General features: G+C 43.8%; 13 protein-coding genes and 2 long non-coding RNA genes across 28 annotated transcripts; 9 read left to right on the forward strand and 6 right to left on the reverse strand.

Moving 5' to 3' along the window:
- Positions 1-2,991: 2,991 nt before the first annotated feature.
- Positions 2,992-11,164, forward strand: LOC100843375 (CLIP-associated protein). Its single transcript, XM_010237661.3, has 18 exons — positions 2,992-3,378; positions 3,915-4,080; positions 4,457-4,618; positions 4,733-4,830; positions 5,081-5,155; positions 5,244-5,312; positions 5,383-5,468; positions 5,540-5,657; positions 6,164-6,262; positions 6,336-6,651; positions 6,738-8,332; positions 8,484-8,543; positions 8,654-8,758; positions 8,902-8,976; positions 9,060-9,128; positions 9,212-9,280; positions 9,530-9,631; positions 10,330-11,164. Exons 1-18 carry the CDS (start codon positions 3,112-3,114, stop codon positions 10,486-10,488), a joined length of 3,690 nt encoding a protein of 1,229 aa, XP_010235963.2. The 5' UTR covers positions 2,992-3,111; the 3' UTR covers positions 10,489-11,164.
- Positions 11,165-12,187: 1,023 nt separating this feature from the next.
- Positions 12,188-17,437, forward strand: LOC100830114. The gene is made up of 6 exons (XM_003570342.4): positions 12,188-12,666; positions 13,921-14,089; positions 14,234-14,313; positions 14,428-16,179; positions 16,318-16,477; positions 16,562-17,437. Exons 2-6 carry the CDS (start codon positions 13,936-13,938, stop codon positions 17,209-17,211), a joined length of 2,796 nt encoding a protein of 931 aa, XP_003570390.1. The 5' UTR covers positions 12,188-12,666; positions 13,921-13,935; the 3' UTR covers positions 17,212-17,437.
- A 4,218-nt stretch (positions 17,438-21,655) lies between these two features.
- LOC104581251 lies at positions 21,656-26,387 on the reverse strand. Of its 4 annotated transcripts, none has more exons than XR_001406659.2 (5): positions 26,252-26,387; positions 25,179-25,237; positions 22,736-23,684; positions 22,508-22,651; positions 21,656-22,336 (listed from the first exon to the last, which is right to left on the reverse strand). XR_001406659.2 is itself a non-coding variant. In XM_003570348.4 (5 exons), exons 1-5 carry the CDS (start codon positions 26,298-26,300, stop codon positions 22,022-22,024), a joined length of 804 nt encoding a protein of 267 aa, XP_003570396.2. In that variant the 5' UTR covers positions 26,301-26,386; the 3' UTR covers positions 21,656-22,021. The 4 variants fall into 4 exon arrangements, 2 of the variants coding, with proteins under 2 accessions (XP_003570396.2, XP_014755690.1); XR_001406660.2 differs by having other exon boundaries at positions 25,179-25,263; positions 26,252-26,368; XM_003570348.4 differs by having other exon boundaries at positions 22,736-22,972; positions 26,252-26,386.
- Positions 26,388-26,465: 78 nt separating this feature from the next.
- Positions 26,466-28,418, forward strand: LOC100831645 (tubulin-folding cofactor A). The gene is made up of 4 exons (XM_003570347.3): positions 26,466-26,559; positions 26,652-26,874; positions 27,938-28,024; positions 28,100-28,418. Exons 2-4 carry the CDS (start codon positions 26,722-26,724, stop codon positions 28,196-28,198), a joined length of 339 nt encoding a protein of 112 aa, XP_003570395.1. The 5' UTR covers positions 26,466-26,559; positions 26,652-26,721; the 3' UTR covers positions 28,199-28,418.
- LOC100830737 (uncharacterized protein sll0005) lies at positions 28,359-32,837 on the reverse strand. Its single transcript, XM_003570344.4, has 13 exons — positions 32,358-32,837; positions 32,085-32,234; positions 31,774-31,941; positions 31,517-31,660; positions 31,277-31,382; positions 30,994-31,142; positions 30,787-30,912; positions 30,500-30,643; positions 30,251-30,338; positions 29,665-30,038; positions 29,108-29,434; positions 28,752-28,967; positions 28,359-28,659 (listed from the first exon to the last, which is right to left on the reverse strand). Exons 1-13 carry the CDS (start codon positions 32,565-32,567, stop codon positions 28,525-28,527), a joined length of 2,337 nt encoding a protein of 778 aa, XP_003570392.1. The 5' UTR covers positions 32,568-32,837; the 3' UTR covers positions 28,359-28,524.
- Positions 32,838-33,028: 191 nt separating this feature from the next.
- LOC100831041 (NADH dehydrogenase [ubiquinone] 1 alpha subcomplex subunit 9, mitochondrial) lies at positions 33,029-39,522 on the forward strand. Its single transcript, XM_003570345.4, has 14 exons — positions 33,029-33,180; positions 33,281-33,290; positions 35,034-35,253; positions 35,360-35,465; positions 36,635-36,699; positions 36,815-36,900; positions 36,973-37,057; positions 37,130-37,200; positions 37,978-38,109; positions 38,254-38,369; positions 38,507-38,630; positions 38,708-38,776; positions 38,868-38,988; positions 39,077-39,522. Exons 1-14 carry the CDS (start codon positions 33,044-33,046, stop codon positions 39,223-39,225), a joined length of 1,491 nt encoding a protein of 496 aa, XP_003570393.2. The 5' UTR covers positions 33,029-33,043; the 3' UTR covers positions 39,226-39,522.
- Positions 33,110-34,893, reverse strand: LOC100831347. Its single transcript, XM_003570346.3, has 4 exons — positions 34,654-34,893; positions 34,029-34,099; positions 33,761-33,896; positions 33,110-33,352 (listed from the first exon to the last, which is right to left on the reverse strand). The coding sequence occupies exons 1-4, from the start codon at positions 34,817-34,819 to the stop codon at positions 33,261-33,263; spliced, it is 465 nt and encodes a 154-aa protein (XP_003570394.1). The 5' UTR covers positions 34,820-34,893; the 3' UTR covers positions 33,110-33,260.
- A 9,031-nt stretch (positions 39,523-48,553) lies between the features above and the next one.
- Positions 48,554-61,612, forward strand: LOC100843681 (myosin-6). The gene is made up of 38 exons (XM_003572895.3): positions 48,554-48,688; positions 48,856-48,999; positions 49,242-49,387; positions 49,510-49,666; positions 49,761-49,819; positions 49,903-50,062; positions 50,629-50,778; positions 50,880-51,016; positions 51,095-51,241; positions 51,357-51,458; positions 52,139-52,196; positions 52,326-52,427; positions 53,261-53,298; positions 53,404-53,530; positions 53,607-53,777; positions 53,881-54,012; positions 54,081-54,190; positions 54,287-54,347; positions 54,894-55,071; positions 55,172-55,377; positions 55,836-55,955; positions 56,202-56,300; positions 56,713-56,925; positions 57,225-57,364; positions 57,482-57,596; positions 57,700-57,738; positions 57,833-57,916; positions 57,996-58,166; positions 58,971-59,126; positions 59,218-59,403; positions 59,534-59,662; positions 59,738-59,808; positions 59,886-59,985; positions 60,058-60,114; positions 60,417-60,473; positions 60,611-60,691; positions 60,935-61,017; positions 61,126-61,612. Exons 1-38 carry the CDS (start codon positions 48,554-48,556, stop codon positions 61,238-61,240), a joined length of 4,536 nt encoding a protein of 1,511 aa, XP_003572943.1. The 3' UTR covers positions 61,241-61,612.
- A 1,340-nt stretch (positions 61,613-62,952) lies between these two features.
- On the forward strand, positions 62,953-68,374 carry LOC100844290. 2 transcript variants are annotated; one of them, XM_014901543.2, is made up of 7 exons: positions 62,953-63,091; positions 63,749-63,952; positions 64,339-64,896; positions 65,740-65,792; positions 65,892-66,112; positions 66,199-66,422; positions 66,738-68,374. In XM_014901543.2, exons 2-7 carry the CDS (start codon positions 63,779-63,781, stop codon positions 67,950-67,952), a joined length of 2,445 nt encoding a protein of 814 aa, XP_014757029.1. In that variant the 5' UTR covers positions 62,953-63,091; positions 63,749-63,778; the 3' UTR covers positions 67,953-68,374. The 2 variants fall into 2 exon arrangements, with proteins under 2 accessions (XP_014757029.1, XP_024317616.1); XM_024461848.1 differs by lacking the exon at positions 62,953-63,091 and adding an exon at positions 63,160-63,592.
- Positions 68,375-73,849: 5,475 nt separating this feature from the next.
- On the forward strand, positions 73,850-75,308 carry LOC100844591. Of its 3 annotated transcripts, none has more exons than XM_014900662.2 (2): positions 73,850-73,985; positions 74,969-75,308. In XM_014900662.2, exons 1-2 carry the CDS (start codon positions 73,890-73,892, stop codon positions 75,212-75,214), a joined length of 342 nt encoding a protein of 113 aa, XP_014756148.1. In that variant the 5' UTR covers positions 73,850-73,889; the 3' UTR covers positions 75,215-75,308. The 3 variants fall into 3 exon arrangements, 2 of the variants coding, with proteins under 2 accessions (XP_014756148.1, XP_003572945.1); XM_003572897.4 differs by lacking the exon at positions 73,850-73,985 and adding an exon at positions 74,030-74,240; XR_731897.3 differs by lacking the exons at positions 73,850-73,985; positions 74,969-75,308 and adding exons at positions 74,032-74,240; positions 74,375-74,803.
- Positions 75,309-81,062: 5,754 nt separating this feature from the next.
- Positions 81,063-81,757, forward strand: LOC106866580. The gene is made up of 2 exons (XR_001407328.2): positions 81,063-81,283; positions 81,391-81,757. It is a non-coding gene; the product is annotated as an uncharacterized LOC106866580 (long non-coding RNA).
- Positions 81,758-82,206: 449 nt separating this feature from the next.
- Positions 82,207-85,003, reverse strand: LOC100832555 (uncharacterized protein YAE1). Of its 5 annotated transcripts, none has more exons than XM_014901751.2 (6): positions 84,732-85,002; positions 83,791-83,836; positions 83,550-83,666; positions 83,188-83,309; positions 82,963-83,084; positions 82,207-82,870 (listed from the first exon to the last, which is right to left on the reverse strand). In XM_014901751.2, the coding sequence occupies exons 3-6, from the start codon at positions 83,638-83,640 to the stop codon at positions 82,579-82,581; spliced, it is 627 nt and encodes a 208-aa protein (XP_014757237.1). In that variant the 5' UTR covers positions 83,641-83,666; positions 83,791-83,836; positions 84,732-85,002; the 3' UTR covers positions 82,207-82,578. The 5 variants fall into 5 exon arrangements, with proteins under 5 accessions (XP_014757237.1, XP_010235966.1, XP_003570398.1 ...); XM_010237664.3 differs by having other exon boundaries at positions 84,504-85,002; XM_003570350.4 differs by having other exon boundaries at positions 82,207-82,867; positions 84,504-84,998.
- Positions 85,004-86,190: 1,187 nt separating this feature from the next.
- On the reverse strand, positions 86,191-92,058 carry LOC100832866. Of its 3 annotated transcripts, XR_002965514.1 has the most exons (6): positions 89,969-92,058; positions 88,826-89,853; positions 88,644-88,707; positions 88,263-88,352; positions 86,721-86,987; positions 86,191-86,596 (listed from the first exon to the last, which is right to left on the reverse strand). It is a non-coding gene; the product is annotated as an uncharacterized LOC100832866 (long non-coding RNA). The 3 variants fall into 3 exon arrangements; XR_002965512.1 differs by having other exon boundaries at positions 88,826-92,057; XR_002965513.1 differs by lacking the exon at positions 88,644-88,707 and having other exon boundaries at positions 88,826-92,057.
- A 9,064-nt stretch (positions 92,059-101,122) lies between these two features.
- On the forward strand, positions 101,123-102,827 carry LOC112271706. The gene is made up of 2 exons (XM_024461476.1): positions 101,123-101,732; positions 101,995-102,827. Exons 1-2 carry the CDS (start codon positions 101,123-101,125, stop codon positions 102,699-102,701), a joined length of 1,317 nt encoding a protein of 438 aa, XP_024317244.1. The 3' UTR covers positions 102,702-102,827.
- On the reverse strand, positions 102,791-108,619 carry LOC100833080 (actin-related protein 2/3 complex subunit 1B). Of its 2 annotated transcripts, XR_002965515.1 has the most exons (16): positions 108,387-108,619; positions 107,445-107,530; positions 107,233-107,309; positions 107,038-107,132; positions 106,771-106,840; positions 106,523-106,592; positions 106,049-106,122; positions 105,901-105,943; positions 105,334-105,415; positions 105,010-105,098; positions 104,834-104,919; positions 104,440-104,500; positions 103,919-104,025; positions 103,765-103,823; positions 103,542-103,678; positions 102,791-103,220 (listed from the first exon to the last, which is right to left on the reverse strand). XR_002965515.1 is itself a non-coding variant. In XM_003570351.4 (15 exons), the coding sequence occupies exons 1-15, from the start codon at positions 108,454-108,456 to the stop codon at positions 103,620-103,622; spliced, it is 1,128 nt and encodes a 375-aa protein (XP_003570399.1). In that variant the 5' UTR covers positions 108,457-108,618; the 3' UTR covers positions 103,264-103,619. The 2 variants fall into 2 exon arrangements, 1 of the variants encoding a protein (XP_003570399.1); XM_003570351.4 differs by lacking the exon at positions 102,791-103,220 and having other exon boundaries at positions 103,264-103,678; positions 108,387-108,618.
- Positions 108,620-108,909: the final 290 nt, after the last annotated feature.

Here is a 108,909-nt window from a genome sequence, read left to right on the forward strand (position 1 = left end):
AATGTTAATCTGATTTTGACAAGATTATGATGAAAGTATATCAAATTTGAGTTCATACTGAAACTGATCCGGTAGCATGGGTTTGAGGGTGTGTAAAATAAAATCTACAGTTTTCTCAAAGGATTTTTTTTTCCAGACAATCTCAAAGGATAATTTTTTTTTAGAGGATCTCAAAGGATAAATAGGGCATGGTTGGTGCAAACACGAAGCGGGGGTTGTTCGTGCCCAGCCCATACCAGAGTTTAGTGGACTTACTTATGCTATATGGGCCGGCCTTGTGTTCCATTATTTGTGGTGCATTGTCGGGTGTCATTTTACCCAAGCGTGGCCCAACTATTTCGGCCGGTGCTTGCACGTTCTGCGCTTCTGCTGCAGCATTCTTTCATGTTTGTAAGTAGGAAGACGTCACATCAGCGGAGCTGATCGATGTCTTTAGGGGCAACTAACATTAATTCACATGTTGGTGTCATTCAGTCAGCGTCCTTCTAATCGTCGATGCAAATTAACTAGTAACTCAGTCGTTGCATAATCTATATACAATGCATTTCTAAGATAAAATAGAGAGCAGTAGATCGCTAAAAAAAATAGAGAGCAGTAACCCAACACGAGAATAACCTTAGCTGTACTGTAGCATTTTGAGGTGCGGGGATGTTTCCAGAGACTCATTGTAAGGTCTTTTTTTTTTTCAATCCACACTAGATTTATTAGCAAAACACTGTTGAAGAGGTTGTTGATAAGTCATGATCACTACATGAACGATGCATTCATTGATTCTCCAGAGGGGAAAAACTACAGTGCATTTCTAAGATAGTATAATAGAGAACGTACACTAACCCAGCACGAGAATAACCTACTGTAGCATTTTGAGGTGCCGGGAAGTGTCCGGATCAGCTAGACAAATTTTAAGGTCTTAATCATATCCAACGACAGAGTGACAGACGGACAGTCCCCTGCCACTGGCCTCTGGGGCGAATGGGGATAATATATGTCATAATAATTATATATAAGCTGAAAATCCTCACTAGATTTATTAGCAAAACACGGTTGAAGTGGTCGTTGGTAAGCCCTGATCACCGGTTTTACTGTGTTAAGCGGAACAGAGTACACATGCATGACGGCCACCATTCGATACGCATGTCTCAACGGCCACACGTATATATACGTACCGTCGTTATAGTCTCTGTGTCTTGATCTGGGTTTGTTAAGGTGTTAATTCTTGTTATTTTGTTAAGGTTCTGCGCAGTGTCTGTTCGGTCGTCTACGTCCAAGTACGGTACGAGTAGACACCAACCAATACACGGGTCGGAATGCCCCTTATTATTTTTGTCGGAGTCAAAGTCAACTCTCATCTTCGTCTTTCATTTTCTTCGAGTCACATTTTTATTCATAGCAAAGAAGTCTGGCAAGAAGATGAGACAGTCTTGCGACAACAGAAGGCAGAGGGTGTTCAGACTGTTGTGTTACGGAGTACTTAAAACTCTGAGTGACCTGATCGTTCGTTGGCTCTTCCATAACCACTTTATTATAATGAAACAGGGCCAACAGACGAAGAAATATACTCCTGTATAAAAACTAACTCACGAACATCCTCACCAAGGTACCGGCGTCAAAGCCCTAACTAGCAAAGACCTAGAGAAGAGCCAGCATACACATTCTATTCAAGCTTTTCTGCCCAATGATTCACACGCACGTACGATGCAATTTTCTTACACGTAGAAGTCCATTCTGAGCGAGAAGCCCATTTTCAGCTTCTTATCATTCAATTAATATATTTACATCCATTTTGAGCCCTGCCAATATACCACACTGGCTAGCTGCATGCTTGCATATGCACTAGCGACTTGCGCGAGTTGTGACCGGCGAACCAATGCACATAACGTAACGTCGATCGGTACGTGCTCTGAAAGAAACAGTGAAACAACTATACCATACATTCTATAGAACTCGAAAACCAATCAAAGAATATACGAGTAGTTTTTTCTGCATGTATTAAATCAATCACGCATCACACGTTTCCGAGTACGAATGTATACGTGCAACTTCGCACAAGAAGACACACGATGAATCTTCCCTTAAGCACGACAACGTTTGGCGCGTGAGGTACCGGCCGTGTTGTCGTAGCTTGTCAGGAGTTGACGTGCACTGATTCATTATTTGCCCGTCATTACCTACGACTCTCTCCGGAGAGCTAACAATATGTTACTGCTAATCGTAGTTAAGCTATGGCCTGAAAATTGCTGTCATCGACACAACAACGATGCTGCAACAACCAGGGGTTCAACCGATCGATCGATCTGATTTCATATTCACCGGCGTGACGGAATTAACACAGCTACTAGGAGGAGCAATACATAGTAGATTGCTACTCCGTACTAAATTGATCTGTCATAGTTCCCGCTTTTCTTTAGGTTTAGAAGTTGCCAATTGTTTTAGCTACCCGGACTGATTATTCCTGTCATTCAGATGGGCCAAGAATGCGAAAAATGGTGTATGATTGAGCCCACCGAATGAATTTAACGGTCTTGTGTTGTAAAAGCACAGTGAGAAGTCTTTTTAGAGTCTGTAGCGCCGCGGTCGCCAAGTGAATGCTGGTGCAAATGTAGGGGGAGTGAACAGATCTGACAATAAGATGAGAGATCAAGTAAAGCAACTGGCACCATATAGGTTGTTAAAACTCATGTCGAACAAGTAACGAAACACTTTGCTGCTTTGGGCATACGGAGTATTATATTTTCAGTTGTTTCCTCGATCTTTTAGACTCTTGCTGAAGAAAAATACCACGTACCAAAGTGCAGGTCATTTTGTACTACTAAAAGGAGAACGAGAACATAACATGGACAACACGGTTAATCTGGTCGCATCGTATCAGTATAATCAGTCTTCTTCAGTGAACGACAGACCTAGCGGGTTCTATCGCGACACACCCACGACTTGGTCAAAACTCAAAACCTACAAAACTCGCGCGTTTAAAACCACCATCCCGAAAACCCACACTTCGCTTCCATCGTCTCTCCTTCAATCCCTCCTCTCGCCTCGTTTCCCTCCATTTCGAATTTCCGATCACCTCTCACGGTCCCACCAAACCCTCGCCCCACCAGGCGCGCGGACCGGATGGCGTCCTCCGCCGCGGTGGCGCAGCTGCTGCCGCCCGGGCCAGGCGCGGAGAGCGCGGCGGCCGCCGCCCTCGCGAACGTCCTCCGCCCCGGCGGCGGCGACGCCGAGGCCGCGCGCGCGGCGCTCGACGCGCTGTGCGCCGCCGGAGGGGACGCGGTGCGGCGCCACGCGGACGACCTCACGCCGCTGGTCGTCGGCCGGCTCGGGGACGGCGACGCGGCCGTGCGGGAGGCGGCCAGGAGGTTCCTCATGCTGCTCATGGAGGTACTACCGGGGTTTCGATTTAGTTTTTTTTTTTACGGTGATGTTATATATTGGCGTAATTATTGTATTAGGTATTTTGCGTGAGCATCAGTTGGGTTTTGAGCTAGTTATTTGAGATTAGCCCCAGCGTTGATAATGTATAAACGTAATAATTTTCAGCTATACATGCAAATGCCTTAGAGAATATGATGAACACTTGAACAGACAGAACAGTTCACATGGATGTGCCTATTTGATTAGAATACAGACTTAACACTTTCCAGTTAAGGTCTGGATAAAAAACTGCAACACTGGGTTGAATTAGGTATGCAGTTTATTTGACGATTTCAGAAAAAAAATCGAGATAATAATACTTATCCGATGCATCATAATTCTGAAGGAAGCTGGCTGCTGTACTTCCTATATTTATTAACGTGGAGGACAGGAGTTGCATTTTAAGCATCTGGTGAACATCCACCCGAGTGGTAGGATGCTTTCCTGAAACAATCAGTTACTGTGAATTCTAAAACTGGTTAGTTTGCATTGTGATGTTGCAGATGAAGGAGATGAATGCAAGAGTTGAAAATATACAAACTGCTTCTAGCATATCAGATGTCCAGCACAGTAATTGTATGGCTATAGAAGTTGAATCTTCTGATACCACTCAAGTAAGGAGAAGTCCCAAACATAAGATAAGCACAAGAGATATGTCACATCTAGCAGGTATGCTGGACTTTGCTTTGCAGCAAACACTCAGTAAATCAGATCTAGAAGTGCAATGCGTGTATCTAAGATTACTTTGTTTCTATCAAACTTGAAACCTTCCATTAAAAAAATGTCAGTAATGATTAATTATCCGGTAACCAATTTTCATTACTTGGACGGGCACTACAAGTCTACAAGTGTTCAAACACCACTTAATTTAATCCTATTGATGCTAACCGACAAAATTGTCATGGATGTATATTTGCTTCGGAGACTTGTAGATGGTCTTCAATTGTTACCTATTTCTGCTATGCTTTATTTACAGTTTTCTAAAATCTTAAAGTAGCTATTCCTGATTACTGGGTTGCAATCTGTCCATCTCTACTTGGTACAGGAGAAGGAGATATTACAAGAAAATCAGTTGAACCTATAAAGGTATTCTCTGAGAAGGACCTGACAAAGGAAATAGAAAAAATAATGTCTACTTTACAAGCAGATAATGAGTGGTCAATCCGGATAACTGCAATGCAAAGAGTGGAAGGCATAGTTCTTGGAGGTTTTTAACTCCTGCTCATTCTGTTGGCTTTACTATACGAATTATACATTTAACATATCACTTTGGTAAGAAGAAGTATTCTTCTGAGGGCCATTTCTTTTTCCTCAATTACAGGTGCTGCAGACTATTCAGCATTCCCCATGCTTATAAAGCAACTCGTGACCCCTCTTATAACTCAGCTTCTGGATAGGAGATCTAGTGTTGTAAAACAGGTCTGGCTGTCTCCTTCTTCATGTCTGTAGACTGTAGTGATGAGAATTCTTCCATTATTTGGGAGAAGAGAATGTTGCCTTTATGACTGTAATCCAACAAAGTTGCCCCAAAAGTAGCAAAGGAGAGTGGTGTTATCCAAAAACAGATATTGTGTGTGGACATCTATGTACCTATGGAACCTATGTCATATTTATGATTTGTTTGTACATTTATTGAACGATGATTTCTATCTCTTTTGGGTATTTGTAGGCATGCCATTTGCTAATTTTCCTGTCAAAAGAGTTATTACGTGACTTTGAACCATGTGCTGAATTGCTTATTCCGGTATGTTGTTACTTTATTTTTTCTACACATTCTGTATTTGTTGGCTCCAACATTCTGAGTGAACCTTGGTTCTATCTTATATCCGCAGGCCCTTCTTAAGAATGTCGTGATCACTGTTTCTGTAATTGCCGAATCGGCTGATAACTGTATAAAAGAGGTACATACCGAAGTGTTACCTTTAGCCATCTGATTTTCTCTTGTTTGATGCACAGTATCTCTCTGTACAGATGCTCCGGAACTGCAAAGTAGCTCGCATTCTGCCAAGAATTATTGAATTCGCAAAGAATGACAGAAGTGCAATTCTTCGTGTCAGGTATTGAAAAGCACCAAGACGGTGTTAGACATAACCTTGGATGAATTCTTAAAAAGGTGTTCCTGTTGTAGGTGCTGTGAGTATGCAGTATTGATGCTTGAGTACTGGGTTGATACTCCAGAAATGCAGAGATCAGCTAATCTTTATGAAGACCTGATAAAGTGTTGCATATCAGATGCAACTAGTGAGGTATTTACATGTTTCCATTATTTATTATCTCTTTGACTACTATGAAAAACATAAAAAATGTTTCTACAAGATGTATCACATATGTTTAGTAAATACCATGATCATCTGACATGTAATGGCAAGCTCATGCCCTTAGTATCATTATATTTAAGAATCATGCAGCAAGCAAAAAGATGGAAAGAAAAACCTAAACTGTAATGCGTCTTGTTGGCTCGATAAGTTTGGCCACTCTATGAGATAAAATATCTGGCTAAATTTTGCGCTTTAGCCAGTTTATGCATTGCTGGTATGCTGAAGCATGGTTCTGAGGGGTTTTTTAGGAACGGTTCTGAGGTTGTTAATTCAGTTCCTTTTTAACATTTCATCAAGTGGTTCCTATATTTTGCTCGGCTCTTTAATAACCTGACATTGCACTTCAAGCTATGTTCTTGTTGCAGATGTACTTTTTGAAACTATTATGCTTGGCGATTTGGCCATACCTTTTAAACATATTTTTTAATTTGAAGGTTCGATCAGGTGCTAGAGCATGCTACAGGATATTCTCCAGGATTTGGCCTGAACGTTCCCACCAACTGTTCTCATCATTTGAACCATCTAGGCAAAAAGTATATCCTCAAATTCATCTTTGATATTCGGCTATGATCATATTGTTTGACGTTATGTTGTTAAATTTTGTAGATGATAAATGATGATGATGTTGAGGCACATCAAAAGCACCTTTCCCCGGTAGTTAAGCTAAGGCACCCTCAATCTAATCCTTGTATCCCAACTGCAATGGACAAAGTTGTCAAGGTTGATTTGAGGACATCATTTCCTTCTGAAGACCAGCAATCAGCGCTGGTGAAAATATCCCTTCAACTTGATGATATGACCTCCAAAAGTTCAGCTGAAGACATTAAAGATGGGACTTTAGCTACTGGACATCCATTTGAAGAAAGGAGAGAACTAGAAAAAGAAAGAGTTCCAGATGAATACCCTGATAAATGTGATTCAGGTATATGTCATGGAAACATATCGTGTTATTTCTTTTCCATTTCTCGATTGGTAAGTGGGCTCTATTGACCAGCTTGTTTGATTCAGATAATAATGCAGGTATCAGTTCAATATCTTGTGATGTGCCTTCTGCCACTCCATTTGAATCAGCTCCAGAAATTTCATTGTCTGAATCTACAATTGTAACAATTGTTCAAGACAAGGCTGAGTGCAGGCCAAATACTGAGCAGCAGAAAAGTTCCCTTCAAGTTGGATCGAAAGATTCAGAAAAATTGTTAAAGCAAAGCTTTGCTAAAACAAGCTCCGATGGAAGCTCGCGTGTACAACCAGGGACTCAGCAGGTGGAGAAGCACTGTGTTAGCAGTAGCACTCCTCGTAAAGCTGTAGTTCATAAGGAGCCACAGAACAACTACACTCCTAACTTCCGGAGACCTCTCTTGAGTAAGCAGATGACAAATTTGTTTTATGCCAGTACAAGAGGTGATTTAGATAGTAAACAACTCATTTGGGGTGAAATGGTCAACAGCATGGACGTTCCCTCATCTCTCACAGAGGCACTTTCTTTAGGCGTTAACCCAAGGTCAGATTGGATGATGAGGGTATATGCATTCGATTTCTTACGACAGTCTTTGCTAGAGAGGGGACCAAAAGGCATTCAGGAAGTTGCACAGAATTTTGAGAAGGTCATGAGGTTTGTTAGTCGGTACTTGAATGATCCACATCATAAAGTGGCACATGCTGCCCTCTTGTCACTTGCTGAAATCATGCCAGTTTTCAAGAAGCCTTTTGAACATTATCTGGACAAGATGCTGCCCCATATTTTCTCTCGATTAAATGATCCAAAGGAATCAATAAAGCAGAAATGCTTAGCAATTTTGAAACTTGGAGGTGAGATTTTCTCCATTGATTCTCTCTTACCTGCTCTACTTCGTTCACTAGATGAGCAGAAATCTGCCAAGTCAAAACTGGCTGTTCTTGAGTTTGCAAATGCTTCCTTTGTAAAATGCACAGTCAATTCTGACAGCTATTCTAGCAGCAGTTTTCTTAAGCCATGGCTTGGGAAGCTAACTCTTTTGTTTAAGGATAGAAACAACAAGTTAAAAGAGGCTGCAGTGATTGGTTTATCTTCAATCTATTCTCATTATGACCCTGCATCCATGTTGAGCTTTCTAGTTACCTTGTCAATGGAAGAACAAAAGCAACTTAGATGGGCAATGAAGCAGTTAATCCCTATGATTGAGAGTGAGTTGGAAGAGTTCTTGCAGCAAAAGAGACATAAACAAAATGTGCCATCTTTTGATCGCTTTGCTTCTACTGATCAACGTCATGCTAAAAGTTTTGTTGAAAAGCAAAATAAACCCCAGCAGCATGACGCCTGCCAATCTAATTATTATGGAGCTGACGATATATTTAGCTCTGCATTCCAGTATCTCCCAAATATTCCTTTAGAAGTCTATGAGCACCATACTGGGAAGGTTGAATCTGTATCTGGTAATGAATCTTATGGCCAAAAAGCTGAAATAATGGACAAAGGGTCTAGTACTACAAGGCTAAGCAGTGGTTTCCCCGGGAGATCTGATTATAGCGTGCTATCAGAGAACACAGTTGAGAGTCGAAGCAAGGATGTCTGGATAAATGACTTTCAGAGTCACGGTCCAGGCATTTCCCAGACGTATCATCAGGTTTGTAATTATTTACCTCCTTGTTGTATCTTTGACCATTATTTTTGTCATTTTGAGCTTGTTCCAATTTCAGCTAAAGCATACTTGTAGTGCCCTTTGAGGATATCTTTTAGGTAGGGAGCTAGATAACACATAACTTTTTGACAAACAGGACACACCAAGTCAAATGGACAAAGGTCCTGAGACGGGCGGCCATTCGGTGTTGATCAAGGTTTGTTTGATATTCTGTATCACCTTATTTCTCTTATCTTTAAGGGGCATTACATTCCTTTGGTTAGATTTGTTGGTAGTGATGTCACCTTATACTTATTCCTCTTTCAGAATTTACATCAGATGTCCTCTTCCCTTCTTGAGATGCTTGATAATCCAGATGAATCCACCAGAGAGTTTGCACTTTCTTTGTTGGTTGAAATTCTCGAAAAGCAAGTAAGCCTTTTTTCGCCGGAACATATGTATTTCTGAAATTACTTGACAACAAGCACTTATGTGTTGTGTCCTTGATATGCCATTATTTAATGGCACCTTCCACGAAAATGACCTCTGCTACGGCCATCTATTCGCTATTCCAGGGAAAGGCAATGGAGAATTGTATCGAGGCTCTTGTAGCTAAGTTGCTGCATGCAACCAAAGGTGCTGCCTTGAAGGTACTACTACTTTCAGTATGCATTGACTGACGCGCACAACCATTAAGTTGCCCTCTCAAGCCTTTATGTCATTGCTACTGCAGGTTGTAAATCAGGCCCATATCTGTTTGACAACTGTGGTTACTAAATTTGACCCAGTGAGATGCCTCAGGGTAAGATTTTTCATATATATATATTCCATTTTTTCCCCTTTGGGCAGTAGTTGGTACCTTATGTTTTTCATCGAAATAAGCAGGCAATTGCTTCTCAGTTGGTCTGCCATGATGAGAAAATTCTTGTTGTCAGCATTAATAGTTTGAGCAAGGTAATAATCCCTCCAAGTTTAACTGTTGATGTATGCCAAATATTGTGTGGCTTGATCTCACTGTTACAATCAATAGGTTGTACCGTTCTGTTTCATCAGATTATATTGTGAATAAGCTCTTCCCGGGTTCACTAGTTGCATATTTGTGACTCGTTGGTTTTCTTTGTCCATGTTATTGTTAGGTGAGTCACGCAACTAAATTTCCTTTTTCCTTGCTGCTAACATTTTCCCCTTGTTTGGTTTTTGCAGCTCGTGACTCGATTGTCACAGGATGACCTCATGACTCAGTTGTCAACATTTCTTCCCGCGCTCTTGGATGCCTCCGAAAACCATAGTCCATATGTTCGCAAGGTTCATTAATTCCCACTTGCTTCTGTAGGTTGTGCTTACTGTCATATTCCATTTTGATAGTAACAACTCTTAATCCTGGCAGCAAAAGCTCATGCTAGAATTGCAATCAGTCTGAAACTTTTCTGAACCCCTTCAGTTAAAAGGGAAGTTCAACAATGGGGAAATTCCCTCGTTGAACTCACCTTAGTTAAAAACATTGCACAAGTAAACTGAACCTTGAATGTTCAGCCATTGAGCTTTTCCAAGTAGCACAACTCAGCCATTGTTCACGAATCCATTCAATAGCATTTGATCGATACATACCTTGAGTTAATAATCTGGCCATATTCATGAGTACCTTTATTTGGATCCACCGGACATCAAAGCTCTGTCCACCCTTCTCTGCGTCTCACCGGTCTCGAGCCTTGGATGTTTATACCGTACAACACCTTGTCTGTACTGCACTGCACCCCATGTGTCCATCCTGAACCCTGACCCTGACCCTGCTGCATCTTCTTCTCTGCCTGTATACCACTCACTCAGCACACAGATTGATTGGTCAAACTCATGGATTCGTTATTCACCCAGTGGAAAACAAGAACATTCAAAGGCCTTGAAAATCCCTGCGGCAGCACGTTCACAAGTTCCCCATGGATTGATTGATTGATTGATCGATCGATCGATGCTCACCCTAGTGCTGCATTTTCGTTGCATTGCAGGCCGTTTTGCTGTGCCTGGCGGACACGTACCTGAAGCTGGGCCCGGTCTTGCTGCCGCACCTGGACCGGCTGGACGGCGCGCAGCTGCGGCTCGTCGTCACCTCGGCGGCCAGCAGGCTGCCGTCCCGGAGCAAGTTCGTCGCGGCGGTCGACGTTTGATTGGGCAGAAGCAGGTTCTACTTCTAGCAAGCAGAGGTGAGGGGAGAGCACTGGGTCATGAAGGCCCATGGTGCCCTAAATCCACTACCAAAAATCATGAAAAAAAATACTTTTGAACTTATGGTATCAATATTTAGAATTTCAGCTTCAAATACAACCTATGTTGGGAATAACAAAAAGGAGAAGAAAAAATGTTGGCAAAACTGTCGGCCATAATTTTCTCAATTCTTTTGTAATCCTAACATAAGTCTTATTTGGATTTGAAATTTCAGATGTAGATACAGTAAGATCAGAAGTACCGTACTCTCCAAAAGGTGGTTGCACGCCACGGAAGTAGTACTAGATTTGTATCAATATTACGTACGCATCTGGGGTTTGGCCCCCTATTTATGCCCATGTGGGGGCGCCGGGCAAGGGCAAATCCGATCGGAATCGATTTATGAGGAGAGATCTGCTATAGCTGCGGCAGTGATCACCGCCGGGGGGTATCCTGAAATGTGTAGTCAGCACAGGGTACTGGAGCGTACTACGTCTTGTTCGTGCATGCATGGATGCACCCTTGGTTGTTGTTGTTGGTTACATACACATGTGTTGTGATTTAATCAAGGGAAACAATAATGGAGTTCGTATATGTAAGTGTTACTATACGGATAATAAAGCTGTGAAGTTTCTTCCAGCTTGTCCGGTGTCTCCTCCTCTGGGCCGTACCTCTGCAATGCATGTAGCAGCAGCCCCCACAGGCACCTCCCCCATCTCTGCATGTGCCGAATATATATGGATGTTGTTGTTTACGCCTCTCGGATTTTCGTAGGATCTTTAAACAAGCAACAGTGGTGAAAACGTACTCCACTCCGCTTGATAGGTACTACGTGAAAGGGCCTCGAAAACCACTGCTCCTCATTAACGGTGAAAAACCAAGTTGGTACTACTACTACTATAGTAAATTGGCAATTTGGCATTGGCTGGCAGACAGACATTAGCACGAGCTGTGGCGGTAATAATAATCCCCTAGGCCGGCACAAGGAACACAGTAATCCTCGCACGGAGGTGTGCATTTTATTTTCTTTTTTCTTGCTGATCTGTGCATATGTGGTGTTGGATCCTGCCAAAAAGGCTGAAAAGGTAAGGTAAGTAAAAAAGGCAGCGAGGAGGAGGGGGATAGATGAGGCGAAAACTTTTTCAGGGTGATCTTGGCTTGGCGTCCTGTGCCGTGCCAGCAGAAGAGGTCCAGTTGAGCTTGCAAGCACTGTGAGGGCACATGCACCTGCGTACCAGTAATGCCACCGGCCAAGCCAATGATGTTCTCCTGGCAAGTTAAATACAGAAACGGTAAATAAAGCAGAGATGGAGAGGCCTTCAGTTTCATCATGGGTGGCAACAAACAAACCCCAGAGGCCCAGAGGCGCACATGGATGGACACGGCTCACACGCAGAGCGAGAAGACGCAAACATCCGCCCGTGGGTCGGCTCAGCTCCCCAGTTCCCAGTTCCAGCCAGCTCGAGTTAGTAAAATTAATAAAAAAGTGAGGCCAAGGAGACTGACTGATGGCTGCACAGGCACGTGTGAGGCTGACAGAACCCCCTCACTCACTCCACGGGCTGAGCTTCTTGAGCTGAATGATAATGGTAATGGATTAGAGAGAGGGGGGGGTATGGTGGTTAGGCTGGAACGCTGGATGCGGGCGCCGCGGCCCATTAATGAGTCTTCACGTGCTCTGCCACCCCCCATCTAAACTCCGCTCCAGCTCCAGACTCCCTCCTCCTTCGTGTGTCTGCGCCTCTGCGGTCTGCGCCAGCCATTGCGGCCGTTGCGAGGAGAGAGAGCTCGCACACACTGACTGACACGGCACAACTTCTCCTTCTCCTCCTTTCACCCCTGAATCAAATCAAGACGCACTGGCCTGGGTGAGTCGCCTCCCCTCGCCTCGCATCACACTCTCCCCCCCTGGCGCGCCGCTCATCCTGGACGCGCCCGGCGGTGGCAGGCGCACGGATCGGCCCATCTCCGGCGCGCGGCCACGGTGGCGTGATTTGGAGCCCTCGCCCCGCCCCCATTCGTCTCGCCAAGGGAGGAGGCGCGCGCACGCAACCGCGGCGAGATCCGCCCGCTTCTCCGGCCGGCGTCTGACCTGACGGCCGGGTGGTCTCTCTCCGGTCGGCCACCGGCGGCAGCTGCAGGTACGGGCTGCTCATTCCTCCCATCCCATCCGCTTTCTGTCCTCTTCTTCTCCTCCGGCCGGCCGGGGAGAATGGGGTTGCCGTTTTGGTGGTGTGTGTGAGGTGACCGCTCGTTCATACCAGTGCTATCATTAGGTCTCTCCCATTTCGCCTCCGCTTCGCTACTCTCGTCGCATTAATCACCCCCCCCCCCCCCCCCAACAATCCGAAAATACAGTAAAATAAATAAATAAATCCATGTCGCACTTCTGGTTAATCTCGCCGACCGGAGTACGATCGAGCATACTTGCTACCAATTGATGAATGTAGAGTAGCAGTAGTTGCTAGCCATTCCCCAATCCTACCACCACCCGCCCGTTTACCATGGGGACCGTCGTCGCCATTGCCGGCCCGGCGCCGCGTCTTCTTCTTCTTCCTCGCTTTCTCGCCGGTCCGGTTGGCCGCGTCTTCTCGCCGACCAGGTTCCGCCCCAAAATCACGAGATTTCCGCCCGCGCCATTAATCTATGCATCAATTTTCTCTTTTTATTACTCTTATTATATTTTTGTACTGTACTATACTTGCTTTGGTTTCGCTATGCGGTTTGCTTTGGTTGGGGGCACTTTTCCCGTCATCGATCCGGCAGCCATTTGGGAAAGCAAAGCGGAATGGGGGAAATGCGGCCGTTTTAGCTCGCTCGCTTGCTTGCCCTCGTCGCTTTCTTCCCTTCCAGCGCGGATTTGATTTGGTTTGATTTGATTCGATTCGATCGCCTCCCCCTCTCCGGTTCGGGCAAGAAAATCCCCCGCCTTTCGCGGCGTCGTGTCGCACTACCGTGGAGGCTACCCCGAGCTAGTCCCGTCAAGCGCCACTTCCATTTCCATGTGAGAGCTGCTGAGCAGGATGCAGCTGCACATGTATTTACACACATTCGTGTGTACACCGGCCTTTGCCATCTTTTCCGTTCCCATCTTTTTGGCCGCTCCTGTTGCCTTTCGGTGCCGGCGAGTGAGTGAGTGAAACTGTGATGATGAGCTCCACTGGTTGCCCTCTCTCTCTCTCTCTCTCGTCGGGGTTGCCGATGTGATCACTTTGGGATGGAGTTGTTTTTTGTTCTGTTCTTGGGGCGCTTGTCCTGTCCGGTTCAAAAGTTTTCAAATGTTTATTCAAGCTCAAACTGACTCTTTCTTCTGTCCTCAAGTTTCAAACTTTGAAAATCTTTTGCTCGTACTCGCTCTTCTCATTAAAGCCGTGGTGGGTTTACCTTGCGTGCAGGGTGGTGGTCGTGCCATGAAAGGGGCTCAGGATAGTAAACAGAAGAAGAAGCAGGACCTGCAGGTGTTGGCGCCCTTCCCTGGGTGCCTGGGGAGGGTGATCAACATGTTCGACCTTGGCAATGGCGTCGTCGCTACCAAGATGCTCACCGAGAAAGCGCACCGAGACGGTACTGCCCTGTCTTTTGCTCTTCACTTTTGTGCATGTTACGGAAGTGTTCTTCTGCGTCACAGCGTGCGTATTTTCTTCTTCTTATTGTTACACAAAGTATGACGCTCGGCCGGTCTGATGAAATGTGCCATATGCTTTGCAGTTTCTCCGGTTGGTAAGGACCGGAGCGGCACCTTCAAGATGGCAAGCAACCAATTCCCAGCTCAGATAGAAGATAAACAAGTATGCAGACAGTTTATCTTCCATCTGTTCCTGTTACTTTTTCACTAAAAAATTGCACTCATGCTCTGTTAACTGTTACACGATTTGTGATGTCCGTTTTCTTGTTTTCTACAGAGAGACAGCCAGTTAAGAAGGAACTCTCCAACTAAAAGATCAAACTCACCCACCAACAGATTTGGCATGTCACCCGTCAAAATGCTCATGGAGCAGGACATGTGGAAAGAGGGGGCTGTGCCTGATGATGAGCCACTCAATGTTGTTGCAAGATTGATGGGTCTAAATGACGCTCCGGTTCACCAGTCTGATTTCATATCTGGAAGACGACCCAACAAGGAATATCAATCATGTGGTTTCGAAGAGAACAACCGAAATGTCAAGCCAAAGAAGGAAATCAAATGCTTCCAAAACCAAAAGGCAGGAACACGGCATGATCACATATGGGGTGGTTTGAGTGATCAACCTTTGAAAGTCAATAGCAGCAAGAACAATCACCAAGGAAAGGAGTCATCTTGTGAGAAGAGAATGTCCCTTGTCCGTGAAAAGTTTGCTGAAGCAAAACGTCTGGCTACAGACGAGAAGCTTCTTCATTCAAAGGAGTTCCAAGAAGCACTGCAGTTTCTAAGCTCAAATAAAGACATGTTCCTGAAGTTCCTAGATGAGCCAAGTCCGCTGTTATCAAGCAGCAATTATGATTTTCAACCTGTCACGCCACCTTCCGAACTAAAGCAAATAACCATACTGAAGCCAGCAGAATCAATGAAGAGAAAAGTCAACATTCATGCGGGGAGGCAGCTATATTCAGATGCAAATGAAAGTGAAGGCAACAAATGCAGGCACCACCAGAGCTTAAATGCCACCCCAGCAGATTCAACTTTGTCTGAACCAACAAGAATTGTAGTACTAAAGCCAGGACTTGCAAAGTCTCACGAAGCAATGATTCCTGTGTCTCCGTTATCATCATCGGCAGAACCAGATAGTGAAGATGATAGCATGGTGGCAGTTGATGAAATAGTATCCTCAAGAAGACTGGCCAAGGAGATCACTTGGCAGATGAGGATGCGCTTAAAAGAAAGCCAGTATGAGGAAAATTCGGTCTCTTATGAATATCATGATACTTATGTTGAAGATGACTCCTTGAGCAAGTCAGAGGCTGAGAATGCAAAAGAAGTGTCTGGCGAAATAAGTGAGGATCTGGAGTTTGGTACTCCCACTTCTGGTCGTTCCTGGGATTTCCTGAGCAGGAGTGGCAGTCCTTACTCTGCATCATGCTCTAGTCAGGCATCACATCGACGTGAACCATCGGTGGTGAAGGAAGCCAAAAGAAGGATTTTGGAGAGATGGTCAGCGGTATCGTCAACTGTCAGTGGTGAGGAAGACTGGGGAGCACGCAGAAGTACGGGAACACTAGGTGAGATGCTCACTATTCCCGAAGTGAAAAAAGACCATGGAGAGTTTGAGGGAATAACATTGGAAGGCACAACAGTTGAGCTGGATACTGAAGAGCCTTTCTTATGTTTGCCGAGGTCGCGGTCTCTTCCAGTTTCTTTGTCTTATGTAGGCAGTGAGTCAAATAGAGGTGCCATAACTTCCCAGGAAGCTGACAATGAAAAAAGTAAGAAGTCATCATCATTTAGGGAAAGGGTTTCCAGTCTGTTCTCTAAACATAAAAAATCAGCTCGGGAGAAGTTAGATCCATCTGGAATTTCATCTGCTAATGATATGCTCAAGAATGGAAGTGCTGTGACAATTGGTGGTGGTAGTGAAGGCTCTAACCATTTTACACTGGACAATGTTGATGAGAATGCTATGCAAAGACTCGTGGCTAGTTCTTGTCATGCCAATGATGTGGCCAGCATCTCCGCCAAGGTAACTGTACACTTCATGCTGTGAAATTGTAATTATTCTTCTTTGTTATCTTATTACAGTTTTCATTCATACTTTCGTATTTTTACTTCCGTAGCCATCCAATGTACGAATCATGAAAGTCTTGCTCTATTTCGTCAGGATATATCTCCCTTGCCAAGTCTTGGTGCCCTTGGAGTCCTCGGTGAATCTCAAGGACAACCAAGCCCTGTGTCTGTACTGGATTTGGATGGACCATTCCTCTGTGATAATAATAGGAGGCTACTGTACTCATCTGAAAATTTCATCACTTCATCCCCACGTAAGCTGCAAACCCATCTCATCAAACTATGTGCTAAAAGAATTTCATCATATATGTCAACGACATCTGTTCGTGTCTCTGCAGAGGCCTTGTCCAGGTCACCTCTTATCGGATCATTTTCGAGATCCCTGTCATGGGAAGATCCTCCATCGGAAGTCATGTCACCAAATTCTTTGCGACTATCAAGGCTTTTCTCTAAGGCTGATGAAGACCAAGACTCCTTGACATTTATCCAAAAGTTGGTTTCTTTTGCTGGCATGGATAGAGAAGGTTGTATATTATCCAGCCCTCTGGACCCAAAGTTGCTTGACAAGCTATCAGATTACCAAGGAGAGGGAATTAAGCTGAGGGAAAGACGGTCAAAAGAGAGGCTTCTCTTTGATGCTGTCAATGAAGCACTCGCTGAGCTTACTCGGACAACAGAATTGGCTGCTTACCCATGGGGCCGGGCTTGTTGTTCGGCACGTAAAGATTGCGAGGATGATTTCTGTAACTCGGCGGCTGATGAAATTTGGCGAGTCATAAGGAACTGGTCAATACTTGAAAAGTATCCACCTGGCGAAATTATTGAACGAAACCTGCTGGTGGACATGATCCTTAAGAGGGAGGTGGTGGAGACCGCCATTGCTGACACAACGCGGTTGGAGACGTTTGAACTCAACATGATGGTTTGTGAGGTGATTTTGGAGGACCTGCTTGAAGAGGCACTTGTAGATCTGACTAACAACACCTAGTGAGGTATCTCCACCCTAACTATTAATTTTGCCTCTCCCTCCCTAATGTTGCTATTCACGTGATGCTTGCTGCTGTAACACTGCCCTATTTACCATGTTGCCGCAGAAAATGTGGTGCCACCAAGTGTGCCTTTGCCTGATATATCCTCTCTTTTTTCTGACATAGAGGCACTCCTGTAATTAGCTGATTGTTTTCACCAAATAAAGTATGTTACTGTTGAGCTTATCACCTGTTTTTTCTTCATGCAACACTAGACAAATAATTAATCTCGCCCTCGTATAGGAAGCTGTGGGTGTTACTTAAATTAGGAGTGTCTCATCCAAAATGGAGAAAGTAGGCTAGTAGTAGAAAACCGAGGCAGAGAGTTATATTGATTTGTTTTGTGGGGTCCAATAGGATAAATCAGTCCAACACATAATCTGATCCACATGACCTCAAAAGATGCATCTGAACACAACTCACAAGGCAATGTAATCCTGTCAGGATCCATGCCAACCGTGATTTATCTATGTTCACTGCACCATTTGTTTACTTCAAGCATCCATAAAGGCTATACTACCCACTAGAGCAAAACTCTGAAGATCTTAACAGCAAGACAGGTGTTGCTTGGCCATTTGGCATGTCAATAGACAATAGCAAAGATGTAAGCATATCTCGGGGTTCGCGAAAATAGGAATCTCTTGATCTTACGATACTGGAGTATCAAGTTTGCAATGGAGAGTAAGTAACTAATGTTTGATTGAATCTGGAACCACGGCATGAAACATGGATCTCCCTGGTGTGGTGTCTCGTGCAATCCCAGTTTTATAACTGGACCCATATAAATATCCTGCTGCTAGTTTATAAAATATCGTGCTCGTGTTGTTGCTGTGTGATTGGATTAAGGTCTTGCATGTGCCTGGCTGGTCATTGAGATGTGGGGATACTCATACATGCTGCAGCTGCGTGTGTGTGTGTGTGGGGGGGGGGGGGGGGGGGGTCAGGCAGGCAATGGCTGCTGCTGCTCCATGATCCATCTCCCTACATGAGCCTGCAAGGAATCATCATACTCAGAAGAGGGGGAGAGCCAGCATTGCAGGCTACTACTCAGTCATGGGGACCTGGAGGAAAGGCTGGCTCTGTTTGCTTGCCCTGTTCATCTTTTTTCAGGCCAGCATGTGAATCTCCTGGAGCACTTCACCATCCTCCTCCTGCCTGACCAACCTGCTTCTGCAAGTTGGCACTGCTGTGCTGCCCCTCACCCCACCCCACCCTCTACACACAGAACAGTCTCATCCTCATTTCTAGGTCAAGTTGCAGCTGTTGTTGCATTTGTCTGTTCTCTTGTGAAGTAGTAAATGACACAGATCAGTGTAGTAGTAAAAAGAAACAGCTGCATGCATCTTCTGCATCTCATATACAGTAATACAGTCATACTGCATCTTCAGGCTTCTGCAGCTTCCCTTGTTTTTTTGCTTTTAATTCAAATCAAGGAGGAGTTTCGTACGTACAATAGATAGATTTAGATGTTTTGCATGCCTCAGGCTCGAATCAAAAACTGCAAGCCATTATTGCCTGGAAGGCTGGAATTTATTGGTGCTGCAGGACATTGGTGTGTACCAGAGAAAGCGCGGGAGGAGGAGGAAGAAGAAACCGTTGGGGTTGGGTTGGTAGGCGCATTTATTCGGCAGGCACAACAGTTCACTGCAAACAAAGTAGTCCAGCTTTCTTGTATATCATCTGGCAGCAATGCAGGGAACTTACGATAAGTTGGTGTCTACGCTTTACTCCGTGGGCTTGGGAGTACTTCCATTCCATGTGAAAGTTGGTTCATCGGCTGTGGGCCCAAAATGGAAAAATGGCATAAAAATAATCAAAATCAAAATCAAAATATGTTACTCTCTCCTGTCCAAATTACTTAACGCAGCATACGTATGTAGATAAAGCTGTGACAGCTAATTTGAATCGGAGGAAGTGTTACTTTTTCTATGTGCCAGTCAAACCGTTTGTTATTTTGTCGAACGTCAGAAAAAAAACATGTCTGGAAAAATGCTAGGAAAGCCGTGGCGTTTTTTCAAACTTCTCGTGCTCCATATTGTACTGCGCCAAGGTCTTCTTTCGCCATTGTTGTACTACTCCACTGGCAACTTTTTCTTTTGCCTGCGTTGGCAGTTCTTCTTCCGCACGGAGTACTCTGCCTGAAATAATATGCCTCGGAAATCGCCACACATACAACAATTTACGAGACCCCGGCAGCTACACCCATGCACGCATATACTAGCTCTCGAACTCCACACCACGTTATTTACTTACCCTGGACATTTACGCTACGCCGTAGCATATGCATGCACTGCTAGGTTCAGGCCTGAAACATCGTCGTCTGCAGCTGCAACGAACGACGACGACCACGTACGTACGCAAAAGAGAAAAGATCGCCCGGACCAGCAAAATCTTTGGACCAGCACCAGCTAGCTACTGGCATCAGCTACTAATAATACTACTTTCTCCGTTCCACAATACATATTTTATAGATTTTTTTTATTTATTTCACAATATATCTTATTTTTCTCTTGATACCTACTCACATCTATTTATTATTAACTCAATATGAGTGGTCAGTCACTGAAAACGAAATCTGCCTTGACTTCAAGTATACGAGGTGTATTTTGGACAAGAGCGAGTACACCAGGAGGCTTCAATCCGATAAAGAACGTACTACAACAAAATAAACTGGCCGGCCGGGTCAGGTTAACCTACCTACAAGCAGCAAGCCAAGCTGCATGCATATATACATGTACTTACCTACCTACAAGGCTACAAGCTAGCAGTAGCCCAACAAAATCACCATATCGATCTCGTCTCTCTCCTTTATGATCTGCTAGCTCGATCGATCCAGAATTTGAGATCTCTAACAGAAATAAATGGTCCATGCATCCATACAAATGCTCTCGATCCATTGATCGATCTCAAGTCACCACGCCCCACGTACCTATAGCTAGCAATATATATATATATATATATATATATATATATATATATATATATCTATATATATATATATATGTGTGTATATATATATATGTATATATATATATATGTATATATATATATGTATGTATATATATATATATGTATGTATATATATATGTATGTATATATATATATGTATGTATATATATATATATATGTATATATATATATATATGTATATATATATTGTGTATATATATATATGTGTAGGCGAAGTATCCGATGAAAACCACTTTTACAGTGCAAACTGTGAAAACCCTATATATATATATATGTATATGTATATATATGCATGCATGCATGCATTAGCAACGTAGTAATGTTTACGTACGTATACAATTTGCTGTCCTGGTCCTGCATGCAAGTGGCAACCATGCAAACACATGCATGTATAGTGAGAGACAAAGTGTGTTTCCGAGGAGAATTAACCATGCACGCATCCATCTCTCACCAATAATTCAGATTAATATGGCCGCCCGTGTGCGTGCACATGCTTATGTTGTACATGCACATATATATAATCCTAAAAAAGGGCTTTTTAATTTTTTACTTGTGAGTCAAAAACTATACAAGGGGTCGACATGATCCATGCAACAATTTAGCAGCAAATTGGCATGCGGACGATCGATATACTGTTTTGACGACTGTCGTTAAGCCCACAAGCAAACACATCATGTGGATTGTGGACTGGCTGACTAGTGTTCAGTGGTGGCTGACTAGTGTTCAGTGGTACGTACGTAGAGTATCTGTGCGAGTGCGACTGTAGAGCGTGCGTACGTACGTATTCCCTCCCCCCACACACAGCACATGCCTTGCTTGCTATGTACCCTCTCAGTTTCTAAATTCCTAAATACTTGTCGTGCGGAGGGAGTATATGCAGTGCACAGCACAGGTGGACATATAATTAACGAGAGCGACCTCCTGCTGTTTTTATCACTTCTGTTCGTCTGTTTATGCATATGCATGTAGTAGCGTACAAGCTAGCATCCGCGACGACGTAAACGCAACACACGCCAATCCTACATGTGAATTAATTGATCAACTGCTTAATATCCTTGCTTTGCTCGACTTAGGTTGCCAGAAATTAAGACCATATACCCAGCTGCAGCTGCAAACGGTTTCAAGTTGCAAGTGTGTCCAGTAGTGCATTCCCAGTGCATGCAGACACACTTAAATTGGACACACACACAAGAAACAAAGGCACAACTACATCCATGCAGCTAGCTCATCAGGACCACGGCACTGCTGTACCAAACATTAATTCACGAGTACGTCGACTTGCAAAACAATAGACGCTACACAGTACATAAGTTGCATTTGGTATCTATCCACCAATATATAGCAACACCTTTTGTCCCTGCACATATAAATAAGAAGCACAGGAACACACAGTACAATTCAAGGCTAGCTCTTTGGCATGTGCGTGCCAAACCAGAAAAGAAAACGATAAAAGAGAGTTTAATTGTAACCATTTATGGTTCAAAGGTAGTTGCTAGGGAATTCGTCTAGTGTACATCACCCCTGTCTATGGATAATGGGAACTACTTGCACAAATTTACAAAAAACTTTAGCAGTGGTACTTTGGTAGAAAATAAGGACTTCAGCATCCAGACACACACACACACACAAAGGACAAGATGTCTCTGGGCAGCAGAAAAGCAACATTTCAGGACCGATCAGTTCTTCTTTTGAAGCTACCAGGCTAACAGAGTCATATATAGCTCGACCAGATGCGAAAAGCTCAAAACATGTTATTCGGTCACCGAATCTGCAACTGGCGTTTTTCAGCAAGCAGGCAAGTCATGTAACACTGAACTTCACGGTTGGTGGAACTTTAGGACCCAAGTGTGTCAATGCCATCTCTCTTGCATAAGGGCACCTCGTAGCATCTTCCGACTGGTGCCTCAGCAATTTGACGTGCCGTGGTTCCTTCGCACGCGTCTCCATTTGCAGCATCTCCAGAACAGTTGTCCTCCTCAGCAGAAAGTACAGGAGTTCCATCAGCTCTGATTCCCCACTAAACCCTCTGATTATGATTGTGTAGAGCCTTGCAAGCGTAAAATCCTCAGGCCATGTAATGTTCAGCTCAATAGGTTGCTGAAGCTCGCTGCAACCCTGCATGGATAAGCTCGCAAACTTGAGAATGCATGATACTAGAAAGTAGTAATGCCTATAGGATACCCAGAGGCAGGAGAAGCATACCCACAACTGTGTGGCTGTGATGGAAAAGAAAGCAAGTGTAGTGTGGAAGCATGCAGAATTAGAAATAACAAGCGCACGACTTACATGTAGCCCAAAGTATTCAACTAAAGGAGCTGCTTTAAGGAGATAAGCCAGCGAGCAAATGCTCTCTTTCCAGGATTTCAAGAGAGACAGCACAATTGCCGTCAGACCAGCAAACCTTACTGTGTGCTGCAGCGCACGAGATACCTGGATAGAGCCCAGAAAAGGACATGAGTTCAGATGCACAAGACTTTGATGGTAACGAAACAAGGGGCAGAAGTCTTTGCATACCTGTAAACGTTCGGGAAATTGTAAGACCAGCATTTCCAGCTTAGGAAGCTTAGGAAGTGCACTTATGAAGTCTAAAGGGCATTCATTCTTCTTCACAAAATAAACATAGAGTTGGTGAAGAATTGGTGCATATTCATAGCCAATATTTATCTTGTGGCCCTTGTACACGAACCTCAGAAGTTTGTCAGCATGAATACCAACACTAAGTAAGCTATCGCAGAAATCAAACTCCAAGATCTGCAATCGTGCATGAAATTGTTGCGTGAGTCAATTGATCGCAATCTCGTAGAGTCAAACTATGGAGAGCACAGCAGCTGGACATAATATTTAAAACAACTGCATCAGCCATTGACACACGGCTCAGAGAAAGGAAACGAAGACTTGAAAAGCCACTAAGATTTGCAGGCTCTGTTCCTAAACTGCAATTGGACAGCGTCAACTGAATCAAAGAGCAGCCTCTCCCATCAGAAAAAGGCCACAAAAGGAAGTCATATGGCTCCGCGGATGCAGGAAACTCCCAGCTTCTGCTACAAATCACGCAGCTCGCCTTCTAATGCTTGTCATCAAGGTCAAGGCAGAGCCTTTCTGTAGAGGCTGCTCTTGCAAAGCCAATCCAGCGATCCAGCTCAGAAGCATGGGCTGAGGTTAATGGGAATCTGACAGTGAATTCCTTGATTCTATCACCATAATGATTTTGCAAAAGCCCATTTACTTTGTGAACAAACTTTGTAGCTTCAGTATTCCAAAAATGAGGATTTTCATGGTAATCTGAGAGTTGTGGCTCTTGCATCCCGAAATTATGAGTATCAAGGATGAGATGGTCGATGTTTTTCCAGAGGTGTCTCCATCTGGTGGAAAGACAGCCTGTCATTGCAGCCTTGCTTATAGTCATTAGGGAAAGAACTTTGATTAAAATGTCATCAGGCAGTGTACTGATCCAATCACAGTTCTGCAGCATATTGGATATAAAAAGGAAAGCATGTTAGCATCCTGAGTTCTCAACGTCTTACAATTTATTATATAATTAAAATAGAAGGACAAGAAGCTACCACGTTCGTCCACATAGACAAAAATATATGGTCCATTAAAACTAATATTTAACGGTCAAGATCTTAAGATAAACACGGATAAATTAAAGTGGTTTGGTCAACTACACGCATAAGACTAGCGCATGTGCACGATCGGGACGTCCGCACGATCGGCCGTGCATACGCAGGACTCAAAAGAGTTAGGGGGCACTCTACAGACAAGGTGCTAATCATGACATTAATCCCTAATTTTATATATTTTCTAATTTTCCTGTTTATCCGGCCGGACTGGGACTGCAACTGGTGCACCTAGGTGCATGCAGTGAAACCACACCATTCAGAGAGGCATGCAACATTTCAAGTTTGATTAAAAAAGAAAAACGACTAAAGACAACTCTTGGCCAAAGAATTCATAGAGGAAAAATGAAAAGAAAGACTAGCAAATGTTTCATGCTTAAACATGGTGCTAAAAAATGTGAGATACTTCAAAAGAGCATAAAAAATATTCATGGTGTATTTTGGCTACAGAATTATTTATAGTTTTAAACATGTACCTAATGATTAGCTAATATCTCAATGCTAATACAATAAATACTTGACACATATCAACAATATGTAACACATCTATCCGCACAAATGTGCGGGTCACCTTGCTAGTTTATTTTACCATAGAAAACCAGTGATACCATGGGTGGTAGGCCATGATTACACTTTCCGTTGCGCAAAAATAGCCACATACTCCTTGTTTCCTCATGAATCTATAGGTTCTGACTTACAGAAAAGTTTAAACAAGCATCAAAATAACCCATTTACTAGGTAAACCATTTTTCTTTAATTTAAGCAATAAATGATAAATCATAAAGTTTTGGTACTATGTTCTACACCACCGGAAGCTTCGTAATGTTCTACTAATGCAGAACTGACCCACTAGCCTGGCACCTCAAACTTGGGTATGATTTGGAAATTTGGCACTGCTATCGATTGTCATTAACTTTCCCGTTAAAAGGTAACAATATTAGAGATTTTTCTTTTCTTTTTTGCGAGGAAAGAGATTTTTTCTTTTGTAGAAGATAAATATCTACTAAACCAGTCTGCTTGAGCCGAAATAACTCTGGTTTGCTTAAACCCCACTCACATTCTCCCATGATCTAATTCTTCGGAGACGTAAACTTCTAGAACTATTCTGGCATTCAACTTAGAAGCAAACTGCATTGTTAGACTAACGATATAAGGTTAACCATTGTATTCAAGAATCATGATATGCAAAATGGTATATAGAAATAATTTTGAAACAACTATGCATGTCTTGTTACTTTTTTATGTATATACAAAAGTTACTACACTAGGCGAGAAGGAAACTCAACATATAGGAATGCACTTGTTCAATAAATATACAATGTTGAGGAAACACACACCTGGACGGGTTGCTCAGCATCGTGCCTACGCATCCTCTTGTTTGTCGGGAGACAATCATCTAGAGAAAAGGAAAATAATCCTGAGCTACAGATGAAAATAAACTCAATATGTCACAGAACAACTAAATAGAATGGCAATATATCTTAGATTAAATGATGCATTCTTTTTAACTACAGTTATATATATCAAATGCAGGACAATCCCCTTCAAAAAATTTAAATCTCCCCTTCAATCAAATGCAGGACAATTAAGAAATCGAGTAATTAGTTGCCAAAATGTAAGTTTCTGCTTTGTTGCGAACTCCTAAATGTGATCAACTGACCGTTAGAAGATAACCATATCTTGAGAGTTAGGACCACCATAAATGTTTAGTTGGGTCCCTGTATTGTTCCATGCATATATTTTCGAACAACGAAAAAGCTAGAGTGCATCCTTCTGTAAAAATCTGGAATACATTGCAACACTATCGTTTTCTAATTAGGCATTGTCCCGTTTGGCTAACTTTTGGAAGTGTAAATGGAAACCAATCCACCAACAGCTTGTATTCCTGCCTCTAGCAAGCACTAAACTGGTAGGAATGCCAATATAACGTTCCAAAATGAACACGGGAGACAGGAATTTCCACCCATTCGAAGACTACCATGACTAGTAAGCACAATCCGAGGCGCTACCCATTTGCTTGAGAAAGAAAGAAAAATTGAACCCATGTCATCGAAATTACGCTAGAGATTTTAAATGATGTACATGGTAACTCAACTCATCAGGACTCAGGAGCAAGACAAAAGGCATTCCGATGATGCATTTCGATCATCTCTACCCCCTTTAAGAATTGGGGAACAGCCATCCACTATGGGCCGCATATACTAATGATCATGCGCAACATGGTTCGAACCGAATGTGGCTTCGATTTCGCAAAGGGAATCCCACAAGGACAGGACCTCCTCCCCATGATCCCCTCCGTCTCCGACCAAACCCTAAACCTCTCCCTCCCGTTTTGCTGCGGACCAACGGAGAGTAGCGGCAGAGATCGATGCATTACAGCAGATAGAGGGAATAGAGTTGAGAAGTTCACCTTCGGCGGCCGGTGCCGGAGCCCGCGCCGCCGGCGACGTGGAGCCCATGCCCGTCGTAGCAGGCTGTCTCTGGCAGGCACTAGAGTGGCAGCAGTAGAGGACGAGGTTGCTTCTAATGGGCCGGGCCAAGCAGCGTACTTTCTATTCTTCCACTAGACCGGCCCAGTCCTCAGCTTATTGGGCCGGCCCACATCTTCCCCACCTCATCTTTCTTTCAGTCGCCGACCACCGCTCTGAGAAAAAGAAAAAAAACTGTCGCCGACCACAAGCCGCCGCGAGGTCTCGACGGAGAAGAAGTCCTGCTAAGGTAGGTCACCATTTACGGCCTGGCAGTCACCTCCGATCTCACGTAGCCAAGAGCGCAGTCACGATCCGTTCAGTGATTTCGTTTTCTTCTAGGATCTCTCTTCATTCGCCCGCCGCCGCATCCATCTGCGTCAGCATCTGCTGCCGATTCTTGCGTTTCGGGATGGCGACTGTGAGGAGCCTCAAGATCAAGACGTCGACGTGCAGGAGGGTCGTGAAGGAGCTGCGGTCGTACGAGGAGGAGGTGGGGAAGGAGGCGGCCAAGACCGCCGCCATGAAGAACAGAGGCGCCGATCCCTATGACCTCAAGCAGCAGGTGAGAAAATCTTCCACTGGCAAGACCTGTTCTCTTGATGATGCACAGCAAGGTGAAAAATCTCAAGGTGTTTATGTTTTTATTCTGCTAGGATCATGTGTTCTGTGATTATTGTGAGTGTTTGTGAAGTGTATCATTGACTTCTCTTTATAGAATTTGGTTAGTTTTATGGATGCTGTTTTTTTGTTCCGTGGGGGAAATGGACTAACTTAAGCGCCGATCTTTACAGAATTTGGTTCAGTTAGAACAAATTATAATCGATATGGTTGTGGAGTTAAGTATTTAGCCATAGAAGTATCTGACCCCCTGTGAAGATGTGACGATGGAGGATTCATTGCGCGGAGTAACATTTGACAAATGTTTTGTCATTAGTTTTGCAGTGCAGTGGTCAGTGTGTCCTCTATGGTTTCAACCCATTTTATTAATAACTTCAAGCACTGGAGCGTTGCTCTTTGTTTTAGTGGTTAAAAGTTAGCTGTACTTCTAGTCCATCCTAGGTTTTCTGGGAATTAACATGAAGGCGTTGCATCGTAGTTTTCCTCATCATTCATGGCATATGAAATGGTGATGGTTTATTGTAATTCTGTCCGTGGCCAGTCCATGTGATGACTTCATCATCATCTTCATGTAAGGCAGTCGTTTTTTTCCTTAGCAAAGAAAAAGAAAATCTCCCACTGAAAACTAGTTTGCATTTCTCAGGTGCCTGCCATTTATCAGGGTGTAGAATTCTGAATGGACATAGTAATATGCAGAACTGTGAGTTAAATGTCTTTAGAGTAGATATGTTCATTCATTGTCACATTTTCAGAGCTTAACCTATACTCACGTTCTTTAGGAGTAGTTCTTAATTAAGAATATATTACAATTCGTGTATGTTTGAAGAGTTTTAAAATGGGTGTTCTGTAATCGAGATTGCAAAATATTTAGATATGTCCATGTCCAAGATCCTTTATTCCCTTTTTAGATGAGCAAGTACTTATTGTTGGGAGCATTGCAGTTCTTTCAAGTTGTAGCTCGGTATCAGGCCATTTGCACTGCATTTTAATGGCATTCACTTTTTCAGGAGAATGTCTTAGCCGAGTCAAGGATGATGGTCCCAGACTGTCATAAGCGACCCGAAGCTGCTCTGGCAGACCTGAAAGCAACTCTGGTACAGCTCAGAAAATTTCAAGCTAGATTTGAAAATGTTTGTGATCTTGTCTTGACCTGCTTCAAACTGTTGCAGGCTGAATTGAAGGAGTCGGGTGAACAAGGTGCAGAGATAGGAGAGGCCGAGAGCACAATCACAGAAGTCGAAACTGTATTCAAGCCAACTGAAGAATAACTCAAAACCCTTGTTTGGTTTAATGCCCTGTATTGTTCATACATCAGAAACTCATTCCATGAGATGTTTCATGAGCGGATGAGGCCCGGCTTGTAAGATGCTGCCTGAACTGTGTTTGCTATATCTATGTGTTTCTTGCCACGTGCAAGACAACCCAAGAAAGTCAGAATTGCTGGTTAAACATTTGTTAATCTGCATATATATAAGTATAAATTCTATACATCATATTGCTGTACAGCATTCTATCATCGTGCATGTGTGTGTTGTTTGGATAAGAAAAAAAGAGGAGAAATAACTATGTAATTTCCTGTCAAAAAAATACCACTTCACAAAAATGCTTCCCGGATCACCCGCGCAAACACCCGTGATGACAAGCGACTCAAGACATCCGGTAGGATTTTCGACGAGATGCTCGGCAACACAGGTAGAAGTTCTTGTACCAAAGACACAACATTTACGTCCTGTCATCACAAAAGGATGTGTATCTATATCAGTATCATTTCAATTTGTATCTTGCTGGGCAAAAAAAAAACGTTTGAGCGGTTTAGCATACCCCGTTCATTGTTGGATTTGCTGTCCCAGCCGTTAGGAACTTGACGACCTTCTCAACATTGTTCAAGATGACCCTGTCTTCCTCCGTGATTGTAGGAAGCAATGCTCTGGACCTGACAGGAACCATGCCAAAAACTGGGGTGGCATTTCTGAGTCCAAAAGATGCAGCAATTTGTAGTAATTGCTCCCTCGAAACTGCGTCGATGGCCTTGACAATCTACACCGTACAAAACAAGAGGATCAATACACAAGAAATTGAATTTTCTGAAGGTATATTTTGCTGCATTTGGTAAATCACTGCACGAGTACACGGCTACTCCTTAGATCATTGTCAGGTTTTGCGACATGAGAGCTCACCTCATCAAGAATGAACTCCCGGAAGAAGTCACCCCTCTCAGAGAGTAGAAAACCAAGAGCAGCCCGGGCTTTGACTGGGCTCTCAGGTTGAGACATGGCCATCGGAAATGCAGGAACTAAGCTGGTGCTAGGTTGGAATCCTATATCACCCAACTCAGCCATGTTACCCTTCATGTCCTCTCCACCACCACTCTTTGCTGCACTGATGAAATTCTCGAAAGCTTGCATAACATCAATGAACCTTTCTGCGTCGAAGACACCAGTTTTTCCATATATTGTGTAACGTAAAGCACTCCTTAGTCGAGGTGACTCATCCGTCAGTAGCCTCTGTTATAGTCAACGACAGCCATGAATCGATAAATCAGAAACTCAAGTCAAACCTCTAATCACAATAGATGAATGGAAGATATTTCTTTCCATGAAAATCAAAGAAGGAATATTTCAATACCTGCATATCTGAGTCTTTTTCATAGATATATTACTAAAAATAAGGTCCTTCCCAAGCACATAAATTTGTGGGGATGGGATGCAGATGAATCAAAGGTTGAGATGCTGACCTGTGCAATATATGGGTATGCTTCATCGACGATGGCAAATTCAGGGTCTCCCACCAAAGCTATACCTTCTAATACTCCAATAGCTCTAATGATCAAAGCAAAATAAGGAGGTATCCTGAATGGGTAATCAAATGTTATCTGTGCTAGATCTGCTGCCAGCTCTTGAAAGTTAATATTCTTCGCGCCACCTCCTTCAAGTGCTTGATCAAAAACTTTAGCCAGTACAGGCAAGATTGGATCCAAGTTAACTCCCTCAGGGATGAAACCAAGCTTCACAAAGTCCTTCACGATTGCATCATAATCACGATGAATAAGGTGAGCTATTGCTTCAATCATTCCATACTTTTGGTCATCTGTCAACTTTGTTACAAGCCCTGCAAAAAAAAGGCCCAATGTATCATTTCTATGAGTACTTAGTAATGCAGGGTGACAAAAACTGTGTGGGTACAATCCATTGTAGTAAGTCAGATCAGATTCTCAAGTCAATTGCATGACTGTCCCGCAGAATGGATAAATGCATATAACATTTGTTTGCCGCATCATGAGAAACAAAGCAAGATTGTGGAGCTGTGTATTATTGACTTACCAAAATCAAGAATAGCCAGCTTTCCATCTGGTGTTCTAATCATATTTCCAGGATGAGGGTCAGCATGGAAGAATCCAGTGTCAAGCAACTGCAAATGACAATATACATCACATGATCAAATTTTTGTTTGAAAAAATGGCTTCAATGAAGAACATTCCTTCCCATGAGCAAGTGTGTGAGTCCACATGTTTAGTCAGGCAATTTAGAATAATATGAGGAAATGTGCAGCAAACGATAGAAAAAACTAACCTGTTTTAGATAGCATATGACTCCTACATTGACCAATGATCCAACGTCATCCTCAGTACTTTGTGACAGCTTCTCTCCATCTACCCATCCTGTGGTAAGAACTTTCCTAGATGTGTATTTCGGGTACGTCTTTGGTACAACAACCTGAAACATTTGTTGAATAAATTAACAAATGACCAGTTTGACAGTGAAGCTAGCATGTACATACAGTTATCATTCAATAAAACCACATCATTGCAGTGAGTACCTATCTACCAGGGAAATAGATATAGACAACAAAGTGTTACCTGGGGAAGATCTTCTCTCATCATTTCAGCAAAGCGGACACCATTTTCCCCTTCATTTACATAATCAAGTTCTTCAAAAAACCGGGCAGCCCACTCATCTACTAGGCCAACGACGTCAAGGGAAACCTGGCAGTATCCAGCAATTTCAGTGTGAGTTAATGAAGACAGTCTCCCAATTATTCTTACCAAGAAGAGGGAAATATATACCTGTGGAAATCTCTTGAGGACTAACCCCAAATTTCTAATGATAAATAGATCTATGGTGACAGTCTCAAGAACAAATGGTCTCTGCACTTTCACAGCCACCAGATCTCCTGTTTCTTTCAGGCGGCCCTTGTATACCTGTCCCAGAGATGCTGCGGCACTATATGTCAGCGTAGTCTAAGAACAGTGATTATTATTGATGCAATACGATTTTATTTGACAATAGGTCAGCCTGAACTGGTCAGTGCAGCAAGCGAATAATACCAAAGTTATTTGGTATAATTACCTGCAGCGATTGGGGAGGGAGACAATTCTGAGTATATTTCTTGCCATGGCTGACCAAGCTCTTCTTCCAGAAGAGCCATAGCAATATCATCTGGAAACGAAGGAACCTAGACATACCAGTACATAATCCAGTCAGCAAGTAATCTTGAGGTATTCTGGGACTTCTTTCAATTTGTGCATGCTTTGGGTGGTGGCAAGATGGAGAACAAAGTGATGAAACAATACATAGCCCAGTGTTTACCTTGTCACATAGTTTCTGCAACTCAGTCATCGCTGCAGGCGACAGAATATCTGGCCGGATGCTCAGCGCCTGCCCGAGCTTAATGTAAGCAGGGCCCAAAGACGTTACGATCTCCCTCAGCTCAATGGCACGCGCCACTTCGTTCTATAGATCATCGGACCACCCCCAAAATTGAGAAGATCCATGTGGTCAGCAGATGGATTTTTACACGATTCGAAGAAAATAGCAGCATGGCTGTTGCATGTATTGGTCACTACCTCCTTGATTTTGTCACTGATGAGGTCTGATATGATACCGGAGATGAAACCACCAGCCACAGACAAGAGCTGCACTGCTCGTGTGGCGACAGCCCCTGGTCGTTTGCCCCAGTACGCCGATATGATCTCAGGGTTATACACAAGAGGCAGGCCCTCAGTGTTAGTAACCTAAAGAATGACACAAAAAAGAAGCAGCAGAATTCAGATAACAGCCTACTGCAAGCCGTTTCTAGAGCTTGGATCGAGCTACCCCGCGTGCAGCGGGTCAGTGTGGTGTAACTGAATCGAAGTGAAGTGATTGGGGGGGAGACCTCGACGAGGCGCATGGTGACGTCGGCGTCGGCGAACTGGTCGTCGCGGAGGTTCTGTCCGCGGAGGCCGCGCATGAGGGAGGCGAGCTGCTCGTCCTCCTCCATCTGCTTGCGCACCCGCTTGATCTCCTTGGACACATCCCCGAACCTCTGTATTCAATCGTTCGTCCACAGCAGCCATGACCAATAACGGAAAGCAAAACGCAGTGTCAGCGCGCAGATCATTATCGCCGCAGAAGACACAAGGCAGGCAACAGGGTGCCCGAGGCTTACGGTGGATGGTAAGCCATTGGGGCCGTTCCGGGGCTTGGGGCGCGAGGACGAGGAAGGCCTGGGCTCGGTGGCGACGGCGAGGACGCGGCGGAGGCGGCGGTTCCTGCGGCGTGGGAGCGGGGAAGCGAGCCCCGCTACGCGACGGCCGAACCCCCCGCAGTGGAGGAGATGCGGGGCTGCCGACGCCGATGCCGCCGTGGCGGCCTCCATCCAGAAGATCCCACCCACGGTAAGCCGGCGCAGGTGGACTGGAACTGGACGACGGAGACTCCGAGAGAGGAAGGAGTGATACTACTGTAAACTCGAGTGGTGGATGTAAAATTCGCAAGCCTGCCTGCGTGGAGGAAGGGGAGGAAGAGGAAGAAGGGGCGCCAATTTGCTCCTCCTCCGCTCGCTGGCTGGCTCTCTTTGTGCTTTTGCGGGGGAGGGAGGAAGGAGAGGAGTGGGTGGGCGCGCGCGCGTCCACGCGAGCAGGCGGCGCTTGTGGCCTGTGGCCACGGCGAATGCATGGACGGCGCAAAGACAGGACTCGTGGCTCCAGGAACGGCAGTCCACTGTCCACCACCCACTGACCAACCCCACCCGGGTGCAAGGGCGAGGCGACAGTTCAGTTCAGTTCAGTCTGCACTGCATTCCAACATTCAGATACCCAGCCCCAAGCACACAGCAAATGGGCTTTCTTTTCCATGACAGCTATGTCAGACAAGCTGCTAAGGGACCGATTAACCATTAAAAACTCACTTTATAGCATGTTACAGCAACTTTGTTTTGCAGGGCCTGCAACCACCAAACTTCATTTCATCCCCAGACAACAAAGTTGCGGGTGATTTTACAGACAAAGAGAAGAATGCCCCCTCACGTCCCCCCCTCCCTTGTGTTCTGGAACGCTCACTTGATACACTTTCACTGTGTTCTTGCTCCAGGCATTATCCCGTCCTTCTCGATCGCTCGCTGCCTCGCCCGCTCCATCTTCCGCTTACGCCATTCCTCCAGAGCTGGACATAAGAGATCATCAGGTACTACAAGCGAGATGTACACAAGCATTCGGCTGATCTAACAAATCTGGAAAACAGTCTATGGCTTAAGGATGGCACGGCGGCTCAAGAAGAACATACTGCCAATTGATATGCCACAACAAAATATGACTTCCCATAGAGAATGATGTAATTATATTAAAGGCACGCCTAATTTGAATAACTTGTGTGTGTGTTTTTTGTCTGTCTTTGCAGCCATCGGTGGACTTCCAGCTTAAAATCTGCTATGCAACTGGTCTTCTATTCCATGGAGCATAATGCTCTGCTGCATCTAGGTTCATGGAATATAGGTTATAGAGATATTCCTGCCGAATGTACAGCATGCCCCTAAATATGCAGAAGGAAAGAGACTGAGATGGATTGAATAACCTTTCGGGCTGCTGCCATCATTCCCTTGCCGTAAATCTTTCAGCCTTTTTGATAAGTCAACAGCAGCCGTCTGCTTGGCATCTTCTTGTGTCGACATGCCATGCTCGCCATAAGCTTCTTGCTCAATTTCCTTCACCTATGTAACAACCAATGATCATCGTCAATAGAAGATCTTTTTTTGTGCTGGTTTAGGGACACCAATTCATATTATTATTACTTATGTCTTCATATCAGGAGAAATGAAGGAACAATGTGCACATTGACTTACTCTCTTAATCAAATCCACAGGCTCCATGGCACGACGCAACTCTTCAGACTCCCATATATAACGAAGCTGAGCTGCCAAAGTGGAACGGATGGTCTTTCCACTCAATTGAGTTATGCAAAAATAGTGAAGTGCCTTGAAACTATATACCTAATTTCTCCAAAGGAACTCATCATCCATGGTATGAGTCTAGCATTTGCAGTGAAAGATAAATGATACACCAGCTAAGTAAAGTAGCTAAGCCCCATCAAAAAGGACCTTGAGTGTGGTTAAGGTGCTGCCTGTATGATGCCCAAAACATACAAGCTACATTTATACTGTGATGGAGGGGAGAACATGTCCTGCACTTGGAGCAGGGAAATAGAATGGTCGCGTCTTCTCAGTGTTCGGGTTTGCAGCGAACAGACCCACATTTCCTGTTGGGTGGTGTTAATACAATCTTATCGCATTCTGCATTTATTTGGATTAAAGGAGAAGCCTCGCAATCTGGCAAGATTTATTGCCCCTGGTGACCGGTGAATCGTGCTAAATTTGGTACCTAATCGGACAAATTTCTCGACCCTAATGGTCCAACGACACACCAGATCTTCCGGCGATAAAAACCCAGCTGAGGATTACTGATCCGTACCTGAATCGAACCGGTGCCCGCCGGCGAGGCGCGGCCAGGACGAGAAGTGATTGCGGAGGAGGAGGGCTACCGCGAGGACGTTGATGGCGCACACGGCAACGGTGGCGTTCCTGTAAGACAGCCTCGAGACCGCCGCCCCCGTCCTCCAAGTCGTCTGGGCGTCCATGCCGTCCACGGCGACGGCGCAGTGCTCGCCGGAGAAGAAGACACGAGAAAAAGGAGGAAGAAGAGGAGAAAGCGGACGAGAGGCCACCCCACCAACCGGAGCACATTTAGAATGGGACGGCATTTCAAAATGGGCCGCAGCCCAGTAATAAATCTGACTCTGCGGGGCCCAACCGGCCTAGTGGATTGCACCTAACTGGGCCAGCTACACCTAGATTCCATCGCCCCAAGGCCTACAGTCTCTCCCCACAACCGCACCCGCTCGGCCTCCTCTTCTCCTCCTCCGACTCCGACCACCATCACCACCAACGACGGCGACGATGCAGGCGGCGGCGTGGCGGCGCCAGCTTCTCGGCCAGAACCAACTCTCCCCCGCCTCCTCGGCAGCCATCGCCGCCTTCAGATCCGCCTCACAGCCCGCGCTCGCCCCCCAAGGTACGCACGCGCGCACGCTCCCCCAGGGACCTCCCGAAACCACCCGTTAGCCTCGCCGCGCGTGACCTGGCGGGTAGATCTTACCGGTGGCTGGGTTCTGGTGCAGGGTTCGGCGGAGTGGATGGCGCGAGGTACATGTCCGCGAGGACGCCGGCGGTCAAGGGGGCGGGGCATCTCGTCCGCAAGGGCACCGGAGGGAGGTCGTCCGTGAGGTGAACGCTTAATCATTTCATTCTGGATTCTGATTGATAAGACTCGGGTATTTCGGTGTTGCTGGTGGGTGTTTCACGCTGCTGTAGGTTTAGCCTTCCCGGTGATTCCATTTATGTGTGTTAGATTGTGTTGATGCTGTAATCCCGTATTTCGTACTTCCATTGTAGCGAGATGGTGCCGAATGCAGCAGTGCCATGATTGCCCTGGTGCTTAGATCTTCAGATCATGTAGTTCATATATCGCCCCTGCAACGTTTGTGTCAAATTGAGTTATCTGAGTGAGTACAATAGCTACTGGGCATATTGTGCAACTTACATGGGATTGGTAGTGACATCTAAGATATTTTAGCGGCTCATAGATTGCTCATGCGCTGGTTTTAGTATTGACCCCAATTAACTTTAACCTCCAATCTCACTATAAGTCTGTAACTCATGGTGTGATCTGAAAATCTGTGAAGCGTGGTTTTAGCTAAGTTGAGCTGAATTGGTGTTTTGGTAATGGGTGTCTGCTGATCTGTTCCAGCAAGCATAGGCAATTTCACTGGTTTTTATTAATTATTAAGTGTGCCAAATCTTAAAAGTGTTGCTTACGGATCTTTTTTATTTGTTTGGGGATTTGCTGTATGACTTTTCAGTTAATGAAGATTTGTGCTTTACATCGTAGAATGTGTCATCTGGATTGTTCAGGACGGTGGTTATATGTGTTATTTGTTTCAGTCTGTAAGCATAGCTTGGTCATGGAGTCTGGGACAGTCAAGCACTTAAGAACATGTAGATATATTACTGTACACTATTTAATTGGTAAAGTAATTACTATTATGTTTATTTGTATGTATAATGTATTAACATCACAGGGCTTGATGTTGAACAACATATTAACCTTAGCAAATTTGTGATCAAACTATTATTTTTTCTTCTTCCATACTATGGTACTATTCATTTCCTTGTCCTGGTATGTGGTAAACATGTGAAATTAGCAGCCAGAGGTTGTAGTGTGTGGTGTGCGATGAGCTGAGCTGTTGTTTTGTGATCCAGCACAGTCATTGCATCTTTGGATACAATTATCTCTTCAGTCAAACAAAAGTCTTCTACATAATTGTTATAGTTCCCTTATCCTGTCAGCGTTGCTTGGGTTTAACACGAGAAACCGTTTTGGCTTTTCTTGACAGTGGAATCGTAGCTACGGTCTTTGGAGCTACTGGATTTCTTGGACGCTATGTCGTCCAACAACTCGGTGAGATCATAAGACTATTATGCTATGTTGAATGAATTATCACTTAAAGAGCAATTAAGGGGAGAGAGAGAGAGAGAGGAATAGGAGGATTGCTCAATATTTTATTTTTATTCAGCAAAGATGGGATCTCAGGTGCTTGTCCCATTCAGAGGTTGCGAGGATTCTCACCGCCATCTAAAGTTAATGGGTGACTTGGGTCAGGTAAAAGAACTAACGGGTAATGATAGTCATTAACCAATTTCCTCCTCTCATTTATTTTCCATCTTTTGTCAGATTGTTCCAATGAAATACAATCCAAGAGATGTGGATTCGATTAAAACTGCTGTCGCCAAGTCAAATGTAGTCATTAACCTCATAGGTATGTCTTACATGAGTCATGTTACATTCATATTCAAATCTCAGACTAATTATGTACACTCAATTTCAACAGGACGGGAGTATGAAACAAGAAATTATGGGTTTGAAGAAGTAAACCATCACATGGCTGAACAACTTGCAATGGTATCTCTTTTGTGCACACCCATCTTTCTTCGTGCTGCATGTTTCATATCCAACTATGTAGACTATTGCTACAAGGGCCGTTGAGAATCAGGATTCGATGCCACCGAACCATTGGAACCAGTTTGAGTTTCTGTCCTCCATATTCTGACCCACTTATGCTCAACCTGGGACCACATAAGCATCGACAGGAAACAGTTCTGCTGGTTTCGCTGAATATGAGTGCTAAAGCTTGGCAGGATCGATCCTAGCTGTTAATTTACAACCTATACCTGTTAGTGGGCCTTGGCTAGGTCCCATCCAGCATGATCCAGAGCAGAAGATATTTTAGAGCCTGCTCTGGCATGGGTAACTCCGTAACTGGTATGTCTAGGTCTAGCTGTCCTTTTTGTCACTATTACGCCTATCAGTTGTTGCAAACGTTTATAATGTCAAACTTAGAGATCGAGATGTAGAGTCTATTGCTTTACTTCTTGCATAGTGCCCTTTCATTGTAAAGAAATATATATTATCTGTTCCCACCGAGCTCTTATTCTATTAGTTCAGCATCACATTGGCTGCTTTCAATGTGGATCTTACTTCTCTTTGTGCGCAAGAACTATTTCTTGCGAACATACATATTCCATTTGAAGCACACTTACAGTTCATGCTGCATGGAGAACGGAATTCTATTTTCTTTAACATACTGCTTTTTTCTACAACATGCGAGTATAAGTCACAATATTGCTTTTTCCAGTGAGCTGCTGGAACAACTAACAAGATGTTCTGGAATTTTCACAGATATCTAAGGAGCATGGGGGTATCGTAAGGTTTATCCAGGTTTCTTCCCTAGGAGCATCATCCTCTTCACCATCTAGAATGCTTAGGGCAAAGGCTGCTGGAGAGGAATCTGTCTTGAAAGAATTTCCTGAAGTAATTATCTTTTCTCAACTTCAATTGCTACAATTGGCAATGATAAACATTTGTTTCTGTAACACCTACCAAAGTTAGCAGTAAATATTTCTCATCTCTGTAGGCAATGACTGTAACCATGATTTTGTGTTTATTCACTAACAGGCTACTATTATGAGACCTGCAACCTTGATTGGCACAGAAGATAGGATTTTGAACAGATGGGCGATGTATGCCAAAAATTGGGGTTTCCTCCCACTTATGGGTGGTGGATCTACAAAGTAATTTAGTTTGCCTGTTACTTATCTCTTAATGCCTTGACATGAAAAAATTGAGTCTAAAGCATGAAATGATCTGCTCCTTTACATCTTAAATACTTTCACGAGCAGCTGAATTACTTGAATTCAACATTGTGCAGGATTCAACCTGTTTATGTTGTGGATGTTGCTGCTGCTATCGTCAACTCCCTCAAGGATGATGGCACCAGCATGGGAAAAACTTATGAGCTTGGTGGACCAGACATTTACACTGTTCACGACCTGGTAGTTAGCATACACAGCTGCTATGCAACAATATTGAACTTGTATAAGAAAATATGACAATTTTTTTTATGTTACAGGCTGAGTTGATGTTTGAAACAATACGCGAATGGCCAAGATACGTCAATGTTCCTTTTCCTATTGCAAGGGTACGGATATAAATACCAGCATGCTTAGGTTAAAACAACCTGGGATCAATTGGCCTACATATTGACCACTCTTATGCTTGTTATTTTGCAGGCTATTGCTTCTCCAAGGGAAATGCTGCTAAACAAAGTGCCTTTTCCTTTGCCAACACCCTCCATTTTCAATCTTGATCAGATCAATGCACTCTCCGTAGACAACCTAGTATCTGAAAATGGTAAGCATACTACCCAGAAGTAAATACATTGGTCTCATTTTCTTTGCTCGACACATAGGCTCACATTGTTTCCTGAAACTCATTGCAGCTCTCACTTTTGCGGACCTGGAAATCAGGCCTCACAAGTTGAAGGGATACCCGGTGGAGTTCCTTGTCTGTTACCGGAAGGGCGGGCCATCTTTTGGTTCTACCGTCAGCGAGAAGATGGGGAGTTCAGACGTTGCCCCCCGTTTCTGAAGACGCTGTAGAATTAATCATTTAGTTGAAGATAAATTGTTGTGTTTGTTTCCTTGTCATCTGGAGTTGCTGCCAGACGCCTCACCCTGGGCAGGACCAGATGTGATGCAAACATTGGGGCCCTGCTCTTGTTTCAATTGTATCAATAAGAAAAGGCACGGATGTTTTGTGAATTTTTTGAGTTGGAAATGCAATTAAAGCGAATCATTGCAACCGTGGCTGACACAATCACAGAGAATTCAGAGTCTGACTCTTGTTGCTTCTATGCACATTAGAGCTGTTTCAACTTTTGGAAAAGGTTTTGTCTGGTGTTGAATGATTATATAGTACTGCTTGTGTATCGCCTTGAGCTAATAAACGTGCCGGCTTCCCTTTTTATCCACTTCGTGGGTGTGTGACTGATTGGTGGATGTTTTGACTGCAAAGCTGCTCCATCAGGCATCATCAGGTTCACCCAAATCGGTGGCTTATATTGATATGCATCATCACCATGCATGCGAGAGGAAAACCCGGGCTTGGTAGCTCTTCGAAATCCCTTCTTTTTACAGGACATTTGGTCAAGAGCATTTTCTTTGCATCAAAGAAAGAAAGAAAAAAAAAATCTTGCATTGATCATTGCATCGTGCAATCTACTACAGTACTACTCTTAATTTAAATTTCCACACTTTTCCATCCCGTTCTTGTTAAGTGGATAACAGTACTAGTTCAGGCAATCCTACTGTTGTTGCTGTGCCGCTTCGTGTTGGATGGATGGTGGTGCTCTTCCACCCACATGGCCGAAAATCCTCCCAAATAATTGGGCACGGACAGGACAGGACAGCAACACGCACCTGCCTGACTGCATCGAGCTGGACAACAATCTATGGGTGCACGGTCTACGGCAAACACACGGACACGACAAACGGATCGTGGGTTCTGGCCAATAAACCTAGCAAGTAGCAACACCTCTCGTTCGTCCATTCCAAGTTTATAAAACCGGATTCACGGCGACGCTTTTGCAGTATCGCTGGTGCACAATCTGGATCGAGTTATCCGTCTATGCTGGGAGTGGAATGAGAACTCGGATCCCGGGCAAGCAACCGTGGCGCTAGCTGTTGCTGAATCCGATGGCTGATGGCGACGGCTAATTTGCCCTTTTCCGTAGCCGCTGATCACGCCACGGACGTACGATCGAGTGGGACGAGATCCACGCACCGACCGAATTAGCGCTTGGAATTTTCTGCCGATGTTGATGCATCAGCGTACGACGACAAGGACGACGCCAATCAAATCAAATCAATCATGAAGGATAGGTTTCATTTCAGGCTTTTCAGCTAGTAGTAGCATTATTCGTAATCGCTGCTTCTCCCTCTCCTGTTACAGCCCAAGCACTAACCTGCAATATGTTGTTTCGACGAAAGACAGAGGGGTTGATTGATTAGCTGGTGGAATATGTATCAAATTCAAAACTCGGTTGGCAGATTATATAGATGTGCTCGTCCTTCTCCCTGGAAATGCTGAGCACGATCGATCATATCAATCAATCCTGGCTAGAATAGTCAGATTTTATCCGACTATTTTATAATAAGATAACCAGGATGTCATTCTTGATAATTAGCATTTGCAGTTGCAGGGCAACAATCTGCCGTCATCGTCATAATTAAGTGTGTGATCAGTCTGGCTGGTTATATATACCTATCTCGCTTCCTAGCTATTTCATCCATCTCAGTTCGATTTTCAAAGCCAATTAAGCAATTCTCCGTTTAGCAACGACCTTCCAATCCCTAATACAGTACGTACAAAAAGTTCATCAACACGTGCAGCCGCAGCATGACGCCCTAATCTTTTTGGACTGCCGAGCATGCTCGTGTGGCACATACGGAGTAGATTTTATTTTCTTTCGCTCGCGGATCTTGCAGAGAAGAGACAGCACATTGATGGGAGGATTTGACTCTTTTATCTCGCCCCTGCTGCTGGAATCCCAAAGCGTTTACCTGCATCTGATTCTGATGCTCTCTCTTGTAGTACTCCCTGCCGCTTTTTAAAACAAGTGCCTTTTTAGTTTCTAACTTTCTAGTACTACGGCCACTGGTGATAGTACTAGTTCAGCACCTAGCAGTAGAGAAGCTTAATATTATTAATTAGTAATTCTGCATGGGGAGCAACTATACTTAAAGGAGCTTCTTTAGGTGCTAATGCACTGCTTGCTTTTGAGATCACCTTCCAGTTTACTTGCATTTCTGGCTTCCTACCAAACTTCAATTGCAAAAAAGAATAATTAATTAATCTCATTGCCTTCATGGATGGAAAAGTACAAAGCGAATACATTGCTGTTTTAGTCATGGATCTAACTAAGCATTTGGAGCTGTGCCCGTGGTGATCATTGATTAAAAAACTTTTGCCTGTCCACTGATGCATTTCAAACAATGACTCGTTTTTTGTTTGCTTCATGAGAACATTTTGTTTACTTTATCCATTGCAGATCTTTGGAATGAAAGCAATTGATGATGACGTACCCTTTTATGGATCAATGCAAGGGGGCTTAACTAATTAATCACCTAAACTACTAACACATGTAGTACTAGTTCTAATTTTGTGTTTTGTAGTTAATCAATAGTTTGGTCCGTCCTCGATCGATCCATAAAGAGCTATGCCCGTGCGTGCGTACGCCCTGAAGCTAGCTTAATGAGCGGGCATACAGATCGATACTAGCAGTCCAGTTAAGCGTTGTTAGAAGAGTATTCAAGGTTTGTAGAGTATTATCCACTCTGAATTTAGAAACATTAAAAATTACAAGGGATACTTTTAAGATATCCTCACAAAAACATCTTATTTTTTTATCAATTAAATGACATTTCACCGTACTAGTGTTTTGTGATGGAAGGGATTTGAGAGCTTAAGGGTTTTTTTCTTCTCGAGAAAAAAAACATATATCAAACGTACACATCACTACACATGTACACTCACACAAGTGCACGCTTCGTTTTTTATCAGACGATTACAATTGCTATTGATAGAGACCAATATTTAGATGCGAGCTCAGCACTATTCCGTCTGCTCCAAAATATAAAGCATATAATTTTTTGTTCTAATTCAAAATTATTTACATAAAAAATTGATCATAACATCATCTACAATGTCAAATCGAGATCTTTAGTCAAATAACAGAATTTTGACGCTCAGCAATATACGACTTGTTTTTGGAACCAGAGGACATAGTATATCTAAGTTTATTTGGTGAGTGAAACCGTGGTCTAATTCAAAATTATTTACATAAAAAATCATTAACATCATCTACAATGTCAAATCAAGATCTTCATAATACATTTTCTTGCTATAAGTTTCAGTCAAATAATAGAAAATTTGAGGGTCAGCAAAATGTATGACTTGTTTTTTTGGAACCAGAGGATATTGCATCTTTGAGTTTATTTGGTGAGCGAAACCGTGGTTTAATTCTCGCGGTTATTCTCAGTTCAACTGGATCGGATGATTCGTGCCGACCAAATCAACGTGGTAGGCCTGACAGCATTTCTTGGGTAAACAAAAGAGGGTACCCGTGAATGGCGGAGTATCCGAATTAATTGTTAGGCATGAAACCATGATGATCAGAAACCATGCTTGCGAATTGTGAGGTTCAGGCCAAGGGTAGCTAGTGGTTGCATCATGCATGCCACATGCTTTGTCGTTGGTCGTTGCTTTCACTTCACCACCAGTATATTTATTTCCTTTGGTTTTGAAAACGTTGGTCTTCCTTGCAGCGATATATTATTACAGCGTACGGGTTACCATCACAACACTATGCATATCTATGGATCAAGAATTGACCGCCCTATATCTAAACCCGTTGATCTAGTCATATTCATATCTAACACGTGCTCGTATATATGAACACCGCCCTCTTGGCAGCAATTAAGCACACGCAAACAAATTAACTATCGTCAGCACGCGCAATGGTAAAGACTAAAGATAAATATGATGAGGCAATGTGTTAAGTTATTCATTAAGGCAGGTACCTGCGGATAATTCGCTTATCGAGCACGTCTCCTGTATGGAGCATATTATTACTCCCTCCATCCCATATTAAGTGACTTTCTATTACATATCCGTATCTGAACGTTTTTTGGTATATATAGATACATCCATATTTGGACAAATTTGAGTCACTTAATATGAGACGAAGGGAGTATTATTTTTGCGAGAATGTATGGAGCATATTACGATTCCATGGGCATGGACATCAATCTTGCTCTACAGATATCCATTGATACCTGCATAATTAATATAAAAATATACACACGTTGTGACACATTTTGGTATAAAGGCTACAGTTTTTATGGATAATTAAACTTTATTTTCTTTCAGGGTTTGTTTGTTGCTGTGTACTGTAAAATAAACAATTGTGTATGAGTTGTTGCGAAAAAAAACATGCTAGCACTTTTTTGATTTGTTTGGTAAAGTTTAATTGAGTTTATAGCAACGATATTTGGAATCCAGCGGATATGGACAACGATAGAAATCAGCCACGTGGATTCTCTAAAACGGGCAATGAGCGGTTTGATGGGTTTAGGCATAGACCCGCCCGTTTGCCATCCCGAGTCATAAATAAATCGTTTTCCATATATATCACCTGGAAACACAATAAATAGTCAGCTAAACCAGCAAAACAGGTAATTATAAAAAATCTCATAGGTTGCAAATATTTTATGAGCAACCATATACAGAATGTATGGCCATAAATTAGTACCAGCAAACAATAAATTACTATACGTACCGTTCATCCATGTATGTAGATGGCCGTTTCGACGTCGGGGTCAGATACGTGCAGGACGTTACACCTCCTTACGTCGTTCTTCCTTGGAAGCATAAACATGCACGCACAAGGAAAAAATAATTAAAAACGGAATTTGGAAGAAAATTATAAAATTGCACTCAAGGGAGTAGGTTTCATGCGAGACAACCGAAGCTCGGTCGATGACACGAGGAGACGTGGGGCCAACAACCTGGAGGAGGCTTTTGATTTATACGCGTATAAACAAGTTTACGTGTTTGGGCAGATCAATGCCGGTGGCAGAATACAAGTATACAGCACACCGCAGCAGAGCACCGACCATTCCGCTAAAATCCCCAGAATGCCCTTGTGTCCAGTCCAGATAATCCAAGCCGTGAAACCGTGTGTACAGTGTGTGCGCCGCGCGTCGCTTGTGCCCGGTCGATCCCAGCACAGCACAGAAAGCATCACGAGGCCACGCTGGAAGCCACCGCTTAAAAAATAAGGACCCAGCTAAGTAGGGGCCCCACGGCCACCGCTCACCAACGTGACGGGCCCACGAGGCGGTGAGATAAGCGGAGCCTAGTCTAGCAACGAGTCGGAACAAGAAACAAACGGCGCCTGTCATTGTCCCAGGGGCCCATGCTTTCTTCTCCCGTTTCCCCTTGACAGTTGACACAGCAACAGCATCCGGGCTGGCCAGTGAGCTTGCGCCACGTCTGCCGTGAAAATAGTCCTGTCCCCTCCCCCGTGCCCATGCAAGGCCATACCATGTCGGATCCGGGCGCCTGCCTGCTTGGCTTTGCGGTTCAGGTCTTGTGGAGCATGGAGGAACCTTTTTACTACAGGGTTGCACTCGCACGACAAGTCAACAGCTACCGCCTACCGACCGACCACGTACGAGCAAGCAAGGCACAGGACTTTGTTGTGTGAATTGAGCAAATAAAATGTACATCACGAATTCTTTGAGTCTAAGGTGCAATTTTGTGTCCTGCTCCTGACTTTCGAGTTGCAAATATTCTGGGTTGCTCGCGAGTATATGTCACCAATCTCATCCGTAGAAAGAAGAAGGAGAAAACGATATACAGTTGTGATTGAATTTTAACTTACAACATGCAAGATGTACGATAAGAGTGAAGCTAAGAAATCTTCTAAGGCCATGTCCAACGGGAGCGCTTGTACTGGACGCTACGATCATAATCACAGGAAATGGGCCAGCATACGTCGCGAGCATCGGGTGCCTTGGTTAAATTTGGTTGTGCCATAGAAGCCCTTAATTAGCGTCTGATATCAGCGCCTAGGGTTAGAACATGAGACGCTTGACAGTTCTTTATTATTTTTGTTGTCTTTATTTTGGTAAGCTAAACATCTAATTTAGTGTCTTTGCGCTGGACATGACCTAAACAAATTGTTAACTTTCAACATAGCAGTGTGACTCGCTTATAAAGAGATTACACTTAGGGTTATGACATTAACCGGTCTTAGATGACCCGCATGTGAGGGAGGATGTGTCTAAACCGATCGACAGTAGTTTACCGGGGTGCCGATTAGGGTTTTGGCTTAGCACCACTGCCAAGATTGAAACTTCGGTCAAAATTAGACCCGAGCTATTCTATTGCCATTCTGTCTGGTAACTATCTTGTATTTGTTGTCTAAAGATACAAAACTCGTTGTAGACCTAAATGTAAAAATATGATGTTAATTTTTTATTTCTCAACATCTACTCCACTGAGCACTACGAAATTGAGTTTGTTTATAGAGTTTTATCACTCTATGCTCATGGCCACATCAGCACAATCTCGGGGTGACACATCCACCTCTACCTCCTCTCGCTAGATTCTCAAACATGACTATGTCTCCCACACAATTTGATTCATCGCATTCCATGCCATTTACTCTTTTGGCATGCATGGTGAAACATAAATCATACTATCGTCATAAATGTCTAGCTATTGTACCAATCTCTCAACTCATATTAAGGCCCAACTGCTAGGCCACGAGTGGCTCAACAAATCAAAGTCAAAAGCTCCCAATAAATGTAAAAAAATAACATCAACTTTAAATTGCAGTTTTTTCACCAGGGATGCAAATTTATAGTTAAGGTAGGCTCTAATAAGTTTCAAGAAGTTAGGTCAAAGTAAATTAAGTCTATCATGTACTATCTAGGTTAGGCAGCAATACTTTTGTAGAACAAACATTTAAGGGATAATGACAACATTCTTTAGTTACTACTAAAGGTATTTGCGGCATGAGGGACATAAAGACTTGTTAGCGGCATGGTCGAAATGGGGCAAAAAGGGAAACCCAAAAGATCTGAAAAAGAAAATGTTGTGACTCGCTTCTCGAAAATAAATGAAGAATTAGAGACAAAGAAATCAAAAGGAGAAGACACGAAAAAGTGTTTCATCCCCCCCCCCTCTCTCTCTCTCTCTCTTCTAGAGAAGCGAAAAGAAAACATCAACACATATATTATGCTCAGGGCTATGGCATTGACCACCAATGAACATCAACGGTCCTAAACCCTGATAGGAGGGGAAACTAAACTCAAGCTCTATGAGGTTGATGCCATGGGGCAAGCCTATAATGTTATGTAATACTTTGGTTTGAATAGACCGCACATCTATTGGTTGTTTCTAACAAAACAATCACGTGGCGCTATACAAGGTTCGTATATGTATGTGATTTGATGTAGCCACTGATCGAGCTCGTGCTCACTTGGTATTTGACTTGGTACCTTGGTAAGGGATCAAACTTCTCGCCTCTAGGTCCGAGATATTCTAGCATCAATAGGTTCAAAAACTATCTTATATTTAAGTACTAAAGAAACTTGCTAGAGAAGATGCAGAAAAATGCAAAAGGAATATGTTATTTATATATTTGTGAGCATATACATGCACATACCATTGCAAAACTAAATCTAAGTATTTTAATTATATTTCTATTACTATAATTTATGTCGGTGAAAATGTTAGGGCAAGCATGCAATGGCCACATCCACCACTTTTCTCCGGTCAATAGTTTCTCAACCATGGCATCTAATCTCGCTCATGATGTTGATTTTGTGTCCCATCCCCCGTCACTTACTCTTTTGTCGATTTGCATCATGAAACATAAATTACATTTCTCATCACCAACATCTTCTTGTTATCACATCCTCTCGGCACTGTTAAATCAGAAGTGACTTAAAATTAATCGTTACAGGATCCCCAAAACCCTAAAAGACTACCATCGCAAAATCATAGGTTTTTCTGAGGGATGTGGTGTTATAGTTATGGTAGACTCTAATTAGCATATCAAAAAGTTAGGTCCAAGAAAAGCATGTCATGTGTACACTAGCTAGGTCATTTTTATTTATAGTCAAGCATTTTAGGGAGAACCGGAGAATTGTTTGGTTCGCATAATAAAAAGGTTTATCAGCAGCATGAGAGACATCCAAAACCCGTTACTCGCATGACCCGAACGGGGCAAAAGGGAAACCCAAGAGACCCGGAAGAAAATGCTGCAGTCAGACCCCCCTCCTCCGGAAGTAAACGAAAAACTCAAGACGAAGAAATCAAAAGACACGGAAAAAAAAAACAGCGTCTCCTCTCATACGCATCGCAGCTCTCTCTCTCTCTCCTTCATTCTCTTCCTCCGTGCAAGCGAAAACAAAACAGCAACGCAGAGAGAGATTGGGAGGGGACAGCACGAGCGGAAGCAAAGGAAGCACCGCCCTCGCCGCAACACGCGCCGCACGCCAGGCGGGACGACACCAGAGCGGAGATAAAGCTGCTGCTGCTGCGGCGGCGGTGGCGGCGGCGTGTGGGGGGTGGACTTGACGCGCCGCATTTCGTCGGGGTCTAGAACAGATTCGGAGGCAGAGGGTTGTGGCGATTCCAGCGTGCGGGGGCAGCGGGTAGCTGTCGTCGCTTCTCCTTCGTGGCGTGGGGAGTTCTCGGTGACCCCTCCGATCTCGCGGTTCCATTGGCGTTTCGAGGCGAGCGTCCCTGTGGGTGATTGGATCTCGGCGGCTCGGGGCGCCGCGCCGGCCTAGGATCCCGCCGGCCGACGGGTCGCCGCGCTGTACTCACGTCTCCCTCCCCCGTTTCGTCCCAGACTCAACGTCCGCTGTCGTCCTCCCCCGCTTTGCTGGGTTGAACTGCCGTGGACTGGAGATCCATTGTTGTGATTGATGGTAAGGAAGCCCTAGCTCAGTTCTGTTGCTGTTCTAAGACTGTTTTTGTTACTGTCAGTAGCAGTTATTTTCCTGAAATTATTTCGGGTATTCACAGTTGTACTGAATCCCTGTGCACCCGCATAGTCTGCCCATTGGAGATTTAGGCCATGGATGAGAAATGAGGAGTTTCTGACAGATTCTGATGTTGTAGGCGTTGACCTAGTTGTTGCTACCCTGCTGATTGTTAGGTCTAGCATACCGCTCTTGTTCGCGCCAGAAAATGGTTGAGCTCTCAAGTCAGTGTCCGTTGTTTGTTTCGATAACGTACCGCTGTGATTATTGCGGAACACAAGAGGGTCAACATTTTAGGAAATACGCGTTTTTCAGATCAAGTTACTATGTTTAATGCCAGGCTGTATGTATTCATGCAGGCGACCCAAGCTTCCATTGCGGTGGGATCCCAGGTTTGGGTTGAGGATCCCGATGTGGCCTGGATTGATGGGGAGGTCATAAAAGTTCATGGAGACACGGTCATGATCAAGTGTTCCAATGAAAAGACGGTAAGTTGTTCGTATGATGCTAGGAGTTGGCTAGCTGGCAAGTTTGTTAGTGTGTACTTGTAGTAATTAAAGTGCTTAGAAATACCGTGTGAAGTCTACCTTCCACAAAAGCCAAAACACTTAAAAAGGGCGTTTACACCCTGTTCAAATTTGGCCCCCTTTTCCAGGTTACAGCAAAAGCATCTGATGTCCACGCTAAGGATCCCGAGGAATCACCATGTGGTGTTGATGACATGACGAAACTTGCCTATCTTCATGAACCTGGGGTTCTTCAAAACTTGAAATCTAGATATGACATGAACGAAATTTATGTAAGTTAGCATCTCTTTATATAATACTCCCTCCGTCCCATATTAAGTGTCTCAAATTTGTCCAAATGTGAATGCATCTATGCCTAGAAAGCGTCTAGATACATGTAATATTTCGACACTTAATATGGGACGGAGGGAGTATTACTTTATTTTTATGCATACACTTTGCACTAACACCAATTCAAAGTAATTTCATTCATTCTCCTCTTATATGCCTTCTTTATTTCTTTGTTTTGAAACAGACGTATACTGGGAGTATTTTGATTGCTGTAAATCCTTTCCGAAGACTGCCTCATTTGTACGATATTCAGATGATGGAACAATATAAAGGGGCAGATTTTGGTGAATTAAGTCCCCATCCTTTTGCTGTTGCAGATGTTGCATATAGGTAGGTTCATGTTGGGATCACTAGGTGGTTATATTTAAATAGATACTTACCAAAAAAAGAAGTTATTGTTTTTTCTCTTTCCATTTTGACTAAGGAAAAATCTTGATACTTTACTGTTGTAGATTGATGCTAAATGAAGGAATAAGTCAGTCCATCCTTGTTAGTGGAGAAAGTGGTGCTGGTAAAACTGAAAGTACTAAAATGATCATGCGTTATCTTGCATACATGGGTGGGAAGGCTGCCTCAGAAGGGCGAACTGTGGAGAAGCAAGTTCTTCAGGTAGTAATTTTTTTGACTCACCTAGTTCCAAGCAACTAATTCTGTGACCTATTGGTGTATTTTCTTAACTGATTAACTCATATCCCTGTTGCAGTCTAATCCTGTTCTTGAAGCATTTGGAAATGCAAAGACTGTCCGAAATAATAATTCAAGGTAAGAATATTCTTTATGTGTTGCAATATTGTGGGTAACCTTCTCCCACTCAACCATTTCTCTTCTGGGCGTTATCACTGCAGTCGCTTTGGTAAATTTGTTGAGATCCAGTTTGATCAGAAAGGAAGAATATCAGGAGCTGCCGTCAGAACTTACCTTCTCGAGAGATCACGTGTCTGTCAAATATCTGATTCAGAGAGAAATTACCATTGTTTCTACATGATCTGTGCTGCCCCACCTGAGGTACTTCTCCATACCTGTCTGTTCATGTCTTTTTTCTATCAGACATATTTATATAACTCTACAACCTGTAATTGTTTGTTGCTTCCATTACACGGGTTATATAGTCCAATCTTCATCTTGACATGACATATACCATCCTAAATGTTTCTAGAATATCCTATCCAGTGTCCGATTTGTATTTATTTGGCACAGTTAGATAGAATTCATGAGGCTCTCTAGATTGACTGGTCTCTTTCTCTCTCTCTCTCTCTCTCTCTCTCTCCCCCCCCCCCCCCCCTCCCTCGTTGCTATTTCTTTCCCAACTGCGCCGCCACTTCTATATCGATCAGCGCCAAGTGGTACCAATTCAGATGGCATGCGTACTATAGCATTCATATTTACCATTCCTTGTGGCATGCACTATGATGTAACACTTAAAGAATTCTAGTCTCCCTCCTGTGACATTTTTTCCGCTGCTAATTATTTGTTACTCTCACTATACCAGGACACTAAACATCTTGCGCTTCTGCTCTTTAAAATACTGTGTTTCAAGCAGGATATGATTAATGTATGCTTTTTCATATCAGGAACTCGAGCGATACAAACTAGGAGATGCCAGTACATTTCACTATCTTAATCAGTCCAAATGCTATAAGATTGAAGGCCTAGATGAATCGAAGGAGTATCTTGAAACTAGAAAGGCCATGGATATTATTGGAATCAGTTCTCAAGAGCAGGTACATATTTGGTTCGGCAATGATTTCCTGCTACTATTTTTGATCACTTGAAGTTTATCCACCCTTATTGAGCTTTGCTTTGTGCTTGTATGCTGCTTTAGGAAGCAATTTTCCGAGTTGTTGCTGCCATTCTCCACTTGGGAAATGTTGAGTTTGCAGAAGGGGATGATGTAGATTCGTCGAAACCTAAAAATGAAAAATCAATGTTTCATTTAAGGACAGCGGCTGAGCTCTTCATGTATGTGCTCTTTGGCTTATTTTTAGAAACTCTTGAATGATTATACATCTGACAAAATCTCAAACTATGGTCTTGTAGGTGTGATGAGAAAGCATTAGAGGATTCACTGTGTAAACGTGTCATTGTGACTCGTGACGAGAACATAGTAAAAACTTTGGATCCTGAGGCTGCCAAGGGTAGTAGAGATGCACTTGCTAAGACTGTGTACTCACGGTTGTTTGATTGGTGAGTTCAATATGAAGTTTACACTTGGTTGCTGTTCCAATTCAGAAACAACTGCACGGCTATTTCACGAATGTCTCCTCTTGATGGTTATCTGACAAATGACCTTTGATCCTAGGCTTGTGAATAAGATAAACAACTCTATTGGCCAAGATCCAAATTCAAAATGCTTAATTGGAGTGCTTGATATCTACGGGTTTGAGAGCTTCAAGATAAACAGGTGCTTAATCGGTACACTTTGGTAGATTTATTTCATGGTGGATGTGTTTTTGCCAATTTGATTGACCAGCTAGAGGAACTGTTGGTTTGGGCTCACATTAGTTTTAGGTAGAGAGTGGTTATTTCATTGCATACCTTGTAGTGAGATCATGGTATAATTTAGCTACTTATCCATGTTGAAGTTCTTGTCCACAGTTGAGGTCAATTTATCTCATGTTCTGAGAACTGAGGTCTATCCACCAGTGAGGTGTGCCACTGTGCCAGGTCTTCTCTTGTACATTTGATTAACATGCTAAAGATTCAGCATGGCTAGGTTTTCTGTAAGATCATAGATATTGTATATTGTACAAGGTAGAAATATGTAAAACTTGGTACTAAGGCTTAGGTATTGGTTTTGCATTTTTTTATGTGAACTTACTTTTTTTTTGTTCCAAAGATCATGATCACACCATCAGTCGAGCGATGCTAGTTGAACAGTTGGTGTTTAAGGTCGTATATGTATATCTATTACTCATAGGACTTTCACCATGGTGTTTAAGGTTTATTTCCCTAAGTTCCTTTCTGATCATCCACTTAATTAAGACTAATACATTTTTATCTTTTTTTGCATAATGTCTTTCCATTTGTTGCCCTTTGATGATTTTTGTTTCTTCACTGATTCACTTTTTTGGGTCTTGATAGCTTTGAGCAGTTCTGTATCAACCTGACAAATGAAAAACTGCAGCAGCACTTCAATCAGGCAAGTTTTGTAGCTTTTTTAGTCAGATCCAGAAGCAGCAGCTTCACTGTTACATAGCTCTTTTGTTCGTAGAGGATATTTTAACATATTCTAAAAAAAAATTAACTGCAAAGTTGTACTTTCCTGCAGCATGTATTTAAGATGGAGCAGGAAGAGTACACCAAAGAAGAAATTGACTGGAGTTATATTGAGTTCGTTGACAACCAGGATATTCTTGATCTCATAGATAAGGTTATTTTCTTCATACTCGTTCCCTCTTCTTTCTTTATTACCTTGCAGTTAGGTTGTAGCATCTTGTTGTTTACCTGTCTGAAATAAATAAGCTCTTCCAAATGAGGGTTTATTCGTATTGGAATACTCCTAGATACTGAATGCTGACATATTGTACGCCATGTTTGCATGTGTTCATATTCATGAGGGCTCATTTAACATTTAGTGGTGGTTAACAACCACCAGCACTAGTTACTAATGATGAATGGTGGTTATATGTTGGTTAATAACAACGACCGCTGATTATTGGGTAGTCTATTATGTTCAAAATTGTTATTTGCCATTTATATGAAAGTTTGAGGTTTCCATGCAACTGTAGGACCCAACATTCTGATTTCCCATCCTATATCACCTACTAGTACCGAAACATAATCCTCTACTATCGCAGACAGGTACCCAGCATTCCAGCAACCATATAGGACCAAACATTATGATTGCCCATATCACCTACAAGTAACGAAACGTAATTCTGTGCCATCTTGAACATCCAACCAAACAACTCTCTTCAACATGCCATGTGGTTTGGGCTCATCCAACATTCCAACTGTACCATATGTTGGACAATGTAATAAATGAAACCAAATACATCCTGTCAATGCAAAAAAAATCCCTGGCAAACAAATATAGCAGCTTCTGCCACTTTGATACCTGGCTCCAATTCTTAGATAGCCATTTTGTTAATTTATTTAAGTTTTGACATAGACAAAATACGTTGGTACATCATGTTGACTTCATTGTCTTGCTATGTTCCATAATCCATACTTCCATCTAAACATTTAAATTTTCCATTTCAGAAACCTGGTGGAATTATTGCCCTTCTGGATGAAGCTTGGTATGGTTCAATGATGATTTAATTTTGTTCACCTGTTCGTTTTCTAGTATAGGAAAAAAACCAGTCTTACAAATTGCTAATCTATCCGCATGTGATTTTTTACAGTATGTTGCCAAGATCAACGCACGAGACATTCGCCCAGAAGTTATACCAGACTTTCAAAAATCACAAGCGCTTTACAAAGCCGAAGTTATCTCGGTCAGACTTTACAATATGTCATTATGCCGGAGATGTAAGTACAAATTGCCTTGTTTCTGTTAGTTAGAGTTGTCTTTATAACAAGTCTAACATGAAGAGTTGATGTGCAGGTGACCTATCAAACAGAGCTATTTTTGGAGAAGAATAAGGATTATGTAGTTGCTGAGCATCAAGCTCTCTTGGGCGCTTCAGGATGTTCATTTGTTTCAAGCCTTTTCCCTCTTCTCTCTGAGGACTCCTCAAAATCGTCGAAGTTTTCTTCGATTGGTTCCAGATTCAAGGTGCATAATCACTTACTTTTAGTTCATTTAATACTTCCACTATATCCCAGTCACTTCCAATTCTTCATGCTTCTAATAATTTATAATTTTATAAAAAATGCAGCAACAATTGCAATCTCTCTTGGAAACATTGAGTGCAACTGAGCCCCACTACATCCGTTGTGTAAAGCCTAATAGTTTATTGAAGCCAGCAATTTTTGAGAACCAGAATGTTCTTCAGCAGCTGAGATGCGGAGTAAGATTTGTTGTCATTAGCTTTTCTTTTGCTTTGGACTTCCTAGGACTTAAAGTTGGCTTCCTCAGGGAGTTATGGAAGCAATTAGGATAAGCTGTGCTGGTTATCCAACTAGAAGAACATTCTACGAGTTCATTGATCGTTTTGGTCTTCTTGCACCTGGTGTTTTGAGTGGAAGGTATTATTATATTGTTAGTTGTCAAAAACTGTTCTTGCTTCTTGGTTTTGTTGGTTAAGCCTTTTACATATCCTGACATGTGTTCATTTTTACAAGTTCTGATGAGATTATTGCTGTAAGAAGGCTGTTAGAGAAGGTAGATCTGCAAGGTTATCAGGTAATGGATGCTGTGGAGAAGTGTACATTTTCTAACACTGTTGATCTGTGGTATTTGACACCTTAACGTGTAACAATGAACACATTAGTGTAACATTGAACACATTAATGTGTTTTTGTTTAGGAACACCATTGCTATTTTTTCTAATGTGGCGATGCTATAGCCTTTTCATACGTAACCTTGTATGGTCAATACATTGTTCAAGATCCAGCAAATGTTGAGACATGGGTTAAGTACAATATATGCACTTCACGTTAAAACATCACCTTTCTTTCTTCATAATTAATAATTCTATGTTTAGAGATGCAAGAAAGATGCGTTCTCTCCTGTATAGAATTTTATCTTGTCTATGCTACAGAGTCAAGATGTTTGAAACAGTGTTAAATTTATGCCCTGCAAGTTCGTCTTGTAGTTGATTATGTGAATCACATAAATAGGCATTTCCCTCCTGAATTGAACTCCTTTTTTTTAAATCTAGTATATGCTATCGATTGCATCCTTGATGAGTTGACTAAACTGTAGTGTTTTGCAATTGGGATTATCTAGATTGGCAAGACAAAAGTTTTTCTCCGTGCTGGTCAAATGGCTGAACTTGATGCTCGTAGAAATGAAGTGTTAGGACGTTCAGCTAGCCTGATTCAGAGGAAAATCCGCTCGTTTTTGGCCAAAAAGAGTTTCATTGCACTACGAAGATCAGCTGTACAAATTCAGGCGGTTTGTCGCGGTGAGAATTTTCCTTCCAAATCATACTCGGTTTGGCCCTCTACCTAATTTAAGTTTATTCATGTGACTGTTTTCTGAGATGGTTGGTTTAATATTTGAAGGAGAGATTGCAAGAGGAGTTTATCAGAGTCTCCGCAGAGAAGCTGCTTCTCTCAAGATCCAGACTAGTTACCGCATGCATCATGCAAGAAAGGCATACACTGAACTTTATGTTTCAGCGGTTACAATTCAATCATGTTTACGTGGGTTGGCTGCACGTAAAGAGATCCACTTCAGACGACAAACAAGAGCTGCTATCATTATCCAGGTAACATTTGTTTTAAGAAACTAGTTTTGTCTGCATGTGTGAATACAAGCAAATGGTAATCAACCGTTAGTTCCTTAGTTAGTTGTAGCTCTGAAACTGCAGAGATCATGTTATGTGCGTATCTCTGATCAGCAGTTCTAACATGGTAATTGGTTCGATGATTCTGAGGTAGGAAACAGTAATAAGCCAATACGGTTCCTGAACTGAAAGCTATTTTTATTTATGGTTTTCTACTTTTGGTTCAAAATTATAGAGGGGATTCTAGTTTAGTAGTGAAGACTACGGATTGGCTCACTTATCTCCTGTCACCCTAGTTTAGTGTCATGAAACCCTATAACTTCATTGCTACTACTACTAATGCTGATATAAGTTAATATGTCGTTAGTTCCAGTTTAGCAGATCAGTTTAAAATGTTCTTTGAAATTCATAATTTATATATGTTCATATTTTTGTTTCAGAGTCGATGCCGTCAATTCATGGCGAGGTTGGATTATTCAAGAACAAAGAAAGCTGCTCTTACTACACAGTGCATCTGGAGAGGGAAAGTTGCTAGAAAGGAGCTTCGTAAACTCAAAATGGTATGTTCGTGCATACCAGGCACTTTTATGTTCCATCTACAGTATTGTTTTCCACTCCTGGAACCACTGGTAGTTCCGTTGGTCTTAGTTACAGGATATTGTACAAAACTGCATTTCCTAGTTTCTGATATACCTCATGGTGCATATGGCAATTAGTGTAAAAACCCTTGGCAATTAATAGTGAAAATATACTATCATATCAAGCTTCAGCATTTCTAATCTTTTTCCTTGCTTATCTCTTACCAGGCTGCACGGGAAACTGGTGCTTTGCAAGCTGCCAAAAATAAACTGGAAAAGCAAGTTGAAGAGCTTACGTGGCGGCTACAGTTGGAGAAGCGCATGCGAGTGAGTGTTTTTTGTTTTTGTTTTTTTCTCCTTATCATTGTAACTTCAAGAATACTGCATGTCACTGATATAGTGTCTTCTGGGTGTATGGACACCAATTTATATTCTTTATGTGCAACATACACAAATACGTCATCAATGGTTCAACTCACCATTTTAATTACATTATTTTTGAAAATTGATCTGAGTGCACGTATATTTGATCTTGATTTGTTTATACATGAATAAACTCACCATCGCTTCCTAAACCATTGCCATATGAAACATCATAAACATTTGGGAATTTGGACGGGAGATCTTGATTTGTTTATGCAAGCGTTGTTTTTTCTTCAGTAAAATGTGCAATGTGGATATTTGATTAGCTAACCTGAGGATATATTGTTATTGCTTAATGCGTGGTTGTTCATTGTAGGCTGATCTTGAGGAAGCTAAATCACAAGAGAATGCAAAGTTGCAAGCCACCTTGCAAGAGGTGCAACAACAGTACAAAGAAACAAAAGACACACTAGTAAAGGAGAGGGAGGCGGCAAAAAAGGTTGCAGACATAGCTCCAGTTATTAAAGAGGTTCCTGTTGTAGACACAGAGCTGATGAACAAGCTTAGAGATGAAAATGATAAACTTAAGGTGAGACCTGAACATAATTGGGATCTTTCTCCAATTTCTTCACTATCACCAATGACTTGCACTCTTAGTACTGCTACTATAACTTAAAGCACTGTTGTTGTTTGCTTTACCCATTTTTTTGTGAGATTCCTTCTCTTCTATTCAGCCCATTTGATATTCTTGTAATTACTTATTACGTTTATAACACTTTTCATTTCATGACTACAGACTCTGGTCAGTTCTCTTGAAAAGAAGATTGATGACACTGAGAAGAAATATTACTTATTACGTTTATAACACTTTTCATTTCATGACTACAGACTCTGGTCAGTTCTCTTGAAAAGAAGATTGATGACACTGAGAAGAAATATGACGAAACTAACAAACTCAGCGAGGAAAGACTAAAAAAGGCAATGGATGCTGAGTCAAAAATTGATGATTTGAACATGGCAATGCTAAGGTTCTTGTAATTCCTAACCCAACTTAATAATATGAGTACCTCTGCATAGATGTTGATTGGTGAAAAATATATAGTTATTATATTGATCAACATATATATTTTGGTATTCTGCTTCAGGCTTCAAGAGAAAATATCCAACATGGAATGTGATGAGAAAGTGCAAAGGCAAGCATTGTTGACCACACCAGTAAGGAGCATGTCTGAACATTTGTCAATTCCAATTGCTCCAAAGGTAGAAATAGAGTGGCCTGCAAAACGGTGTCTCTTCTTCCTTCTGCTGTTGAAATGCTTATGTTCCTTCACTCATCTCTTCTGCTTTCTTCTCTATTATTCAGAACCTGGAGAACGGCTATCATGAGGTTGAAGAACCGAAGGTTTGTAGTTTATGCTTAATATTTATATTTAGTGCAGTCTCTTCACGTTCCGCTTGTGCCCATAATATCACGACAATTCGCTCTCCTGTTTCAGGAACCCCAAAGTGCACCCCCTGCTATTAAGGATTATGGCAATGGAGATCCTAAGTTGAGAAAATCTTCTGTTGAGAAGCAACTGGTAAGTCAACACATTGTACTGTTTAAAGTTTAAACTTCTTCTGTAAACATGGTTATTTAACACTTTTATCTTTTTGTAGGAAAATGTTGATGCACTTATTGACTGTGTAGCCAAAAACCTTGGCTATTGTGAGGGGAAGCCAGTTGCTGCTTTTACCATATATAAATGTCTCCTTCACTGGAAATCTTTTGAAGCGGAGAAGACCAGTGTTTTTGATCGTCTTATTCAGCTAATAGGATCTGCAATAGAGGTAATCTGGAACCTGAACTTTGGTCTTAATATTCAAGCCATAAATGGAATTAGTAGAAATGAGGGACCATTGGTTGAATTTTTAATTTGGGAACTTACCACTGTCCACCTCACGCCCAGCTGTATGTTAGCAAAAGTAGAGGTCCCCTTTTATTTTACTCCCTCCGACCCATATTACTTGTCTCAAATTTGCCAAATTTGCCCAAATATGAATGTATCTATGTTTAAAAAGCGTCTAGATACATGTAATATTTCAACAAGTAATATGGATCAGAGGGACTAGTAAGCTTCCTATTTTAGCCATCCTTTGTGCATTACATTTTCCACCAGAGTTGTCCTCTTTTGTGCTCTGCAAGCTCATTTTTTTGGTATTACCATTACTTTGTTTTGGGTAAGTTTTGAACTTTTGACGCTTATGTTTGAGAGGTATTTCTTCATTATGATATTTAAACATCAGTACACTCAGCCATCTTCTCTAAGAAAGTAAATAAAATTAGCTTTCATTGTAAAACAGTGTTGAAGTGAGAAAATTAGGCTAAGCGTAAGACTGTAATATGGAAATCTAAATCACTTATAATTTTTCTGATCTAGTATGAGCAGAATTCTGTTTGTCAAAAGTTCGTTACTGGGGGAAACAAGAACACCATCATCATTTCACTTCACTGTTTTTCAGACTCTCCTTTAGACCAATGCATTATAATTGCCCTTTTAGCCTGATTGTTTTTACTTTTTAATTAGCTTATAAATTCACTAAACGTGTTTTCCCCCTCCCCTAGTCAGCTTACATTGTGAAGTCCTTGTGCAGAATGAGGAGGATAATGACAACCTTGCTTACTGGCTCTCAAATACGTCTAGCTTGCTTTTCCTTCTACAAAGAAGTCTCAAAGCTGCCGGTGCACCTGGGAGTGTTTCACGAAAAAAACCTCCTCAGCCGACATCACTGTTTGGTAGAATGGCTCAAGTATGTTATTGTTCTTTTCATGCTCATGATTGATGGGGGGGCATTGGAGAATTTGATATTGGATTCTGATGTTGTTAATTCATTTGAATAGGGCCTGCGCTCTGCATCTTTTGCCAACATGCATGTTGAGGCTACTGATGTCGTCCGCCAAGTTGAGGCCAAGTATCCTGCCTTACTTTTCAAGCAGCAGTTAACTGCTTATGTGGAGAAGATATATGGAATCATCCGAGACAATATTAAAAAGGAATTGTCATCTTTGATTTCTCTATGCATACAGGTAACATACCCCCCTTTTGTGTTTTTGCTGCTTATTTCTAACTGGCATTAGGTCATATAAGCTGCCAGTTGGTACTTAAGTATAGACATATTCTTGGTTTCTTATTAACCATACTCTTGATAATCACAAGGCTCCAAGAACAATGAAAGCTAGCATGCTGCGAATGTCTGGAAGGTCATCTGGTCAACCTCAGAGTAACCATTGGCAGAAAATTATCGAGAACCTGGATGTCCTTCTAAGGATTCTACAAGATAACCATGTATGTGTAATCTCTTTTTATATGCGATTCACTTCAGCTGGATGTATGTTGAGCTGTCGTTTTGTTTGTCCTCAGGTACCTCCAGTTTTGGCTCAGAAAATTTTTACCCAGATATTCTCATACATTAATGTACAGCTATTCAATAGGTGAGTTTATCTTCTGGAGTTTTGATTTCTAGATGTGTGGAAGCTTGTGTTTTACATGATTGTTGTCCGTTCTGTAGTCTACTCCTTCGGCGTGAGTGTTGCTCCTTCAGCAATGGAGAGTATGTCAAAGCTGGTCTAGCTGAGTTGGAATTGTGGTGTGCAAAGGCAACTGCTGAGGTAATCTGCCTGCTGTATGATTCCCTAGAGTCTTCCTATATGATTCAATTTGCTGAAGTTTCTTGGTTACAGTATGCAGCATCGTCATGGGATGAAATCAGGCATATCAGACAGGCTGTGGGCTTTTTGGTACGTTGTCCTGTTCTACTAATTTTTGGAATTTTATATATTCACATTAAGATTTGTGCATCAGTTACATGTATAGAATATTGGCATGCACTGAGTGTGGTATCTGTCTTACAATCACCCAGATTTTTTTTTCTGTATTTATCTTGGATTCAATAAGGTTCATTTTTTTTGCGTGGAAACCTCGCAATTCATAACTTTTGGTGCATAAAGCAGATGTCAGTTTCAGTTTAAATTTGAACTGATTTTGCCCTGTGCTGGACTGTAACTTTCAAGTACTGATAACATTTTAATACTTTGTTCAGGTTATATTCCAAAAGTTCAGAATATCTTATGATGAGATAGTCCATGACCTATGTCCGGTAAAATATCAGAACTTTTAATCCCGTTTCTGATTTTTGTTGAAATCTCTCTTGCTTCTCTGGTTCATGTTTTCTTACTTTTGCAAAGTATGAAAGCGTCCTTGTTCTGATAAATGTTCAATTGTTTACATCTGTAGATCTTGAGCGTCCAACAGCTATACAGAATTTGTACACAATACTGGGATGACAAGTACAACACGCAAAGTGTATCATCAGATGTAAGCCCCATTTATTTTTGAACTTTGCTGTTTTATCTGCAAACATATATTCTTGTCGACAAGATATTTACATTTCGTAGCTGCAAAATGTACACAAAGTTCCACGTTTTTCTACTCAAGATAATGTGTTGCAGACACTTTGTGCTCAGTAAATGTGAATTCCTGATTAATGTTGTAGCTATATAATGCATATACTACTCCCCGTATGAGATCCAAAAGTAACTCGACCCCCTAAAATTTCAGGTTCTTAGTAACATGCGGGTCCTAATGACAGAGGACTCCAACAATGCAGAAAGTAGTTCATTTCTGTTGGACGATAATTCGAGGTAAGATAAGTACCATTTCATTTAATGTCGATGATATTGTACTGCTTAGGTAAGTCTGGAGTTGGGACAATACAGCATTCCCAATCTATTCTCTTTGTTTCAATGCAGCATTCCATTCTCAGTTGAGGATATCACCAACACAATACTGGAGAAGGACTTCTCAGATGTCAAACCAGCTGAGGAGCTACTCGAGAATCCCGCCTTCCAGTTTTTACAGGATTAGGGCTGTGAAATCTCGAGCTTTATACTGCTAGATACCTCACTAGATTATTTCTTGATTTGTTGTACATTTTTTTGCATACCCTTCGTTCCATGCATGCCTTGTTTGGGTTTTCATTCTCTTTTTCACCAGCTATATAGGTAGTCATTAGGGTTGGGATGGGATTCCTCCCTTATTACTAGAAAAAGCCACACCTTTTAAAGCAAGGCAGATCATTCTTTGTAGGGTATATTTCAAATCAGTCTTTTACCTAGGGGTCGTAGGGAGAGGCAATGTCTTAGTAGCCTTACCCCCCAGTTATAGATTGTACAAATTTACAGTGTAAATCAACAGTGCAAGAAGAAAGAAATCTATATACCAAATGTTCGTGACATATTTTGGTGGTTGTCTTGTCTACTAAATGCTTTGTTCGAGGCTTCCTGAACACGGTTAGAATATGTTTTTCTTTTGTAATTCCTTGTGTTTGTGGCGATGCTGGCCATGATCGACCGAGTGCCTGGTAAGCGTTATCCGTTTGAAGGTGTTGGTACACCTGGAATGTTTTGGATAGCTGTTGCGTCCTACATTAAGTTGGGTCCGTGTGAATGTGTCCTACACTTCTTCTTTTTTTTTTTTTGCGAAAAGGTGACCGATCTATTAATAATCATCAACATCAGTTAAAAATAATAAAATTACAAACAAGTTCTTAGATCACTCGGTGGTGGCAGCAACAAAGCACTGGAGTATTTCCATTACATGTTTATATATAGCCTCTTTGAAATCTCACGAAATGCCATTTATCTTTAAATCATAGAAACAAATAGCGCGCTATTTGGCCACAATAGCGGCGCTACAGCGGTAAGGAAGTCTCGGCGCGATGCTATGGCAGTTGCCGGGAAATCTACGCTAACCTCTAATTTTGCATTAATTTCTTCATTATATAATGGATAAGTTTAGATCTGGCGCTAATTTTTTGTACGTGACGGTGCGATAGCGGGCGCTATTGCGGCTAGAGGATGCCGCCGCGAAATGATTTAGCGCGCGATTTAAAACCTTGCTTTAAATGCATTGTACGTTCGTAAAAAAAAAATCGTTGACTTCTTGTGCCATTCTCCTTGTTCCGTCTTCCTACCAGAACTATATTCAAATGACCCACCCCTTTCACAATTTGATATAGAGATTCTCTGCGACTCTGCCTGTATCCACACGTTGCAGAACTATCGCACGATTCATTTGACTGCCGCGTGAACCCCACCGGTCTTTAGCGGATGTTGAAAGTTCGCACATACCGATAGGATCGGTTTTTGTGTAGTTTCCACACTTTTGTGTCCTTTTGACACTTATCATGTACAAGTGTATTTTCCACTTTTTTTCTAAAAAAAATATATTTTCCACTTGACAACTCCCAAAGTCTGTCTCGGAGGTTTGTTTCAGTAAAGCGTGCTGCTGCCACGACGCGTTTGGACCACGCGAATGTTGAAATCACACTGGTACTAGTAGTAGAATCGAAACACCGGTCGCGCCAACTATTATGCTCGGCGCCGAAACGAAACATTCCCCGGAAAGCGAAAACAAAGACTCCTGCGCCGCTCCTCACGTTTCCGAAGCTGCCCCTGACCTTCTTGTAGCCCCACCTGGGCATCCTGTCCACGCACACGCGCATCTCCTCGAGGGCATTTCCGTCAAACCGTACCAGCTAATGGGGGCAAACGCAGAGAGGAGAAAACAAATTAAATAAGGAGCAGCTCGCTCCAACCTCCTCTCGAATTCTCGAAATAAACCGAAGAAAAAGGAGAACGCAAGCACTTTCCTGTCCCTATCCGTCCCCGCGCTCCGTCCGAATTGCTCCCACAAATTCCGCGGCGCCGGATCGAGGTAATGTTTCCTCGCACTCGCAATTCATTCGTTCTCCCACTCTCTGTGCGATGCTGCGAGTGGCGGTTGGTGATTTCGGTTTGTTGGAGCGACGAGGAGGAGTGGGGAAAAAGTAAGGGGAGGAGGAGGAGCCGTGCTGCGGAAAGGCGCCGGTTCGTGTGGGCTAGTGGTAATCATTCGGTTCGGTTTGCGTAGCATAGAATTCGACGAGCGGGCTGCTGATCTGGAGTTCGGAGTTGGTGTGCAGATTATGGTTCGGGCAAATTTGCAGGTGTTCAAGTTTGTGTAGCTGCTGGTAGTAGGATTGGATACACTCATACTAGTGCTGCCCGCTGTGTCCATTTTAGCTCAAAAGTGTGCAGCATATCCCCGCAAAAGAAAAATGTATGTAGCATATGGCAGTTATTCATTTAGGTGGGGAATTGATTCTATTGCTTGATGGATGGGGCGAGTGCTGAGTTACGTACCAAAGACAGCTGGGGACAGGTTGAGATGGAATTGGTTAGCATCTTCTTCTTCGAAAATGTGTTGTCCTGTATTAATTATTGAAGGGAATGATTGAGGCTCTTATCCTTGTGATGGAGATAGAATTACTCCTTTATATTTCCAGGAAATCGAGTGGGATATTTATGGTCATCGTTTTATTCTGTTATGTAGGCTCATTCGAGTAGTTTCAAATTCTTCAAGATGAGCACCAAGATCACCATAACCTACAAGAGGAAGCATGGTCTGTCGCACGCCCTGACAGTTGATAGTGTGATTCCTGATCCTCCTCCTGCTTCTAGCAGTGTGGTTACCAGCAGTGAAGCCCCAAAGCACAGGGCGGATGCCGATGACAGCATGTTAAATGAAGATGATTCCGTGAGGAACCTTGCCTTGCCCTTTTTCTTATCCATGTACAGTTATTGATTTTTGATGTTATTTCCATTGCATGTGGTTTTCCACATCCGTTCTGCCGCGACTAGTTTCCCCGCCTTTCTGAGATGGCAATAGAACCACTACTAATTTTCTCGCCTTTTCTAAGTTGGCAATAGAACCACTACTGATTTTCGTGAGGGCATACAAGTTGCTGCATCCAACAGTGCATTTGAGCTACATGTTTTCAGAATTCCATTTATGTGTAGGACATTGTACAGTGCCAATATGATGTAAACATTTGTGCCTTATAGTCTCAATTCCATATGATACTTTTTCAGTATATGTGTAAGTTGATCTTCTACCTTCTTTTGCATCTGGAAAATTGGCAGGCTACATCAATCAAGAACCAGGATGCCTGCAAGTCAGTGCAACAAAGTGTCAAAGAAAATACACCCAAGGCATTTGTGCATGGATCAGAGAAAGAACAAGCTAGATTTCTGTTATCTGAATCATTGCCATGGATTCAGCAACCTGAGATTAGTTGTGCCACCAGCCTCCAAATAAGAGAGGCATGTCAGAATAAATTACAGTGCACCAATGATGCAGATGATCCAATTCTTGCTTCCAGTTCTTTGTGTGATCTCAGACAAGACGGCGGCACATCTAGTCAAGCAGAAGATTCTACCAATCCTGCTGGAGTAAATTTTCATCAAGGGCTGAAAGATACTGCAAGACCTAGTCAATGTAAGAGCAGATTTAGTCCTCTGCTCACCTTCCATAGGCGTGTTAAAAGGAAAATTAATTTGGACGAACCAGCAGAGGAAATTTATTCAAAAGATATTGGCAAACAGTGCTTAACACTGACATGCAGCCCAGCAAGTTCGTCCTTTAATGCTGCGGCCTTGCACAAAGAAACTTGTGGCAACTCTTTGGATACTGGAGAGACGGTATGCTTTCTCACTCATCTCACTTGTACTCTGCTGCAACAATGATAAAGTTCCGTTAAACTCTTTACTCCTATTCGTGGTTCTATATGTTCTTGACATTGTTATTTGATTGGGTACGAGGGTTGGGATACAGTAACAAGGTGGACATTTGAAGTTCAAATTGAATGGAAGTTAACTCCCTTGCCGTTGTGTGAAATAGCCAGACCGCGACTCTGTCCATACTTGTTGCTGTTTTTATTTATTTCAGAATCTGATACTCTGGTATTATGCCATCATGGTAATTTGAAAACATATGTTCGTATACTCTCATTTATATACAAATTTATATTTTTCTGTTTCAAAAAGGCTTCCTACAATTTTGGCTAGCTGACAAACAAGAATATTATAGCTATTAGTTTCTTATTATAGATACTCCCTCCGTCCCAAGTTAATTAGAGACGGAGGGAGTATGATTTTTCACATATGTACAATAACTGAATTTGCAGGCTAGAAAAACTGATATGTAGCCATGACATAGATGACCAGATGCTTAAGTACTGAAATTTTTCATGCTCCAAACCAGCTGCTCACAGTCATTAGTAACTTTTATTATTAGAAGCACATGTCACATGTATCAGTGGGACTAGATGGTCTACAGCATGATGCCTAAAGGCTTCCAAACTCCACATATAGCATTAACTCTATCACACATTTTGTGTGCATATTTATTTCCCATGGCTACTTTCCTAGTAAACTTAACTAGCCAAGGCTTTATTTTTTTAATCCATTATAGACATTTTGATTGAACGAAGCAAGAATAATTGTAGCTTGCATTTAAACTGAGAAAAATGTATTTGTTGATAGGTAACTGCAGCAGAAACTAGTACTGGACTAACTGTTCCAGCTGAACAAAAAAGGTAAGGAACTTGTGTTTCTGAGCACTGTGATCTGACTTTGGAGTGATATTATTGGTAAATTCACATGTGCAAAGAATTAATTCAATGCTCCTTTTGTAGTTCGCATGTATTAAAGTCTACGCTACAGCATACGGTTCTCCCACAGTGTGCTGAAAATGTAAACCAATGCTTAATTCCAGAACGTGATGGTACACAAGTGTCTGAGTTCACTAGTGTACGAGATATCAGTGAGACAGATGTGAGAATGGAGGACTCAAGCAAAATCCCATCACATGTTATTAAAGCACCCGAAGTTGTCGAAGTGAAGGAGAACAGACATGGTAACAGACAAACTAGTCCTATCCAGTCACCAAGGCAAAACAATAAATTTAAATAGGTTGAAACTAACCAATGTATCTGCTTACAGATGATCCATTGGAATCTGAGGACTCGACAAAACATATTCCAATAATTCTTTTGGATGGTGATACTGATGAGAGGGGTAAAGAGCAGGAAAATCCAGAGGTTCTTGATCAAATGGTCAACAAAAGCAGATTTACTTTAGGGAAGATCAACCTGAATTGTGCTGAATTACCTCAAGAAAGGCTTCTTAATTTGGATGACTTGTCAGTGCAAAGGCTCCCAGATCAGGTGAGGTCAAATAGTCATAAAACTGGCCCATCTTGTACGAAGTATTTTCTTAGCAGTTTGCCATGCGCTGGGAATCTCCATGTCTCTCACGTACTGCATAGATTAATAAGCCTATCTTTTTTCCCTCCTCAATCATAAAAAGTGGTACCTTTCATTTCAAATGAGGTTGCTTTTCTTGTTCTTGACATTTTGTCTGCGGGTGGTTTACAGACTGTATTTTGTTTTATATTAGTTGCAGTCAGTCTTGTTTACTGTTCATAAGCTTGATACATGTATCATATATATACTTATGTGTCACATTTTTCTACTTTTCAGGATCATTTTGGTACTGAACGAAAACAAGTCTCTCTACCAATTGAAAGGTTGTTTTTTACAAAGGAGAAAGATAGCATCCATGGTAAACAACAACATCAAGAAGGAACCTCAACCATGCCTACTCTCTACTCAAATTTCTTTGATCCTACTCCGTCATTGAATGTTGGGAGTTTGAAGGAACCAAGCAGCATGCCTTCAGAACTTAAATTCAGAATAATGGATAAGGTTCCTGAGTTCAGTTTAGACCTTAGTTTGGATAGTTTTGGGGACAGTAATGTGTCTGCCCTGAGGCACGATAAGTTGTTTCGTGGAGGCAACTCCAGTGGATCTGATTTACTGACAGAAAGACTCGGTACATACTCCTACAAAAGGCGCCCAGCTCCCTGGTCAGAAGAAGAATTAGATTTTCTATGGATTGGAGTTAGGAGGTATGGAATCAATAACTGGAAAGCAATGCTGAGGGATACACGGCTGCGGTTCTCAAACTCAAGAATAGCAGAGGATCTTGCTAAGCAATGGGATAAGGAGCAAAAGAAGCTTCTGGGTGTAGATATCTTTCAATCAGTTAGAGCATCTGCTCTAGGTCCTGCACCATCTCCACATATATCTGACGATTATGTCGGAAGCAGTTCATGCTCTGGATGTTCAAAGTCTCCATTTCTTGCAGCCCAAACTAAGCTTTCCTTGAGTGATTTGTACCTTCGGAATTCTCATGCTTCGGAAAGAGGCCATCATCACTTATCAAGCCTGGGCAGATTAAACCTTCATGGAGTTGACAAGGGGCCGAGAAATTTGTCTCTGGGAGGCTTCCCTACGGCTTCTTCCTCATATGGAAGAAGTAGCAGCAGGCGCAGAAAGTCGTCCAAATTTCACAAGTCATACTATGACAGCAGAACACATCGGTGCCAAGAAGCACCGGAAAGGGTGTCTCGGCTCTTTCCAATGAACCAACAACTAATCAACGGCCTTCCACAGTGGCTTACGAAGGATGTCGAGACCGGTACAAGCCGGCTTAACCCAGGGATGTGGCCAAGCATGCCGGCGCCAGGTCATTCCGCAGCAGATCCACATAATGATAGTCTGAGAGCTGCTTGCATGTTCCCTGATGACACGAAACCATATTTTAAAAGTTGGGCTGCTGCTATTGCAGGGCCGAATAGCATCACCGCGAGCGACAATGGTGCGTCTTCTGAAGAAACCGTATCAGACAGCTGAGTCCCAGTGTCTACAGCAAGCAGAGCTGAAGCTGCAGACGAACGACACCCAACCCCAGGATTTCACGGTGCCGAAAACCATGCTCTTGCCTGCCACAAGGATTAGCACTCAATTGATCTGTAATAGTGCTAGTTCGTTTAGTTACTCTGAACTTACAAGCTAGCTGAGACAGTGTATGGTTCTGCTGATGTACTTGTGCTAATGAGTGATCCTTCTGATTTGGAGAATTTGGCAGCTCCGCAATGATGTACTCTCTCCGTTCAACAAAAGATGTCTCAAGTTTGTTAAAATTTAGATGCATTTAGACATGACATAGTGTATAGATGCATTCAAATTTAGTCAAAATTGAGACATCGTTTGTTGGACGTAGGAAGTAACACATTTTGTTTTGATAAGAAACAAGGATGTAGCACTTCTATTGACGCGAAGGTACTTATGCAGCTATGCTGATACTTTATTTGCAATTGCTCACAAGGATGGCAGAATCCAACAGTTGAGGATTGGGTCCAGCCTGCGGGTCGCATAGGATTTTTTTTGCGAAGCGGAAGCAGCAAGGCTAGATCAAATTAAAAAAAAAACAGGGAGAGAGAAGGTGAGACGAGGCGACGAGGATGACGTGCGGGGCCGAGCAGGCGCGGGGACCAGGAGGCAGCGAGTGAAAGGGCGCAGCACGTGGTGCGGGCGAGCGCGGGGCGCCCGCGCGCGTGGGCGGGAGGAGCAGCGCAAGGCAGGGCCCGTAGGGGTGCGTGGCGGTTGGCGAGAGGAGAATCCGGAGACGAGGGAAGGAGATCGACGCGCGTGCCGCTAGGTCAACTAAAGCGTGGGGCCAGCATGGTGCGGGCCCATGCGGCCAGCGAGACGGGCAGCATTGCGCGCGGGAGAAAAGAGCAGAAAGGGCTCGAGGCAGAATCGATCAGGGGAGATGGGATCCGAAGCAGGATTGATCAGGGGCAAACGTCGGGCGCTAGTGTTTTTTTTTTTTTTTTTTTTAAGAACCCCTGCTGTTCATTAAAAACAAGTAGGCACAGAAGACCTACAGTTTACAACCCGATAAAACAGACAGACACAAAGAAGTTGGAAAATTACAACCATGTCCAAGAACACGTGTCCGGCTTCCAAGCAAAGAGGAGCCACGTGTCCAGAGAAGCACATCGGGTTGACACGTGCTCCAACTTCTCCCTCGCCACCGACTGAGTCGCACGCCACCAGCGACGAGCGAGCTGCCAGCCGCCACCGGCCAACGAGGTGCCCACCGGAACAGAAGGCCTCCGCGAACACTGGAGGCAAATGATGTTGACGATGCCATATATCTTGACTAATCCACTGCATTGACAACCACAGCATCAAAGCCCCTGAAATGGGCAAGAACCACCATACAGAGATCAAAGTAAAGCCTCCATCTCCGATCCGTTGATGTCCCAGTCCAAGACCGCCTGGCAGGCCTCCGGTCTGGAGGTTGAGAGGAACAAAGAACATCAAACGAACAGATCCGACAAAGGCCAGCCCTGCTCTAGTGCAAGAGATTGAAAATAGAAACTTCACTGGAGTAGAGAGGAGGGGAGACCAAGAGATGCAAAAGATAAATTTGCCTTCCCTCCCAGCCAGCCCGCATGATCTCCTAGGAGGAGAGATCTGCACTAACACAAGGGGATCTCCAGAGAGAATAACTTCATTGAAACCACTCCGGAAGTTCAAAGAACGGCAAGCAGCAAGGGTCTTGGGGAAGAAAAGAACGAACACACAGCACTAGATCCGGCTAACAATAGAACCAAGAAATCACTGAAATCCAGGACTGGATGGAGGCGGTTATTTAGGAGGGGATCAAGGGAAGAAATGGAACCAGAGCTATCATTGCCGGAGAACTCGGCGTTGACAGCAGCTGCGAAAAAATCTCTTCGAGAGGACCATCGGAGCCTCAAATCCGGTGATGCAGATCCGCAGGAACAAGCCCCTAAGGCAACTAACTTAATATACATAGTAAGGAGAAGACCAAGCCGAGCCTCCTCCCCCCGTCCTCTTCGAGCGGCGAGGCCGCCGGAGAGGAAGGGAAGAGGAGACGGCGGCGGAGGAGGGGCTCGGAGCTGTAGCAAGGCTGGGATGAGAGGAATAGAAGAAGGGGGGAAATGAGCCCTTCCCACGTCGCGGCGCTAGTTGGTTGGAGTAAAGAGCTGACAGTGCCCTTCCTCCCGAGGTTTGTTGGCAGGGAATTTTCCTCCGATATAATGGGACCGACGTATCCAGAATTTGTTGAAATTAATTAGAAAAATACATTTCAAGATGACCGGCCTGAAAACCCTTAGTGCTTGTTCGTTTTACTTGTAATTCCTTGGATTGAGAGGGATTAAAGGGAACTGAACTAAAATAACTCTTAATCCCTGTGGATCCCTTGGTTTTGTGGGTTTTGGGTGGAAACAAACGGGACCTTAGGGTTTTGCTACTCCAATCTGCTGGCGCCGGCCAGACCGCCGCGGTCGGTTATGTGGCCGACAGGACCTGTCGACCGTTGCTCTGGTGCACCTTGGGGTCGACCTCGCTGAAGGCAGGTGGATCGCGGCCGCCGGCGTGCAGGACCTCATTGCCGCCGATCGCCTCCCCAACACTCTCGATTTCTCGCTTGCCTACGTCACAGTGGATGGCTCTAGCCGCTCATCTCTCGACGGCTCTCGGGATGGCGTCATCGGTTACCTCGCTGACGCCGATTCCCTCAGTTCCTGCCGCGCGTCTTCTTCTGCCGGTCCCTGCCGCGCGTCCTTGTTCGTCAGTTCCCTCGGTGCCCTTTGGTGGTATTAGTGTTTGAGTTTAAATGCGTTCATAGTATATATTAAATCCATTTTTCTAACATAACTGATATAGTTGATTTACCTCAGTACAATGCTCATCAAACATTAAATTCTATCAGTGCAGTTTTATGTTAACTAACTTTGTTAACATTTCGCAAAAAAAATCCATATTATAAAACATAGAAATTATTCCAAATAAACGATTTAAGTTTGAATTTTAGTAAACATTTAAATATATTTCTAAGTTATAATAATTTATAATAATTGTGATGTGACTTTTTCTCATTTGTATTTATTGCTAATACTGAAATACTGCGTTATCTGTTCTACTCTTATGGAGCACCTTGTCCTCAACTTATGCAAACCACGGTATAAAAGCTTTAAGAAAAGTAAAATATAATTATATTCACCAATAGATCATTACTGCTACTTATATGTGTATATATATAGTGTGTATTTGCAAACGTTTGTGTCGATCCTTCTAGTATATATAAATATCTCGCTGGAGGGATCCATTACAAATCTAGTACTCCCTCCGTCCGGAAATAAGTAACGTGGTACAAATCCACGTCACTTGTTTCGAGCGGAGGATTACTTTTTTATACAAGTACGCGAGGTATATTGGGCCTACCACCATGGCCTTTTCTTCTCTCATGGAACCGATAAAGCCTCTCGATCACCTCATGGTTTCGTTGTCCCACGCTCTTCCTCCATGCATTCGAGAATATACTGGATTTTCCTTTTTTTAACTATGTTTTATTACCTTTCACCAAACTAATTCTTCTCCTTTCCATATTATAAGAGAGAGAACTTTCATTTATGTTTGCAGTCATGGAGAAGAGAGACAAGTTTGATTGTCCTATATATTTTACATCATCTGTAACTTTGTTGATGCTCTATTTTATATCATCTAATACAGTTGCCCTAATTTTACTTTGTGCCCTAAAATCCAAAAACTGGCCAAATGCTTTTGTGAAGCCTCGAGCATTTCTACCGTGCTTCAAAGTACCGGTACCTCTTAAGAGCATCTCTAGCGGATACCGAACTGGCCCGATCCGAACTAGGTATTCGGCTTTGGGCCACAAAAACGGCCCGATCAGCTACCGAAAACCAGCCCGGCCCAACAAAAGAAATTCGGGGACCCGAAACGGCCCGCAACGAGCTCGTATATCTACGGCTCGGAGGGGCTGTTTCGGTACCAAATCCAAAACGCTCCGCCGCCCACCGCAACCGCAATGAGCCCCCCCCCCCTCGTCCACCAACCATCGCGGCGGCCGAACAGCTGCCCCGCGCGGTCGGGGAAACCCTAGGACCCCACCGTGGTGGGGAAACGGCGCCGCCGTCGCCAACGACGCCCTTAGCCGCGATGAGCTCCGCCGCCTAGGTGCACGCCGTCGGGGCTTGCTGAGGTATTACCATAGCTACCACCTCAACGAGGAAGCCCGCATCCGCTGGGATGCATTCCTTGAGGAGGAAGACGAGAGGGTGGCGGCGCTCGCGCCTTCCGCGCCGCAGGAGGAGGCCGAGTCCTCTCGCTCGCCCTAACACCCTCACCCCTGACGGCGACGATGACGAGATCGACTGGGATAGCCTCGTCGAGGACTCCGACGGCTCCGACGACTCCACCACGCGCTTAGTTAAGCAGCAGTCGAGGGTAAAGCCTCAACGACGACGAAGCGCACCGGATTGCGAAGGCGAGCAGGCTGACATCCAATTGGCCATCGAGCTCTCGAAGATTCCGATGGTCAACGTCTCCGACGACGACGATTAGGCGGAGGTAGATTCCGGCGCGACACGAATGTGTAGGTCTTTTGTGTAGGATTTTGACTGGAAAACATTGTCATGTGAAAATCGTATGCAATATGATGTGTTCGTCTAGAATGTGTTGTTTAAACGTGTTTTGTTGTTTGCTCTAATTCGCGCCATGTTTGAATTCGAGTTCGGTTTGCATTTTCGGTATCTGATATGCGCTGACCTGAGCGAAACTGAATTTTCATGATTCGGTAAACTAAATCACGGAAGTTCAAATTGCGCTAGATCGGTATCTGCTAGAGATGCTCCAAGGATCCACCGTTGCAGGGGTTGGATAGGTATTTACTCCCTCCTTTTCACAAAGAATGTCGCCCACGTTTTACGAGGTCGAATTTCGACCAACGATTAGACCAATGGAATGTAGGTTATATGTTACAAATTTTACATCGTTGGAAACATTTTTGAAATACAAATCCAATGATGTAACTGTTGTAGCACATAACCCTCAAATCATTAGTCTACTTGTTGGTCAAAGTAAATCCTTAAAATGCGTGTGCAGTTTCTTTTGAAACGGAGGGGGTACAAACTAATAAACCTGCGTCCGATGCCCCACCCCACGTCTGGCTTCTTTGCTCGACGGTTCGCATGCAAGAGGCAGTTAATGCAAGGCTGAATTGAACTGGAACGGGACGGAATTAGCACCGAGCAAGTCCTTACCTCCAAAATATATGGACTTGCGTCAGTTAATTGCTGCCTCCTTCCTCGATCTACTGTGCACACCAGCAGGTCATCGGGCAGGTGATGACACGGGCGCTGCTCAAGCAGATCCGCGGGGGTAAGGCATTGGCGGTGCTACCTCCTCCCCGCCGGCCGGCCTTTACCGGCGGCACGACCTTCCCCCAGGCTTCTCAGGTTGCGAGGAAGGCTTTGGGCATCATATAAACGTGATTGTGATTCGACCATTCAATTGTGAAGTTGGAACTTTGAAATATCTCAGTTTGGTATTACTGAAATGTGGTGCGCTGAACTTATTTTAATTATAATCTGTTTTAGTCGGATAAAACAGAATTATGAGAATCCACCGCAACGATAAATGCAGCCTTAATATGAACAAAGAAAAGGCGGAAAGAATGTCCGAACACTCGTGCCAGGCTACCGCAACCATCCACACCGAGTATTCACCGCGCCCAGCACGCACGCATGTAGCTTAGTCTGTTTGTACTTTGAGCACCTATATGTGCATTTGTACGTACGGGAGGAACAGGGTGTGCATATAAACACACCCATCTGAGGAATACAATCGTCACGATTCCCACTTGTCTTGTGAGAATGCTCACGACGACAAGACAAGACGGGGAGCTTTCTGCATCGGCCTTGGGGGCATGGAGGACGGCTGTGAAGTTGGATGGGATGGGGCATCCAGGCGCACATGGCGGCAAACATGTGGTGCATGACGGGGTGCCCCTGCGGGGTTGGAGTTGGAGTCGGAGTCGGGCGCGAGGTAGGGAACACAATTTTTGGCATATATATTTCTCACCTGGCCGCAAGCAACCCCTAGAGGCCTACATACGGATATATATATAGGCAATATAATAAGGAAGAAGTAACGATCCGGCCAGCAACTAGGGTTCGCGCGTGTTCAATCCCCACGATCGGCATGGCGGCGGCGTTGCGGCAGACGATGACGCGGGCCCTGCTCCGCCATCCTCCTCCTCCCCGCCCGTCGCGCTTCAGTACCAGCAGCGGCACGAGCCAGGTTCGCGATTCGATTCTCCGCGGTTGGAATTCTTCTTCTTCACAACAACACAACCTAGCTCTCACGCAAATCCCGGATAGAAAACTCGATTGAATCACGCATGGATCTGGTTATCGATGGATATCGATCTGCAGGGTCATCGTCATCGGCCGCGTAGTGATCAGTATGATGATCGGCAGCGTCATCACGACCAACTGAGGGCCCAGGCGAGAGGGATTTGGGAGGAGGAGCGGAAAAGGGCTGCCATTAGGTTTGGTTACCTGCAATCGATACTTGCCCTGGCAATCCTCTCAGGCTCCGGTTATGGGATCTACTACGGAGTCCTCTGAGGCGACGGTCGTCATAGGATCTACCACGGCGCCTTATAGTTCCTCCTATGTCTTTTCTTAGTATGTTTTTTAGGCTTTTAGCTACCGCGTTGCGTCATGTTGAATAAAGCCGAATACTTGTGCTGTCGTCCTTCTCTTTTCAGTTCACCGCACCCAGTAGCGATTTGTAATATTGATATAACTGAGTAATTTGGGAGAATCTAATTCATATGCCGGCCAGCTGCCTTTATCCTCGTTGTCTTCTTCAGAGTTGAGCTGCTCCTTAATTTGGTTGATGGCTTCAGATTTCCAGCCTTTGCAAGTTGCCACTGACACTAGCGGCGCCACTGGCGCACAAACCACGTTAATTAACCCCCTTTATATGCAACAATCATGTTTGAATTATGCATGGATCTGCAGGGTTATGGGACGCGTGCTGGTTTCCACTCGGCCCAGATGGCTGCAGAGCGTCGCCAAGCGGAACTGGTCGAGGCCACGGATGAGGTCATGAGGAATTTGCAAAAGGAACGGGCAAAGACTGACAAAATAATGTTGGGTTTACTGAGCTTGCCTTTCGTTGCAACTGCTGGTTATGAGGTCATGAGGAATTTGGAAAAGGAACGGGCAAAGACTAACAAGGATGAGGTCATGAATAATTCTGTTTAATTTGGGATCGAACCAGGATGTATATCTGTTGAATTCAGTGTTACGGTCCGCACTATAGTAGCAATTTGTGGTTGATTTAACCCTGTTTTGTGCTGCTCTGCCTCTTTTGATGTGGCTTGAGAAATATTTGATGTGTGTTAACCGGAGGTTATATCCTTTGCCGTTTGGAGGCCAAGAGCATGGGATCAAATTCTTGAGGGATACAAGAAAATCTGGAGTCCAAGGAAAGGACGAGGCCTCGACCAATCTACCAGATGGGAGCCTGAACCAAGAGTACAAACGAGCTCATCAAGAGTCCAACTGATAGCCAGCAAATAAATTAATCTTCAGCTGTGTATTAATCTTAAGCTGTTTAAATGGCTACAAGTATATTTTGCAATGGCCGTACCTGCACGACTGCACCGCCCCCCTCCCTTCAATACAAACACTGACAACACTCTTCTGTAGCGCTGCCTGGTAAAACATTTGGCAGCTTTGCCTTCGGTGGTCTGATAGCAACCTTACTTGATACAAGCACTGACAACGGTAAGGCTATGTTTGGTAACAAGGTATTTAAAAAACTAAAGTATTGACAAACTACAGTATATTTTATTCTACATACAAAATACTGGCAAACTTGATTATTTTGGAGTATGGAAATACTTTCAAGCTGTTTGGTAACAAAGTATTAAACTACATTATTCTTATTATCCCAGCTTCTCCTATTCTTCTTCTTCTTCTTCCAATCTTCCTCCGCCGTGCGCTTGAGTAACAGCAGGGGATGGGCATCTTGGGCACATGGAAAAGAAGGCCGTCCACTCTCTGTTCGGATCAGGATGCCATCGGCTCCACGAGCACGAAGGGGAGGAGCAGACGGAAGAACGAGGCCTTCGGATCCACCACGAGCATGATGCGCTAATTAACTTGCTCATGGTTGCCATCGGCACAAACTAGGGATGTGCTCGCCGCGGAGTAGCCCCTCGCCATGGCTCCGCGTTCGCCGCCTCCAATCAGCCCCGCATCGCGCGCCGCTCGCGTCCGCCGCCTCCCGCCCGCCCTGCCCCGCGTCACGCCGGCCGCCTCCAACCCGCCCCACCAGCGTTGCGCCCGTCCCTCGGCGCGGCTCACTGTCCGACGTCTCCAACTTGGCCAGCCACGGAAAGCAATCGCCAATTCCTCCGACCATGCATCCTGGCCCCGCCGCCCCCCTGCTCATAGATCGCCGGGATGGAGACGATAGGCGGCGGCGGCTCGAGAACAGCAGCGATGTTCGCTGCTAGCTAGGCGGAGACGTTTTTCTTGCGTGCTCGGTAAAAAATAAAGAGGTCTGGGGTTCTTTATTTTATACAAAGAAAATACTACAGTTTTGCAGATATTATGGTATTAATACTGCAGTTTTTAGGAGTAACCAAACAGTTCACAGTAATTAAAACTCTGGTAATTATAAAAACCATAGTATCGCTAAAATACAGAGAAAATACAGTGCTACCAAACACAGCCTAAGTCTCTAACCAATAAAGTAACCCGACGCCCATCTCCACGAAGTGCGGGCTTCATAGCCTCCTTCACCGGCCGGACACCGGCTATAGTTTCTTGGCCATGCACCGGCATATCTATACCAACTAGCAAAAGATCCGTGCGTTGCTACGGAACAACGGAAAATTGTATCAAAACGCCAAATTAAATGTTGATGTGTTTCATGAGCACATATGTATATAACGATTATGATAAGTTTATTTTCGTATGCTATACTCTGCTCTCGTTCTCTTTTGCACATGTCTTATTTCTATATCTGTGTAAACAAAAAGTGACACATGCTCAAGTCTTTTGCTCTCTATCTTCAGGTTATCATTGTTCTCACATACACCACACTTGAAAAGTCATGTGTGAGTGTTTTCAACTTTTTTGCTGAATTCATGAAGTGATTCTTAATATAATCATGAATAATGAAGAACATGTAGCAATGATAACATTTTATCACTTCCATCCGTCCAAGCCACTCGACCTCCCGTGAAGTGATGATTTAAACAGCAAGTATCTGTATATCGATCAAGACAGCAAGCAGCGACAGCCATCACATAAAGCAAGCGGCAGTATCAAATTTTGCTTAATGGATCCTTGCTCTGCTCTCCTATTACTCCTACTCCGTACTTTATTTCTCAAACCCTTTTTCCCAATTTCTTTCGCTCTCCCTCTGACTATCCCTCTGACTATCCTCTCCATCCACACTGCGTGCAAACTCCTCCTCTTCCCGTCCCGATTCATCCCGCCACCGAACATCGCGCCTCCGTGCGCGGCCGCCCGCTTGTGCGCACCGCCTCCGCCCGTAGATTTCCGCCACCTGTCCGCTCCCGCGTGCCGCCTGCTCCCACTTGCTGTCCTGTACGCCGTGCGCCGCCCGCCTGCACCCTCTCCTAGCCTTGTTCGCCCGTTTGCCACGCCCGCGTGCCGCCCACACATCGCGCCCCGCCACTGGTTGCCGCGCGCCACTGCCTGTCGGGAGGGCCACCGATGGCTCGCGCCGATGCGGTCCATGCTGCCTTGCGCGAGGCCACCACCATCCCGGCCTCAGGCTCATCCCATCGCCGTCCAAGTCCCACGGGGAGCCACCGGCGCGCACGAGCCGGTGGAGGCGGTGGTCAGGGCGCGCGACGGAGACGCGGGTCCGCAGCCGCCTTCCGCACACGGATGTCGCCGACGCGCACGAGTTGGTGGAGGCGACCAAGAGCGGCGGCGGGCGCTGGCGAGATCTGGATCGGGCAAGGGGTGGGGGTGAGATTCAAAGGAGATATATTAAATTGGAGTTGGTGGTGATGGTACGGTCGCGGCGGTACGTCACTTCACCAAAATTACGAATCTGCCACCGATGTCTCCACGTGTCTTTTAATCCCGGCTCCTGCAGTCCTCAAGCGCAGAAAAAAGACGTACCGAAAGAAAAACAGAGCCCTCCTCGCTCCTCCTCCTCTCCTAAGAATCTCACCCCACCCCCTGCCCGATCCGAATCTCGCCCACGCCCGCCGCCGCTCTTGTCGCCTCCACCAGCTCGTGCGCGTCGGCGGCGTCCGTGTGCGGAAGGCGGCTGCGGACCCGCGGCTCCGTCGCGCGCTCCGACCGCCGCCTCGCCAGTGGCTCCCCGCGGGACTTGGACGGCGATGGATGAGCCTGAGGCCGGGATGGCGGTGGCCTCGCGCAAGGCAGCAGGGACCGCGTCGGCGCGAGCCATCGGTGGCCCTCCTGACGGGTAGTGGCGTGCGGCGATCAGTGGCCGGACGCGATGTGTGGGCGGCTCACAGGCGTACCTGGTGGCAAGTGAGAGTAGACGGCGCGCGAGAGTGGACGGGCGGCGGGAATCTACAAGCGAGCGGCCGCGCATGGCGGCGTGATGTTTGGTGACAGGATGAATAGGGACAGGGAGAGGAGGAGTTTGCACTCAGTGTGGACGGAGAGGATAGTCAGAGGGAGAGCGAGAAATTGGGAGAAGAGATTTGAGAAATAATGTACGGAGTAAGGGTAATAAGAGAACAGGGTAAGGAGAAATATATAAATAAAACATCTGAAAAAAGAAAGAGACTAGAGTATAGCCCATGAAAATAAACATATCAACATTTAATTTGATTTTTGGAAACAATTTTCCGTTGTTCCGTAGCAACACACGGGTTCTTTTGCTAGCAAGCATATACTAGCAGAGTGTTCGTGCATTGCTACGGAATAATTTTTCTCGTGCGAGAGATCCCTTTCGTGTGGGGACTGAGGAGAACAGGAGCTTGCACTCGTGTCGTGCGGGAGATCGAGAGGAGGGGGCTTGCGCTAGGATGTACGAAGACGGACAGCTTCAGGACCTGGGGTATTAGGTGGCATATTGGACGTAATTCGGTGACGTAACGTACCGCGACGCCCGTACCATCACCACCAACTCCAATTTAATATAGAGTAAAATACACCATTAGTCCATGAACTCGGCAAAAATGAACACTTTAGTCCACGAACTCGGAAAACACACACTTAAACCCCTAATCTGGGACTAATGTGTCACTTTAGTCCAAAAACGGTTCGGCGATGCTTAAACACGCCATGTGGCCGCCACGTCGGCTTCGGCCAGGACCGCGGGCTGTTATTCGATTTTTCTTAGGATTCTTTTTTTAAAATCACCATGCCCGAGCCGCTCGCGAGGGGCAAGGCGGCCGCACCCAGACGGGGATCCTGGGGCCCTAAGAACCACGCCATTGCCGCCGCTGCCTCACCTAAGGTTGCTGTCAAGTCCACAACGCTCAATTTTGACGAGAGTACGCCGGTGAAAAGGTCGCCGAAGCTGACGTGGCGGCCACGTGGCGTGTTTAAGCCTCGCCGAACCGTTTTTGGACTAAAGTGACACAGTAGTCCCAGTTTAGAAGTTTAAGTGTGCGTTTTTTGAGTTAGTGGATTAAAGTCTTCATTTTTGGCGAGTTCATGGACTAGTGGTGTATTTTCTATAACAATATATTAAATTGGAGTTGGTAGTGATGGTACGGTCGCGGTGGTACGTTACTTCACCGAAATTATGCTCCATATACCACCGAAAAAAATCGTAAAAAAACGAAACGTTTTTCCCGGCCGTCCCACGCACCCTAACAAGAAAAAGAAAACAAAACGTCTGCCTTGCGCCGCCGATCGTGCGGTCGTACGTCAACATCGTGTGCGCCCGTCCCGTCCCGATTCTCTTTCCCTCCTCCATGCCAGAGGCCACCGTGCCCTAGCTCGTTTCCCGTGTCAACATCGTGTGCGCCCGTCCCGCCCCGATTCTCTTTCCCTCCTCCACGCCCGAGGCCACCATGCCCTAGCTCGTTTCGCGCACGGCCGCGGAACAGGTCGGGATCCATCCCCGTTGCGACTTGCGAGGGAATCCTCCAGACGGCCATGTCACGATGGCATCTCCAGGCGGCCAGCGGTGAGCATTCCTGATACGATCCATCCATCCTCTCCCTGCTAGAAGTTCCGATCCGTGCCCCCCCCCCCCCCCCCGCGTCCCCCCGTGCGCCGCGTACACGTGCTTCGCCACCAAACGTGTTGTGCCACCACAAGATCATGCAGTGCACCACTACCAGATCAGGGACGAGGGAGGGGCTTCGTCGTCTAGATCGATGGGATTGGGGAATTGGGGAAATCTAGCTCCTGCCTACTCGTGGTCCTGGATGTAGATAGGGAGAAGAGAAGAACATGCACTGGGCCGCCAGATCGGGAGTAGTTGGGGAAGGGGCAGGCCCGCAACGAATGAGGTAAGTGGCAGAGTGGGCCGCCAGATCGAGAATGACATGGGTTGCCTGTGTAACAGATTAAAAGAAGTTAAATGGGCCGTGCCGCACTGGCATGTAGGCTTGAGATCCAAGCTTGTGGGCCAGCACAACGTGTTTCCGTGCTTTTTGGCCCGCGGGCTCACGGGCTTTTTGGCCCGATCAATTGGCCACCTATAGTCATGGGGTAGCGCAACGTCTTCTATTTTTTTATTGATGATCAAGTTTTTGCAAGCACATGTAGTTAAAGTGAAAGAGACATCATGGGCATACTAACAAGATTATCTTGTTTGTGTAGGATATATTCTTCGTCGTGACGCAAATTCTATTGACTTTGAGCATTCATGTCGATTTCTACATAGTTTCGTCATTGTGCATTTGCAGGAGAGAGTGTGATAGTCCGTTGCAAGGCATGGGTATTTTACTGGTACTCTTTAATATACTGGTACAGATGCCTTCGCGTGCGACGGCTGGCTTCAAGCCGAGCGGCGAATCCGCCCCAACTTGGCGGCCGGCGGGATTGGAGTTGGAGTCGGAGTCGAAGTCGGAGTCGGTCAGTAGTCAAACACAGTTTCCAAATTTACTTTAAAAACAAGGTAGGGAACACAGTTTTTTCGCCGATCTATTTCGCAGCCCGCTAGTAGCAACGTAAACACAGAATAGATACTGGGAAGCAACGAAGAACCGGCCAGCAATTACTAGGGTTCGTCGAGTTCGATCCTCTCGATCGGCATGGCGGCAGACGATGGCGCGGGCCCTGCTCCGCCATCCTCCTCCTCCTCCCCGCCCGTCGCGATTCAGTACCAGCAGCGGCACGAGCCAGGTTCGCGGTTGGAATTCTTCTTTACAATGCATACAAATCTCTCACGCGCAAATTCCAGATTAGGAAACTCGTTTTGAAATCAAGCACGCACTTGGGGATTTCTGCAGGGTCATCGGCCGCCTACTGATCATCAGTCTGACCATCTGCAGCGTCATCACGACCAACTGAGGCCCAGGCAAGAGGGATTTTCGAGGAGGAGCAGAAAAGGGCTGCAATTTGGTTTCGTTGCCTGCAATCGATACTTGGCGTGGCAATCTTCTCAGGCTCCGGTTATGGGCTCTACTACGGGATCTAGCTAGTTCCTGTTATTATGTTTTTAGCTACCCCCGCGTCATGTTGCATAATAATAATTCTGGCGTGTGTCTATTATGTCTGGTGCCGAATAATTCTGTTTAATTCGGGATCGAACCAGGATGTATATCTGTTGAATTCAGTGTTATGGTTCGCACTAGTAGCAATTTGTGGTTGATTTAACCGGAGGTTACATCCTTTGCCGCTTGGAGGCCAAGAGCATGGGATCAAGTTCTCGAAGAATACAAGAACATCTGGAGTCAAAAAAAAGGACGCACGAGGCCTCGACCAATCTTCCAGATGGGAGCCTGAACCAAGAGTACAAACGAGCTCATCTCACAGGAGTAGGCCAGCAACTTTCTGGAGTGCACCAGGTCGTTCATTTATGCAAATTGGAGTCATTTGGTGAAGCTAGGCAACTGATGGAAAGGTCAATAACCAGCATTTCTTGCCTACATAAAACATGGGAAGGAAAAAGAAAAAAAAAGTGGGCAAGTTTGCCTGAGAAAATAAAAGAAAGAATACGAGATGTTTAATCATATACTGCTACATTTGCACGATTGCTTCTCAAAGATAACCAGCATTTCTTAACTATAGACTTACCACATTGTCAGCATTAAGAAAGGCAAGAATGTTTCAAGAGGCCATTAATCTAGACTTTTCCCAGAATATTACAATGAATGAAATCAATGAAGACTACCAATACAGTTCATTAGCAAATGCCGAATGTTTGCGTAACTGGATCAACGTTTGGTAAAGCAATAACAGAAAGATGCAGAACTCAAGAAGAAACACAATTATTATTGTCATGCATACTGCGAATTTACAAGAATCTACAGCAAAGAAAATCTTAGTATCACAGGACTTGAACCAGCTCCATCTTGAACAAACTACATACATCATCTTTAGCCTTCCTGGATGTAGTGACCTGAAAATTCAGTGCAAGTAATTCCCCTCGATGATCAGTGGCACTTGCGCTTCCATTCACCCAGCTGTTACATAACTCATGCCATCTCTTCCTGAACTTTAATATTTGGGCACTCATGCAACAACAACAGGAGATCCTTTGGTAAAGTTTCGAGCCTGCTAGAATCTACAGCTTCGACTTCTTCTGATTTTATATGTGGTTCCTCCAATGGATGGTTATTGTCAAGAGTGCTTTTGTGGAACATTTGTAGCGCGTTATCTGATGAAATTTCTTGGATGGAGTTATGCAGATCCTGAAGTCTTCCTCTGCATTGGTCATTGGGCAACAGTTTTTCCTTCGAGTTATCAGGAAGACTAGCTAGTGCACTGCTTTAAGGAATAAAAAGAAAATATTATAAATGTGAATCTTACAAGAGGCAATACGAAAAAACTAGTTTTGAGATAACAGGAAATCATTTTACCTGGTAATCCCGCGAAGAAGACCCCACTTATAGCCAACATGCACGGATTCCCTAAACCCAATATTGAAGCCCTCTTGGGCAGCATCCTTCTGCCCTTCAGTTATGCCATCCCGGTACCCCATCTGAAACAAAACCAAAGCCTTAATCTCAAACATTTGTAATATCAATGTAAACTCATCATTCATGATTAGCCAATAGCCACAATACCAAAAATCATTTGCATACCTTACGGAACTGGTTCTGCCTGTAAGCCCATTCTCTATCTAAGATGGATCCACGACCTGGAGAATCTGGACCAGCATCATCCCAAATATCGTCGTCATCATCAACAATATCAGCACCATTGCCTGAACCAGAATTGGCAACAGAAAATTTGTTGTGAAATGACAATAGAGATAGTAGTCTTCATGCTCTAACAAAACCTAGAATGTTTTGGTAAGAAAAAAATGTATCCAAGTATCAGGACAAGGCAATCACTACTGCTACTACTGACCAAGTGACTATAACAACAGATAGCATAGGTTGCAAATTCTAGTGATATGAAGTGCATCGGAGGAAGGCTAAGGCGCAAGTGCCATGATATACACCATGTGAAGCGACTTCGCTGTCCCTTAACGGCGCGGCCTCCACGCGTAGCTCTCCTAGGGATGCCGCTAAACCCTCCTCGGAGCTGGCCATCACGAGAGCCTTGCCGCTAAACCCTACTGCAATAATGATCACACAAAAAGCCTAATTCAGACAACATTAAAGATCTGAAAGTACCAAGTCATCAGAAAGACAGAAACTTGTTCGGGTTGCGAAAATTGTGGCATCAAAAGGGTGCCTAACCAAGTCTCAAAGCCGTCCAGTCGCTGTGCACCAAGCAGGTGATGATCTAGTACAAGTAAAAGAACTGTCGGTTTCTGATCCAAAATTGAAAATGGGACAAGATTTACACAGAAAGTGACAGAAAATTGAGTGAACATAACTCAATCAGGAAGAGAAATATCTGTAATTTTCCAAAACCATCTGACTGGACAAACAGAAGAAAGTTTACACATAAAGGGGAAAGAGTATTACTCAAAGAGTGAGTGTCTATGTCTCTGCTTCTTACGAAGATTTGGAGAAATACAACAGCAAGCAGATTGCTACTAGAAAATTTTCACCTATTTTGTGTATTTAAACAGCACTTGCGGATATGTGATGGATTTGAATGCATGGGTACATATATAGGTACTTTTTTTCAGGAGGGATATATAGGTGCATTTGAACACAGGGGTCCCATGGTGAACTTCTAGCAAGTTGCATAGAAATAAATTTTTGAGCTGGTTTCCACTTTTCTCTTCTCTTCTGTATAACAGCCAAGTTTTAGCACATGTTTTTATTATTTATCAGCTACATGTTATTTATTTAGAACCCTTTAAAAATGGTGTAAATTAACAAGCAAAGTGGTCAGGATTATTAACATCACAGGCACATCAGTACAATCGCAAGCTTGAGCATGTAAAAAAAAAGAAAAACGCAACTTCGAGTGCCTCAGAAGATGGAACAGACGGAAAGACCTTTTTCCTTGCTGTTACTTTACGGAAGATGGGGGCGTTGGGTCGCTGCTGCTGCTCACGGGCGGAGGACCCGGTAGGGCAAGGTAGGGCGGTCGCCCTACCTTATTTTTGCCTCAGTTACGAATTGGGGGTGATTAAGGAGATGAAACGGGGGGCTAAAGGGCGTAATTCATTCGTGAGGTGATGGGAGGAGAAACGGCCGGGAACGAGAGAATCCGAGAGATCAACCTGGTGGCGGGCGCTTGCGCGAGGAGGAAGACGAGCGACGGAGCTGGGGCGCTCGGCAGTGGGATGGGGAGGGAGGGGTGGCGGCGCTAGCTCGATGAGGGAGACGAGCTACGGGGCTGGGGCGCTCGGCATCGGGACGGAGAGGGAGGGGTGGCGGCGCTCGCTCGAGGAGGAAGACGAGCGACGGAGCGACGGGGTTGGGGCGCTCGGCAGCGAGATGGGCCAGGGCCGAGGGAGGGGAGGTTGCCGAGGTGCGTTTGGTGTCTTGGCAAAATTAGCTGCAGTAGTGTAGCCTCGCTGGCGAGGACACGTGTTCGGTATCGTAAAAAAATCTACCTTCTGAAGCCAGCTTGCTTCGCCGGGTCAGGAAATTCTTGCTCAGCCAGTACAGCCAAATCGGCTCGTGGCAAAACCGATGGCATGAAAAAAAATCCAACTCCTAACTGCCTTCACCTTTCCCGAATCTCGTGGCCAGCGAGCAAAAGGCTAGCAAAGTTGGGCTGAGCTACCTAAACTAGCTCAGCTATGGGCTAGCTGAGCAATACAACCAAACGGACCGTCTCGTGGTGGTAGTTGTCTACAGTTCGCATTCAAACCAGATGCAACTTTTTATTTTTCTGCAAACTAGTATAACTAGTAAGACACCCGTACATTGCTACGGGGAAGAAAAAAAAGCTACATAGATAAATTGATAAGAGTTCTCTATTTCGTGGTATCAATGCAATCCTGACTTCTAACCAAGGCATTGATAGAAATTATTACTGATATTCTACGCTTGTCGTTACAGAACATCAATATACATGTAAGTACTTGATAGACTAAGGAGATTTTCTTTCACCATCACTAAGGTAGAAACACAAGTAAAAAAAAAGTCTGCTCGTTGATAGGCAACAAAGACAATGTTTAACTCTGTGTCTCTTATTTGCCTGCAACTGAATAGTTTAGGTACTAATTACAAAGGATACATGAATAAATACAACACACATACAGTAACGCCCGCAGGTGTATCAATACCATGGCAAAAGTTGATTGAAGTCCCTGAAAATGAAAATCACGAAAAAAAAATAGAAATATGCACCAGCAGATTCGATATCAATTTCTACCAGAAATAAAAATAGGCCATGTTCAAAGCAACTTATTGAAATCTTGTAGCAACAAAGATAAAGTTGTATTAATCAGAGCACTCTTTCTTTTCATCTATGTCAAAAGGGGTGGGAAGAAAAATGGCAGATCATTTAGAGAGAAAAGAGATCAGAAAGAGAGAATAAATAGATTGACTTGTTCTACTACAGACTGGGCAAAACTGACATGCGCTGCATATAGGCTTCTGCTCAAGCGATGTATACCTCCTGCCCCTGCCCTTGGCGTGTCCACGAGCTCGCTAATTCCAAGTTATCCAGACTTCATCTAGTCTCTCCGATCCTAAATTGTTGTCGAAATATTACATGTATCTAGACCCTTTTTAAGAATATATACATCCATATTTGGATAAATTTGGGTCAATAATAGAATCAGAGGGAGTACCTAGCTAGCTAAGAACCAAGATAGAAAAAATATGAGACTCGCCAGAAGGCCTAGACGGAATGACTTGCTGAAATAAGATTACTGGTTTTACATTGAAGTTTGTTGAAACTTATATTGACTTCGCTTGAATAAGTTTACATTGAAGTTTGCAGAATTCTACAGACTCGCTTGAATAATATTGCTGGTTTTACACCGATTGCTGGTTTTACACTGAGGCAGCGGAGAAAACTTTGACCTCCCCATCAGCATTGTACAGTTACGAGATATTACTGCGGTGTTGCTCCACGAGGCGGGGTATGCTGTGGCGGCGGCAGTGAAAGAACAACATTGCCCATCCCTGGCTGCAACGATCAGGGATATACTTCAGTATAGCCAGAGCTTACACATAATCTATACAGCATATCCTGGCCAAACCAATTGAATTTAAATAACGACAAATCCACTAAAATGTGACATGAATCTTACTTGGTAAGAACTTAGACCAGGAATGGATGACATTTGTCCCTGTGGATTCATTTGTCCCTGACCCTGAGGCCGGTTGTACATGCCACCCATAGGAAAGTTTTGCATGCCAGAAGCACCTGACGCACCTTGAATGCTTCCCATTCCGTTTGGGAAGCCACCAATTTGAGGCATATTGCTGGGAGGAACGGACCCTGGGTGCCCCTGATTCAGGCCAATCAAGTGTTGTGGCATTTGAGACATCATCTGGTTCGATGGACCTTGCATTGCCTGCCCAAATTAAAATGAACACATCACCCATCTTTCTAGCAGTTCACAAAGGTTCAGCAAAGAGAAGCCATTATGAATGGTGTAAAATGTAATATCATTATGCACATCAAATAGATGACTGACTACAGATGAACTTATTCAACCCCAGAACAGTAGCACAAACTGACAGGACTCAAGCTTTTGCTCAAAACTCAGCAGATATTTAGTTTATGATCCCTGATTGTGGGTGTATGGAGTTTGTCAAGAAAACTTTAATCAGAAATATTAAGACCAGTCTTGAATCTGCCCCCCGGAGACATCTAGCACGCAGTGCTATCCAAAATCCCACTTGTGAGACTGAACTAATGTTGTTTAAAAACCATGCCAAATAAATAACGTTTCATCAACAATCTCAACATTAAACCAAGCACAAATTTCATCGCTAGGAGCCTCGCTCCCTCGAGTCAAAAAGCACCAAAATTCTGGTATAAGGTAATGACATGTATTCGATATAATCACGCTGCCTTTTATCAAGCAGCAAGGTGTCAGTTTGCCTAGTGAATAAAGGCACATTCTGTTTTAAAGAGCTCCAACATATATTGCAAACCATTTCACAAAATAACAATTGTGAGCTTGCAACAGATTACTGTGGTCCACCCATTCACCGAGAGATATACTTCGTGATGTGGCAGCTGATTTAACAAGGCAGAATGGAGTTATCAAGTGACTGTATCTGCGCAGTAGGTACAGCCTGCCGTCTCAACGGGGGAGAGCTGAAAGGACTCTATGAAACGTTTTCAACAAAATATATGGTTTTGTGAAGAAATGATTTAGAAGTGTAATGTGTTAATAGTTCTGTTACAAAAGTGTAGTTTTGAATTGGTATGATTTTATCCTATTAGTGCAAACAAAGATATTGCACTTCTACAATAAACAATTCCATTCATTTATTTCATTTTGGTACGACAAAGGATTCAAATGTATTTGTGTTTTATCTCGAATGCTGTAGCATAGCACAGCATAGCATGATCATTGCCCCCACTGAAAGAAAATTATAGGATATCAGTCCAGAGTCCACACTAATGCATAGTACAAGGACACGCACTGAAATGGTAGTTTGAATAGTTCAGATACATATATGTAAGAAATAACCAAATATTACAATCAGCATGTTGCCACATCCACAACAACCATTAGAAGTACATTAAGAAAATAATAACACGCAATCACTACAATATATTAACTCATTAAGAGTGAAAATTTACAAAGTACAGTAATAACTTGAAAATTAAGTACCTGGAAAGTAGATAGCCCACTGGATGCCAGGCAAGGTCCCACACACTATTCTCACGTGCATTGTTTATTTCTGTCTGTGGGGTTTCATGGCTACCAAACAATTAAAATATTTGCATGTCAGATTGAGATATCATTTGTAACCAATAAAAAAATGTAGCTAAGTTTATCTTGAGAAAAAACATGAAAACTAGAGACTTGATTACTACCTCGGTTCAATAATAGGAGGCGTATTAATTTTCCTTTGAGCACAAATTACTCTATTAATATATAATTATATGATATAGATTAATATCCATTATATTCCTACTCAAGAATATTTGCTTATGGTTATGATTTTGATCACATTAGTCACATATTCATGAAGTAATTTGTGATCAAAACCTTGGTCAACCGAATTCTGAGTAATCATATACTTCACGCCCATCGAGGTGTAGGTCCTGACACACTAGAAAATCACAGTCAAATGAGTTCCGGATTCCAGTACGTGCAAACTGAATCTATAATAACAAACTGTCAGGACAGTAAGAATTATTATTCCAATTCGCTCTATTGGTGTCTCTTACCCAACCAACCAATGAAAGATTCCTCCATCATATATAGCTCCCACTAACAAAGTATTCTTCATGGAATGGATGCCATGCCAAAGCTGCAGAAAACAGAACACTACTTGGTATATAGAATGCATAATAAATCGTGGTCTACCACAGCATGCAAAATAAACGGATAACTGAGGAAAGCATGCCATCCTACTGGAGTACTGGACTATAAAGAATTGAATGCTTGCCGATCCTCGGGGATACTAAAGGAATACATAAACTTACAGAATCTAGATGAAATACATTTACATAATGACAGAAGTGAAAAAGTACTGACATAAACACATTATTACAAACACATCAGTCTTGCTCCAGCAAGACAAACCGATTCATGATAAGGCACAAAGGTAGAACGGAAGAGAAATATTCCTTATATCCCTTAAACTTTCATGCAAAAAGTTCTTCGAGTAGTTACAAAGTTTACTGAGCAGTGCGTTGTCTTTTTAAGCAACACTCGATGTATATACTGCAAGACTATACTCCAGAATCACAATATTGTACTCCCTCAAATTTTGAACCAAAACAAAGACCACAATTTAGGATCAGAGGGAGTAGTAACAATAAAATAAGCGCTGACAACAAGAGGAACACCTCTACTTGTCAGTAAAGAAATACTGGAATGATCAATATAATTACACACACTAATCCACAGGCTTTAACTTCTCAGTGTAGCTTGTAGCCGTACAGACAACACAACACAAGATACAAAGAAAGAGAAATAGCTTCGAAGATCAAATACAGAACAGGGGACAATATTATTCATAGCTTGTATGGTAGTACTGTAACAGTTGCATCCGTGCTCAGCTTCACATTCGTTAGGACTTAGGTAGATAGATAAGCCAATCTGTGCGTTAATTGGCCCTACACTGATCAAACATTCATCACAAATTTAGCTGTGCTAGTTCACAAAATGACAGTCCAAGCTGTGTCCTTTAGTGTTCTCACCATCTGCCTCTAATGCTCATATGCATTCCTTCTCTTGGTAGCATCCAAACCTGTGTATGACAACCATGATGCAATTGTTATCAGATTGACCACATAAGGCTACAGCAGAAGCAGAAGCCCTGAACAGGCCTCTAGAGAGCTGAGTTCATGTTAAAAGCTCCACACCTTGTTCACAGGCGTCCTTATTACATATTAGAACATCAAACCTCATCAGGGTTATACATTCTTTTTGCAAGTCATGCATGCGTGCCACTAGGAATTATTAAGGAAGTGGTTTGATTCCCGTAGGATTCATTGCATTCGAGGAAAGTGGAGCATATCAACAGAGACGAATTAACTAAAGGGGGAAATGCTGCACGCACACAATTTAAACCACAAATGAAAGGCGATAACAAATTGACTAAATATATAAGAGCTAACTCATCAAATATCAATTTAAAAGATGCTGACATTTGATGTACTTAGTGCACAAGATACAACAGGATATGAACAAGAACAAGGCACAATTTATGCATCAATGGAACATATACATTGTCAACACAGAGAAAACACAAGAACATAAATCAGCTGCAACAAGTAAATATACAAACAGTATAAATGCAGTGCCATGGACTCAGATTCGCCTTTGCTCAATTGTATAACTCCAGCCCTATCATCTCTTATCACCAGATCAACCCGTTCTTACCTGAGTGGAGCTGTCCTGGTTATCATTCGACAAGAATGGCCATCTAAGGACAGAACCACCAGTATCACGGAATCAAAAAGGCTCTAGAGAGACAAGGGGAGATCACTTGGTAACCACCAGTGCCTTGACTACTCAAAGGCATGCTTATTTCAGTCAGGGTCAATCATCATCACCCTTATCAAGAATGAATGACATTATAATCCTGCATACTTCCTTCAAATCCTGCGAATCAAAGAGGCCATGAAATACAAAATACAGATGGCAAACATTGCACATCTTGCTCGGGGACCTGTATAATTGCATTGGAGTGGGCTCAGATTCGCCTTTGTTCGATCATATAACCCTACCCCCAACATCTTATCAACAGATCAACCTGTGCTTACTTTAGTGAATCTGCCCTGGTTATCACCCATCAGGAATGACCGTCCAAGGACAGAACCACAAAATTAGCACATGATCAAAAAGGCTCAAGAGAGGAGGGAGGTGATACCCAAAGGTGCCTCGAATGCTCGAAGGCCTATCAGCCATGGTCGATCATCATTGCCCCTCCTAAGTTTCCGTTCCTTAATCAAAGGGATAGAGCAGCAGCAACAGCAGAGAGAGAGAGACAGAGAGAGAGAGAGAGAGAGAGAGAGAGAGGAAGCAGCTTCACGACGACGACGGTGACAGTGGGACATTCTTTCAGTTCAAGCTCCACCACTGATGGTGACAGCGGTGATTTCCGGCATACGAACAAAATTTCGCAGCCAAAATAGCCATCGATTACCGCCAAGTCTGCAGAATTTGCAAGGGAGGTGGGGTTTACTGTTTACATAGATGATGGAATAACCAGGCACTCCGTGCAGGATCCACAGGGAATGCAAAGGTGGTGGTAATGGAACCACACAGATTCCTCGCATCGCTGGTCCGTCCCCGCTACCTAGGGTTCCCAGCGCCCAACTGCTAGCCGGAGGCGGCACCCTTGGAGGTGGATTCTGGAACCGGCGTCCCATCGGGAGAATGACTGGCATCAATTCCTCGATCTGGTCTAGGGTTGGCACAAGTACACACACAGACACACACAACTCCCTTTTGCCAAAAGCAAAAGAGGCCACAAGGGAAGCGAGAGACAGAGACAGAGAGAGGCACCGGGGGTACCAAATGGAAGCAGGCGGTAAAATCCATGGCGGGGCGGCTCGGATCTACGGCTTGGCCTCGCCGGAACCAAACGAACGGAAGCCGCGCCCGCCTCCGCCACACGGTCCCCGGAGCACCCAGCACCGCCGCCGCCACCGACGGCTGCCTTGACCCAGGCCTCCAATGCCGGCGGCGAGGTGCGGGCTGGCTGGCCCCGCGAGGCGGAGGTCTTGACGCGGCCGCAGCTCGGAGGGCACGGGTCTGCGCCAAGGGCCGGGCCTCGTCATCGCCGCCGATTCAGAACGGCCGCGGTCTCAGGGGTGCGATCATCGGCCACGGCGAGTGGGACGGCCGGAGGTGGTAGCTCCCACACAAGCGGCGGCCTCACACTTAAACTTATGAGCGCGTGAAGGAGTGCGGCGGCGTCGAGGTTTTGTATGGAGGCGTCCGTGGAGCGCTCGTGGGGATGACGAGATCCTCCAGGAGTATGTGGCCATGTTCGGCCCAACTGCTGGTCAGCCCACATTCTCTTATCAACTGCTGGTCAGCCCACGTTCCGTTATCTTGTCGGCCCACAAGTAGCAAGACAAAGGACCATGTAAGGCAGTGCGAAATTCTAAAAAAATAAAATAAAATTGTAAGGCAGTGCGACGTTTCTCAATTACTCAATCCAATTGTTTCTAAGAAAAAAAATTACTCAATCCAATTGCCTTCAAATGAAAAACATAAAAACGAGCACCAGATTCTGCTGTCCCAAAAAAAGGCGTACCTGATTCTAGAAAAATATTCCCACCAGAGTCAGCTAGCTTGTTTATTCTGCGGAAATAGAACTGTGCAGGCTATCAAGCGACGGAAAATCAATTGTTTTCTTGGTGAGCGACATGTTGCTCGTCAGGGAATCTCACCAGGAGACTTTACATGGCAGACCAGATAATACGACACTGCTCATAAACACACGTCGATTTAGAAGAAGAGCCCTAAATTAGTGAGGGACATTGGCAGCAAATTAAGGTACATAGTGAGTTATGCGAGCCGTAAGAATGCAGAAATAAACTGAAAAGGTGAATTATGGGAGCCATTCGGTGTATTATTTTCTTAACTCATATCCCTCTTACAATCTAATATTTTTCATGACGCAATTTGGAAATGCAAAGACTGTCGGAAATAATAATTCAAGGTAAGAAGTATTCTTTATGTGTTGCAATTTTGTGGGTAAATTAAAACCTTCTCCCACTGAACCAATTTATTTGTTTTGGGTGTTACCATTGCAGTCGATTTGGTAAAATTTGTTGAGATCCAATTTCATCAGAAAGGGAGAATATCAGGAGCTACTGCCGGAACTTATCTTCTCTGAGAGACGTGATCTGTCAAATATCTGATTCAGAAAAATTACCATTGTTCTGCATAGAAATTAGTGCCGTTGTTTCTAGTTTCTACATGATCTTTGCCTGAGGTACTGCCATCTCCATGGTCGACCCGGCCGCAGGAAGGGCAGGCGGGCGGGCAGCGCGCGGCGGGATGGAGAAAGGTGGGAGCTCAGAGCAACACAGTTTTTGGCTTATATACATTTGTAATTGAGGAGGAACAGAGTTGAGCTCAGCGCCCAACTTGGCGGGGTTGGAGTTGGAGTCGGGCACTCGGGCTGGTCGCGACGCGGACACAGTTTTTTTTGGCTATAATTCGCAGCCCGCTAGCAACGTAAATATACATAGAATAGATAATACTCATAGGGCAGAAACGAATCGGACAGCAAGTAGCTAGGGTTGGTGTTCGCGCGATCCCCACGAATCGACATGGCGGCGGCGTTGTTCCGGCAGACGATGACGAGGGCCCTGTTCCGCGGGGGTAAGGCGTCGCCGGCGGCACCACCACCTGCAGCTTCCCGCCCGTCGGCCTTGAGCAGCGGCAAGATCAGCAAGGTTCGCGATTCGATTATCTTCGTGGCTGTTCAAATTCTTCTTTAATCACAAGACATAATCTCTCAATACAAATTTCAAATACAGTACTAGAAAAACTCGTTTGGTTTAGTTTACGCATGGATCGATCTGCAGGGTGCTACTGATCTGCTGAGTCGTTGTGACGAATTGAGGGCCGAGGCAGCAAGGGCTTGGCAGGAGGAGTGGAATAGAGCTGCAAGTAGGTTTGGTTTCCTGAAAGCGGCAGTTGTCATGACAATGCTCTCAGGCATCGCTTTCGCCTACCGCCCACATCATGCTGAATAAGGTTATCGAACCGGGATGTATGGAAGGAATACTGTGTTATCGTCCTTCTCAGTTAACACCACTAGTAGTAATTTGTACTACTACAGTACTATTGATTAACTGTGTAATTTGGGAGCCTGATGGGAATCTTATTCATACCGGCTGCTTTTAATTCTCCTCGTCTTCTTCAGAGTTGAGCTGCTCCTTTCATTGATTAATTCAGATTTCTGGCCTTTGCCACTAGCACTAGCTGCTGCGATTCGCCCCTGCGGCACAGACCGGTCACTTTGATCCCATCATGTCTGCTACAGACGTATGTTTTGGTTAGCATATCCCTTGTTTAACTGGTCAAAAAAAAAAGCATATCCCTTGTTTGGATGAGCAAGACAATCAATTTGCGTGGGCCGCAATCTTACTTCCCAGTTGGGGTTTAAAGCGCTTCAATGTCTTGGAGGCCATCGAAAAACAGCATTGCACGAGAAAGAAATCGTCCACGGCTAGCTAAGCTATCGAAACGTGGCTAGCTAGTACGTGTAAGTTGGTACTGTGAGCACATGCATGCTCCTAACAAAGTTCCTTTTTCTCCGACCAAACATAGTACTACCGTATTCAGCTGCAATACATATCCAGATGGAGACACGAATCACAATAGATCAACCTGGGAATGATCTATACATCATGTGTGTCCAAGCAATTCTTTTTTCTCTTTTGCAAGTTTTCTGTCCAAGCAATTCAAGACACTGAAATTAAGGCCAATCGATCGATCCAATCGATGTGATGTGATGTGACGACATTTTGTTGATTAATAAAATGCAACCGGCAATTCGATCGGCGTGTACCTACGTAGCATGCACGAAGGGCACGCTTTCGATCATGTGGAAGAGGTCTGATCAGTGGGCAATCTCGATTACACGATCGTACGTACGGCCGGCATGTGTGTTTCACTTCCCGATTCGAACAAGTGTATGCAAAAGTAATACTAGTAAAATGTCATTAAGCCTCGGGGCTTCGAGCTCATCGTCAGCATGCCTACTGCAAATTGCATTTTGCCGATGTATATATGCGTCCTTCCATATAGGGAAACGGACGATGCAGGGAGATCTGCTTCCTAGCGGAGTGAGACAGGATGGACATATAAAGCTCTCGGAGCTCAACAAGCCTAAAGAGAGCTCGTTAGCTCGGCTCGTGTGCAAACGAAGCGAGCTGAACTTTGTTTTCAGCTCGATAAAGGCTAACGAGATTAACGAGGAACCCGGTAATTAAGCTCCGTAATATTCATAGCTAGCCGCTTCAGGCTCCTAGCTAGCACCCAGCATGCATGTCTAATCTCCAGGGCCACTAGCAGTTGATAACCTATCCTCATCTCAACGCCAATATGCTCCTATCATGTTTGTGGTTTGTGCTAACTAAACTGCTACTTGTGCTAATTGTATACTCGTTATTCTGTTAGTGCTACCGTTCTGCCAAATGCCAATTTTTTTTTTAAAGAATAGCTAACCACGTATGCCACGAAGTACCAAATGCCAATTTTTGTTGCGCTGTGATTATATTTATTGATTTGCTCCTACTTTTTACTTGTTTAAAATATCAAAATGTGATTTACTGTTACTAACATGTTGTCTCTTAACAAGCTTTAACGAGCGCTCGCGGGTTTTAAACGAACCGAGCCGATCTTTAGTTTTAACTTGTGAAGCACTTAATGAGTCGAGCCTTAACTATCATGAACCACAAATGAACGGAGACTTAACGAGCCGAGCTGCTCGATACCATCCCTACTCCCTAGATCAGTGAGTGCATTCCCGGGGTCCGAGAGCTAGAGGCTAGCCACTATGTATAGGTGTCTGTTAATTAGGTGTATTAGTTAATCAAGCCTCTTATTTAGAGTACCATGCATCCAAAAAAGGTCGTGAAACTAGTCTTCCTTTCACAACATGCATCTATATATCACATACATTTTTAAGTACAAATTTAGCTCTGAACAGTATCAAATACTATGAAATAAGCATTGTCCATATATAAGATCGGAATTGTTTTTCTTCTTATTTTATTTTTATGTGTGTCTAATTTTGACCTGAAATTTACATGTTGTACATATATATGGTGTCAAGTTATTTGAATATTTTATGACTTCTAGCAGTAGCGAAAGCCAGGATTTCAAACACGGGTATATGCATATATAATTTTTTTTAAACAGAAACCAATTGACGAGAGACGATCTGGAGGGTGGTACTTATACGAGTGTGGATTTTTGGCTCCTTGGAGCCGCTCCAGGGGTCAGCTACCGTTGGATGCAAATCGCAGTAAGACACCTGACAAGGAATTCAATGCGTGGCCAAGGCTGATCCAATGTTAATTAGACGTTGATAATCACTGCTGGGTGTGCGATACAGAAGCTTTTTTGAATTTTCTGGGCCGAAATCAACCAACTAGATAGACGTGTCCTTTGGACGACGAGCCTGTGACCGACGTGGCCGCTGCTCCGGCGGCGACGGCGGTGCTTCTGAACAGCGGCAACCTGGTCCTCCGCTCGGCGAACGGCACCACGCGGGAAATCTTGTGCTGCCACGGTGGGTAGCTACGGCCGGAACCAGAATGAAGGCCCGCCAGGAAAAGAAACTCCGGACCCCAAACTCACATCACGTCGGCGCAGCGGCCGACTTGGTTCCGGCGCGTGGTGGGTGCAGCTCTGCTTCCGACGGAAGCTACAACAATGGAGCCTGCCAGGGATGGGTGCCGCTGCAGCGTAGAAAAGTAATAAAATAAGGTGCTACCTGCAACCTACCCACCTGCAGGCCATAAAGACAACGTGGGTTCCTGTACCTATATTAGCACTAATGGAGCCAGTAATTGCATTGAGTGGATTAGCGCCAATCCCTAGGTGAATAACGGACGGCATCCAACCCCTGGAGCCATGGGTCCATTGTGCAACCGGGCTTTTTCGGTACTTATACCATCAAAGGCGCGAAAACAGCGATAAACATATATGCGATGGTCTAGCATTACTGTGGAGTGCCCGGTTTGACGTTTCTTCTGCATTGGACTTAGTTTGAGTTGCTGCACTATCCAGGTGCGTGCTTGTTCGGATAGCTATAGACAACGGAACTTGGAAATTCACAAAATAAGACTCATCTGCCTGTAAAGTTATACTCCCTCCGTCCCAAAATATATAAATGACGATTTCAAGACGGAGTGAGTATATAAATCTGAATTTTTCATGTCCCATGTCCCCGAAGGAAACTATGTTGGATTGGGAGAATAAGATGCAAAGACATCAAGAAATCCACAAATGTGAAAATGTAGCTAGCCAATACTACTGGAGTACTGGAATAGTAAAATGTCATTAAGCTTTCGGGGCGTCGAGCTCATCATCTGCATGCCTACTGCAAATTGCATTTTGCCGATGTATGCGCCCTCCCATATCGGGAAACGGACGATGTAGGGAGATTTGCTTTCTAGGGTAGCGAGTGCATTCCCGGGGTCCGGGAGCAAGAGACATCTACTTGCATGAGTGTACATTAGCCACTATCTATGTATAGGTGTGTGTTAACTAGGTGTACTAGTTAATTAAGCCTCGTATTTAGAGTACTACGATCATGTACTTCCTCCGTTCCATATTAAATGCCGAAATATTACGTATTTTAGTATATAAATACGTCTATTTTTAGACAAAGTTGAGTCACTTAATATAAAACGGAAGGAGTAGTACCATGCATACAAAAAAGGTCGTGAAACTAGTTTTCCTTTCACAACACATAGTACATTTTTTGAAAAGTATAAATTTAGTCGTGAACAAGTATGAAATACTCCCTCCGAATCATAATAAACGTTATTGATTTAGTACATAATACAAGCAACTGGCCACGTTAATGAGTGCCTTCTTCGAATCAAGCATATATATACGAACGTAAGGGCTGAGCCTCTTAATATGCTTGGTTAGCAGCGCTCGATCGAGACTGCTCAGAGTATATGCATGCATGCAGCTTGACATATGCGTTGATGCATGCATGTAGCCATGTTGCACAGCAAGATAACCTCACATGTCCTCATATATATAATGCCGATCAATTCCATGCTAGCAACTTCTTAGTTACTGTTCTAGGGAGATTAACCTCATGTCCTGAACATGTTGTGTAATCTAGTCGAGGGTACTTGCAGTTGCATGTCCCCCTTTGTGCAGATGTTGTTTTTGTTTACTTTTTTTGTTTACTTGTACGTACGTATGTTTGTTTTTTGATGAAATGTAGCAGTGGTACTGTTCATTGCTTAAGGAGAAGAAGAACAAAGTTATATGTACAGGCAAACAGGATCACAACAAAGCTAAAACTAAAGGATAGAAATCAGAAGAAAAAAAAAACTTTGGGCGGCCTAGCCGCATGGAACCACTGCTTCTCAATCATGTAAAGTAGTTACTGGCAGCGTGGTTACTGGAGCTCCTCGATGGCGATGGAGCGCAACTGCATAACTAATCTTTGCTTGTTATGGAAAATCCATATGTTCCACTCAAGGCAGATGAACCACCAACCAAGCATGAATGCATGATGATAACCCCAAGTCTTGATCTGGCCGCCAGCGAGGTGCAAGAATGATCCTCGCTAGACCACCAGTCGATTAGGCAATCCTGAGAGAATCACTATTATATATTTTATTACCAATCGCATAGCACGTGATAAGTGACGAGGTGGTTTTGAGTGTTGCGGCGTCTAGGTGTCAATTTGTTTCTTGACAAAACATTACATGCGGAAAAAAAATAGTTGAGTAAGCACATCAAAATATTCCAGGGAAACAAAGATTTTTTTTTGAGGATAAAACTAAAAAAATGGAATTTCTGAAAAATAATATTGGACGAAATACATGAGTAGACATTAAAAAATCAGGAGAAAGAGAAAAAAATAGGACGTAAAACAATATCAATAAATTTTGAAAAGGAAAATAATCATAAAATCCAGAGAAATAATAATGCATTATCACTCCAATTTATATAGTTATTTTTTGGATTATTTTTTGCATTTATCATCAATTCGCAATATTTTCACAATGCCTGACATTGTTCCTCCCAAAATTTTGATGACAATGACTATACTTCTGTCCACTGGTAACTTATACTCGCAGTGCATGTGTCAACTAGTACACGAAAAATGGTTGGTGAGGAAAATTGTCCAATATGACTGGAGTAATTTTAGATTAGTGGGATTCGTTGCATAAAAGAAAGATTTTCCATAATTGATAGAAAGTTTTCCAAATAGCCGAGGCATGAAACTAACTGATTGATTAATTTGTAATTATTTCGGTTTCTGTAATTGATGGGTTAGAGTGGTTAGTGTACTAGCTGCATTGGTTGGTAACTAAAACCAGTTGTACTACATCATACTCATACATGATTGCAGTGAAGCGATGTCAGACGTTGGATTTAGCTGGTCAGATTTCTGAGATCTTTAGATCTGCCACGACTCGTTCTTAGTAGTACTCCCTCCGTCCAATAAAAGATGTCTCAATTTTGTCAAAATTTGGATGTATCTAGACATGACTTAGTGTATAGATGCATTCAAATTTAGTCAAAATTGAGACATCATTTGTTAGACGGAGGGATTACTATAGATAAACGTGAACATTATCTAAGCTAAAAAGAAAAGAAATGTTGACACATTAGACACGACACATCACAAAAACTGTACGTCCGATTTGGGTAAAGGGAACATTTTTAGAGTTCATTGATGTCCTCCAACGTAGCGAAGATCAGAATTGGAAATCAAACTCGGTCTATAGTTGAGGGGAGTATGTGCACTTATCTCTACAGGACTACATGTATAGAATCCCAAATCAAGTAATAACTCGTTTTATTTGCTAACTCTACGCTCACACCAAGTCAAAACATTGGTGCGAGTGTACCTCGCTAGCTATCACCCCATCTCAAGACAGGTGGTGTAAACATGCACATAGTTGATGTATCAAATCTCATCTGCTAATCCCCCCTAGAATGGACCCCTATCACCCCCCTTAGAAAACATCAAATCAAACACTTAAACGAGGAAATTGCAGGGGCGGGAATAGGCTAAGTCCAAGGTTGGAGTTGGATGACCCTTTAAGCTAGGGCAGGAGCTATGCTTGGAGGTGGCAAGTCTTGTACTTGCTGGTCCCCGCTAAGAGAAAAGAAATAATTGGGCCCTCCCCTTGGCCCTTGTGACAACTGTCAATTGTCATGTAAGATTACTACATTAATTAACTAGTTACCAGATAATTATCACCATCACCAATGGGTCAGGACCACACAGAGATTAAGTAGAGTTAAAGTGCATAGTTCTTGTGCTAATCTCCCTCACTTTCTGCATGGCACATGCACTTTGTTCCCTCCAGATATAGGGTTGTTAAGATGGATATGCCTACCAGTGTGACACCCCTAACTAGTTGGCACTTCATCACTTGTGGTATGGCTTCCTGTGAGCTCGATCTCGATCTTTACCCTTTCTTAAAAAGCCCTTTTGCCTTTCCTTTAAGATCTATTAAATTAATTTCAGAAAGATGGCACAAGTTTACAAATTCAACCTTTTTGAGCAATCGACATGCATTCAATAATTAATATGTAGATCTGATCAACTTCGTGTGCAAAGTGATCAAGATACTCACTTACATAGTTGTCCATATAATCTCATTATTCTTCACTGGACTTCAGAGTTTTAGCAATAGACGAAACTGAGTCAAATAAACCATCTTTTCCCTCAAAAAAAGTTTAACCATATTAGTGCAGAAAAACAATGATCATATATAGGTAACAGCCTCTTTCACCCGCAATAGATGAATAACAATGATCATATGTATGAAACGATGGCATTGCGATGAATTTGCAATACAGTTTTGTTAGTTCTTAGGCAAACGAGGAATAACTATTTCTAAGTCGCCGCAATGCATTGTTTCATACAAAAATCGAGATGTGTGCAAGTATAACAATTAAGATGAGCAGATATTGATTACTGTTTCTAAGTAGACGGCTATTACTGTCGACTGAGAAATAATTAATTTCAAGTCAAGATGTAATCGATCACTCTGATTTAACTAGCATGCACCGAACTCTGATTTCAAACAAACAAAGCCTTGGCCGGGCATGGCCTCCCCCACGTTTATCCTTCCTCTCTCACACCACATTGATCAGTCATGCGTGGCGATGGTGAGACATGCCATGCTACCCAAATCATCACCAGCCTAGAGCTTGTACTCCGTACCTCCCAGTGTATATATATTCATCTCCTCTTTACACCTGTTGCACAGACAAGTCTTACATGCACACTTGCTCTGACCTCTTCTTCTTCCTCCAGCTGCCGAGACATGGTAGGCACTAAAACGCACCACCATGAAGCCTCTAGCTCCTTCATGCCGGAGGAGCTCAACCTGTTGCAAAAAGGCAGGGGCACGACCCCTGACGGCGGCCAGGGCGGCGCGCTGGGCCAGTGGAAGTGCAGGCTGCTCGGCTCCCTGCTCCGGCCCCGGCGCCGGCGCTGTGTCGTGTGCCTCCAGGTGCAGCACGTCGCCGGCATGCCCGCCGCCGCCGAGGGCCGGGCCGTCGTGGTCGGCTGGAGGGGCAAGGGCGGCGACGGCGAGCACACGGCGCCGGCCCGGGTGTCACGGGGCGGCAGCGCCACGTTCGACGAGGTGTTCCTACACTACTTCACCGCGGGCGCCACGCTGCGGAGCTCAAGGTTCACCGTGTGGGCGGCGCTCGTGGCGGAGTCAGCGATCGCCGGTGGCGTGGACGACGCACTCGGCGCGTTCCCCATCGACCTCGCCGATGCCGCCGCCGGTGCCGAGAGCTCTGATCCGAGGTTCGGCGGCAAGGCTCTCTGCTTCCCGCTCGGCGGGCTCGCCGCCGGTGCCGTGCTCACCGTCAGCGTCTACTGCAGAGTGATGGAGCAGGAAGAGATCCATGGCGCCAATGCTGGTACGTGGTACTAACTACTAGTAGCTCCTAATGAATTAGACTCATGCTATTTGTATGTGCCAAACAATTAATTAATTAAAGGTAAACTAATTCATAAGCTAGATGCAAGTGGCCGGGTTAACATTTTTTATCGGCCTAGCTAGCTTCGAGCCTCCATCGGGGAAGGAAAGAAGGCCTAGTGATCCTCTCCTCACTGCTTGATGCATGACTCAAAATAGTACATTTACTATATAGTCCATGTGTGTCTGTATGTATGTGACAGGCCATGCACGGGAGAGGAAGAACAAAGGCAAGAGCCCCTCCTACGCGTCATGCCTGCCGGATCTGAACTGCCTCCGGAACCGGCCTCCCTTGGCAGTGGCGACATCAGCCTCAACGCGGCGGGCGACGTCGCTTCGGTCTGACCGTGGCGGCTTCATCACCATCGAGAACTCGGTGGCCGAGATGGATGGCATCAATGGCGCGTTCGGGCACGTGGAGGTCGACGATGAGGAAGGGGCTGGGTTCATCACCATGGAGAAAGGCACCGTCTCATCACGGTCTCGCCGGGCTTTCCACCCAGAGACCCTCACCGACGACGATGATTGTGGCGGGAGCGGGGTGCCGGAGGAGGACGAGAAGTCATGCCTGTTCATGGAGCTGTCAGGAGACGCGTCACTGGAGGTGGAGGAGGTGGAAGAGGAGTTTTTGGCGATGCTGGAGGACAAGTACTGGCCTATGATGAGCAAGAGCAAGGAGATCGAGAAGGGGCTAAGCGTGAGCCTGGACGTTGGTATAGACCTGGGCTTGGACCTTGACTCGCTGATCAAGGACGCCGAGATGGAGCTGGCTAGGGCGGAGCAGGCGTGGAAGAGCAAGGTCGGCGCCGCCATCGTCGAGGAAGAGGAGTACAAGGAGCTCGTCCGGCGGTGGAGCGTCGCCTCCAACTCCGGCTGTTCCTGGGGCTTCGGCTTCGGCAGCCCCATCTAGCTATCTAATCAGTAATCACCATAGCAAACAACACCAGCTCATGTAACAACATGGGTTAAGCTGTATTAGATTGAATGGTACTCCGTTGATTAATCACAGTAATGTTGGGACGACATGCAAAAGAAACAGGAACCATGTACATCGCTTACGAGCCCTAACTACTTCCGTCTCGTTCCATGTGAGCATGCACAACGCAAATCTATAGGGAGCCATCTGTAGATTTTGTTGCCTGCACTATTCTGATATCCTTAGAACCAAAGCAAAGCGAGCACCAGCTCTTGGCCGCATGGACAGCCAAATACGACCGACCTAACGGAATGGAATGTCTCGAATAATAATCTATAGGGCTATATTATAGGAGTACTATCAATTTTTTAAGCAGCATAGGCATATGGGGATCTGCGAACAGGGCAGCTAGAAGCTGGTCCCCGCAGGCCACACAGCAAGAGCCCCTGGTTTCATGCTCCCTTCCGCACTAAATTACACACAAGTTTCCATCATCGAGCGAGTCTTTCGAGTCTGCAGGTTACAATGAAATAAATGTGGTTCAGGAACCAGGGTATATATGGAAGAACAGGATCAAGGCCAACCAGAAGAGGCAGAGTGAAGCCTCGTATGGTTATTTTACATGGCATGCTGGAAAAACACTGGGGATGGGGTGTTTGAATCATTTCATTACCTCCTAAACTAGGATTATACAGGTGTTACATCATCAATTTCAAAAGACGGAACAGCTTCCAAAAAAAAATGAACGCCAACTTATAGTGATGGCCCCCCTATGCTAAAGATCTTGCTAGAGAAATGGTTTGTGTACAGGTACAACAAAAATAAGCAATCTACCTGGCCCTGGATCTTTGAAAACCTGCAGGGTCTGCTGTCAAGAATTGCGCACGGGCGTCGACGGGAGTTCATCCACAACTATTTTGGAATGGTGATGTGATTTTCCAGATCCCATACCACAATCTTACCGTCCAATCCTACAACCATGAGATAAGGGGTGTCAAGTCATTGTTCAAACACAAAACTGGAAGCGTTAGAAAGGTCGGTTGGATATATTTTAAACCTGATGTGCTGAACTGTTTGACAATACTCTCACTCCCTTTTCTCAAGGGTACGATGCAACTGCGAATATAAAGAAATTGTTAGTATATACCAGAGCTGAGAATGTGGCACTGGAACAGCATAATGCAGAAAATAGATGGAAGTAGGGATTGTACGTTATGCAATTTTCATGAGCACCACCACGAGGCTTCGATGGTTCAACAGTGTCACTGCTTGTCCCTTGCTTTGATTGGCCATATAGCTTCCCAAGGGCTTCAGAAAGCTGAAACAACAAAACATTATAGTTCAGTATTAACTCATGCCTTCTCTCAACCTAGATATTCACATAGCTCTAACTGTCAATGATAAGAAATGCTTTCTTCCAGACGGTCTCTATACATTTAGCATCTGTACCCATAAAATTGCAGTAGACCATACCAATAAATTAGTTATCCAATATTATAACAAACAGTAGCTGATAGCATATAGTTTTACGTGTGTGTGTGCGGAACCTAACTATTTACATCCATCATAAAATCGCATATAGCCAACAACCAATTCATTCAGGAAACAGTGCACCATACTTCTGCAATGCAGGACGAACAATTTCATGAACGAGGCATCGGGGAGAGGTATAATACACATAAAGCTTCTACTAACACGAATTATTGCGAGGGAGGAGGCATTGGAGAGAGACCTGTGAGGCTTTTGAAGTTGATGGAGTAACTTTCCTTTCATCCAAAAATCTGACAAAACTCCTACAGGAGACAATACATATGTATATTTTGTTAAACAAAAGATCACAGCCATAAAAGATACAACTCTAGAGACTTGGGTATGAAGCCTGAGAGTCAAGAGCTACAAGTATATATACAGTAATTTAATTAGCGTCTCTGTCAAAAGTTTGAACAATCGAATAATTTTTCAAGGTACTATGAGATTATGACAATTAGAAAGTTTAAGGTGCTTCAAGATGAAGCTAACAATATACACGGTTTTTGCATGACCCAAAGATCCACTACAAAGCACTGCCAGAATGAAAAGAAAACGCAAGTAGTCTAACAGAAGTGTTGCTATGCACACTTTCTTACCAAAGTCCTGTCTCATCTGCAGCAAAGATCATAGGATTGCAGTCAAATCCAACACCAATCGCCATCTTCTCAGAAACAAAAAGAATCTGAAATTTTGAAGAGTTCACTCAATATTATAAGATGTGGAGATCATCACATGCAACTAAATACTAGTAAAAGAGAAAATGCTGACCCACATCACGGAGAGGCAGATCACGCAGGGTCAAATTTTGTGCAGCAGGAGACGCTTCAACATCATCGACGAAATAAATCATGGAACTGTGCCCTGACAATAACACAACACAAATAAATTCAATATCTGCAAATACAACAACGCCAGAAGGGGTTCAGCATATGTATGGAAAAATGGAAGAAGTATTATAAGAAGATGATGAAAACCCTTGGCAAGTAATAATGTGGGCTAGTAATAATAAATAGTATGCATGTGAAATGGCTGTTTAAACATAATGCAAATTAATAGTACTCTTAGGGGGGAAAACAACTAGGAAGTTGGTAAAAACCTGCATAGGCCAACGTTTTCCCACTTGGTGACCACCTTACACCAAATGTCCAAGTAGATGATAGATCAAGTTGAGCAATTTGCTGTATACAAATAGTTAAAAATGTTACAAGCACGATCAGTAACTTGAACAGGAAAGAATATTGATCAGTAAAAAACACTGAGCATAGTCTTGTAAAACACTCTGAATAATAATCTGTTCCTGGTTTCTTAGCTCCCTAGGAAAACAATATTTGGGAAATTTCATTACAAATAGAGTCAACATATGGTCAGGAAACTAACTTTGTTAATCAGCAAACGAACTATTGTGTCTATATACTGTCGGACTGCAATCGCGCAGCTCTTACAGTTTAACTTCAAAATATGCTAACAAAGTTGACAGAAGTGCTTGTTTACTGTTGTTAAAAGCCATAGATACTCAATTGCATGCCATTAGCATATGTGGCCAATAAAAAATTGACAAGCACATCTCAATAATTGTGACTGAGCATATTGTGATATGAATATTGCATGCAAGGGATGGTATATGATGAACTAATCGATCGATAAGTAGCAAATAGCCATATACCTCTCCAAATTTCCAATCAGCAGAGGCGCCGGCTTGTGCTCCCCTGATCAGAAAGAGAAAAGTATGAGCCAGATAAAATATTTGTAATATCCTAATAGCTATAGAATGGCAAGGTTTCAGTTCACAAAATAAGAATGGCGAGGTCCACCTCGTATCTACACCCTTGATGATAGTGGAGAATACTCTGCATTTACCATCAGTAGAAGTTGTTGCAAGATGTATCTGAAGAAACATGAAAGCAGACAGACCAATATTACAGCCAATGGAAACAGGCCTTGCACTTCATAGAGATATTAACAATCTAGATCAAAAAGAATTGCATCAAGTTCAGCCGATCATCTTTATGGGAGATATCACCATAAATTAAGTACAGTAGGGTTCGATGAAAAGAATGGAGAAATTCATCTTCCTGTTTTCATGGAAACATTTATTACGAAATTTTTTTGGGTTGTATTTCTCATTATAAGGGGAGGCAAACTGAATATGACTATTTTCTTCATAACTCCCAACCGATAAAGAACACAACCATAACAAAAGCACACCATACATCATTGAGCATCATGTCTCCCTACTGATGATTATGCTCGTATTACTTCAAAAAGAGACATAATATTATGCTTACATTGTTTGGATGCCACGCAACACTAGTGACAGAAGATTCATGCTTCTTCCTAATAATTTTGCTAATCCACCTGTAGCACAAGGCATAATCAAAGCATTTCAAAGAACACATATCAAGTGTGATGCATCAAGTTCAATAATTGCATTAACAGAGGAAAAAACTCTCAGTAATTAGGACATTGCTCATAAATTAATCAAAATATGGTACATGAGTGCAAGACTAACTAATGGAAGTGGAGCGACCAATACCAGTTGTTCTCTTGTTCATAGTAGCAAATGCATACAGACTTAGCACCACTTCCCACAGCAAACTTATTTTCTGCAAACAATAGAAATAAAATTAAAGGCTGTGTAATGTCCAGCTACATATGTTTCACTGATGGTTGGTTGCTGAGAAGCTAATGTGCAGTTATGTACCATGAGAGCCAAGTGATTAGAACTGGTCATTCAGCAACAAAAGAGATAATCCTAATGGCGTTTATAATAGAAGTATGAAGACAGGTTAGTTGAGAGAACCTTTTGGGCTCCACTGGACACATAAAGCTGCACGATTTAGCTTGAGAATAACAAGGGTAGGTACCCAATCTTGTCCTTCTTGTGTCCAAACATATCTGCAGGTAATAAAAGGGAACAAATGTAGCTATCTCCTTTTGGACTAAGAAGCCCAAATATATTTACTTGAACATTACAAAATGAAGCCCGGACACTTACGAATTTCTATCATGTGAAACTGTCACAATTTTGTTGGAAGATCTACTCCAGTCTATTCCAGACACTATTTGATCATGCTACAATATAAGCAATAAGAAGAAAGTAAGATAATGAAGAACATACTGATTGAACACTGGTAAACAGAAATATATGATGAAAGAGCAAGCGCAGACGCTATGGCACTTGTAAGGAGGGGGGGGGGGGGTGTTTACCTTTGAAAGAACATGTAGTTTCTCCCACTTGTCTGTGAAAAACTTATAAATATGTACTTCGGTGTTATTTGGACAAAAGGCAATCACTGAAACGGAGTAAAGGTTCCCAGTCAAATTAAAAGGCCAGCTGACAAGGCACGTGCATTTATAAATTTCAAGGTAAAAACACTTGTGAGATATTAGTGGTATTAGAAGGCACTGAATGAGGTTTTTCCATGGCAAGGATATTGTCATCTACTGTTTTTTTTTATGATCAATGGAAGGGACAACATATACCAAGCAGCAACTAGCTAGTAGCAGAAAGGCATATCTAAAAAGTACTTTCAGAAGCACATGAACTCATGCTAAGTAACAATACATGGTGTAAACACATTCCTCAGAGTGATCCACAGAAACACCAATTTGTTTTGTCAAATCCGAGAATTTGTTGTAAACACCAAATACATTTGCTGATGAAAATTATCTTTAAGCGTAGTGCCTCACACATGTGAGAGGGTTTTCAGCGTGAAAAATCTATAACACCTGCGATTGATCCACGTCACCTACATTATCGTAGCACGCTGTTACTGAAAGCACCGTAACAGGAGGCATTTACCTGGCACCAACCGACAACCCACAATAAATCACGAAATGCTCACTATATACCAGGGCAGAAAACACGCAGCGCACATGAACCGAAACCCAGAGGACCACTCTACCGGCATGTTCCTCGAAATATACCGGCGGAATGACACTTTCCCATTAACCTTCCCGAGCTTGACCGAAAATCGGAAACCCTAGGAATCGGGTCTGAATTCGACGCGTCCGGATACCAATCGGAGGCGGGCGTGGGTATCCTACGAGGATAGGACAGGCGCGGGCGAATAGAGGACCGAATCAAACGGCACCGAGATCTAGAGAGTAGGTGATAGAGGGGTGGTAGAGGAGGAGGAGGGGCGTTACTTGAGTGGTCGGGGCTCCAGGCATGGCAGGTGATGCACTCGGCGAACTGGTGGATCGCCTGCGCGGCCATGAGAGCGCCGTAGCCGGAGCGGAGCCCCGGCGGCAAGGCGAGGGGGGGAAGAGAGGCGGAGGTGGGAGAATTTGTTAATGGAGCCTTGGAGGCGAAGGGAAGGGAAGGTAGCACTACTACACGAGCACTACACAAGCATCACTAGGCCGTCTTGGAGAGGGTGGTAATGGGGAATGAAAATGTAGGATGGGCCAGTTGTCAAGTCCGGCGAATGAATGCCGCACGCGCGTGGCCCGCCAGGCCCACGTACGCGATGGCAGGCCCCCACTTGTCAGTTCCAGTGGCTCTGCCGGTCCAACAGTGCTGCCACATTTGACATTTTCGCGTGGAGTGGCATTTTGTCCGTCTTTTTTTTTTGGCTCTGAAAGAAAATGTCACGACAGGAATCTTGTTTCTTTGATCTCCGGGATCCACTTGCGACCATGAGAATTATTCCTCCACTGTATGGACGTA

The sequence above is a fragment of the Brachypodium distachyon genome, chromosome 3, assembly GCF_000005505.3.
Source record: "Brachypodium distachyon strain Bd21 chromosome 3, Brachypodium_distachyon_v3.0, whole genome shotgun sequence".
Classification (NCBI taxonomy): Eukaryota; Viridiplantae; Streptophyta; class Magnoliopsida; order Poales; family Poaceae; genus Brachypodium; species Brachypodium distachyon.

Excerpts from the sequence above, each read along its gene's own strand:
- LOC100830737 (XM_003570344.4), bottom strand. The coding sequence starts at position 32,567 with ATGGAGGCCGCCACGGCGGCATCGGCGTCGGCAGCCCCGCATCTCCTC. Across the intron at positions 31,383-31,516 it reads TGCAGAAACTATGTGACAAG|GTTCCTTCGTTTCCAGATGA; the intron begins GTAAACACTGGG and ends TGGTATGTCTAG. Across the intron at positions 28,968-29,107 it reads GGGAGTTCATTCTTGATGAG|ATTGTCAAGGCCATCGACGC; the intron begins GTGAGCTCTCAT and ends TGTACGGTGTAG.
- LOC112271706 (XM_024461476.1), top strand. The coding sequence starts at position 101,123 with ATGGTAGGCACTAAAACGCACCACCATGAAGCCTCTAGCTCCTTCATG. Across the intron at positions 101,733-101,994 it reads GATCCATGGCGCCAATGCTG|GCCATGCACGGGAGAGGAAG; the intron begins GTACGTGGTACT and ends TGTATGTGACAG.
- LOC100844290 (XM_024461848.1), top strand. The coding sequence starts at position 63,530 with ATGGATGGGGCGAGTGCTGAGTTACGTACCAAAGACAGCTGGGGACAG. Across the intron at positions 65,793-65,891 it reads GTTCCAGCTGAACAAAAAAG|TTCGCATGTATTAAAGTCTA; the intron begins GTAAGGAACTTG and ends CTCCTTTTGTAG. Across the intron at positions 66,423-66,737 it reads TGCAAAGGCTCCCAGATCAG|GATCATTTTGGTACTGAACG; the intron begins GTGAGGTCAAAT and ends TCTACTTTTCAG.
- LOC100843375 (XM_010237661.3), top strand. The coding sequence starts at position 3,112 with ATGGCGTCCTCCGCCGCGGTGGCGCAGCTGCTGCCGCCCGGGCCAGGC. Across the intron at positions 6,652-6,737 it reads CCCTGATAAATGTGATTCAG|ATAATAATGCAGGTATCAGT; the intron begins GTATATGTCATG and ends TGTTTGATTCAG. Across the intron at positions 8,977-9,059 it reads CCAAAGGTGCTGCCTTGAAG|GTTGTAAATCAGGCCCATAT; the intron begins GTACTACTACTT and ends TTGCTACTGCAG.
- LOC100833080 (XM_003570351.4), bottom strand. The coding sequence starts at position 108,456 with ATGGCCGCGCAGGCGATCCACCAGTTCGCCGAGTGCATCACCTGCCAT. Across the intron at positions 106,593-106,770 it reads TATGAACAAGAGAACAACTG|GTGGATTAGCAAAATTATTA; the intron begins GTATTGGTCGCT and ends CTTGTGCTACAG. Across the intron at positions 103,679-103,764 it reads CAAACAGTTCAGCACATCAG|GATTGGACGGTAAGATTGTG; the intron begins GTTTAAAATATA and ends TCATGGTTGTAG.
- LOC100830114 (XM_003570342.4), top strand. The coding sequence starts at position 13,936 with ATGAAAGGGGCTCAGGATAGTAAACAGAAGAAGAAGCAGGACCTGCAG. Across the intron at positions 16,180-16,317 it reads TGGCCAGCATCTCCGCCAAG|GATATATCTCCCTTGCCAAG; the intron begins GTAACTGTACAC and ends CTATTTCGTCAG. Across the intron at positions 16,478-16,561 it reads TTTCATCACTTCATCCCCAC|AGGCCTTGTCCAGGTCACCT; the intron begins GTAAGCTGCAAA and ends GTGTCTCTGCAG.
- LOC104581251 (XM_003570348.4), bottom strand. The coding sequence starts at position 26,300 with ATGGGCTCCACGTCGCCGGCGGCGCGGGCTCCGGCACCGGCCGCCGAA. Across the intron at positions 25,238-26,251 it reads TCCGGCACCGGCCGCCGAAG|ATGATTGTCTCCCGACAAAC; the intron begins GTGAACTTCTCA and ends CCTTTTCTCTAG. Across the intron at positions 22,652-22,735 it reads AATTTCCCGAACGTTTACAG|GTATCTCGTGCGCTGCAGCA; the intron begins GTATGCAAAGAC and ends GGCTCTATCCAG.
- LOC100831041 (XM_003570345.4), top strand. The coding sequence starts at position 33,044 with ATGACAGCTATGTCAGACAAGCTGCTAAGGGACCGATTAACCATTAAA. Across the intron at positions 36,901-36,972 it reads TAATGGGTGACTTGGGTCAG|ATTGTTCCAATGAAATACAA; the intron begins GTAAAAGAACTA and ends ATCTTTTGTCAG. Across the intron at positions 38,777-38,867 it reads TTCCTTTTCCTATTGCAAGG|GCTATTGCTTCTCCAAGGGA; the intron begins GTACGGATATAA and ends GTTATTTTGCAG.
- LOC100831645 (XM_003570347.3), top strand. The coding sequence starts at position 26,722 with ATGGCGACTGTGAGGAGCCTCAAGATCAAGACGTCGACGTGCAGGAGG. Across the intron at positions 26,875-27,937 it reads CCTATGACCTCAAGCAGCAG|GAGAATGTCTTAGCCGAGTC; the intron begins GTGAGAAAATCT and ends TCACTTTTTCAG. Across the intron at positions 28,025-28,099 it reads CAGACCTGAAAGCAACTCTG|GCTGAATTGAAGGAGTCGGG; the intron begins GTACAGCTCAGA and ends AAACTGTTGCAG.
- LOC100832555 (XM_014901753.2), bottom strand. The coding sequence starts at position 83,640 with ATGGCCAGCTCCGAGGAGGGTTTAGCGGCATCCCTAGGAGAGCTACGC. Across the intron at positions 83,310-83,549 it reads CAGCGAAGTCGCTTCACATG|GCAATGGTGCTGATATTGTT; the intron begins GTGTATATCATG and ends ATTCTGGTTCAG. Across the intron at positions 83,085-83,187 it reads GGCAGAACCAGTTCCGTAAG|ATGGGGTACCGGGATGGCAT; the intron begins GTATGCAAATGA and ends GTTTTGTTTCAG.
- LOC100831347 (XM_003570346.3), bottom strand. The coding sequence starts at position 34,819 with ATGGACGCCCAGACGACTTGGAGGACGGGGGCGGCGGTCTCGAGGCTG. Across the intron at positions 33,897-34,028 it reads CTGTGGATTTGATTAAGAGA|GTGAAGGAAATTGAGCAAGA; the intron begins GTAAGTCAATGT and ends GTTGTTACATAG. Across the intron at positions 33,353-33,760 it reads TGATGGCAGCAGCCCGAAAG|CTCTGGAGGAATGGCGTAAG; the intron begins GTTATTCAATCC and ends TCTTATGTCCAG.
- LOC100843681 (XM_003572895.3), top strand. The coding sequence starts at position 48,554 with ATGCAGGCGACCCAAGCTTCCATTGCGGTGGGATCCCAGGTTTGGGTT. Across the intron at positions 49,388-49,509 it reads GTTGCAGATGTTGCATATAG|ATTGATGCTAAATGAAGGAA; the intron begins GTAGGTTCATGT and ends TTACTGTTGTAG. Across the intron at positions 50,063-50,628 it reads TCTGTGCTGCCCCACCTGAG|GAACTCGAGCGATACAAACT; the intron begins GTACTTCTCCAT and ends TTTTCATATCAG.
- LOC100844591 (XM_003572897.4), top strand. The coding sequence starts at position 74,142 with ATGGCGGCGGCGTTGCGGCAGACGATGACGCGGGCCCTGCTCCGCCAT. Across the intron at positions 74,241-74,968 it reads CCAGCAGCGGCACGAGCCAG|GGTTATGGGACGCGTGCTGG; the intron begins GTTCGCGATTCG and ends ATGGATCTGCAG.